Raw genomic sequence first — 134,049 nt, 5'->3', positions numbered from 1 at the left:
GGTGGCTTCCCAATTTAATGACTCGATATACAAATGCTGTTCAATTTTCAAGTCAATCGGTTGAGAATTGACGGCTTTTTAGATGAAAATTGATGATTTTTAAAATTTGAGCTTGAGTTGACCTTTGACCTTTTGACCTCAAAAATAGTATATTTCCCAATTTACTGACTCGATATGCAAATGCTGTTCAATTTTCAAGTCAATCGGTTGAGAATTGACGGCTTTTTAGATGCAAATTGATGATTTTTAACATTTGAGCATTGACGTTTTCACCTCAAAAATAGTATGTTTCCCAATTTACTGACTCGACATGCAAATGCTGTTCAATTTTCAAGTCAATCGGTTGAAAATTGACGGCTTTTTAGAAGAAAATTGACGATTTTAAAAATTTGACTTTGAGTTGACCTTTGACCATTTGACCACAAAAATAGTATGTTTCCCAATTTATTGACTCGATATGCCAATGCTGTTCAATTTTCAAGTCAATCGGTTGAAAATTGACAGCTTTTTAGATGAAAATTGATGATTTTGAAAATTTGACCTTGAGTTGACCTTTGACATTTTGACCTCAAAAATAGTTAATTCCCCAATTTAGTGACTTGATATACAAATGCTATTCAATTTTCAAGTCAATCGGTTGAGAATTGATGGCTTTTTAGATGAAAATTGATGATTTTTAAAATTTGACCTTTGACCTTTTGACCTCAAAAATAGTTAATTCTCCAATTTAGTGACTCGATATGCAAATGCTGTTCAATTTTCAAGTCAATCGGTTGAAAATTGACAGCTTTTTAGATGAAAATTGATGATTTTGAAAATTTGACCTTGAGTTGACCTTTGACATTTTGACCTCAAAAATAGTTCATTCCCCAATTTAGTGACTTGATATACAAATGCTATTCAATTTTCAAGTCAATCGGTTGAGAATTGACGGCTTTTTAGATGAAAATTGATGATTTAAAAAATTTGACCTTGGACCTTTTGACCTCAAAAATAGTTAATTCCCCAATTTATTGACTCGATATGCAAATGCTGTTCAATTTTCAAGTCAATCGGTTGAGAATTGACAGCTTTTTAGATGAAAATTGATGATTTTTAAAATTTGACATTAGGTTGACCTTTGACCTTTTGACCTCAAATTGTATGTTTCCCAATTTAGTGACTTGATATACAAATGCTGTTCAATTTTCAAGTCAATCGGATTTAAAATGGCGATTTTAGAAATTTGACCTCCAGATGACCTTTGACATCAAAAACAATAGGCTTCTCAATTGGGACGACTTATACAACGTGGTGAAGTTTCGTGACGATCGGTTTAGAATTGTGACCTGTAGGCCGGTGACAAACAAACAGACAGACAAACAGACAGAACCACAAACGCAACCGACCAATATACTTGAAAAATCTTCGATTTTGCAAGTAATAAAAGCAAAATGTCGGACTCTAAACATTCCCAGGACTCCTCCACAGATTAATGATAGTTATCCTTTGGAATGTCACAAGCTTAGTTACCTCTGCCACTGAAGGTGGATGGAGGTTATGTTTTCACCCCGTGTGTCTGTTTGTCTGTGAAGAAGATATCTCAAAAAGTTATAGACGGATTTGGATAAAACTTGGTGGATAGGTTGTGTGTGTGACAAGGAAGAATCGATTCGATTTTGGTGAAGATCTGAATATAGATTCAGATACGATAATTATTTAATTTTTTAAGTGATACTTCACCATTGAGAGACGTTGCTAAAACCGATACATAGCACGATATCTCAAAAAGTTATGGACGGATTTGGATGAAACTTGGTGGAGAAGTTGTGTGTGTGACAAGGAAGTATCGATTCGATTTTGGTGATGATCTGGATCCGGATCAGGCTAGTAGAATATTTTAAGTGATTTTCTCAACATTGAGAGATCTGGCGAAAAACGATATATAACATGGTATTTGAAAAAGTTATGGACGAGTTATGGCTAAACTTGGTGGACGAGTTGTTTCGGTGACACGAACAAGCCGATTCGATTTTGGTTCAGGTCTGAATCCAGATGCGGCCTATCAGTGGGATACAAAACATAAACTGGTGAACCTGGCGGAGGTATGTGCTCTACCGAGTATCGTTCTTGTTGCTCATGTGTCTGAGTTTACCAAGTACATCAGCGATCTTACAACCAAACTGGGTATATTATCTCCATACAAAAAAACCTGGTTAAAATGTTACATCTGATTTAAGATTCCTGGTTATTGTCCCCCGTCGCACCGCGGAGCGAAAGGGGGACTCTGGTTTTCCCCTCCGTCCGTCCGTGCGTGGGTGCGTCCATCCGTGCGTGCGGACGTGCGTGCGTGCGTAAGCGAAGGACCGAATTCTAATCTGGTGTGTGGGTGTATCTCGGCATAAGGAAGAACGCTATTGAAAATTGGGTCGCCACGTCAAAATCCAAGATGGCCGCCGCCATGTATGTCTGAACCTTGTGAGATGAATATCTTGAAAAATAAGCGAAGTACCAACTTCTAATCTGGTGTGTGGGTGTATCTCGCCATAAGGAAGACCGCTATTGCAAATTGGGTCGCCACGTCAAACTCCAAGATGGCCGTCTTGCGTCTTCCACTTTGTCAATCACTTCACCGACGGGGGACCTCGGCGTAACGCTTGTTTAACTTTATACACAGAGACAGAGCAAGTGGGAATGGAGGTGGATGTGGGATACTCGTCAAGCTTAATGTTCCCTTCATGGAAGTTGACTGCAATGTCGAACTGGAATGGAATATTATCAAACTCCCCTGTACAAGGAAAATTGTTACATTTCTACAATCCTTGTCAACCGCTGATCTATAACACACTCCAGGGGGTCTTAAGCAGCTGCGAAGGGCGAACCTTTGGTGTGGTGACTTCAACAGCCACAATATTCTTTGGGGCTCCAAACCTACTGATAGGAATGGTGAATGCATCAAAAACATCATCAGTTAATTTGACCAGGTGCTTTTAAAAGACGGTATTGGGACCTTTGTCAATCCGTCCACTGGGCACCTCTTGACCTCACCTTTTCCTCCTCATCTACAGCAGTGAGATGCAAATGGTGGGTCCACTCTGACACTTTGGGCATTCACCATTTTCCAGCAATCACTTACTTCAACTTGGATAGGGACCTAGATGATTTGGACAGATCCCTCTCGGGGAACTTTTCCAAGGCCAACTGGAACTGCTTTTCTAGCCCCTGCTCTGAGGAAGTGAGGGAAGAACTTACTAAAGAGAACATTGACAATTTTAATAGCAATTTAGTCAAAATTGTAAATACCATCGCCAGGGTATTTTGGAATGTCAAATTGGAATTTTGGAAATTTGAAAAAAAAAATTGAAAATTGAAAAAAAATTGAAAAAGAAAAAAATGGAAATGGAATTTTGGAATGCCATCCCCATTAGCAAAAGCTGAGCTGGTCGGAAAATCAAAGCTCACTGGTGGAATGACGAATGCAAACGGACTATCCAGGCTAGGAGGGCTGCGTAAGAACATCTGCAAAAAGAGTAAGAACATCTCTGTTGATTCAAGATTCCATGGAGTTTAAATAAAAGGAGACGAGCTCTATCACATGGAGCAATCAAACGAACCGAGACTGCTTCTTGGTGCTCCTTCTGTTCATCCGTCAACCCGGGCGTCTCTCTTCAAACCATGTGGAGAAGAGTAAAATATATGGACGGAAGTAAAGATGGAGGGATAACCATCCCGGTGCTCGGCTGCAACAACGAAACCCTCTGGCTGAACAGACCAGGCTTCAACTTTCGGAATTCACTTCTCTAACCTCATTGGAGACACCAATATTAACTCCGAGTTCAATGAATATACAGGTCCTTCAGAAAGTATTCACACCCCTTGACTTTTTTCACATTTTTTTGTGTTACAGCCTGAATTTAAAATGCATTAAATTGAGATTTTTTTTTCACTGATCGACACATAATAGCTCATAATGATTGTGGATTTTTTTTTATTCAGAAATGTTAACAAAATAATAAAGAATGAAATAAAGAAATATCTAATTTGCATAGGTATTCAACCTCCTGAGTCAATACTTCATAGAAGCACCTTTGCCAGCGATTACAGCTTCCAGTTTTCTTGGGAATGTCTTTGTCAGCATTGCACGTCTGGATTTGGGGAGTTTCTCCCATTCTTCCTTGCAGATTTGCTCAAGCTCTGTCAAGTTTGATGAGGAGTGTTGGTGAACAGCAATCTTCAAGTTTTTCCACAGATTCTCAATGGAATTCAAGTCTGAGCTTTGGCTGGCCCACTCAAGGACTTTCACGTTCTTGTTCTGAAGCCATTCCAGTGTTGCTTTGGCTGTATGTTTGGGGTCATTGTCATGTTGGAACGTAAATCTTTGCCGCAATCTCTTTGCCACAAATCTTAAGCATGTTCTTTTGAAAGATTTGCCTGCATTTGGCTCCATTCATTGTTCCCTCTATCCTTACACATCCCACAGTCCCTGCTGCTGAAAAACATCCCCATAGCATGATTCTGCCACTATGATGCTTCATGGTAGGGATGGTGGTCGATGGGTGATGAGCTGTGCTCACTTTCCGCCAAATATAGCGCTTAACATTCAGGCCAAATAACTCAATTTTCATCTCATCAGACCACAAAATATGTTGCCTTATACTCTCAGAGTTTTTCACGTGCCTTTTTGCAAGCTCCAGGCGTGCGTGCTCCAGGATGTGCCTTTTTCTCAGGAGTGGCTTCCATCTGGCTACTCTCCCTAGATTTAAGATATTTCTCCTAGATACTCCCCTAGATATTTATAAAGCCTAGATTTATGAAGTGCTGCATAGACTGGTATCCTTCCGGCAGGTTCTCCCATCTCAGCCAAGGTACTCTATAATTCTGTCAGAGTGGTCATTGGGTTCATGGTCACCTCCCTGACCAAGGTCCTTTTTGTCCATTTGGTCGGACGGCCAGCTCAATGAAGAACCAGAGTAGTTCCATTTTCTTTCCATTTCCTAATGATGGAGTTCACTGTGCTCTAGGGAGCTTTCTACACTCTTGAAATTGTTTTATACCCTTTCCCAGATCTATGCCTCTTTAAAATTCTATCTCAGAGTTATACGGACAGTTCCTTGGACTTCATGTTCGAATTTCTGCTCTGACATGCACTGTCAACTGTGGGACCTTATATAGAAAGGTGTCTTTGTTTCTAACTCATGTCCAATCAATTGAATTGGCCACAGTTGGACTCCAATCAAGTTGTAGAGACATCTCAAGGATAATCAAAGCATATTGGATGCACGTGAGCTCAATTTGGAGTAACATAGCAATGGGGGTGGAATACTTATTGACTCGAGACATTTTACATTTTCATTTCTAATTATTTTGTAAAAAAATTCAAAAACAAAATACCACTTTGACATCATGGAGTGTTATGTGTAGATCAGTGACAAAAAAATCTCAATTTAACCCATTTTATATTCAGGCTGTAATCCAACAAAATGTAAAAAATATCAAGGGTTGTGAATACTTTCTGAAGGCACTGTAGGTGTCAATTTGCCAATAATCATTAAGCCATCATCTATGACGCCAGTCCTGTAAGCTCTAACACACAACCTGGACTTCTCACTTCGGGAACTCAAGCAAGCCATTATAAAATCCAAGAATGGTGTGCTTAACTTACTCTTTGTTCAAGCATATAGTTGCTAGGGTGCTGGGAGTGATCCTTGAACTTTTTAACAAGGTTTGGTCTTTAGGAAAGCTTCCCTGCATCGTCTTCTTGCTGGAAAAGAAGAACCTGCTGTGCAAGTACGAGAGTGAGTTCAGAAAGGGATGTTCCGCCATTAACCACATTGCCTCCATTATCATGACATCCGGAAAGCATTAAACAACCACAATTCATTATTTTGAGTACTAGTGAGATACCCGTGCTACGCACGGGTGGGAGGCCCGAAGCAAACAGGCAATGCAGATATGGCGAATGCTAAAGCATGAAACCAATAAATTCTACATTCCTGTAGCACCTTCAGTCGCACGTCAGACATGGACAGCAAGTTCGTGAAGTACTTCCATGAAAAACGTACCCGTTCGCAAACAAACGGGTATGTTCACGTATAGAATCATTGATCGTGGGTCCGTGGCGAATCTGCATTATGGCGATCTGCGAAGTTCACGTTCAGTAGAAAGTAGAAACCATCACGGCATGTCGTCGTTTACTTGAACTCGATATCTCTTTTTTTTCATTCTAAACAGCATAACTCCAATCACAAATTAATCACAAAATAAACATTTAACAACATTGTTAATGTTTCCTTCATTGTAAAAACTTCCAAGTCAACAGTTAAAAGGATTTTGAGAAGATAGGTGTTACGACCTTGGCAAGATCGAAGGAGACAGTGATCTGTTAGCTTATACACCGCCCAAATAGCTATGTGGAATTCTCTCGTGTAGAGATTAAACCCACGTCGTTTGAACTTTGGCCGAGGTCATTATTTACTTTTAATGATGTTTATATACGAATCAAAAAGAAGATAATTGGTTTTGGGTCGTCCTTTCCGCATATCTCGTGGGATTGTGAGTTGGAGAGACGGCCATGATGGCGTGGAGGGGGTTGGCATACTCTCAAGCAGGGATTCAACCCATGTCCTTATAAAAGGTCTTTGTCCGAGGTCACCGAGTCCGATCGGTGCAGCTGATCGGTGCAGCGGTTTGTGCGGTACCCGGGAAAATAACGTTATGCGGGAGTCCAAACCTGAAAATGCTGGAGGCCAAAGCTGAAATTGGAAAAATAATATAGCTTATTTTACTCCAGGGGATCCCAGGATTACCCACCCAAAATATCGTTGCGATCGGTTCAGCCGTTTTTACGGTACCTTCAAACGGACGGACGGACAGACAGACAGACAGACAGACGGACGGACATTTGGTGAATTATAGTAAGATATGTGCATCAAATCCTATGGTTTCCTACAATGCTCACAAGGCCCTGTAGAGTGACATCCTACTCAATGAAGGTAAGAATTTAGACGACAGTGTCCGATTCTCAACCTACATAAAGCCACCTGATCTCTTCAGGCAAGCCGGGGGAGCTTTACAGGAGGCATCACCTCCGGGTGCACCTTATGACAAATTCGTGCCTGAGTCCCACTGGACTTGCCATTTTTGCACGATCCGGTCCTTAACTAGACTGACAATTTCCGATGGTCCCAGAGGGATTACAGTAACTTTATCACTCTCAAGGGCTTGTTTAGCCACCCGATCACAAGCCTCATTCCCCCCCAATGCCCACATGAGCGGGGATCCAACACAGGTCGATCAATGACCCCCTCCACCTTGCAATGTTCACCAAGTGAAGCACTTCAAGGACCAGGTCATATCTGCCACCATCCTGCAGGGATTCCAAAGTCTTTAGCGCAGAAAGCGAATCAGAGAGTATGACCGCACTAAGAGGGTTAAATTCAATTACCCATTCTAGGGCCATAACTATGGCAAAAAATTCAGTTGCGAACACTGAGAAGTGGTCGGTTAGGCACACTGATCTGACAACCCTGAGGTCCGGGATACACACTGCAGAGGCTGTTCTTCCCAGAGAAGGTTATTTAGACCCATCCGTATAAACATGCAGGGATTGACTCCAATTCCGAATAATAAATTCAATGGCCTGGTTGAAAGATGCCACGGGGTAACCCCTGGTCATTTTCTCCCAGAGATCCAGGCGGAGACGGGGGAGGGGGGGGGGGCGGGGGTTCGAGAGTCCAGCCCATGACCTTGGCGACCTTCATGCAGACTAGCCCTAGGGGAGGGGATGTGGATATCTTACTAGGCCATTGATACTCCCAACAATCTGAAAATATGGCTTGACCAGGATGATTATCTCCAGATGAAATGGTTCTAGCCCAGTATTTCATTTCGCAAATTCCCAACGAAGGGCCAAGGGAATCTCTCCTGCCTCCACCCGAAGTGCTGTCACTGGGGAGCTTATGAAACGCCCTAAACAGACCCGGAGAGCTTAAGACTGGATGCTCTCCAGTTCAAGGCGGTTGCTCATGGACATATCTCCAAAAGCCTGACAGCCATAATCCAGATGGGAGCGAATAAAAGCGTTATATAAACGGAGAAGGATCTCCCTGTGTGCTCCCCAGTCAGTATTGGATATGCACCACAATACGTTTAGTTATACCCTTGGCACATTTAACAACCAACTTCTTAACAAGAGGGGTCCATGTCAATCCCTTATCGAAAACGATTCCTAAAAAGTATACCTCAGACGACGCTTTAAGGGAAATGCCATTCACTACCATCGATATGTCCCCCACCCTTCTTTTACGGGAAAAAATGATAAATTTGGACTTATCTCCAGACAGCTTGAACCCCCAGGCTTGGGCCCATTGCTCCACTAAGCCGATATCAGTCTGAAGATTTTTTTCCCGGCATGGGCCACGTTCTTACCACGGGGCCACATGGCATTGTCATCCGCAAACAAAATGATCTTGCTATGGAGCCTAGGATCGGACGCTACATCATTAATCATAATATTGAAAAGTGTGGGGGTCAGGCAGCTTCCCTGGGGTATCTCTTATCTGCATGAAAAACCGAGGAGAGGCTGAGACCGACTCTAACCTGGAAGGATCTATTAGACAGAAAATCCCTCAACCTCCAAAACATTCTGCCGCGAACACCAAGGTTATGAATCTTATAGAGGAGGCCCTCTTTCCCAACGAAGTCATAAGCCTTGTGGATATCAAGGAAAACCACCAGAAGAGACTCCTGATTATTTAAAGATTTCCTGGCCTCATTAGCCAGTGTAGTGATGTGGTCAATAGCTGACCATCCCTTTCTAAACCCACACTGCCCTTTGTAGAAGAGGTTGTTCTTTTCGAAGAAGTAAACCAAACGATTATGAATCATTTTCTCCATTAATTTGGACATAACCGAAATGAGGGAGATCGGACAGTATGAGGATGGGGCTGCACCATCTTTCCAATCTTTAAGAATGGGCACTACAGTAGAGTGCTTCAAATCACATGGAAGTTCCCCGAACTCCCAACTCCTATTAAATAGCAAAAGGAGAACTCTCAGAACCCGAACATCCAAATGCTTGACTATAAGGTATGTCAAACAATCTGGACCTGATTAAATGTGGGTCACTATTCTTAGCCTTCTGAACCACCTGCTTCAGCTCCCAAAGAGTAAAATCCAGGTCAAGTGAGGAATTTGGGGCCCGCTCGTCATTGATGATGTCCAGATGATGCTCTGCAATTTTGATCCTTTGCCCTTTCAACCCCCTGTTATCTCCACCAGTACTTCCAGAGAAGTGCTGGCTCAAGGCCCCTGCCTTGTCTGCATTTGAGCAGAGAGTTTTGTTCTGGAAAATGAGAGCCAGGATCGACTTCCACCCCAATTTGATGCCCCTCATACTTTTGATCCATTTCCACATAACCTTAAGAGGGGTATCTGCATTGATTGAAGAGCAAAATGCGCACCACGAGGCCGTTTTGGCTCGCTTGATGACGCGTTGGGCAAACGCCCTTTTTGTTTTATACTCCAAGGCGTCCTCCAACCCGAGGGTTCTCCTTAACCTTTTAAGGGCGGCCCCCTCTCCTGAATAGCCTGTTTGCAACTCTCATTCCACCAGTGGACTCCAATTTTCTTGTCGATGGAACTTCTAGACATTGGAATTGTGTCACCCACAATTTTATTTATAATTTGGACCATATTCCTATTAAGGCTATCAATATCATCTGTAACCATCTCTTCCCTCACTTCGCTGGCACACCAACTCGAAAAGAGGCCCCAGTCAGCCTTAGAGAAATACCAATAGGCCGGTCCATCCGAATCCACTAATTCCCTTCCTAATTGAAGGTTAGTGACCACTGGAAAGTGATCACTACCCAGGTTGTCTTCATATACTCCCCTTTCACACTTCGCCACCACTAAGGGTGAAGTCCGAAGGGGACAACTTCCCCGTAGCTGGATTGATACAAGTCCCCGCTGCCCGCTCCATCATTTAGTAAGAACCATCTCAAATTCGTCCATCATCTCCTCAACGCATCCACCACTAAGGGTGAAGTCCGAAGGGGACAACTTCCCCGTAACTGGATTGATACAAGTCCCCGCTGCCCGCTCCATCATTTAGTAACACCATCTCAAATTCGTCCATCATCTCCTCAACGCATCCACCATTCCTATCCGTGGATCTGGAGCCCCAAAGAATGTTATGGCTGTTGAAGTCACCACAAAGGAAAACCACCCATACACACTTCCTAAAAAATCTCTTGAAATGCCTTAATCCCCAACTGCTGGCAAGGATTATAAAAGTTTATAACTGTAATCCTTCCCCTTGAACCATGAATGGAAATCATATTCCCCTCCAAATCATCCCCACATTCCAATAGCGTGAAGGGAATACCAAGTTTAATAAGAATCCCAAATCCACCCCTATTCCTACTAACTCTATCCCTACGTATAAGGGTGTTACCTGGATTCTGAAATTGATTGCGACTTTCAAGCCATGTCTCTTGTAAACAAATTACATCAGGTTTCGATGGCAATTCAGAAATAAACTTTTAAAATTCAGACCCATGGACCACTTGACTTTTCGCATTTCATTGAATTGCTAACATGAAGAGTCCTGAGACTGTTTGGCCTCAGTCCTTGAGTTGTGACCTTCCTTCCATCATGCTAAATACCTTGTTAATCCCACTCCCACCTGAAAATGTTTACAGGTAGCCGAAGAAATCATGTTAACTAGCAACGGTACCCACCCTATGGGAAGGGTTTCGATTGGGAGGCCCAAATGAAAAGGCAAAATATCAGAAATTGAAGCCTTTTTTTATTTTGAACGATTTATATAAACATACGTTGAATCATATCACATGCAAATCATCAAAATCTAAACAGTATTTGTAGAATTTCAATAAAAGCCACATCACTGTTCATATCGGTAAATATTATTCCATCGTGTTTGGAAAAACTGGAAAATTTGGAAATTGGGAAAAAATTGGAAAAACAATATAGCCTATTTTACTCCAGGGGGTCCCAGGATTACCGACCCAAAATTTAGTTGCGATCGGTTCAGCCGTTTTTGCGGTACCTGGGAACAGACAGACAGACAGATATTTGGTGAATCTTCGTAAGATTTTGTCCGACCTCCTTTCAGCTTGAGCCGCACAATTAACCACCTCCAATCAAATGAACCCTATTTTGGAAAAGTTAAATCCCAATCCACCACCTGTATCCTCGGTTTTGCATCCCTGGTCTATAGTCTCGGTTTGACAACCCACCGACTTTGTCTGTATTTGAGCCTGGGCTGGGGAATTAGTGATCAGATTGGTTTCATTGGTTGGCGCCTTAACTTTAGGAACTTTGAGAACAGTTTCTGCGTATGAGAGATTCCCAGTATATTAATCATGAAATAGGGACAGTTTGGAGAAACTTTTTATCCCATTTTTTTTTTCATTGGCACCGTGGGTTATATGATGGGTGCATATTATGTGCATCCATCTGAGCTATCAATTTAGCAATAAGTTGGAAACTCAGCATTGTTTCTTGATTATTATTTTTTTGTATTAGTGGCTGTCCCTATTCACCCGTTAAAACGTGGCGTATGTAGAGTCACCCGTAAAACGGGATGAATAGGGACAGCCATAAAAAATCCTATTTATTCCTATTTAACCCATATATGGGGTTAATAGGGACTATAAGTTGCTTTAAAAAAAAACAAGAGAACACTTTCAACCCAAATATCAACAAATCAGTATGGTTCGCAATTTTCAGCGAAAAAAGTTTCCGAACTTTTTTTCAGTTTGTGTCCCTGTTCACCTTGCTGTCCCTATTCACCCCATTTCACGGTACCATGTTGCACTTACTGCAGCGTTGTTTGCCCCTGCAAGATGGACTGTCCCTGTCCCCTGTCCAAACTTTTGACATCTGATCTGAAGCATCTTGGAGGGGGACAGGAAATGCTTTATACCGAAGGAACACTTTAGGGGGTAGGGAGGTGCTGCAAAAGGACAACACGACCGACGCGGTCACAAAATTGGTTTAAAATTAATAAAATTAACGGATCAAACAATATAAAGTCCCCCATACTTGTTTGCTCCAGTCGATTTATTTCGTTGCGTGGCGTATATAGAGTCTGGCGTTTCTGAAACCGTTATTAACGCCATATAAGAGGAAGAAGAGGAAAAAGTAGATCGGAGTAGATCTGTGAATTATTTTTTGTGTCTGTCAGATACTGTAGTTCATGGGCTGCGGAATGTAATTGACAGAGTCTAGTAGATCTATGAAACGCCATTGAATGTGTAAGGGATGAGGGAATATTACAGCGAGTTCTGCGCGATGTGTCGCGGACAGACGAGCTTCGCAGCCTCAAAATAAAAATATAAAAACTAGATAACCAAATAATAATGACAAATGAGACTAAATGAGTGGGGATTTTACGGCGAGCAATGAGCATCCGGCCGCTGGCGAGGCAGGAGTGCGGGGGACACGGGGTGAGGGGAACGGGGAAGAGCGAAAGAGCGAAATGGCGGCTCCCGGTTCCGAGCTGCTGGTGCGAGTGGACCAGGCTGTGGACGATGCGCTGCTCGTCTCTGTCAGACTTGGTGAACGGGACTTCTCTGGAGTGCTGATGGACGTGAGAGGGAGGTGAGCACCAGGTGGACATTCTTTAAACACGACGAGGGCGCATGAGGTGTGTTTAACAAATAAAAAACATTCAAACCGTAGACTCGCCTCGTCCTCCCTCCTGTGAGTGTCGGTGCTGTCTAAATACGTCACGTGTTCCCGCATCGTTTCATCAAAGTCGGCGTCTCCAGGTTGTACTCGCAGGTGCCCGTGCGACACCTGCAAACACCCGGATAGTTTGATTCGCGATGGCTCTGTCGTCATTTTGCAGCCATGTGCTCGATCATGTGGTGCTGGAGGGGCTGTGCCTCTTTACCTCGTTCGGGGATGTGCACCACTTAGGTTCGAGCACGGACACTGTATCCCGGTGTACCATGCACGGATTGCACGTAGCACGTTGGACGTTTTGAACATGAAATAAAATGAGTAAATTCACAAATTGTTTTGAGTTAAATATGGTGAAGATGTGATGCAGCCTTGATGGTCCAAATGGCCTCCTGCCTTGGGGTTACTTGTGTGTTGCTTTTGTTCTTTTGTTCCAGGTCGGGCCAATGTGGCATCCCGGTGACCGTCCTGCCCAAGCGAGAACCTCTGCACCCCGAGTTTGCTACCGACTGCACGCTGGAGCGCAGGCCCGCTCCCCTGCAGCTCTTGCACCCGGCCAACACTCTGTCTGTCCAACCGCGGCCGCTACTCAAGACCGAGTGCACAAACGGAACGATCTTCCCTCTTTACTCCAATAGTGCTCCGTATCCTCCGCCGCTGCTCATTCGACATACGTACAACCAGTCGGTGCCGCAGCCCCCGCCGCGGCCGATTAAGAGGATAAAGCGGCGAGCGACTCGAGACTGTGGCCGACAGGAGGTGACTGTGGCTCTGCGCCCACGACCCATCCTTTGCGAGCGCTGCAAAGGGGGCGTCGGTGGTGAGGGTAGCAACGAAAGTAGTTGTGGAGACGGTCCTGCCGAGAGCTGGGGTTCCAGTAGTTGCTTAGAGTCGTTGAGGAAGAGGAGGCAGGATGAAATGGAAATTCACACAAACAAAGATCCCAAACGAGGCGACGATACGGAAGTGAGAGCAAGCTGTGCAGATGGCGGACGCCGTCCCGCCGCGCCCCACCGCCAGAAAGCCGTGCCTTTGCGATCCAAGGGACTAGTAGTAGTAAACCATTCGAGAGCGCACACCCGGGCTTCAGCAGCCTCGCGTTCTTTGAGGACTGGGAAAAAAGTCAGAAACGTGCATCGCGTCAACACGTCGTGCGACTCGAATACGAGTGGAACGAGTGATGGCGAGGAGTCGTCGGCGGTCTCGGCCAGCCGCAGGACCGTCACCACTAAGCACTGTTGGAGCCGCAAGAGCGCCCGTCTTGAGCAGCAGGAATCGGAAGAAGCTTGTCTGCCGAGTGCAGCGGAGGATGAGAGTGAGCAGCACGAATCAGAAGAAGCTCGTCTGCCGAGTGCAGCGGAGGATGAGAGTGAGCAGCACGAATCCGAAGAAGCTCGTCTGCCGAGTGCAGCGGAGGATGCGAGTGAAGAAGATGGGATCAGTTCGTCCCGTTCAGCATGCGGGAGCAACAGTACGGTTGGCTCGAGACTGAAAGCCGTTCTACCTGAACCCGAGCACGTCCACGTAAAGAAAGTGACGCGCTGCGTGACATCTGCCGGACAGCTCGCGTGTGTAGGTGACGTCGTCTGGGCCAAGATCTATGGTTGTCCATGGTGGCCTGCTAGAATTGAGTGCATCACTGTCAGTGTGCAGGTAGGTTTGCCAAAGTGTTTTGTTACCCGCAGAGTTGTACTTTTCTGGGATGAATATGTCGTCACGTTTTGTACACGTGTACAAGATGAATGCTGGTTGTCTTTGTGATGTAGTTTGTGCGTTGTTATTTTAAGTTTGTTCAAATAATAAGTTCCATTTAAGAGCTGAGTTGGAGGATGCAGCTCATCTTGGGGTGGGTTGTGAAGCCATCTGTTGATGTTGATGTCAGGTGCTTTTAATACAGCAGTAGTTGTCATTTGACCTTTGAACCGAGATCTTCGTCTTGCCTCGGTGAACTCCGTTGGTTAGACACCCAAATATTGGACAGCACGTCATGGAAGTCCCAATGTCCTTTTCACACATCATAATCGGTGATCACCCTAAAGCTTTCTGCCATGCTTGTCATTGTGAACGCCAATTCTAGCAGTTTTCAGATGTTGCCATATGTCGTTGCGTCCGATCAGAAGCTATTAGCGGTTGCCGATAACAAACTTTGAATGTGGCATTGGCTGACAAAATTGTGTATGGTAGTGCTGGGCATCCCACCTGCTGCCACACCACATCCTGCTTCCCCAGCCCCCCCAGGTTTTACAAACTGCACTGCGTATTTGGCCCTGGTGTTGGCTTAGCGGTTAGGGTGCCGGCTTGGGATCCTAGGATCCTGGGTTCGAATCCCGGTCGATCGCTGAATTAACGCCAAGGGGGTTGACTCAGCCTGTCATCCTTCCGAGGTCGGCAAATTGAGTACCAGCTTGCTGGGATGAATGATCCCGGTGTGTACCCCAGTTTAGAATAGGTACACCGTATCCCTGCGCATCGTAAGGCTGCTGGGCCATAGAAGTTCACGGTTCACGTTTCACGGTTCACGTGAACAATCGGACCCTGGGCCATAGGATTTCACGCTTGGCTGTTCACGTGTTGCGCGCCAGTTCTGCTTTGGCCGAGTAACCGTCAACATGGACTCTTCGGATGAAGAAGATTGCCTCATTCTGCTTCTACTAAGACGGAGGAAGAGAAAAAGGCACAGAATTTGGAGCCGAGAGCACTTCCTTCTGAGAGAAACCCGTGGTGAATTCCACCGAACAACTTCTCACTCTGTCTCTGTCTTTATCACTGTCTCATTCACTCTGTATGTCTGTCTGTCTCTCTCTCTCTCTCTTTCTCTCTCTCACACACACACACACACACTGACACACACACAAACACACATACACACACACACACACATTGACACACACACACACACACAATTAAACAACCACACACACACACACTGACACACACATACACACACACATTGACACACACACACACAATTAAACAAACACACACGCGCACACACCCGAAAACAATAAACCTTAACCTGTCGGTGAATTCAGACGCCCATTCAAGTTCTCCCAAACTTGTGCTCTCACTAACTCGATCAACTGTTCTCGGTAGTCGTCCATTTTGTTTCGGAAGTTTTGCCCGGATGTCAGTCTAAAAATAATCAGGTCGACCGAGATCTCCGTTTTCACGCATAGAAAAAGTGTGCATGTTCATTCCGCCTTTCACGTGTGAAACGTGACACGTGAAACATGAAAGGCGTTCTATGGCCCAGAGCAAGTCATACTACGTTTGTCCATTTTTCTTTACACGCGTGAACCGTGAAACGTGAACCGTGAACTTCTATGGCCCAGCAGCCTAAGAGGCGACCAAGGGTTGGCGTCAGGAAGGGCATCCGGCCATAAAAACATTGCCTCAAACAGGGAACCATGATTGTCATGGGGCCCGCAAGGCTAACCCCCGCTCTAGCGGGGAAAATGGCCTTAAAACGATCATTCATTCATTCATTTTCATTCAGTGCGTACAGTCACTTTCAATGCTTTACACTGATATGGTCACCAAGAAACAGGCCTGCTCAACTGTGCGTGCAGGTGTTTGGTGTTTGAAACAGGTGTTTGAATAGATGGTGTTTGTTCTCGATTTTAGGTGTAGGCGTTTACTTACAACTGCTGGAGCCGTTGACAACTGTAATGACACAAGATGATTGTGCAATCACGTGACTCAATTTGTGATTTTAAATTGTAGGATTGATGTCGATGTTTTGAGGTTTGCGCTTGCAATATTTTGTTATTTTATTTCTAATATCCTGTTATTGCTGCTCATGTAAGAGCAGAGCGACAGGGAGCGAAGTGGGGTGAAAGGAGAAGAGTAGGACTTGAGGAATGGTGGGAGCAGGATCTCGGCAGATTTATTAAAGCTCTGGTAGAAGTGAGAGAGACCCGGAGGTGGTTGTGGGTAGCAGGGATGAAATATGGAGGGAAGAGCCTGAAACGACTAAACAGGTCGGGGGTGGGGGGAGGGGTAGGGGGATGGATAGATGGAGATAACCGCTAAGTTTTGACTTTGGGAGGGTAACAAGAAAAAGGTTTTGATGATAAATATTTACCCTCTGCAGGAACACAGTGGCCTGGTGCTGAAGCAAGAAGCAGGGATCACTTGGTTTGGTTCCACCACCGTGTCGTGTCTGCCATTAGTCGAACTTGTGCCCTTTATGGAGAACTTTGAGGCACGTTTCAGCCGTCGCAAGAAAGGCCACGGCTACAGACGGGCTGTTTCTGAGGCAGCAGAGGCTGCGCGGCAGCTTACGCCAGAAGTGCGGAAGTTGCTGACTCAATTTGAGACATAGGTGGCAGGACTAGTGCCACCTCCCCTTGCCCCTTACCCTTTCCCCTTCCTGTCCATTACTTATTCTTCTTCTTCTTTGAAAGCAACAGCTTCTCCCTGGCTCCGAAGAAGGTAAGCATATAACGGACCAACCTTGCATTCCATCATGCTTTCACTCTCACTCCGATTTTATTAACTTTGAGCAGTCTTTCAAGGTTTTCTGGGTTTCTTGCATTCATTGCCTGATCATCATTTCGGTTCATTTGGAACGTCAAACACTGCACAAGGCAGTCTGAAGACTGATATTTGTCAAGTTTACAGTAATAACAGCTTCATAAAACACACACACACACACACACACACACACACACACACACACACACACACACACACACACACACACACACACACACACGAGCCGTTGGGCTGTCTGTGTGTCGCCATTTTTCTCAGAGATGGCTGAACGGATCTTCGTTAAACTTTCAGAGATTCATCAGTGAGTGCCTGGGAGTGTTTTAGACAAAAAAGTTCGTTTTTTGGGGGATTTTTAAAAAATCGCTTTATAGCGCGCAAGCCTTTTTGATTAATGACAGTTATATACAAGTACACATTCTAATAAAGAAATACAAAACAGGTACCAGACATTTGAACACAAGTAATAAAACAATTCCAGAAGCGGTCAAAGTTGGTGGTAAGGCTTCTTCTTGTGTATGGTAGTGCTGGGCATCCCACCTGCTGCCATGCCACATCCTGCTTCCCCAGCCCCTCACCCCCACCCCCCAAGTTTTACAAACTGCACCGTATAGTCAGTTTCAATGCTTCACACTGATATATATAGATAGATAGATAGATAGATAGATATATATATATATATATATATATATATATATATATATATATATATATATCTATCTATCTATCTATCTATCTATCTATCTATCTATCTATATATATATATGTCACTATGCGACCTTCATATCATCAGTGGAGAACCGCCAGCAAGGTGTCCCATACAGCTGCTGCTGCACCTTGCTGCTAGATGGTTCCTCTGGAGCTTTGCAGGCAATGCGGACATGCATGGTGATGATGTCATGATGTTCGCTCATGAGGTTGGAGAACCAGATTACAGATACCATTTTATTTATATATATATATATATATATATATATATATATATATATATATATACATATATATATATATATATACATATATATATATATACATATATATATATATACATATATATATATATACATATATATATATATATACATATATATATATATACATATATATATATATACATATATATATATATACATATATACATATATATATATATATATATATATATATATATATTTATATATATATATATATATATATATATATATATATATATATATATATATATATATATATATATATATATATATATATATATATATACAGTGGGGAGAACAAGTATTTGATACACTGCCGATTTTGCAGGTTTTCCCACTTACAAAGCACGACAAGGTCTGTAATTTTTATCATAGGTACACTTCAACTGTGGAAGACGGAATCTAAAACAAAAATCCTGAAAATCACATTGTATGATTTTTAAGTAATTAATTTGCATTTTATTGCATGAAATAAGTATTTGATACATCAGAAAAACAGAACTTAATATTTGGTACAGAAACCTTTGTTTGCAATTACAGAGATCAGACGTTTCCTGTAGTTCTTAACCAGGTTTGCACACACTGCAGCAGGGATTTTGGCCCACTCCTCCATACAGATCTTCACCAGATCCTTCAGGTTTCGGGGCTGTCGTTGCGCAACACAGACTTTCAGCTCCCTCCAAAGATTTTCTATTGGGTTCAGGTCTGGAGACTGGCTAGGCCACTCCAGGACCTTGAGATGCTTCGTACGGAGCCACTCCTTAGTTGCCCTGGCTGTGTGTTTCGGGTCGTTGTCATGCTGGAAGACCCAGCCACGCCCCATCTTCAATGCTCTTATTGAGGGAAGGAGATTGTTGGCCACGATCTCGCGATACATGGCCCCATCCATCCTCCCCTCAATACGGTGCAGTCGTCCTGCCCCCTTTGCAGAAAAGCATCCCCAAAGAATGATGTTTCCACCTCCATGCTTCACGGTTGGGATGGTGTTCTTGGGGTTGTACTCATCCTTCTTCTTCCTCCAAACACGGCGAGTGGAGTTTAAACCAAAAAGCTCTATTTTGGTCTCATCAGACCACATGACCTTCTCCCATTCCTCCTCTGGATCATCCAGATGGTCATTGGCAAACTTCAGATGGGCCTGGACATGCGCTGGCTTGAGCAGAGGGACCTTGCGTGCGCTGCAGGATTTTAATCCATGACGGCGTAGTGTGTTACTTATGGTTTTCTTTGATACTGTGGTCCCAGCTCTCTTCAGGTCATTGACCAGGTCCTGCCGTGTAGTTCTGGGCTGATCCCTCACCTTTCTCATGATCATTGAGGCTCCACGAGGTGAGATCTTGCATGGAGCCCCAGACCGAGGGAGATTGACTGTCATCTTGAACTTCTTCCATTTTCTACTAATTGCGCCAACAGTTGTTGCCTTCTCACCAAGCTGCTTGCCTATTGTCCTGTAGCCCATCCCAGCCTTGTGCAAGTCTACAAATTTGTCCCTGATGTCCTTAGACAGCTCTCTGGTCTTGCCCATTGTGGAGAGGTTGGAGTCTGATTGAGTGTGGACAGGTCTGGAGACGGCTTTGCGGTCGGTCTTTGCGGTCTTTGTGGTCGGAGACGGTCTGGAGACGTCTTTTATGCAGATAACGAGTTCAAACAGGTGCAGTTAATACAGGTAATGAGTGGAGGATGGGAGGGCTTCTTAAAGAAAAAACTAACAGGTCTGTGAGAGCCGGAATTCTTACTGGTTGGTAGGTGATCAAATACTTATTTCATGCAATAAAATGCAAATTAATTACTTAAAAATCATACAATGTGATTTTCAGGATTTTTGTTTTAGATTCCGTCTTCCACAGTTGAAGTGTACCTATGATAAAAATTACAGACCTTTACGTGCTTTGTAAGTGGGAAAACCTGCAAAATCGGCAGTGTATCAAATACTTGTTCTCCCCACTGTATATATATATATATATATATATATATATATATACACACACACTGTATATATAATATAAATAATCATATTAAATTAATATGTATGTTATGCTTCAAAATAAATGTATGCAATAAAATAGCAAATTAGCCAGAAACAAGGAGACATTTTAGATGACAATGAAGGAGCATTGGAAAAAAAAAATGGTTAATAAAATTAAAATACAAAAACGAAGGGGGAATGGACGTTTTCGGATGCAATATTGAGTTTTGACTCGTGATGTAATTATTATAAAACTCATGGAATATAACTCATAATTCAAATCATTGAATTGAGCATGACAGTGATGGTTGGAATTGTTGATTATTTATATATTTGTGCGCTACAGAAGGATAGGTGCAAATATTTAGTATTTCTGAATTGGATGCAAGTTCGGGATTGTGACTGGCCGGTGGGCGGAAGGGGTGAGCGTGTCAAGGTGGCTTAATATACTGTTTCCAAAGCGAGGCAGGAGCTCATCTCTCCGTTCACTGAGTGAAGGGATGTTATGCAATTGAAGTTAGTTTGTTTGGCAGAATATGTGGATACGCCATAAAACTGAGGGTGCGCTTCTGGGCATGTGCTCGTTCATCTTTCTGAACAGTGGTCAGACTAGATCCCCAGACAGGTGATCCAAACTCAAGAAGTGGGCGAATATATATTTTATAGATGGGAACCAGATCACCAACGCTAGCTCCACTTTTCATAAGGACGCTTGGTATGTACAACCGACGAGCAGCACGAGACATCATATGTTGAACCTGTCTATTCCATTTTATGTCCGCTTGTATTACTATCCCAACAAGTAAAAACGAGCTAACACTCTCCAGACGGGTAATAAATATCGACACACAACTGTATTTCCAGAAGGGGATTCTTCAGAAAGTGTATCTGCATAACTTTACATTTTTCTGGTTTGGGTCTCGTATCATTGTTCCGACACCATCCATTGTTTATGCGTGGCGTCACCCAAAATATTATTGTTTTATATGCCAAGACTTTTGAAAAAGGTCTTGGTGTCAAGCCCAGATCCGGTCAGGTTGCTCTGGCCGCTCTCAAAGATTTTATGTTACCCCTAAATTACCCCTAAAATAATTAATTCTGAAAATATTCATGTACACATATCTCCTCAAGTAAGCCTGGTGTTGGCTTAGCGGTTAGGGTGCCAGCTTGGGATCCTAGGATCCTGAGTTTGAATCCCGGTCGATCATTGAATTAACGCCAGGGGGGTTGACTCAGCCTGTAATCATTCCGAGGTCGGCAAATTTGAGTACCAGCTTGCTGGGATGAATGATCACGGTGTGTACCCCGGTTTAGAATAGGTACACCGTATCCCTGCGCATCGTAAGAGCATGACCAAGGGTTGGCGTCAGGAAGGGCATCCGGCCATAAAAACATTGCCTCAAACAGGGAACCATGAGCTCATGGGGCCCGCAAGGCCAACCCCCGCTCTAGCGGGGAAAATGGCCTTAAAACGATCATTCATTCATTTTCACACATATCTCCTCAAGTAGTATTGCTAGAAACATGATGTTGGTGACTATTTGAGGGTGTTTGACAATGGGGAATTGATTGGCGGCATCGCTTATATGATTGTAGGTCATCAAATTTACATAAATCCAAGATGGCCACAAAATCACTCCAGAATAGGGATTTTAACATAATTTTGCAGCCTTCCTCATATATAATACATATAATATAATGATGATGTTGGTGTCCTGTGTTTGCTTGTTGGCCACAATGGTTTTTTTTTTCTCCAGGTGTGTTGAGTGCTGCTTTGTCGAGGTGTCATGGAAAGCGACGAGTCTGCTGCACAAATCCTGACCACTAGCAGTACCAACGATGGGATCTGTTGCACGATTCGAGTCTGAGGATGCTTCTGTTGATCTTGAAAAATGTTATTTTTTCAAAAATCAACAAATGACAAACTGATTAGCGCAACCAATGGATGTAAGCCAATTAGAGAGGCATGTGATATCCACAATGAGTCTGTTGCAAAACAAGTGAAACTGGTCAAAGGTGATTAATTTCTCTATCATGTCTCAAATCAGTGTTATACAAATATTACCCTTTTAAAACGCATTATCAAAGACATTGATTCGCAGAATACGCAGCCAGCTCCCCACGAGCCATGCCATTCACGCGAGTCTATGACTCGTTTACACTCAGTCAAACGTCCACCTCCAAATCTCCAAAGTTCTCTTCCTGCCACAATGTTGCATGTAGAACATGATCTTTAACAGAGCTTGCATCTTTCTATAACGTTGTGTTGAGAGGCTGCCATCAACAGTGTTCACCTTACCGATATCCTCCTCCCCATCTTTATCTCCGTCGTCGTCATCGTTATCGCCATCTCCTTGTTTAGCTGTGTGCTTCTTCTCCATCAAGACTGCTGTGGCTGCTTGTTTCAGGTTTGAAATTGTATAAATAACCCAGAAACCTAAGTACAGGTTCAGGATTGGTCATATTTGAACATGCATGCTTAAGATCTTGAGTATCACAAAATCTTTGAGTTATATCAAAATCGTGATCATCGAGAGACTTCCTCAGCCCACTAGTACAAACATGTACAGGTTCAACAGAACAAATATGCTCGGCCAACACATCTGCAGTATTATTTGACAAAGCAAACACCATCATAGATTTATGTAACTCGCCACGATAAGTGAAATCAACTGCACTGCCAAGTGCTTTAACAAGAATATCTTCACATCTTTGTTGCGAAATTGACTCAACAACCAGAGAACTATTGAAGTGATCTCTGATAACACTGAGTTCATAGCCTTTGCTATTGTTCAGCTCCTGTGCCAATTCTGGCTCGATCTTATCCCGTGCACCTTGCTTTGGGGTCAACTTAGGCGGCACACCAGATGAAAGTGAGGCATATTGAAAACTTTGAATGTGCGTCGTCCAAAGTCGTATGTCGAAAGCGCCGAAAATAGCATGCTCATCCTGAAGGTCACACATTTGTGTGAAGGTGGTATCCTGAAAGAGGTTTGGTGCTGCTTGGAATGAGTTGACACGATTTGACTCGTATATACGATATTTAGCATAGTCTCTTTGTTTGATTTCTTGTCACAAATAATGCATTTCAATTTGTAATAAACAGTACCTGTACTTTGGAGATTTGGAGGTGGGCGTCTGAGTGTGAATGAGTTGTAGACTCACCAGAATGGCGTGGTTCTTGGGGAGTTGGCTGTGTAGTTTGTGAATTTCTGTCTTTGATAATGCGTTTTAAAAGGGTAATATTTGTATAACACTGATTTGAGACATGATAGAGAAATCAATCACCTTTGACCAGTTTCACTTGTTTTACGACAGAGTCATTGTGGATATCACATGCCTCCATAATTCACTTGCATCCATGGGTTGTTCTCATCAGTTTGTCATTTGTCGATCAAGATCAAGAGAAGCATCCTCAGATGACTAACAGTGCAACTGATTCCCTCGTTGATATGGCAGGTAGTCAAGATTTGTGCAGCAGACTTGTCGTTTGCCATTACACATCAAAAAAGGAGCACTCAACACACCTGGGAATGAAAAGAAAAAGCAATGTGGTCAACAAACAACTGAAGACACCAAATCATTATATTGTATAAATATGAATGAATGATCGTTTTCAGGCCATTTTTCCCCGCTAGAGCGGGGGTTAGCCTTGCGGGCCCCATGACAATCATGGTTCCCTGTTTGAGGCAATGTTTTTATGGCCGGATGCCCTTCCTGACGCCAACCCTTGGTCATGCTCTTACGATGCGCAGGGATACGGTGCACCTATTCTAAATTGGGGTACACACCGTGATCATTCATCCCAGCAAGCTGGTACTCAATTTGCCGACCTCGGAAGGATGACAGGCTGAGTCAACCCCCCTGGCGTTAATTCAGCGATCGACCGGGTTTCAAACCTAGGATCCCAAGCCGGCACCCTAACCGCTAAGCCAACACCAGGCTGTAAATCATTATATTGTGTATATATGAGGAAAACTGCAAAATGATGTTGAAATCTCTATTTCATGACGATTTTGGTGGCCACCTTGGATTTATGTCAATTGGATGTCCTCCAATCACATAAGCGATGCCGCCAATCGATCCCCATGGTGAAAACTCCCATATTACACACCAACATCATGTTTATAGTACTGTTACTTGAGGAGATATGCATATTTGAATATTTTAATAGATACACTAATTTAGGGGTGACAGCAAATCTTTGAGAGGGGCTGTAGAGCAACCTGACTGGATCTGGCCTTGACACCCAACCTTTTTGAAAAGGTCTTCGCATATAGAACAAGAAAATCTTGGGTGACGCCGTGCATAAACAATGGACACAAACTCTCCCGAGAGCCTGGACTACACATATTTCCATCAATACTGTGTAGACAATACTGTGTCATTAATCATTACAAGAAATATGATTAGGCCCAACTCAGTCCCTTGTAGAACTCCACATGTGAGATTTAACAAGTTGGACATTTCCCCTCGATAATAAATAGTTTGAGAATAAATTACAGACTGTTGGCAGAATGGAGACATCCGCCATGAGCCAGATAAGCTTTTCAATGATTGTGATGTTATTAATAAGATGAAATGCCTTTGTAAAATTTACCGCACATAGATTCACATATCGACCTTGTTTATCAATATAACGATAAATGGTTTCGAGCGTGCTCATGATATAATCGTCGATGGAACTCCCTCTCACATTGCCATATTGGGAATGGTCCCTCTGGCCTTGCCCCCCCCCCCCCCCAGCTCTCTCTGGGCTCTGTCCCCCAAATATTCCTGCAGGTCGCACAAGATCTGCCTGCATCCCTCTTATGGTTAAACTGCCAAAATCAACTCTCTGCTCACCTTCACTCCTTCATTCCTCTTTTCTCCCGCCTCTGGAACAATCTCCCTCACTCTCTTCAATCCCACTCCTCCCTCCAGGTGTTTAAAACAGCTGTTCACCACCATCTCTTCACCCCATCCCATGGGTTCACCATGGATGGGTTCACCCCATCCAAAACCTTGATCTTTTCTACCCCCGCTAATTTCACCCCAAATCCACTTTTTTGAAATACCAACTTTTGTCCTGGAAGTCCTTGTGTTTTATACTTCTCCCATCTCCTCCCCCCAAGCCCTCTCCCTCCCACACATCTCCCTGCTCTCAAATGTTGTGTTTGTGTGCTTCCCCTTCTCTCGCCATCTTGTCTTCCGCTCCCTCTTTTTATATATTTTGTTTGTCTGGTTGATTTGTTTGTGAAATAAATGTTAGCTCTTTCACGAGCCTCGATTCAGTATACAAAAAAAAGGTCTGTGTGGGGTCTCAGATCTTCCATTACCCAGTCAGAAGGAAAGTTCTCAAACACTTTCACAAAAACAAGTTATTTACAGATATTAGTAAAAGCTGATAGTATTAATTTACCTTAGCAACCTGTGGTATGGCACAAACAGAGGCATTCCTCTACTTTTTGGGAAAACAGCCGATGTGCAAACATTTATTGAAATCTTGCCAAGAGGTTGAGAAACTTCCAAAGCGAACTCTTTAATAAGGCGAGTGGAGATATCGCTGGGATATTTCGTGTTCCTGAATCATTGGTGGAGGTGAAGGAGTGGGAAGATGTGCAGGTAGAACAGACAAGTCCAAAGGAGCTAATTCGGTGCAAATGCTTGGAAAATATGAATTCAGTTCATTGGCTACTTCAAGAGATGTCTTATTGTTTAAGAACTTAAAGGATTGCTTTTTATATTAATGAACAGGATTATAAAAAATTAAATTGATATATGTGGGAAAATTACACGCCCAGACCAGGAATCGAATCCAGGTCCTCTGGAAAACCGTACCAGTGCTCTGCCATCTGGGCGACCCTGACTGAGTATGCAATTTTCCCACACATATGATTGCCACTCTTTTCGTCAATGCTTCCGGGGCACTCGCTGCCAACCATAGGAGCACCAACGGCCTGAACACGAGAGGGTCTTCCTCCAATGGGGGAACAAATCCATGTCCTCTATTATAAACACCATGTAGTAATGAACAGGATTATTTAATTTAAAAAATTGGTCTTTTCGATGTCCTTGGGTGCAGTGGACCATCATTGTAAGGTGGATAAAATACAATCGTCATACATCTACCTTTGTTTTTGTGCGCAGATGCACTTGTTTGGAAATAATTTCTCATGACCTTTACTTTATATAGGTATTGAGAACTCATTGGACATCTTCAACGGTGCTTCATGGATCGTCTCATTTTAATGGTTTTATTGTCGATGTATTGTGAAATACTATGGAGAAGGTGGATCAGACTCGGCAACGGTTACTAGAGTGAGATGTGCATGGAAGAAGTTTCGGGAACTGAATGGCATGCTGACGAGGAGGGGAGTGTCATTGAAGCTGAAGGGAAAGGTGTATGCTGCATGTGTGAAGTGTTATGATTTATGGGAGTGAGACATGGGTCATGAACGTAGATCAGCAACGAAGGCTGGAAAGGGTGGAAATGTGAATGGTTCGGTGGATGTGCGGAGTATCGTTGAGAGAGAGGAAGACAAATGATGAATTGTGAAAGATGATGGGAATAGAGCCTGTGATGGATGCTGTGAAGAGAAACAGGTTGAGATGGTTTGGTCATGTGTTGAGGAAGGATGAAAGTGACTGGTTGAGAAGAGTGATGGAAATGAATGTAGAAGGAAGTAGAGGACGGGTAAGACCGAGAAAGACCTGCTTAAAGGTGGTGGAAGAAGAAATGCGGGCAAAGGGGTTAACAAGGGGAGATGCAGAAAATAGGGCAAAATGGAGTAGATTGTCATGGGGCCCGCAAGGCTAACCCCCGCTCTAGCAGGGAAAATGGCCTTAAAATGCCTGTTGTTGTTGTTGTATTGTGATATACTAGATCAGTGATGGTTTTTGATGTTTGAAATTGATCATGTGTGCATCTGCGATGAGATTTCGTCTGATGACGTTTTTTGTTTTTTCCCCTCCTTGTGCAGGTTTTTATTTTTTCTTCTTCTTTATTTCTGCCAAATGGCAAAAGACCTGTCACGGGTACCAAAGGTCGTGCTCTCTGATCCTTGCTCCGTTTGTCGATGGTGTCATTAATGGCAGCCAATTAATGCTCAGGCATCTTCAGGGAGAATACGAGTTGCCCGAGCATCGCGGAAGAACATCATGTCGCTCTTCTTCTTTTTAATACCACGGTACTGTGTAATGTCTTCTGTGCATGAATAGGACAACAAGAAATGTAGCTGCTTAGTACGCAATATATCGATTAGAGTGTTTGTACACTGGGGACACTTATGCCAGCGATTGATTCGGAAAGGGGTAGAAATATACTGTGTATATATAAATAGATAAATATATATATGTACATATAAAAAGATTGTAGCTGTTGCCACCTTGCACAGTTACATGCTGGGGTTTGTTTTATTTTGTTTTTAATTTTGTACGCTTTATAAACTTCTGCAGACGGACGCTTTCGATCGTTGTGTGGGTTTTCTTTGATCGCCGCGTGCTATCTGAGCCCGTCTGCTGAAAATCCTTTTTGTATCGAAAAAGATGTCAGACTCTACAGGAATCATTTTTTATTTTGGTTTTTCTTTTGCTGCTTCTTAACGTCTTGTTTTGTATTTTTTATAGCTGTAATTGCAAAGGCTGCTGGCCTACCTTTGTTTGATGAGTGTTTATTTTATTTTGGAAAAGATGCTCTTTTTTTTCTTCTTTTTTGTTAAAAGGCATTTATTCTTATTGCAACTAATGGTCTTTCACACTGTCGACCCGACCTTGGATTTGCAGTGCCTGTTGATTGTTCTACCTTTTGTTTACTTTCTGCTCATTTGCATCAGGATTTGTTTGCTGGTCGTGTCAAGAAGTACTACTAAATAAGGTAGGTTAGGGGTTTGCAGCTTTGATTCGAAAGCTCTCGCTGTAGTCACAGTTGCCCCTCTACCCCCCATTTAATTTAACGTACGTATGACGGTGTTCCATTTAAGAACCTCAGCTCTCTCCCATTCCCAATTATTCTTTTTGTTTATAACATTGTTGCGTATTCTTAAAAACCACTTTCCTTTCGAGTCGGTTTGATTCTTCCCAAACCAAAAAGTATTTATTTTTTAGAACACGATATTCTTAGAACCTGATACTGAATGCAAATCGTTTTTCCACTTTGATGCAGGCCTTGAGAAGTTATAGATTTCTTTCCGGTTTTTGTTTTTTCCCCGCATCATTTTTCGCATCATCATCATCATCTTCATCATTTTCATCATTTTCATCATTTTCATCATTTACATCATCATCATTTTCATCATCATCATTCGCATTTTTCGCATCATTTTGCTGTTGTAAACTTGCCCGGCTGCGTCGCCGTGGATTTGGTTGAACATATTTGCCACGTTTGATCCCGAAACGTGAAACTGCAATTCCACGGGGTTTGTTGTTTTTGAGTTACCGGCAGTTTGCCTATGCTTGCCGGTAGTGTAGATGTATGCAAGCAAACCGTTTCCGTTCATCTTGCTGTAGATGCCATGTAGCTTCGTACAAACACGGTTGTTTCTTTCTGAATGCGTTGTCCGACTTACATCGGTGTGCCGACGACACGATGGAGTGCAGACTTCCAGTTCGTTTTTTTCCTACTCAAACTCCTCACTTTGACAAACATCACCGTCACCCGTTCTTTGCACATCATGCCCATCACTTTTAACTGAAGAATTATGTTCACATTTTACAAGGATTGTTTATAGACATGTTGAGAAAGCGAGTTCATTTTTAAACAAAACTACGTGGTATTTCCTCCTGGCATTTGAACTGTTAAATTTTAATTGCAGTAATTGTGATCGAAATATATTGCCGCAAACGGCCGCCTGGATGCGCGAGTGTCGAGTGGATAGTCTTTCTCTTGACCTCCATAATTGTTTGATTTCTTAACATTCTAATTGCACCATGGAAGTGAACGAGTAATGCCACCCTCCTTGATTATAAGTAACAAATTTTTACTTATAGTTGCACATATATGAGTATAAGTAAATAATTGGATGCATACAGTAGCAGATTCAACTAGATACTGAATAATAAAAATAAACTAATTAGAATACTGTGGGTTAACATAATTAATTAAAGATAAGGGGAGGGAGGATTAAAGGGTGAAATAAAAATAAAAGAAAGAGGATCAGGCCAGATTTGGAGGATGCTGGGAGCAGGTGGAAATGGGGAGGAAAGTCGAGAGATGTGTCAGTTAACGGCCAGGACTGCCTGAAGTGATAACTCGGAGGCATTCAAAGGGAGGCAGAAAAAAATGCAGTGGCGGTATCTCGTAGATTTAGGCAGGAGAGCCCCGAGGGCATTTATGGCAGCAAAGAGCCTCTAGGTAGCGGCTTGAGCCCAGAGGGTGTCTGGCATAAAAAGTGCAGGTGGGTGTGAGACAGGTGGGGCTGAAGTACAATATCCATTCATTCTGACTGGCTCTTCTGACTCTCCCCTCCCTCTTTTTCCCATGATTCCCATTGAAACTAGACCAACCAATCAGTTGGCCAGTTCTAGATATAACATTGGGTTTAACCCAGCCTGTGGGCCTGAATATGCAAATGAAGGCTCAAATGTCCTGGCACACTGCTAGACCGGTGGTAGCGCAAGTAGTAGGGGGTAAGGCCTGGAATATATACCTAACCTACCAAATCCAACTCTTCCCTGTGTGGCCCAACGTATACTTTTACTTCTCAGGGAAGTTATCCTGATGTTGTTTCGTATGCAGCCTGTGGCTGCTGGTTTCATCATTTTTCTAGAAGTGAGTTTGTGCCGCTGAAGCAGTGCCCCAATTACCAGTGAGCTGGTACTCAATTTGCCCACCTCGGAAGGATGACAGGCTGAGTCAACCCCCCTGGCTTTAATTCAACGATCGAATGGGATTCAAACTCAGGATCCTAGGATCCCAAGCCGGCACCCTAACCGCTAAGCCAACACGACACATCGTTAGCCTGATGAAAGTAATATACGATACTATTAAACTATAAACGTTAAAATTTCCCTTTTGGTAACAATACATATCGGTGCACAATATTTATTGCTATATTCCGATAACTAGTTACGTAAAAATAAAATCTATCAAAGAATGTTTACAGGTTTTCATACTTCCTTTCCTTTGTTATTATTTTTTTGGATGCATCGTCGTGCTCATGAAAGAGCTTTTTTAATCTCTGCATAATTATTCAAAGCAAGAGGCAATAGTTTCATCCGTGCTAGCAATTGTGTTGATATGGCCTGCAAGTCGAACCAAATCTCATGTCAAGCCTTCACAAACAATTAGCATTCTCCTTTAGCATTCAAGCAGTACTGGTTTAATTGAAAATATAAAAAACTTGCCAAATATTTATATAATAAAACTCCGATTTGGTTTTTCACTATAAATGAGCAACTGTTTGGATATTTGAGGTGTCAAACTTGTGCATAAGCCACCCGAAGCCACGTTGGTGCGTGCACCCGACAAGGAAACCGAACCCGGTGGTGTTTGCACCGTTTACCAAATAAACCCGAAACAGACGTTACGATGCAAAAGGCGGAGTCCCGCAACCCTTTGACCCGCACCTCTTTCTGCAGCCTTTGCACGCAGCTCAAGCTCGCCCTAAAAACATTCATTCCTTTTTAATTTTGTTTTAACGTTTTTCAGGAATTTTTGTTGTGTGTGTGTGTGTGTATATATATATATATGTGTCTGCCTATATTTTATAACGTTTCCATGTCTTGAATAATCGAGGCCTAAAGTTGCAACATTTTGACGTTTATTTTTGCACTCGTTCTCCAATCGGATGGGATGTTTCCACTGCCAGGGTGCCACGTACGTTCACGACGGTCATCGAGGTTGATGTTTTATTTGTACTTGAAGACCAGATCGGTTGGTTGAATCATGCTTTGAAAAGAAAACGACAATAAAAACAAAAGCGTGTCGATGCAATTTGACGATTTGGGTGACCTGAAATCGTGATTGTCTTTGCAGGTTTGTTTTGGGTTTTTTCTTTTTTGCAAACATGTTCTGTTGATAAAGACACTTTTGTTCTGCACTTGCAACCGTGATGTCGAGCAGAGCATAATGGTGAATAGTTGTATTTGATAGATCCACGACCTTAAAACAAGTTTCAACTGTGAAATAAAGCGTTTTGTATCAAGTCAAGTATATGGCCTGATGTTTTTCAGCTCCTTTTTTATTTACTGTTTTTAATAACGTTTTCAGAAGCTTACAACAGGAGGGGAAGAATGGTTTAAGCACTTCTGGTAATACATTTGTGAATTTCCGATGCCTCTATTATTTTCTCTTTGATTTGCCATATTGGAATGCTTCTGTGTTTCCTGCAGTTGACAGCGGCCGAGTTCCCCACAGTCGCTTTGGCTCTTTTGTGATGACATATGAACTTCCTGACCCTTTTGTCTTCGCTTCTTCTTTAATTAGATTTTTTTCTTTTTTCTTTGGCCCTCATCCTGTCTTGTCATTTTCTTTGCACTCTTTTGAATGATTTATTTAGCACCCTTTCACTCTTGAGTGATTAATTCACTCGGTCGTTAACTCGACTGGCTCATGAGGTTACTATACTCACAAACCCCAGAAAATTGCCTTTGTTTGTATTTTACTAAAATAATTATTGTACTTTATAAGAATCGTTTTACCTCCACCACGAAAAGGTGGATGGAGGTTATGTTTTCACCCCTGTCTGTTTGTGAACAGGATATCTCAAAATGTTGTGGACGGATTCGGACAGAAGTTGGTGGAGAGATTGATTGGGTATGTGGCATGGAATAAATTATTAGATTTTGGTGAAGATTCTCATTTTGATCCAATAATTATAAAAGTGATTCGTCACCATTGAGAGATAGGGCAAAAAACGATGTACAGTACAATATCTGAGTTGTGGACGGATTTGGCCAAAACCTTCTGGACACGTTGGATGTGTGACGAGGAAGAATTGAGTCAACGTTGGTGAAGATTTGAATCGGGATCCGGATCAGATAATTTTAAAGTGATTCTTCATCATTGAGAGATAGGGCTAAATCCAATTATATAGCAGGATATCTCAAAAAGTTATAGACAGATTTGGACGAAACTTCGACAGGTTGTCTGTGTGACGAGGATAAATCAACTCTATTTTGGTGAAGATCCAAATATGGATACGAGAATTTCTTTAATTTTTTTTAATGATTCTTCACCATTGAATGATTGGGCCAAAAGCAATATATAGCACCTTATTTTAATAGTTGTGGACGACCAAAAACAAACTAGATGGTATTCATAGAATGCTTACCCTGCACAGTCGACTTGGTACCAGCCAACTCTTCTGTTTTTAAAGGGGTTTTTTTTTTTTTGATCCAATATCAGACCATGCCACCAGATAAAGGATAAAGACCAGATATCAGACCAGAAAAAGGGTCAGACCATGCCACCGATGACACCATAAATAATTGTTGCGTAGATCACGATCAAGAAATTTCAAACTGCGTTGTACTTGTCGAGTTATGACGTCTGTTACGTGCTCCTCCCGAAACCTCGGTCACGGTGTACCTCCAAGCCCCGAGAGGTGTCGCGGCAGAAAGATGTGTTATTCTGTATGTCAAAGATCAATGGTGAAACCACACCAATTGTTACCAACAAACAAGTATTGTATAAAGATCACACAAGAATAACAGTACAACAACAATAGTAATCAATTGTACAACCAATATATATTTCCTATGATGGGACCATCAGGTTCGTACAATATAACTCACTGTGCTCCAAGTGAGTGAAAAGAAGAACATTCCCAATGTCTCTATTTCGGCATCAAGCCAAAGTCGATCCGCTCCAGTAATCGTCAGAACGATGTCTAATCGAGACCAGAATCCCATTCGGATGACAGTCACAGTCACGCTGCCAAAGCTGCGCAAAGGTGCCCTCAAGGCGACTGGGAAATCACACCCTCGGGTATGGACGTACCACGGCTCCAAATCGGCGAACCGCAGATTTCCCACTCAAAAACCACGTGACACACACACACCGGATTAACATCTGAATGTGGTGAAAATGGTTGAAGCGAAGTGAAAAACCTTGAGCGAAGCGCAAATCCTGCGCGAGGTAAGAATGGCCGACGGCCCATTCTCGTGGCGTAACGGCACTCTGATGATTCTCTCTGGAATCAACCGCAAAACCTGTCACGCAGGTTTATCTGTCACAGCGATGACAACTCTGTCGCAGGAATCCCTTTCCCGGGAAACCCAAAGTTCACTCGTGACCCTCGTTCGCCAATCTTTCGCTCCAGACCTCGAAGCAGCTCGGCTTCTTGTCCAACTCACTCGCTCCGCCTTCTCTTCCTCTTCCTCTTCATCGTCTTCCAGTTCCGGTTTCATTTAAACATTAACTTTTTTACCTTTTGAAAATAGTAATCTCTATTTCCCTTAAACGACAACAATAAATAGTACATGGAATCAAAAATGCTTACAGTGGATGAAAACCACACCAACAGAAGTGACGAATCCATAACACTTCCCCCCCTACAGAAAGAAAGTTTGAACATAGTGAAAACTTTCTTTGCTGGCAAAAACTCTTAACAAACAAAAGTAAAACTCGCACCCAAATTATCAATTCACGTGAGCAACAATAATTAATATTCCCCAAAATAAAGCAACAAAACTTCCAAACAACCTACAGAAATTTCCAAAGTTAGTTCACTCTGGACAAAGCATCAGCAACCACATGTCCCTGCCCTTTACATGCTCAATTTCCAAGTTGAACTCCTGCAAAGCCAAACTCCATCTCATCAACCACTGATTTTTATTTTTCATTTTTTGAATGAAGGTTAAGGGGTTGTGATCATTGAAGACTTTTATCGGAAAGGTAGTAGTTCCCAGATACACCTCATAATGCTGAAGCGCTAGCAGGAGAGCAAGGGTCTCTTTTTCCACATTGGCATAATTTGCCTGATGTTTGTTAAACTTTCTGGAGTAGTAGCACACCGGGTGATCCACTCCATCCTCATCTTCCTGTAATAGAACTACCCCAGCCCCCACATCACTTGCATCAATGGCCAACTTGAAAGGTGCTTGAAAATCCGGGGCTGCTAGGACAGGAGAGCTCATTAATATTGCTTTGACGTGGGCAAAGGCAGCCTGACATTTGTCATCCCAAACAAACTTGGTCTCTTTCCTCAGCAAATTCGTTAAAGGGGCTACCACATCAGAAAAATTCCTGCAGAACTGCCGGTACCAACCAGCCATACCCAAGAATCTCATAAGCTCCTTCTTCCCTTTTGGAACTTGGAAGCGATCAATGGCTTCTATCTTGGCTGTCACCGGTTGCACCTGACCTACTACATGGCCTAGGAACACCACTTGTGCCTTTACAAACTCACTCTTAGATAAGTTGATGGTCAACCCTGCCTCGGTCAGTTTCTTGAAAAATGCCTGAATTTGTTTAATATGATCTTCCATGGTCATAGTGTGGATGATGACATCATCCAGATAAGCCTCCACCCCCTCAAGGTCTGCAATAAGCTTATTAATCAGCCGTTGAAATGTAGCAGGCCCGTTTTTCAATCCAAAGGGAAGAACCTTGTACTGATACAACCCATTTGGTGTAATTAAAAAAAGAACTAGGATTCCGTTCCGTTTCCGGTCCGGTCGTGAGAGGACGCTGGCGTCACTTGCTCGCCGCTTCTCTGACTGGACCATTGTCCGTATCTTGCTTTCCTGGTGGTCGTGGCGGATTTTTGGCCATTGAGTCTTCCTCTGCACGGTCCCGGCTCTGCTCTGCTGCTCCTGGCTTCACCTGCTCGGCTCCTTCGCTATTTCCTCGGGCTCACTCTCGTGGGTTGTGCCGCCCATTGTTTGTGGTGGCGGTTTGCCGCCGTGATCTTGATTAGCGGCGGCGGTCGTTTGCCGCTGCATTTGCCGCTTTGCCTCCTCAACCTTGGCCTCGTGCTCGTCTCTTCGCTCCTGTCTGCCCTCTGCATGGTCCCGGCTCTGCTCCTGGCTTCACCTGCTCGGCTCCTTCGCTGTTTCCTCGGGCCCACTCCCGTGGGTTGTGTCGATTGTTTCGCCTCCTCACCCTTGGCCTCGTGCTCGTCCCTTCGCTCCTGCTGGCATGGCTCTGCGGTACTCCGCCGCAAGGCTTCTCCTGCTTAAAACCCGCTCCACCCCATCATGCATCTCTGCAATCAAATCGAATGGACTCCTGCGTCGACCCAGGTACATTCACCGTGGCTCCGATCGTAAGTTTGTTTATTTACAATCGGGTCACTCCATCCCCATCCTCTGGTCGGCTCAGCGCACTCCCACTCATCGTCCCAACACACCTGGTCACAACAACGCACAAAATCGCACCTTCTGTCTGCGAACCCTGGCCAAATCACCTGGATTCATACCCGCCATACAAAACAACATCAAGCTCACCCTGTTCAATACCCGGTCCCTCAACAACAAATGCCTCATCCTGAACGACTACATCCTGGAAAATAAACTGGACTTTCTCTGTCTCACTGAGACCTGGCAACAACCACTGGACTACTACACGCTCAACCTCACCACACCCAATGGATATTCTTACATCAATAAACCACGCTCGGAGGGCCGAGGTGGTGGAATTGCCGTTATTCACCGACAAGACATCAAGACCAACCTCATCTCCATCTCATCTGCTCCATCATTTGAACACCTGGCTTTTAAACTCTCTGGTCACACACAGTCAGTCATGGCTGTTGTCTACCGCCCTCCCAAACCACACCCATCATTCCTGTCTGACTTCTCCTACTTTCTGACCCAGCTATGTTCCCTCTCCCCCTCAATCCTCCTCCTTGGTGATTTCAAAGCCACATGGACTCCACTGACTCCACGCTAACCACTGACTTCACTGATTTACTCACCTGCTTTAACCTCACTCAACATGTCAACTTTCCTACCCATAACCGTGGTCACATTTTGGACCTTGTCTGCTCTACTGGACTAATTTTGCACCATCTCTCTGGCTCCGACCTCACTCTCTCTGACCACCTAGCCATCACTCTGACCATCAACATCCCCACCCCAGCACCAAGGCATTATCGCACTATCAACTTCCGTAAGCTGAACGCTCTTTCACCTGCCTCATTCTCATCGACCCTCTCTGAAAAAATGTCCTTCTCCCTTCGTTGACCTCCACACCCCTTCTGACCTCACTGACTACTACAACCACACTCTCTCCTCCTGCCTTGACCAACTTGCGCCTATAAAAACCAAAACAGTTTCTTTCACCCATTCTGCTCCCTGGTTTACCCCTGAACTCCGCCTGATGAAAACTCGTGCTCGCCAACTTGAAAGACTCCGCAATAAAACAGGTCTCACAGTTCACTCCCAGGCCTACAAGGACCACATACAACACTATAAAGATGCCCTCTCCCACGCCCGCTCCGCCTACTACTCTCAAATTATCCACTCTGGCTCCGGAAACCCAAAAGCACTCTTCTCTACAATATACAAACTCCTCAGCCCCCTGAACACCACCACCCAGTCATTCACAATAGACAACTGCATCTCCTTCCTTTCATTCTTCCAACGCAAAATTGAAAACATCTACAACAGCTTGACCACCGCCGCACCCGCTCCCCCTCAAACCACCTGCCCCCCCTTATCCTGCCATCCCCTGTCTCAATTCTCCCCAGTCTCCCCTACTGACCTCTCTGAACTCCTCATCGGAATGAAAACTGCCACCTGCACTCTTGACCCCATCCCCTCCAGCTTTGTCAAGGCCTCCCTTCCTGCTCTCTCTCCACTTATCATTGCAACAATAAACTCCTCCCTGTCTACAGGCAACGTCCCACCATCCCTCAAAATTGCTGCTGTTACCTCCATTCTGAAAAAACCTGGACTAAACCCTGACACCCTAAATAACTTCAGACCCATCTCCAACCTACCCTTTCTGTCAAAGGTTTTGGAACGCGCTGTAGCCACTCAACTCAAACATCACCTCTCTGCCAATAACCTGTATGAAACATTCCAATCCGGATTCCGCTCCAACCACAGTACTGAAACTGCTCTCCTCAAAATCACCAACGACCTTCTCCTCTCCTCTGACGCTGGCAACCTCAACATTCTCATCCTCCTCGACCTCAGCGCCGCCTTTGACACAATCGATCACACCATCCTCCTCACCCGACTTGAAACCACCTTTAACATTACCGGCACTGCCCTCTCTTGGATTAAATCATACCTCTCTGACAGACGTCAGTTCATCTCCATCAATAACTGCAAATCCCCCACTGCTCCCCTCCCCCAAGGTGTCCCCCAAGGTTCAGTTCTTGGCCCCCTCCTCTTCATCCTTTACCTGTCCCCCCTCGGTCACTTAATCCGCCGTCATGGTCTCCAATTCCACTGCTTCGCCGATGACATCCAGCTTTTCATCTCCACCAAGTCCATCTCCACCGCCACCCACTCTATCCTGACAAACTGCATCACTGAAATAAAATCCTGGCTTCAAATCAACTTCCTCAAACTTAACTGTGATAAATCTGAAATAATCATCATTGGCCCAAAAACGCTCACCAAGTCCACCCATAACTTTGCCCTCAACATCGACGGTTTCCCAGTATCCACCTCCCCTCACATCCGGAATCTTGGCATCATCTTTGACCAAACCCTCTCCTTCGACAAATACACTAAACAGATCACAAAGACAGCCTTCTTTCACCTGAAAAACATCGCCCGTCTCCGTCCATCCCTCTCCTCCGTGGCTGCAGAAACCCTCATCCACGCCTTCATCACTTCCCGTCTGGACTACTGCAATAGCCTCCTTTATGGTTCACCCTCAACAATCACCAATAAACTCCAATACATTCAGAACTCCGCTGCCCGTCTACTCACCCATTCCCGGACCCGTGACCACATCACCCCCGTCCTTTACAAGCTTCACTGGCTCCCCATCTCCCAGAGAATCCAGTACAAAATCCTCCTCTTGACCTACAAAGCCCTCCATAACCTGGCCCCATCCTACCTGGCTGACCTCCTCTCCAGACACACTCCCACCCGCAACCTCCGCTCTGCTGGTACCAACCTCCTGACCCCCCCCATCCGGACCAAATTTAGATCCTGGGGGGACAGGGCCTTCTCCATCGCTGCTCCCACCCTCTGGAACTCGCTACCTCACACCATCAGAGACTCCTCCTCACTCACCACATTCAAAACATCACTCAAAACCCACCTGTTCAACACTGCATTCAACATTTAACCCACAGCATCTAACCCCTGACTATCTCCTCTCCTTCTCCCTCCTTTGTGCTTTGAATATTTCCCTATTGATTCTTCTTTTTTTGCAATTGTCTTTGTTTTGCTATGCATTATGTTTTGCACTCTGTCAAAGCGTCTTTGGGCTTCCTGAAAAGCGCTATATAAAATAAATGCATTATTATTATTATTATTATTATTATTAAAGCCGAGATTTCCTTGGCTCTATCAGTAAGAGGAATCTGCCAATACCCTTTCAGCAAGTCAAACTTAGTTACAAATTTAGCTGGGCCTATTCTATCAATACAGTCATCAATCCTCGGGATGGGATATGAGTCGGTCTTGGTCACTGCATTAACCCGTTTTAAATCCGTACAACAGCGAAAACTGCCATCGGGTTTTGGAACCAACACACATGGTGAGCTCCATTCACTGCTGCTTGGTTTGATGATGTCATTCTCCAACATATACTGAACCTCCTTCTGAAGATATCCATCTTAACAGGGTTCATCCGATAGGGGTGTTGTTTCACAGGAGTGGCTTCCCCCACCTCAATATCATGATATACGAAGTCAGTACGACCAGGTACATCTGTGAACAAATGTGCAAATTCAAAAATTAGGCTGGATAGTTGTCCCCTCGTCAAATGACCTAATTTCTCATCTAAATGACAACACTTCTGTGTTCGTCAATCTGGGACAAGCCTGGTCATCAAAGTTATCAAACTTTACACCAGCCTCAACCTCTGGATTCTCTTGCACCCTGACGACAGGCACGACAGGTGAGACAGGAACCATTTCTTCCACAGGCTTCCTCTCATAATATTTTTTCAGTCGGTTGATATGACACAGCTGCCGCTTTTTCCGGCGGTCGGGAGTTGTCACCACGTAATCTGTTTCATAAACCCTCCTTTCGATTGCATAGGGACCAAAATATCTAGCCTGTAGTGGCTGACCTGGAACAGGAAGCAACATGAACACTCGGTCCTCAGGACTGAAATTTCTTATCTGAGATTTCTTGTCATGTCTCACTTTCATTTTATCCTGTGTCACTTTCAAGTTTCTTCTCGCAACTTCACAAGCCTTTGCCAATCTGTGCCTAACCATTGACATACTCCACCACTGTTGACTGTGACTCCTCCTGTAGCCACTGTTCTTTCACCAATTTCAACGGTCCTCGCACTGCGTGTCCAAACACAAGTTCAAAAGGAGTGAACCCCAATGACTCCTGAAAAGATTCCTTCGTAGCAAACAACAATAAAGGTATTCCTTCATCCCAATCCTTGTCACATTCAAAACAATACGTTCTGATCATATTCTTCAATGTCTGGTGAAACCTTTCCAAGGCCCCTTGGCTCTCGGGATGGTAAGTACTTGATCTTACTTGCTCCACTCCCAACAGGTGTACCACTTGCTGAAAAAGTGTTGACATGAAATTGGAACCCTGATCAGACTGTATGACCTTAGGTAGGCCAACCAAAGTGAAAAATTTAATCAAGGCCTTCGCAATAACTGCCGCAGTAATTTTTCTAAGAGGGCACTGCCTCTGGGAACCTTGTGGAAGTGCACATGATGGTCAGCAGATACTGATGTCCAGCTTTAGTTTTAGGTAAAGGGCCTACACAGTCAATAATGACACGGCTGAATCGCTCTTCAAAAGCTAGAATGGGTTTTAAAGGTGCGGATGGGACTTTCTGATTAGGTTTTCCCACCAGCTGGCAAGAATGGCAAGATTTACCGAAATCCGCTACATCACGTCACAATCCTGGCCAGAAAAAATGTACCAATATTCTGTCACAGGTCTTGTTCACGCCAAGGTGCCTGGCCAAAGGTGTCTCATGCGCCAAACTCAATATCTCCTTCCGGTACGGCGGTGGCACCACAATTTGATAATGAACTTTCCACTCATCGTTTGCTGGCACCTCCGGTTGTCTCCATTTTCTCATGAGTATTTCCCCTTTCATGAAGTAACCAACAGGTATCTTCATAGCCTCTTCCTCTGTAATGGCTTTACCAATTAAACTCCGGATCTCCGATCACGGATCCGTGTTGTTCCTCAACAAGTCTCTTTCGGACAAGCACCGTTTGCTCAACCTCGCTCCCAGATGTCTCCGACGGACACTCCATTTCCTCTTTGGTTCCAGATGCCACCTTTTCCTTAAGTTCCTTGATGTCACTCCCTTTCCTATTACCTCTTTCAGAATTTTCCTCCAATACCTCTAAAGAACCCCAATCCACATCGCCTTCCTTCTCCTCTTCAGAGCGCTTCCTACCCATAGCACGAGTCACTGCACAGGATGGAAAGATACCCAGAATCTCCTGCTCTAACTGTATGGTGTTATTTTCCATACTGGGCTTTTCAACCAACATTGGATTACCAGAAACTCGACCACCGGCCAAATCATTCCCGATAATAAAAGAGATTCCCTCTCCAGGAAGAGTGGCTTGTAAACCTACGATGACCGGGCCCGACACCAAATCAGACTTCAAATGGATGACCCCTGTTAAAGAACACGGACACCAGTTGCTGTCTTCTATGACAATGGCAAAATTCCCTCAAGCATCAAAGATTGATGTGCTCCTGTGTCCCTCAATACCCTAACAGGTCTCAGTTCGTTAAGTCTCCATCCAGTGACACAAACCCCTCTGAAATAAAAGGTTTGTAACCCTCTTGAACAAGGTCGTTCTGTGATGCCGTAACTTTGGCATGGGAACCTTCACAAGGCACTGCCCTCCAAGGACGATTTCTCGCATTGGCCAATGCATTCGGAGTTGTACTAGTCTGACTCCGCTCCTGATTTTTCCTTTTCAGGGCGTAACATTGGGACATCAAATGCCCAGGTTTCTTGCAAAAAGCGCAAGTAGGCCCGGAGGAAAAACTCGTGGTCTGCCTCGGGCCCCCCGGAAGATAAGTCTGTCTTGGAACTGTAGTCTTCTGATCCCTAGAATTCGCGGTATCAGATTTGTCCCCATAGTCATCTCTAGGCCGCCTATATGAATATTTGTTCTCCGCCCCAGATTTACCATAACTCCCCTGGCTAACTCGAGGCGGGAAGTTAGGTTTGTGGAACCCCATCCTGTGTGTCAAGGCATAGTCATCTGCCACGGTTGCTGCCTCATACAACTCTGGTTCTTTCTTTTCATCCAGATGTACTTTAATGTCCGCGTGGACACACTGTTTGAATTCCTCCACCAAGATCAATTGTCGCAACAGGTTGAAGTCTTTCCCAATCCCCTTCGAGTCACACCACCTATCAAACATGGTTTCCTTCATTCTGGCAAACTCCATCTCTCACTCTCCCTCTTCCTGGCATTCCTCAATTTTTGCCGGTAAGCTTCAAGGACCAATTCATAGGCTTTGAGAATGGTTTTCTTCACTATCTCATAATGTGCACATTGGTCAATCGGTAAAGCCGAATAGATATCTTGAACTTTACCCACCAAAACACTTTGCACTGACATAGTCCAGGACCCCACAGGCCATTTTAGCATTTGAGCCACTTTCTCAAAGTGTAAAAAAAACTTGGCTACCTCCTTTTCATTGAAGGGTGGAACCAGCCTCACATGCTTACCAACATCCCAAGTGTTCTGACTAGTTGTCGAACTAGCCGGCATGGATACTACTTCTCTCCGTTCTCCCAGTAATTCCAGCTCCTTGAGTTTAAGTTCCTTCTTATACTCCATGTCACGTTCCTTTAACTCCCTTTCGGCTCTCCTTTCCTCTGCTCTTTCTTCTTCTTCAGCTCTCCTTTCCTCTGCTCTTCTCTCCTCGAGTTCTCGTTCCTGTCTGCTCTTCTTTCCTCGAGTTCCTTTTCAGCTCTCCTTTCCTCTGCTCTTCTTTCTTCTTCAGCTCTCCTTTCCTCTGCTCTTCTCTCCTCGAGTTCTCGTTCCTGTTCTGCTCTTTCCTTTTCTGCTTTCCTTTCCTCTGCTTTTAACCTTTCTTGGCTCTGCAGTTGCATCTCCATTTTCCGGAGCTCCACATTTTCTTTTTCCTCGGGTGACCAATCCAAGGCTACCTTTTGCCATGTTCCTTGTCCCACTAGAGATTCTACCACCAATGTCTGCATCTCTGCTTTCTTCATATTAACTCGGACCTCCAAGTTAAAATATTTGGCCAATATCAAGAGTTTCGATCTTGTTAACGCTTGGAACTGTGCCTCATTAGGGGACGCCGCAAACTTTTCTGCATCAAACACCATGGTGACTATCAGTTAACACCTGTTAACCTTCACACAAAAAATTTCCAATTTTTTATTTTTATTTTAAATTTGGGAATGTTAGAAAAATTCCAAATTTGGGAATTTTAGGGAATTCTATCCCGGACAAATGTTAGGGAATTTAATCCCGGACGAGCCCCCAATTTGTTACGTGCTCCTCCCCAAACCCCGGTCACGGTGTACCTCCGAGCCCCGAGAGGAGTCACGGCAGAAAGATGTGTTATTCTGTATGATTCAAAGATCAATGGTGAAACCACACCAATTGTTACCAACAAACAAGTATTGTATTGAGATCACACAAGAATAACAGTACAACAACAATAGTAATCAATTGTACAACCAATATATATTTCCTATGATGGTACCATCAGGTTCGTACAATATAACTCACTGTGCTCCAAGTGAGCGAAAAGAAGAACATTCCCAATGTCTCTATTCCGGCATCAAGCCAAAGTCGATCCGCTCCAGTAATCGTCAGAACGATGTCTAATCGAGACCAGAATCCTGTTCGGATGACAGTCACAGTCACGCTGCCAAAGCTGCGCAAAGGTGCCCTCAAGGCGACTGGAAAATCACACCCTCGGATATGGACGTTCCACGGCTCCCAATTGGCGAACCGCAGATTTCCCACTCAAAAGCCACGTTACACACACACACCAGATTAACGTCTGAATGCGGTGAAATTGGTTGAAGCGAAGTGAAAAACCTTGAGCGAAGCGCAAATCCTGCGCGAGGTAAAAATGGCCGACGGCCCGTTCTCGTGGCATAACGGCACTCTGATGATTCTCTCCGGAATCAACCGCCAAACCTGTCACGCAGGTTTATCTGTCACAGCGATGACAACTCTGTCGCAGGAATCCCTTTCCCGGGAAACCCAAAGTTCACTCGTGACCCTCGTTCGCCAATCGTTCGCTCCAGACCTCGATGCAGCTCGGCTTCTTGTCTGACTCACTCGCTCCGCCTTCTCTTCCTCCTCTTCCTCTTCGTCGTCGTCCGGTTCCGGTTTCATTTAAACATTAACTTTTTTACCTTTTGAAAATAGTAATCTCTATTTCCCTTAAACGACATCAATATAATAGTACATGGAATCAAAAATGTTTACAGTGGATGAAAACCACAACAATGGAAGTGACGAATCCGTAACATTCAATTTTTTTCCATGTGGCGGTTCCGGAGCTGGAGATCCAGAGTTTTTCGTTTTTTCCAAGATGGTGCCCTTAGAATGTGACCTATGACGTCATAATGATCACTAACAAAATTCTACACGAGTAAATTTGGTGTCAAATCGCACCAACGGTTGCCGAGAAAATGAATTTTAAAAATGCAGACATGCACGACATATCCACGTACATGCGCAACCGATCACTTAACCCCGCTTTTCAGTTCGTGAGCGCAGGGTAACTAGGTGGATGAGTTAGTTATGTGACAAGAACAAGCCAATTCAATTTTCCTTCAGGCCCGAATCCAGATGCGGCCTATCATTGGGAAACAACCGTGTAATGTTCAGCCTGGTGGAGGTATGCGCTCTATCTAGTGTCCTTGTAGTTTTAAACTATTTTGTCTTGTGTTGTTCAGTTTGACTGAAGAATTGTGTCCATGTCTGATAGTGACTTGCATTTCTCCAAATCATTTTTAGCTCACCGGAACGAAGTTCAGGGGCGTTTATGCGATGGCGCATCGTAAATCCGTCAGTCCGTCCGTAAACACTTGCAACCTCTTCTCCGAAACCGCTGAAGGGATTGTGACCAAACTTGGCACAAATGATATTTGATGTGAACCTACTAAAGTTTATTCATGGCATAAAATAAAAAATCGGGCTTTAAGGGGGTCAACTGGGGGTCAAAGTGGACACCCCCCCTCCCCCCAGACACACCTCAGCATGGGGGAATGAGTTGCAGGTGAAACGGAAATGGGATATAGAGTATGTATCAGCTCAGATATGAGGTGGTGATAGTCTACAGCCATGAAACCCAGACTTGGGAAAGGTACAAAAAAAAAGGGTCTTGGGTACATGTTTGAGACTGGGGGGAAGTTGTTGTTGTGAAGCAGGATCTTGGGCAGATGAGAATGTGATAGACGACATGACCCCAAACCTGAGCAGCAGAGCTTTAGACAACTTCCTGTTATAAGATGTTCATGACGATGGGAAGTAGATGCAGAAATTTGATGAACCTGTTCCTCACTGTTGTTGTGCTTCCCTCCCTCTTGTCTCCTGCTCCCTTTATTATATGTTTTATGTGTTAGCTCTTATATGAGCCTCGACTAAGTATACAAAAAAAGCTACAGGTGAGTCACCCATGCTGAAGATGACCATATCACCAGAGTGCTGGGAGGAGAGGTCAGAGGAACATCCTCATGTTTGGAATGTCGTGTGGATTTGATTCTTGATCCAAACATAAATGGTCACTGGTGTTACATTGATGTGTGCCTTTCCCCAGGTGGATGGTAAGTGGTTGACCCGCTGCTAACTTTTCCTGGTGAACGCTAAATGTCCCATGGTGTCTTTCAACGAGTGCCACCCTGACTGTGTAGAGTCATTCAATCCAGCTGTCTTCCCAAGCTGCTCAGCAGGCCAAGTGCATGATTGGGAATGAAATGTTGCTGCACTACCACCATACTTGGCTTATAGACCAACCCTATGGCAGAACATAATCTGGAGTGTTGACAGGTGGGTGGAGAAGATGTGGTTGTGATGAGATGAGGCAGAGAAGAGCCAGTAAGGGAAATGTGGGTTGGCATGAAGAATCACAACAGGATTTGGCAGCAATAGCTTGGGCACTTTTGAGGACCAACACTAATTTAGCTGGAGGGTGCAGTTGGAGTCCTCACAAATTAGGACAGTAAACACAATGGCGGAGCCAGAATAAGGTTTACTTGGTACTTTGATGATGTGAGCCAGATTGGATGGATGTCAATGAAAGATAGTCTGTTGGGAGCGGTTGGTGCAGTATGTGGATGGACAAAAGGACCACCGAGGCACTCGGAAACATGGTGGTGGGATGATGAAGTTGGAAAGAGGATTGACGAGAAGAGGAAGAAGTTCAAGGAGTGGCAGAAGGCGAAGGGTACGGGAGCAGAAAAAGCAGAGCATGAAAGTTATAAGGCAGCCAAGAAGGCTGCAAAGAAAAAGGTAGCAAAGGCGCAGGAGGCATGTAGGAAAATGTTCGGAGAACGCTTGGATTCGGAAGAGGGTCAGAGAGCGGTATTCAGGATTGCAAAGCAGATGGCAAAAGAGAGGTGTGATGTGATGGGGGTGAGTTGCTTGAAGGATGAAGTGGGACAAATCGTTGTGGACACAGATGGAATTAAAGGAAGATGGAAAAGATATATGGAAATGCTGTTGAATACAGAGAATGAATGGGATGGCAACATAGAGAGTAACCCAGTTTTAGGACCGGCAGAGAAGATAACCGAGAAGGAAGTTGAGGAAGCGATAAAAGCAATGAAGAGTAGAAAAGCAGGAGGGCCGACGGGAGTTGTGGGAGATATGTTGAAGGCAGCAGGAAGTTGGGGTGTGAAGAGAATGACAGAGATCTGTAATCTGGTGGTGAAAGAAGGCCGCATTCCAGTGGATTGGGAACCGAGTACCCTTGTCCCTCTATACAAGGGGAAAGGTAACCCTCTGGAGTGTGGCTCGTACCGAGCGATAAAGTTATTGGAGCATGGAATGAAGGTATTGGAAAGGAGAGGAGAATAAGGAAAAAGGTGAAGATCGACAAAATGCAGTTTGGATTTATGCCAGGAGGAGGAACGACAGACGCGCTCTTTATTGTGAGGCAGTTGCAGGAGAAGTACATGGAGAAGAGGAAGAGGTTGTTTCTTGGGTTTGTTGATCTGGAGAAAGCATTCGATAGGGTTCCACGCGAAGTATTGACATGGGCATTGAGAAAGTTAGAAGTGGAGGAATGGTTGATCAGAGTAGTGATGGCAATGTACAAAAGAGCGCGCACAGCTGTAAGGACGAAGGACGGGAACAGTGGTGAGTTTGAGGTGAAGGTGGGAGTGCATCAGGGGTCGGTACCAAGTCCACTACTATTTGTAGCTGTGATGGAGGTGCTGGCTCAGAACGTAAAGGAGGGTTTACTGTGGGAGTTGTTGTATGCAGATGATCTGGTGTTGATTGCGGAAAGTATGGATGGACTGAAGGAAAAGATGAACAAGTGGAAGGAATGTATGGAGACAAAAGGTCTGAAGGTGAATATAGGAAAGACGAAGGTGATGGCAAGTGGTAAAGCATGTGGTGAGGTGGAAAGAACTGGGAAGTGGCCGTGTGCTGTGTGCAGGGTGTCGGAGTGAACTCCATTCAATGTACAATGTGCGCTGAGTGGGTTCATCAAAAATGTAGTGGTCTGAGAGGGTCATTAACCAGTGTGGCAGCTACATTCAAATGTAAGGTGTGCACAGAGGGAGCTGCAGATGGAGGAAATGTTGAGTTGGATCTTGGAGATGGCGTGAAGCTGGAAGGTGTGAAAACATTTTGCTACCTCGGAGACGTGCTGAATGGAGAAGGTGGATCAGACTCGGCAACGGTTGCGAGAGTGAGATGTGCATAGAAGTTTCGGGAACTGAGTGGCGTGCTGACGAGGAGGGGAGTGTCATTGAAGTTGAAGGGAAAGGTGTCTGCTGCATGTGTGAGAAGTGTTATGATTTATGGGAGCGAGACATGGGTCATGAATGTAGAGCAGCAACGAAGGCTGGAAAGGGTGGAAATGCGAATGGTTCGGTGGATGTGAGGAGTATCGTTGAGAGAGAGGAAGACAAATGATGAATTGCGAAAGATGATGGGAATAGAGCCTGTGATTGATGCTGTGAAGAGGAACAGGTTGAGATGGTTTGGTCATGTGTTGAGGAAGGATGAAAGTGACTGGTTGAGAAGAGTGATGGAAATGAATGTAGAAGGAAGTAGAGCACGGGGAAGCCCGAGAAAGACTTGGCCAAAGGATGGTGGAAGAAGAAATGCGGGCAAGGGGGTTAACAAGGAGAGATGCAGAAAATAGAGCAAAATGGAGAAGATTGTCATGGGGACCGCAAGGCTAACCCCCGCTCTAGCAGGGAAAATGGCCTTATGGCATGTGGTTGTTGGCATGTTGTTTGATGATGCTGTGTGTGCCTTTTCCTCACAGGTCATGGAGGAACCAAGGGAGGAGGGGTAAAAGACCTCCAAGTCCGATGGTCCAGCATGTTGAGTGAAGCTCACTAAATTGTGGAAATCTGTGGAAAAGTCCCATTCATATTGATTGCATTATGGAAACGTTCAGGCCTAACGTTTTAGCCGCTTTGTGGAAATCCACAAGTTCTTGCCATCTCCCAGTTATGCATTGACGTTTGTAGTCTTGCCAACACCGTTTCAGCTGCTTTCAAGAGAAGTTTGCCATGAGGTCATTGGCTTATCTCTTCACCTTATCAGTCGGTAAGTTATCAGCACTCTGGCCACGCCAGAAACCATCCCAGTTTCCCAAAAATAATTGGGGCAAAACTTTTCCAAGGTACACTGCAGTGGGATGGATTGGGGCCGTTGAATTCGTGATTAGTCAATTGTTTTGCCACAACAATTGTATTCGTAGCATTCTTTGTCACAATTATTCCCACATTATTGTGGGGATGACTGGAAGGTTTTGGCCTGTCTTTTGCGAACAAGGGCTGATGGTCAGCTGAGTAGTTGGGGCAGGAATTTGGAATTTGTTGAGAGTGCCATCAATAGTTCTCCTACTCTTCGGGAAGGACACTATGGGTCCTTCAACGTCCAACAAATGCCCGGAGTCTCCCGTTTAACATCCATCCGAGGGATGACGGTTTATAGCTGGGTCAGGCTTCAATCCCAGGCTCTGCAGCAAGTGTGCTACATCTAGGCCAAACGGTCAACCCAATGGCAGTAACATCATTTATTTATTTTTAATTAAGGGTCGAGTGTGATAAAATCCATTTTTATTCCATCAAATTGATGGATTGCTCCGAGATAGTAATGGGGCTTGAAGGATAACCTGGAGGTATGCACATCTAACCTGAACTACCTTGTCTGGGTTAAAATGTTGTCCCAACGACAAATTGCCACCATGGTGTTTTGCAGGCAAGGACAGGTGTCAATGCTTACCTAATCTTCAAAAGAAATTATATATACACATGAGGCTTGATAAGATTTTTTTTAAACCTTTATTTTGTTTGATATTGTATAAGTGAACATAAAAATTTTTTCCTTCAGAAATTATTTCAAACAATTAGTTATTTAAATGCACAACAATACTTGTCAGTTTTCCTTATCTATAACACTTTGCATTTTCAACTGCATTAAGAATAGCTGACAGAAGCCATTTTTAAATGAACACAAGAGACCGGTGCAGGTGCCTCGGTTCCGTGCGACGATGACAATTGCAGGACTCACTCACTGACAATCAAAACAGGAAATGGCAAAAATGCATGGAAATGCTAATAGGGGCAGCACAGTTGTCAACCTGCGTTGAGGACTGCATGGAAACGAGGCCAAGGTATATTCAAAGTCAAAGTGCGGAATTTGTCAATTGCGAACTTAAAATTATTTTGAAAGAAATCAAATCAATTGTACTTGAGAACATCAAATCATTCACCTTGTGACACTCAAGTTCAATTTTAAAACTCATTATAGTGAACAATTTAAAACAGACAAGGTAGAACGGATAAATTGAATCGACGACTTTCTTGCTCACGTCAACTCTTTCTTGATGGCCTCCTCCAATTTAAGACGAGGTGGTCAGGCCGAACTTGGGCTCCATTCTTCCGAGTAGTCTTGCTCACGGCCATAAAGTAGGGCAAGCCGCTGCGCTTCTCGCCACCCACTGGATAGAGCACCGTGGGCCGTAGAGTAGAAATACCTGTGCGTTGCTTCACCGGCAAACAGCAACTGGGGCTTCTGCAATACATACCCACACCATCTTGTATTAGTAGGGTTCATTGGAAATCAAATAGACGGTAAAACTAGAAATCGGTCAGAGACCGAGGACTTGCCGGAATGTACTTTTTTTCAGGGGTGTTGGTTAGAAGGGAATCGGATAATGTTTGACAGTTTAGTAAAAAAAACTATTTTTGACCTTGTTTGACCTTTAAAGGTCACTCAAGGTCAAAGGTCATGGTGCCAAATGAAATGTCGTATGTGACTCCCTATATGTCAGTAACAGTAGTGTATGCATACCTCTTGTACTTTTAGAGTTAGTGGTTTGAAATATATTTTAAATGAAAACTCGACCCCCTGATTTCACGTTTTGGGTGACCTTGAGCTTGACCTTGGGCCGAGAGAGTTAAAGATTGGGCACAGTCTATTCCAGGGCAAGGCAAACGTGTGTGTAAAGTATGGCGATGCTGTGTGCAACGATGTAGATGTAGTACTGCACACACAGACAAACGAACCAACCAACATACTTGCCGGAATCTTTTCCGGCAAGTAACAAGCAGACAGACAAATGAAAAATCGGTCAGAGACCGAGGACTTGCCGGAGTGTACTTTTTTTAATCGGCCATTTTGGATAAAAATAGCGGGAAATCTATACATGTATATACGCTAAGCAATGGAAGGTAACTGAGTAAGTGTATGCATATCTCTTGTCCTTTCAGAGTTATAGTGGTTTGAAATATATTTTCAATGAAAACTTGGCCCCCTGACCTTAGACCCCCCAAAAATAATTAAAACTAAGCATTTTTGACGATTTTATGCCACATGTTATTTTTCTGGAATTGAACAATGAACATTTTGGTTAGAAGGGAATCGAACAATATTTGACAGTTATTAGTAAAAATAAAAAAAATAAAAATTGGACCTTGAGTTTGACCTCTCAAGGTCAAAGGTCATGGTGCCAAATGAAATGTCGTATGTGACTCCCTATATGTCAGTAACAGTAAGTGTTTGCATATCTCTTGTACTTTTAGAGTTATAGTGGTTTTGAAATATATTTTAAATGAAAACTCGACCCCCCTGATTCACGTTTTGGGTGACCTTGAGCTTGACCTTGGGCCGAGAGAGTTAAAAATTGGGCAGTCTATTCCAGGGCAAGACAAATATGTGTGTGAAGTTTGGCGATGCTATGTGCAATGACGTAGACGTAGTACTGCGCACAGAGAACCAACCAACCAACATACTTGCTGGAATCTATTCCGGCAAGTAATAATGTGGTCAGTAAATCAATTTGAAGATTGAAATGGTTCAGGTGTTATTGAAGGGAAGATGCTTCTTGATAATCTCACCGACCGAGAGAATGGCCTAGACTTAGAAGTGTGCACACTCACTTGAGACATCTAGGCTGCCTTCAAATCTCGGACTAACTATAAATTATCATCATGGCATTTTTCTGGCTGGGCAATCCAACATCGATCCCTCGGACAGACGTCCCGTCTCTGAGCATGAGTTGTTGAACATTAAGGATCAAACGGTGTCCTTCGTGAAGTGTTGGCGAGCCATCGCCCACACCTTGAGCACATTACAACAAGTTCCTGCTCTGACCTGCAGGAGGCGCTACATGAATGGCACAGCTGCACTTCAAGCCCAGAGCTTGTAATGGAGCTGCAGTTATCATTTTCCATGAGCTGCAGTTATCAAACGCACCAATGGACGGTGTGTCTGTGGCTTCTTCAATCGGTAAGCACACAGGCCTTCGGTTTAAAAATCATTTAATTATTGATAAGCAGTTTCATCAAGGTTGTCTGTATACCTCTGAAGTGTCTTTTTTTTTTTTTGCACATGTTACTTGGCATCATGAGCCTGGTGTTGGCTTAGCAGTTAGGGTGCAGGCTTGGGATCCTAGGATCCTGGGTTCGAATCCCGGTCGATCGCTGAATTAACGCCAGGGGGGTAGACTCAGCCTGTCATCCTTCCGAGGTCCGCAAATTGAGGACCAGTTCACTGGTAATTCCCTGTGTCCCGCAATGGGCGACTAACAGGGTTGGCGGCAGGAAGCGAATCCGGCCATTAAACATTGCTTCAAAAAGGGGACCGCGGTGCCCGAAAAAGGGCAACCCCTGCTCTGGGGGGGGAAATGGCTTCTAAAGGTGGTTCTTACCACCGATAGAACCACCATCTAAAAGTGGTTCTTACGTGGCATCATGAAAGGTCCGTTTAACTACAATGTTTTCATGCTTTTATTCACTACCGCATACTCCATACGGCGTGTCGGTTCTGCCAAAGCAGTTTCTTTGGCAAAGGTTGGATGGGTCGCCACTCAAACCAACATGCAGAAATTGGGAATTTGTTCAGTGTGCTGCTAACAGGTTGCTCCCTCTTGATACTATTGTCCCATACAATTACCTGGAACGTCCACCAACTAATGCCGGCAGTTGTGATGCCAAGTTCAACGTCCATCCGATGGATGGTGCACACATTGATGAATCACCCTGCCTGTGAAACACGGATGGCAGTTTATAGTCGAGATTCGAGGCGAGTGTGCCCTGGTGTTGGGCTAGTGGCTAGGGTGCCGGCTTAGGATCCTAGGATCCTGGGTTCGAATCCCGGTGGCAAGTGCTCATACCTCGAGGCCAGCCTGGTGCAAGAGATGGCCTTGGTTTTTACTTTAGCTCAACATCAGTAAAATAAAGGCCAGGTTTACAATTCAAGTCATGTTAATGATTAGCATGAACTAATACTACAAGCTTACTCTGAATCGGCCTCACACTATCCTTAATAAGGAAAGCGTACAAGTCAAGCTCACGCGGATCACCCAAGTACAATGTAGCGACGTGTGTCATTAATGCGGCCTCCAAACAAACTTTATACAACAATATCTCTGAAAATGGGATTTACCGGATTTAAACAGTTGCACAAACCTCATTATTGTGCAATCTTTTGCATCCGTGAGGATTGGATACAACTGGGCACGTTGTTACAATTCGGCTCTTCCAACATTCAACAGAAAGTCAAATACAGGGTGGTCCATGGAATAAAACAACAACAGACATGTTAAGGCCATTTTCCCTGCCAGAGCGGGGGTTAGCCTTGCGGTCTCCATGACAATCTTCTCCATTTTGCCCAATTTTCTGCATATCCCCTTGTTAACCCCCTTGCCCGCATTTCTTCTTCCACCATCTTTCGCCAAGTCTTTCTCAGTCTTCCCCATCCTCTACTTCCTTCTACATTCATTTCATCACTCTTCTCAACCAATCACTTTCATCCTTCCTCAACACATGACCAAACCATCTCAACCTGTTCCTCTTCACAGCATCGACCACAGGCTCGATTCCCATCATCTTTCGCAATTCATCATTTGTCTTCCTCTCTCTCAACGATAATCCGCACATCCACCGAACAATTTGCATTTCCACCCTTTCCAGCCTTCGTTGCTGCTCGACGTTCATTACCCATGTCTTGTTCCCATAAATCATAACACTTCTCACACATGCAGCAGACACCTTTCCCTTTAGCTTCAACGACACTCCCCTCCTCGACACTCCCAATGGAATGATAATTGTAAATGTCAATTTCACACGCCACCGTGTCCAAAGTAAAAAAAAGTGCCTTTTTCTGGCATTTGTTGGATAACTTCATGAAATCCGAGTGCTGCAAATTATGCCATGCATATGGCATCAAAACCACACAATTTGTTATTTGAAGTACGAAAGGCCGACTCAACTTTCCAGAACACACGCACATACTGAAACATGGCCTGACACGTTCTGCTCTTTCTTGTTGGTTCATCCAAGCTACGTGGTTTCAAGCACCAATGAGACCGAGTACAGACCAGACAGGAAGTTTCTTAACAGCATATGTGCAACATATAATTGCAAACAAAAACAAAATGACCAATTGTCTTGGTGACGGTGTTCACTTGTTCATTGATATCAAACAACAAGCGCTTGAACGCACAAGACTCATATGGCAGGTTCACAAGTAGACCAGGAATTTTTGTACTCACAAGCTGCTTTTCTTGGAAAGGAGGTTGGGGCAGTGGCGATGCCAGCTCAGAAACGTCATTCCCAGAGCTACCGACTTTTACATAAGAATACGAGCCGAGCATGTATGGATTATTATGCCACCGTGTCCGGAACATCTGCAGGGGCTCAGAAATGTGTGCGTTTCCTGGACGGATGTGATAAAACAAAGTGATCTTACAAAAAGCTGTGTTTGGGCAAAGACAACGTCAAAAGCAACAATACAGAGCATTTATCAATATAGATCTTCATCAGGGTTGTATGTATATAGATTACAGGAGATCTGAGACCCAGTGTGATCTCACTCGATGAATGATGCACATCACTGTTACAATAGCTTTTCATGTTTTTGGGAATGCATAACACTAACAAGTCACCCAACACTATTATTATGCTTATAGGGGTAGGTAAGAGAATACCGCAGGAAAGGTAGGATTGAATAGAAATAGTATGGCCCGTGTGACGTGTAGGAGCATTTCGATGTAATAAACAGGGAAAATGTAGCTTACGGTTGTGTTTAAATGTTCATCATAGGAGGGATGATGCCGTGTTAATTAGTAGTAGGGTTAAGGTTAATTTCCCCTGTTCGTGATGCGCTCTGTGGCCATCCCTAACATTTAAAATAACTGCCGGCCAAGCAAAACATCAGCCGGCTAGTATTCATGCTCCATGGACACAATACGGCAAAGACTAGCCCAGGAGAAGGGGGCTACAATGGTTCAATGGGCCGGGAATGGGACCGGCAGCCTCCACCCACCGAGTGACGCGGCTGGATGATGTAGGTGGGCGAAGAAGCTTCACGATTGGTTCTTGCTGGTGAAGGAGCTGGGTCATTTTTTTTGGTGTCCTTTGAGGGGCGCTTGATCGTTCTGCGGCGAATGTGAGGAGGTTTCAACTGCTGGGCTCACCAAGGAGATGAAGGCCACGCTGTCCTCCCCCAACCGGAGGAGAAAGGATCAAGGGCCATCTACGTGCTCGCTACCAGCTTGATAGCGAGCGTTTTCGGCGTGCGGCGTTAGACGTCGTCACCATTTTGCCGAGCTTCCCATGCGGGAGGCTCCGGGCTTCGACATCTGCAGTCCTTACCAACAGAATCAATTTTGGGCCAGCCAAGTGCCGGAGTGTGTCTTATTTTCTTACTTTACCCTGTGTGCGTGTTTGTGTCCGTTTGGAGGTACCTCAAGTTAGCATATTTACCTCGGCTTTCTTTTCGTTATTTTCATTCCACGCCTTAATTTTGCTGTAAATAATTATTGGTACATTTTTGTTGTTTCGTTCCTGGTTGGGTTTTCGAATAAAGCCGTGTGTCTTGTGAAGTTAAACACTGTTTCTTCCATCCCGCACGCGTCATACCCGCTAGATTGGGAGATCGCCTTGGGAGTTAAAACTGGTTCGGTTCATCCTCCCAAGCCTGGTTATAACTAGTCAGGTTCACTATGTCAATAAATTGTATTTCGTTCAAAATCATGGTAGATTAGCAAACCTATACATTTTTGGAAAGGTTATAGCATAAGGAAACTAAAAATCAATGTTTATATTTGGAGAGATACCTGTATGGCGGCCATTTTGGATTTTCAAAATGGCCACTGTAAAATACATATTTTGTTCTATTTCTGCCTCTAATTACCCTAAAAACTTTTAAAAATATACTAAACCTATATTTTCAGGGACAAGGAATCCAATGAAAGTATCAAATTAGTGCTATGGGGAATGGTAAGACACGAATCAAAGGTTTTGAATTGCAAAATACTGTCTTTATATTCGCGATAAGTTGCATAATCAAATACATGTTATCATTTTGTACAGGCAGTTAACATCAAAATGTGTCACAATAATTCATATCACCAAACATACACAGGCAGTCAGCAAAATCATATATGCACATGCAGTCAGTATAACTTCACATCTACACAGGCAGTCAATGACAAAATATACACAGGCAGTCAATGGCATCAAACATACACGATTACAGAATATGCCATTTAGAGTTCGTCATCACTGACCTGTGTGTCGTATCCGACAATATAGTCCGCATCGTTTTCACAGTCCGTTCCACACAAGCAAAGGTCGGTCAAATTGATTGGCAAATCGAATTGGTCGATCGAATCGAATCGGTCGAATGGAATTGGTCGGAATTGGCAAATGTAAACATTGATTTTCAGATTTTCCATGTAATAACGTTTCCAAAAATGTATAGGTTTGCTAATCTACCATGATTTTGAACGAAAAAACATAGTGAACCTGACTATAGCTGCGGACGTGACAATATAATAGATATCATTTAATATACAGTGCCTTCAGAAAGTATTCATACCCCTTGACGGTTTACACATTTTGTTGTTACAGCCTGCACTTAAAATTGATTAAATTCAGATTTTTTTTGTCACTGATCTAACCTGTAATGATAATGGATATTTTTCTTTTTAGAAATGTTTTAGAAAATAATTAATAATGAAATACAGAAATATCTAATTAAATCAAGTGTTCAACCCCCTGAGTCAATATTTGGCAGCGATTTTTTTTTTTTAATACAAGATCGAGGCTCGTGAAAGAGCTAATACAGCTTTGAGTCTTCTTTGGAATGTCTATGAGCTTTGCACATCTGGATTTTGGGAGTTTCTCCCATTCTTCCCTGCAGATTTGCTCAAGCTCTGTCAAGTTGGATGGGGAGTGTCGGTGAACAGCAATCTTCAAGTCTTTCCACAGATTCTCAATGGGATTCAAGTCTGAGCTTTGGTTGGGCCACTCAAGGACATTCACATTCTTGTTCTTAAGCCATTCTCATGTTGCTTTGCTGTGTACTTGGGGTCATTGTCCTGTTGGAACGTAAATCTTCGCCACAGTCTAAGGTCTTTTGCACTTTGAAGAAGGTTCTACTCAAGGACTTGCCTGTATCAAATTTTTTTTTTTTTTTTTTTTTTTTTTTTGTATACAAGGTCGAGGCTCGTGAAAGAGCGAACATTAATCACACAGAAAGACAAACCGACACATAAAACATATAACATAGGGAGCGGTAGACAAGATGGGGAGAGAGGGGGAAGGACACAAACACAACATTTGAGAGCAGGGACCGAGAGACATGGAGACATCGAGAGATCTGAGAGAGGGCGAGGGCTTTGGGGGGGGGGGGGGGCGTGGGAAGGGGGCGGTGGGAGAGGTATAAAACATATGGACACTGCCAGGACTTCCAGGAAAGAAGTTGGAATTCCAAACAAGGTGGATCTGGGGTGAATTAGCGGGGGTAGAAAAGATCAAGGTTTTGGATGGGGGAAGATAAGAGATGGTGGTGAACAGCTGTTTTAAAGACCTGGAGGGAGGAGTGGGATTGAAGGGAGTGAGGGAGTTTGTTCCAGAGGCGGGAGAAAAGAGGAATGAAAGAGTGAAGGTGAGCAGAGAGCCGAGATTTCGGCAGTTTAACCATCAGAGGGTTGCTGGCAGATCTTGTGCGACCTGTAGGAATATTTGGGGGACAGAGCACAGAGAGAGCTGGGGGTGCAAGGCCGGAGAGGAGTCGGTAGAAGACAGAAAGACCACCTACCTGCCTGCGGTGAGTGAGTGAAAGGCCCTCAGAGATAGCTTCATCGCGGGAGATTCCAATAATTCTGAAAGCTTTGGTTTCAACAGCGTGAAGCCGAGCTAGGTGTGAGGCAGGAGCACCGGCCCATAGGGGAGAACAGTATTCCATTGAGCTGCGGATGAAAGCCTTGTATGTGGTGAGGAGCTCAGGTGTGCCGAGGAAGGACTTCGCACGACGGAGGATGCCCAGTCGGCGACTGGCTTTGGAGGCCAGCTTGGAAATGTGGTTTTCCCAAGAAAGATCATGGCAGATAGTGAGACCCAAAATCTTGAGCGACAGAACTTCTTGGAGAGGATTGTTGAGAAAGTAGATGGGAGGGTTGTCCAGTCGATCTTTTCGGAGAGACATAGTAAGAGTGTGAGATTTGTCAGGATTGAAAGACATGTTCCACTTGTTTGACCAGTCTGTGATTTTGTCCAGGTCTTCAGAGAGTGAGGAGGCAGCAGACTGCCGATCTGAGGGAAGAGGAATGGAGCGGCAGAGAGTGGAGTCATCAGCAAAGAGATAGAGAGGATTTTCGAGAGAGTCAGAGAGATCATTGATGAAGACCAGAAAAAGCACGGGGCCCAGAACACTGCCTTGGGGAACTCCAGCCTGAACAGGAAGAGGAGATGAGAGAAACCCATTCAGGGCCACACGTTGACGACGACTAGAGAGGAAGTCCGCCAGCCATGCGTGGAGATTTCCATGGATACCAAAGGAGGAGAGTTTGGTGAGCAGAGCGGGGTGCCAGGTGCCAGACCAGAATTGTTCCCTGTCCTTAAAAGTCTCCCAGTCCCTGCTGATAAAAAGCATCCCCATAGCATGATGCTGCCACCACCATGCTTCACGGTAGGGATGACAAGCTGTGCTCAGTTTCCGACAGACGTAGCGCTTTGCATTCAGACCAAAGAGTTCAAATTTCATCATCAGACCACAGAATCTTTTGCCTCATGCTCTCAGTCTTTCACGTGCCATTTTGCAAATTCCAGGCGTGCTGTCATGTGTCTTTTTCTCAGGAGTGGCTTCCATCTGGTCACCCTCACATAAAGCCTAGATTTGTGAAGTGTTGCAGAGACTGTTATCCTTCCGGCAGGTTCTCCCATCTCAACCAAGGAACTCTGTAGTTCTGTCAGAGTGGTCATTGGGTTCTTGGTCACCTCCCTGATCAAGGTCCTTCTTGCCCGGTTGCTCAGTTTGGTCAGACATCCAGCTCTAGGAAGAGTCTGGGTAGTTCCATATTCTATTTCCTAATGATGGAGCTCACTCTGCTCTTGGGAACTTTCAACACTCTAGAAATGGTTTTATCCCCTTCCCCAGATCGAAACGTCCTCACAGTTCTTTTTCAGAGTTCTACAGACAGTTTATTGGACTTTTGGTAGAGTTTCTGCTCTGACATGCACTGTCAATTGTGGGACCTTATATAGAAAGGTGTGTTTCTTTCTAATAAAGTCCAAACAATTGAATTGGCCACAGGTGCACTCTAATCAAGTTAGACATCTCAAGGGTGAGCAAGGGAAATTTGATGCACCTGAGCTCAATTTGGAATAGCAAAGGGTTTGATACTTAGACTCACGACATTTAAACTTTTCATTTATAATCATTTTGAAAATTAAAAAATAAAATCCACTGACATTATTGGGTATTATGTGTGGATCAGTGACAAAAAAGAATCTAAATTTAATCCATTTTAAATTGAGGCTGCAACAGCAAAATGTGAAAAAAAGTCAAGGGGTGTGAAGTCACTGCACATTGATAAAATTGTTTGTTAGTCTAGTAGGAAGACTAGGTCCCCCTGCACCCCCCGGAGATATACTTCTAATCAGTGTTTCTAGATTGGAAAAAATGTGTAGAAAATGACTAGCTATGGCCCCAAGCTGAAAAAATGTCCCACATACCATTTTTATGCAAATTACTGCTGCCATTATCAAAAAAACGATTTTTGACATATCTCAGCCAATATTGCAGATAATTGAAAAATGAAGGTGTCTAGACCCATGTTTTGAAGGGCATAGATCATGATAGAACTATTCATAACATGATTACATGTGTCTATGGTATACTAGTATGCATATTAATGCTGTAATTACAAAATAATCAGTTTTACAAATGATAAGGATACGTTAATACTGCAGATAACTTAACATGGTACATAAGGGGTCTAAACCCAGGTATTTTCAAGGTTAAATGTCAACAAGATGCTCCTGAGTCTTGCATAGGGGCGGGACATTGGCAGTAACATTGGTACCACTCAACTTTTCTTCCCACCATTGACTTTGTATTGCGAGAGATTTTCACTTGCTTATTTAAAGGTTTCTCACCCAGCCCACGTAAAATCTACCAACTCCTGCTGTTAACTCCCAAACATATTTTTTTTATGTTATCCAATCACAGTGCAGAAATGACAGACTAGAGATCCAAATTAGTGCTGCTATAGCTGCCATTTTACATTTCCATCCATGTAACATGCGCGCTCGCGCGCTCGTATCAATTGGTAATGTCGCGCGCTCGTATCAATTGGTAACGTTGATGTTATTGAATACCTCAGTTGAAAGTTCAGTCTTCCATTCCATCTGTGTGTTGTTCTTGGTATTCATCCTCCAATCTAGCCAGGTAAGATGCTAACTATAATGTTACTCACACTCTTGACTTCAGTTTCTGCATGAAATCATAAACAGGCAGAATAACAGCTGAGCCAGCTAGCACCATGTTAGCTAACGTTAAAGCTAGCCTCATCTATGTACAGTATGTTCCTAATGTCGGTGTAACTTAAACTTTTGTTAATGCCAAACATGAGACATATCTGTTGACTTCTGTATATGAATTGAACCAGAAAGAGGCACGACAGCTGAGCTAGCTACAGTAACTTAGCACAATGTTTCATTGGCCTAGATAGCTAACGTTAGTGTGGAAGAATTTAGATGTTTTAGCTATTAGCACTTTTGATGCCACTAAACATGGTTTAGTCAGCTAAAAAGTACCCTAGTGTAGAACATGACTCAGAACCTCTGTTACCTCACTGAAAACTCAGAGCCTCCTTTCACAGGCACTTTTAACATCATTCGTGATTTCTTATTTGTCATTTAACAGTGATGGTAGACATCGACAGCAAGCATGCCCAAAAGAAAACGGAGTGTAGAACCTGCAGCCCAAAGCTCTCCTCCTACATGCATCCTTCATGTACCATCCATGTCTGATCATGGGGATTTCACGCCCCTCCGTAAAATTAAAGGATCTGCTTCAGAAAAACTGCAACTGCTTCAAAAGATCCGGGATAGACGTCTCAACCAACCGCATGACTCCCCATGTCGTATGCAATCAGTATGTGATCAGATCCCGGCAACTCTTCCTGATGACCTAGAAAGAGTAGGATATCACAGCAAGTGTTATAAGCACTTTGTCCGCCACTTTCATCGTCTGGGAGATGATACAGAACCAGGGCCATCAACCTCATCATGGCATCACTCTCCTCGTAAACCAGGAGGTTCTGCTGAACCCATCTTCCCGCCAGAGTGTATATTTTGTGAGAAAGTTGAGACCAAAGATGCTCATCGCAATACTGAGAGGCCTACAACCTTCCCATCCTTTAAAAACAAAGAAAATGCATGGGAGCAAATCGAAACACGGGCTGAGAAAATGGGTCTCTATCGACTCCATCGAAAGGTGAAAAACAAAGACCTCTTTGCATGTGAGGCCAAACACCATCCGTCATGTTTTAAAGCTTTCCGCACAGCATTCTACAACTATGAGCGTGCGATTCACAGAGCCGAAGCACCAAAGGAGCAGGCTTGCATGTCAGCCGCCCATGAAAAGGCATTCAACTCAGTACTGGAACACATTCAAACCCAGGTCATCCAGCAGAATAAAGTTCTACAGCTTTCTTCCTTGCGCTTGCTCTATGTCGAGGAACTGAAACTGAATGGATATGAGAACTCAAATTATCGGTCAGAGAAACTACTGAAACGCCTACAGAATGACCCAATCAAGGAGCATATCCACTTCACGAAGGTTGATCATGACAAATGTGATGTCATTTCTTTCTGGCTTGTGCACAGCTCAAACATAACAGTTTCCAATGCTCTCGCACGAGCATTCACACTCGGAAGCACAAACAAGAACCAAAATGTTGCCCTCCAACTTCGCCAGGGTATTCTACAGGCTTTCAGAGAGTGTAAAGACCAACCATGGCCACCAACAGCTGAAGACATGGAGCTCAATCCTGAAGACATCCTACCTCCAGACCTTGTCCGCTTTCTCAGCGTGCTAATGACTGGCAAGGAGGGCATCGAGACAGAAAAGGTGAAGCGTCTGGTCTTCTCCATTGGACAAGATCTGTGCCGTGCAGTGTCAGATGGAAAATGGAAGTTACCAAAGCACATTCTCCTCTGTGTGACTAAGGCACCTGTTCCGAAGCAAACAGCTCACCACAATACTACACAATACCCTTCGTGAATGGCGATTCAATTTGTAATTTTTCCTGAAAAAAAGGTGATTACCTGTGATGTTTGTCTAGATCTGAAACTGGCAGTGACTGGTGATTGAAATGCGGTGCCTTTTTGTGTTTCAGGTCGAGGTACGTGAACTCCCCACGATCTACAGCAACCAGGAAGAGACTGATACCAGGGTGGTTCTGTACCTCCATCATGCTGCTACCATCGGATACAAGAACGCTGTAGTCAGAACACCGGACACAGACATCCTCCTGATCCTGCTCCACCATGCCCACAACATCAAGCTGACGGTGTACCTGGATACAGGGTCAGGGAAGCATCGCCAACTTGTCAACGTCTCTGAGCTGGCAGAATCCCTGGGAGAGGACTACTGTGCCACTCTCCTGGGGTACTATGTGTTCAGCGGAGAAGACTGCACCAGTGCCTTCAAAGGGAAGGGAAAAGTCGGGCCCTTGAAAAAGCTGGAGAAGAATCCCAGGTTTCACAGGGCATTCGGTGAACTGGGTGACAACTGGGATGCCAACCCTGAGGTGGAGAGGCAGTTAGAAAAATTCACCTGTGTGATGTACGGCCAGAGTCGCGAGTCATCAGTGGACATTGTCCGTGCCAAGCTGCTACGAAAAATGGTGGGAGAGGACAAGACCCTCACATCCAAGTCCAAGGTTGATCTGGCTCGCCTTCCTCCATGCCAGTCTGCCCTGAAGCCGCACATCCAGCGTGTGAACCACCGCGTAGCATTGTACAAAAGAGCCGATCAACCTATCATCGAAAAGCCAAAACCTTATGAGGAGCAAGGATGGATAAGGACTGATGAAGGACTGTTGAAACCAATGTGGTCCAGTGGTCCCATCCTACCAACCTCACTGGTGGATCTTCTGAACACAGGAGAGCACGAAGAGGAGGAGGAAGAGGAAGGAGAAGAAGAGTTTGACTCTGACGATTTCGATGAAAATGATGATGACTGACTCAGTGTAGAATCACTAATGCTAATGATGTTTATCTAAAACAAGCAAGAGAAGAGTGGTCACATTGAGTGCTAGGACTATTTTGACAGTTGTAATATTTAGAAAAATAAAACTTTGTGTTAACGTCTGTGTAGACGGACCTTAATATGAGTCTATTATTTCGTAAAACTGTGATTATTTTGTAAATAAAGCACTAATTAGCATACTAGTATACCATAGACACATGTAATCATGTTATGAATAGTTCTATCATGATCTATGCCCTTCAAAACATGGGTCTAGACACCTTCATTTTTCAATTATCTGCAATATTGGCTGAGATATGTCAAAAATCGTTTTTTTGATAATGGCAGCAGTAATTTGCATAAAAATGGTATGTGGGACATTTTTTCAGCTTGGGGCCATAGCTAGTCATTTTCTACACATTTCTTCCAATCTAGAAACACTGATTAGAAGTATATCTCCGGGGGGTGCAGGGGGACCTAGTCTTCCTACTAGACTATGTATCTTTACTATAATTCACCAAATGTCCGTCTGTTCGAAGGTACCGTAAAAACTGCTGAACCGATCGCAAATATATTTTGGGTGGGTAATCCTGGGACCCCTGGGAGTAAAATAGGCTATTTACTTTTCCCAATTTCAGCTTTGGTCTCAAGCATTCTCAGGTTTGGACTCCCGCATAACATTCGTGTTCGCATAACGTTCATTGTGACGATGTTCTCATTGTGATGATGTATGTGTTCACGGTAGTGTTTGACGTGACGGTGTGAACATAATTTCGTAATGTTTTTCGTTTGGTAATCCTTTAATGAACGTTTAATGCCCTTCGATGTCCGGGGCCGCACGCGCGCTACACTGGACAGGCCAGCGTGGACCTTGCCCTTCGCCGTCAGGCTTGGGTAAACCGCTGAGCCCCATCTGTGATGGGGACTGGGGCTTGAGACAGTGTCCCACGAATGAGGAATTCCCAGTATGCGCGAGTCATCAGCTCGCGTTGATTAAGTCCCTGCCCTGCCCTTTGTACACACCACCCGTCGCTACTACCGATCGGACGGTTTGATATCCTCGGATCAGCCCCTGCACGGGCCGTTCTCAGCTCGTGCCGGTGCACCGAAAAGATGAGCGAACTTGACTGTCGAGAGGAAGTAAAAGTCGTAACAAGGTTTCCGTCGGTGAACCTGCGGAAGGATCATTATCGGGACAACATGAGAGCGAGCGAGACGCGAGACGTACGTGGTACGTGATCGTCCATGTACTGTTTAGATTTTGACGATTTGCGTGTGATATGATTCAACGGATGTTTATATGAATCGTTTAAAATAAAAAAGCCTTCAATTTCTGATATTTTACCTTTTCATTTGGGCTTCCCAACTGAAGCCCCGCCCATCGGGCGGGTACTGTTGCTAGTCTAGTAAATGTTAACCATGTCTAATAAATGGTTTCAATTTATTAAACTAGAACGGCACTTTGTAGAGTGCATACGCCCACCAGGCTGAACAGGTTACATTTTGTATCCCACCGATTGGCCCGATCTGGATCTGAACCAAAATCTAATCGGCTTGTTCTTGTCACCTAACCAACTCATCCACCATAATCCATCCACAACTTTTTGATACATGGTGCTATATATCGTTTTTGGCCCCATCTTTCAATGGAGAAGAATCACTTACAGCAATTTAAAAAATTCTCGTATCCGGATCCAGATTTGAATCTTCACCAAAACTAATCTATTCGTTCTTGTCACACACCCAACCAGGGCACAACTTTGAGACATCCTGCTCACAGATAGACGTGAAAACTTAACCTCTGGCTACTTTCGGTGGCAGAAGTAAAATGTATGGCCCTTGACAACAAAATGCAGATGCACAGATCCAGGTTGAAGGGACTACACAAATTAGAAAACACGGTTAATAAACTTTATTTTTATTACATCACGATCAGACAGTCAGTCAGAAACTTCTCCATTGATATTCCACGTACATACATGGATGTACAGATTTATACGTGGTCAGAAATGGAGCCTTAATCAGTTGTTGGTTCAGTCACCAGCAGATGCACAACAAACATCAACAGATGAAGACCTTGTTTTGAGAAACATGTCTTCACTGGAGTCTGTGTCATGCGTACTTTCTTGCATCACACCACAAACCACGGTTGGTATGAACAAACACACTCATGAATGGGTGCGGACAACCTGAACATAATCCACTTTTGAGGTTTAAAAAGAAAAGAAGAAAGAAGTCGCGGGTTTTTTTTTTTGTTCGTTTGTTTTTTTGCATACAAGATCGAGGCTCGTGTAAGAGCTAAAAAATGTTGCAGTTACACAAACCAACTTTCGTGAACTGTGCCTAAAGGCAACTGGATGGCACATTTAAAGCAGGCCGTCCAAGGGTGCATTAAAGTTGGTCTATGTGCTGATCCACAGAGAGAGAGAGAGAGAGAGCACGACAGGTGGACAGACACCAATTACAATAACTTCTCCTGTCGTTACACGTGTGTTAACATTACCGAGATAGTTGCTACTTCAACTACTGTTTTGGCTACCGCTACAATTACACCAAACATCAATTCCTTCAAATTAATGGAGGCATACAATGAGAGCCTTAAATCATTTGAGTCTGCATTTTGTCAGCACCAAACAAGGTGATCAGCGATGCATTGTTAATTCTCGGTCAACCATGGCGTTTATGCTGAGGAATACATTTTTTCAGGATTTGTATTTGAGTTTCCTCCAAAAACTAGATTGACATCTTACCAGTAAACATGTGAAGCAACTTCATAAGCCTTTGTAGAACTTCCTCATCTGGAAGCTCTTCAACATACTCAGACTCTTTCCCAGAGATCCATAAACATATCACATGACCATATCTGCAAAACAACCACGTCTCTTATGGGACAGACGCACGGACAGACGCACGCACACACACGCAAAAGAAGGTCTACATCCCCTTTAATAATTTTTTACACCTTTTGTTACCTTATAGCCTGGAATTAAATTGCATTAAATCAGACTTTTTTCCACCTTTATTTACACATCGTGACCCACAACTTCAAAGTAAAAAAACAAATTCTACAAATTTCAGGAAATTAATAAAAAATACAAAACTAGACTATCTTGGTTGGATAAGTATCCACCCGCCTGAGTTAATACTTGGTGGAAGCACCTTTGACAGCAATTACAGCTGTGAGTCTGTTGTAATAGGTCTCTACCAACTTTGCACACCTTGATTGGGTAATATTTACCCATTTTCTGTAGAAAACTGTTCAAGCTCAGTCAAGTTGTGTGGGGAGCGTAGATAGACAGAAATCTTCGTCATACCACAGATTTTCGATTGGATTTAGGTCGGAGCTCTGACTGGGCCACTCAAGAACATATATATTTTTGTTCCTTAGCCACTCCAGTGTAGCTTTGGCTCTGTGCGCTTCGGGTTGTCAAGCTGCAAGGCGAACTTCCGTCCCAATTTCAGCTTCCTTGGAGAGAGCAGCAGGTTTTCCTCTAGGATGTTTCTGTATTTTGCTCCATCCATTTTCCTTTCTATCCTGACAAGTGCCCCAGTCCCTGCTGATGGGAAACATCCCCATAACATATGTTTCACAGTAGGGATGGTGTTCTGTGTTGGGTTTGCGCCAAACTTAACGTTTGGCATTTAGGCCCAAAGGTTCCATCTTTAGTTCGGTCAGATGACAAAACTTTTAGCCACATGGCTTCAGAATCTCCAGTGGTTTTTTGCAAACCTCAAATGGGACTCAAGGTTTGAGTAATAGCTTCCTTCTTGCCACCCTACTGTTCAAGCCAGACTTGTAGAGTGCTTGGGATATTGTTGTCACATGCACACAGTGACCAGTCTTTGCCATAAAGGCCTGGAGCTCTTTAAATTTCCCATTGGCCTCTTGGTGGCCTTTCTGATTCGCCTCTTCCCTGCTTGGTCATCCAGTTTGGAGGGACGGCCTGATCTAGTCAGGGTCTTGATGGTACCATACGCCTTCCACTTCTTAATGATTGTCTTGACTGTGCTCCAAGGGATATTCAAGGCCTTTGAAATATTTTATACCCATCCCCTGATCTGTGCCTTTTACACAACTATATCCCGGAGGTCTTTTTAAAAGCTCCTTGGTGCTCATGGTTGAGTCTTTGCTATGAAATGCACTACCCAGTGGAGGAAACCTACAGGAGCAGCTGATTTTATTCGGAAATAACCAGAATCATTACATTTTAACACAGGTGGAGGCCAATTAACCTGGTGTGTAATTTTGAAGGTTATTTGTTACACCTGAGATAATTTACAATTGCTATTATAAGGGGGGTGAACACTTATCTGACCAATATATTCTCGTTTTGTATTTTTAATTAATGTTCTGAATTTTGTAGAATTTGTTTTTCACTTGGAAGTTGTGGGTTACGATGTGCAAATAAAGGTGGAAAAAGTGATTTAATGCAATTTAATTCCAGGCTATAAGGGAACAAAAGATGAAAAATTGGAAAGGGGGTGTAGACTTTCTCTAGGCACTGTACGTACACACATACACATGCTAACTTTACCTGGCGAGCCCACAACAAGGGAGAAATCTAAATCGACATCTCTGCTTTCGTTTATTTGTGAACATTTGCCTTTAATATCAGTCTGCAAGGCAGCATAGAGAGTAACCCAGTTTTAGGACCGGCAGAGAAGATAACTGAGAATTGATCAGAGTTGTGATGGCAATGTACAATAGAGCGCGCACAGCTGTAAGGACGAAGGACGGGAACAGTGGTGAGATTGAGGTGAAGGTGGGAGTGCATCAGGGGTCGGGACGAAGTCCACTACTATTTGTAGCTGTGATGGAGGTGCTGGCTCAGACCGTAAAGGAGGGTTTACGGTGGGAGTTGTTGTATACAGATGATCTGGTGTTGATTGCGGAAAGTATGGATGGACTGAAGGAAAAGATGAACAAGTGGAAGGAAAGTATGGAGACAAAAGGTCTGAAGGTGAATATAGGAAAGACGAAGGTGATGGCAAGTGGTAAAGCATGTGGTGAGGTGGAAAGAACTGGGAAGTGGCCATGTGCTGTGTGCAGGAAGGGTGTCGGAGTGAACTCCATTCAATGTACAATGTGCGCTGAGTGGGTTCATCAAAAATGTAGTGGTCTGAGAGGGTCATTAACCAGTGTGGCAGCTACATTCAAATGTAAGGTGTGCACAGAGGGAGCTGCAGATGGAGGAAATGTTGAGTTGGATCTTGGAGACGGCGTGAAGCTGGAAGGTGTGAAAACATTTTGCTATCTCGGAGACATGCTGAATGGAGAAGGTGGATCAGACTCGGCAACGGTTGCGAGAGTGAGATGTGCATGGAAGAAGTTTCGGGAACTGAGTGGCGTGCTGATGAGGAGGGGAGTGTCATTGAAGCTGAAGGGAAAGGTGTATGATGCATGTGTGAGAAGTGTTATGATTTATGGGAGCGAGACATGGGTCATGAATGTAGAGCAGCAACGAAGGCTGGAAAGGGTGGAAATGCGAATGGTTCGGTGGATGTGCGGAGTGTCGCTGAGAGAGAGGAAGACAAATGATGAATTGCGAAAGATGATGGGAATAGAGCCTGTGATTGATGCTGTGAAGAGGAACAGGTTGAGATGGTTTGGTCATGTGTTGAGGAAGGATGAAAGTGACTGGTTGAGAAGAGTGATGGAAATAAATGTAGAAGGAAGTAGAGGACGGGGAAGACTGAGAAAGACTTGGCTAAAGACGGTGGAAGAAGAAATGCAGGCAAGGGGGTTAACAAGGAGAGATGCAGAAAATAGGGCAAAATGGAGAAGATTGTCATGGGGACCGCAAGGCTAACCCCCGCTCTAGCAGGGAAAATGGCCTTAAAATGCATGTTGTTGTTGTTGTTGTTGTATCAGTCTGGAAGGCCTTGAGTGCTATATGGATGCCTCCTAGTTTGGAGGTGATGTGTTGGTATAATTTATGCACAAGACGTCATGTCATTGGGTCATTTTGCTTCTTTGGTTAAATAGACGAGCTGTTGGATATAACTGGCAGATAAATATTTTCTTTTCCCAACAATAATTAAGGCTCATGAAATGGCAGTCACAAATAGTCAATGAAGGATAGGAACGGAATGACCAAACAGATGAACGCAAGACGTTGGATGAAAAGATGCCAGCGAAGCTATTGGAGTAGAGCTCTTAATCAAAAGAGTTTCCAGGAAACTGTGGCGTAAGGGATAAAGTGTCCGCTCGGAGTCTGGGATGTTGGCAGTTGAAACTCCAGCCTGGTCACACCAAAGACTAAAAATGGTGCGTGTGGCTTTTGTTTGACACTCAGCATTTAAAAGGAATGGAGCTCATGGCAAACAACCATAGGTTGGTAACCATTGCACAAGATTGATGGGCCTCGTAGCCGACTCCTGCATTGAAGTTCCTAATACAAACAACAACAACAACAGGCATTTTAAAGCCATTTTCCCTGCTAGAGCGGGGGTTAGCCTTGCGGTCCCCATGACAATCTTCTCCATTTTGCCCTATTTTCTGCATCTCTCCTTGTTAACCCCCTTGCCCGCATTTCTTCTTCCACCACCTTCAGCCAAGTCTTTCTCGGTCTTCCCCGTCCTCTACTTCCATCTACATTCATTTCCATCACTCTTCTCAACCAGTCACTTTCATCCTTCCTCAACACATGACCAAACCTAATAAGGTCTATTGATAAATAAAATAAATAAATAAACAAACAAACAAAATAAACAAACCTAATAAATAAAATTGAAGTTCCAAATAAGGGATCTTATTTATTTGTAAGCCTTCGCCTTATTGGGACAATAAAAGTGAGACCAATGAGAATCTCACCTCCATCTCCCCCAACCTTCTGCCTCACTCTTCCCCCTCCTCAAATAACACCTCATTGTGCCTCACCCAATCACCATCAATCCTTTTGTCCGCCCCATTCTTCCCTTTCTCCGAGCTATTCTGAAATCTCTGACACCTTCAACAGCTCTCCCTACATCTTCCACCTCTTACCCTACCCCTCCTCCCCCCTGTTCTGTATCCGATGCTCCCCCTTCCTCGTCATTAACGGTATGGACCTCAAACATCCGGGGCCTTCGTTCAAACTTAACTGATCTCTCCATACAGGTTGCTTCTGACAAACCAGACGTGATCTGCTAAACAGAAACTTTCCTCCTTCATGATGTCTCCGATTCCTTAGTATCTCTCCCGGGTTACTCTCTCCTCCGGTATGATAGACCTGAGCCTCGTCCTGGAGGTGGGGTTGCTATCTTTATCAAAAACTCTCTTCCTCACTCGCCCTGCACTGCACTCTCTCCACCTCACCCCCAGGAATACCTCTGGCTATGGCTTCCCCTTCGCTCCCACCTCTTGTTCATATGTGTGTTGTACCGTCCACCAAACAGTGATGACTCCATCTACATCTCACTGTCTGATAATATGGACCAACTTCTATCGACCCATCCCAACTCTCTCTTCCTCATATGTGGCGATTTCAATTGTCACCATGCCAGTTGGCTGGGTGTGGGTACCTCTCTCACCAGCCATGGCTCCTCAGCAAAGGACTTCTGCGACTCACTGGGACTGACACAATCTGTCAATTTCCCGACCCGGATCTCCGCCAACGGAGCATCTTCTCTTCTGGACTTGGTTATGACTAACTTCCCTGAAAATGTCTGCTGCTCTTCTTCTGCTCCAATCGGCTCATCTGATCATGTGCTTGTTAAAGTGGACATCTCTCTGACAATTCTCAGGGAGCCTGCTCAGCGTCGACGAGTCTGGCATTTCACTCAGGCCAACTGGCACGGTCTTCAAGCAGCCATCAATCATCTGGACTGGTCTCCCATCTCTACACCTCTGACATCAACTCATCCTGGGAATTCTTCCAAAGTAAATTGCTCTCTCATGCACAGATTTATCCCATCTCGTCAGCAGTTGTCATACCCTTCCTCCCGTCCATGGTCCATGGTCATCTTGTGGTGAGGCTGTTGCCCAGAAACAACTTGCCTTCGTCTCCTGGAAAGCAAGTCCAACGGAAGGAAATCTCATTTCCTTTCACAAAACCTGAAACAAGTGTGTGTCCACCCTCAGGAGAGCCAGGAAACAATATCTCTCCGTTCTCAAGACCAAACTCTCTTATCTGTCTCCCTCTTCCAAATCCTGGTGGTGTCTGGTCAAATCTGTTTCTGGTGTTTGTTCCCCCTCCATCCCCTCCCTTACCTCAAACGGCTACACGGCTGACTCCGCACGTGAAAAAGCTGAATGCCTCAACTCTGTGTTTGCCTCCAAATCTTGTGTCCCAAACCCACCCCTCTCTGTACCCGTCGTACCCAGCTGCTCCTGGACTCCGTGTCCTTTCCTCCTGACGAGGTGGAAAAGTTTGTCAACCCTCGACTCTGATTCTGCAACTGGACCTGACGGCATCAGCCCACGGGTCCTAAAATCCTGTTCTGCCGCTCTTTCACTCCCTCTCTCTGTTCTCTTCACCCTCTCTTTTGCTCAAGGTCAACTGCCATCTGCTTGGAAATCAGCCAACATCACCGCTTTACACAAAAAGGTGCAAAAACAGATCCTAGCAACTACAGACCAATCAGCCTTCTCCCAATTATCAGCAAAGTCATGGAATCCATCACTGCTTTGGATATGAAATCTTTCCTCTTCTCCAATGGCTTGATCTCTGATCATCAATTTGGTTTCAGACCAGGTCACTCTACTCTGGGCATGCTGCTTCTGCTGTCTCAACAATGGATGGAGGTCCTCAATGCCAAACAGGAAATTAGAGCTGTCTCCCTCGACATATCACGTGCCTTTGATACGGTCTGGCACCCCGCTCTGCTCACCAAACTCTCCTCCTTTGGTATCCATGGAAATCTCCACGCATGGCTGGCGGACTTCCTCTCTAGTCGTAGTCAACGTGTGGCCCTGAATGGGTTTCTCTCATCTCCTCTTCCTGTTCAGGCTGGAGTTCCCCAAGGCAGTGTTCTGGGCCCTGTGCTTTTTCTGGTCTTCATCAATGATCTCTCTGACTTTCTTGAAAATCCTCTCTATCTCTTTGCTGATGACTCCACTCTCTGACGCTCCATTCCTCATCCCTCAGATCGGCAGTCTGCAGCCTCCTCACTGTCTGCAGACCTGGACAAAATCACAGACTGGGCAAACAAGTGGAACATGTCTTTCAATCCTGACAAATCTCACACTCTTACGATGTCTCTCCGAAAAGACCGACTGGACAACCCTCCCATCTACTTTCTGAATAATCCTCTCCAAGAAGTTCTGTCACTCAAGCTTTTGGGTCTCACTATCTGCCATGATCTTTCCTGGGAAAACCACATTTCCAAGCTGGCCTCCAAAGCCAGTTGCCGACTGGGCATCCTCCGTCGTGCGAAGTCCTTCCTTGGCACACCTGAGCTCCTCACCACATACAAGGCTTTCATCCGCAGCTCAATGGAGTACTGCTCTCCCCTCTGGGCTGGTGCTCCTGCCTCGCACCAAGCTCGTCTTCACGCTGTTGAAACCAAAGCGTTCAGAATCATTGGAATCTCCCGCCATGACGCTATCTCCGAGGGCCTTTCACTTACTCACTGCAGGCAGGTTGGTGGTCTTTCCGTCTTCTACCGACTCCTCTCCGGCCTTGCTCCCCCAGCTCTCTCTGGGCTCTGTCCCCCAAATATTCCTATAGGTCGCACAAGATCTGCCTGCAACCCTCTTATGGTTAAACTGCCAAAATCAAGACTCTCTGCTCACCTTCACTCCTCTTTTCTCCCGCCTCTGGAACAAACTCTCTCACTGTCTTCAATCCCACTCCTCCCTCCAGGTCTTTATAACGGCTGTTCACCACCATCTCTTATCTTCCCCAATCCAAAACCTTGATCTTTTCTACCCCCGCTAATTTCACCCCAAATCCACTTTTTTGAGGTGCCGACTTCTTTCCTGGAAGTCCTTGGTGTCCTTGCGTTTTATACCTATCCTGCCTCCCCCCAGGCCCTCTCCCTACCACACATCTCCCAATGTCCCTGCTCTCAAATGTTGTTTGTGTGCTTCCTCCCCTTCTCTCCCCATCTTGTCGACCGCTCCCCTTTTTATATACTTTGTTTGCTTGTTTGTTTGATTTGTTTGTTTGATAAATGTTAGCTCTTTCATGAGCCTCGACTCTGTATACAAAAAAAAAAATCATCACCTGCATATGAAGGTAGTGACTGGCTAGATAGCTCAGATGTGGAGTATGTGAGGGAAAATTAATTAATTGTGTACGTAAGCTTCATAAATACATATATTAATAAGTGTTAACTGTATTCTATGAAATCTAACAATTCTAAACTCCTTTACCGAGGAAAACTCCAGGGCAGGTCGTAAATCCCTGCCTGCAGCTTTTACAACCCAAGCCAGGCTAACTGCCAGCCCAAACTGTGAGATTTGATCAGTTTCAGAGCCTCGCAGTCAAATCGGCAAGTTTTGGAGAATAAAAGAGAAAGTCTCTTATTAAATAGTGTAACAAATAAATATACTCTATATAACACTTGCAGAAGTACCCGGCGTTGCCGGGCGGGGGTGTGGGGGGAGGGTGATGGGAGGGGTGGAAGGGGAGGGGTGGAAGGGGAGGAGTGGAAGGGGAGGGGTGGAAGGTGAGGGGTGGAAGGGGAGGGGAGGGGGGGACGGGAGGGGAAGGGGGGGAAAGGGACGGGAGGGGAGGGGGGGAAGGGGACGGGAGGGGAGGAGCAGGGGGTTGGGGAGGGGTGGAGGGGGAGGGTGGAAGAGGAGGACGAGGGGGGAAGAGAAGGGGAAGGGAGGGGGGGAACGGATGGGGGGGGGGGGAGGAGGTGAAGTGGCGGAGGGAGGAGGGGGAAGGGGAGGGAGGGTAGGGGGGACGGGAGGGGGTGAGGGGGAGGGGGGAAGAGGAGGACAAGGGGGGGGGAAGAGGAGGGGAAGGGATGGGGGGGGGAGAAGGTGGAGGGGAGGAAAGGGGGGGAAGGGGAGGGGGGAAGGGGAGGGGGGAAGGGGAGGGGGGGAAGGGGAGGGGAGGGGGGGAAGGGGAGGGGAGGGAGGGGAGGGGGGGAAGGGGAGGGAGGGGAGGGGGGAGGGAAGGGGTGGAGGGGGAGGGGTTGAAGGGGGGATTTTTCTCAAATGCGCCAAGTTAAATATGAATAAAAAATATGGATCTTGTCATCGGAGGTCATTTTTAGGTAGGCCATGTCCTTCCCAGGCCCAATGGCCATGTCTATGCCAAAAATTAAGTACGTGAGCGAGTCTGGCGGCGAGGATGGAACATCACGTGATCGCTCTGAGCGAATCAGCGAGCTGCTCTGGCACAGGCTGAGATTCAGTGTATAATGTTCCTCGCTGAAATGCGCTAAGTTAAATATGAATAAAAAAAATGGATCTCGTCATCGGAAGTCATTTTTAGGTAGGCCATGTCCTTCCCAGGCCCAATGGCCATGTCTATGCCAAACATCAAGTACGTGAGCCTCTCCGTTTAGGAGTCTATAGGTAACACACACACACACACACAAACTGTTTTATTTATATAGATATATATGATCATGATCTGCAAAAAGTTATGTATTTAGATTCCAATGAAAACACAAGTTTTAAGAAATGTTTTGGAAGTTTGGAAAGAAAAGGGGCTTCTCAAAGTTGTTATCGCTGAACGCTGGTGAAGGTCGGACCAGCCTCCATCCATAACTTTGTCCACGCCTGGTGAGCCAATAATTTAAAAAGTTTCAAAGCATCCTTAGTTTGTTCAAAGACTCCTATTTATTTTCATGATTTTAAGTTTAACTACACATAATCCACATGATTCAACTTATATACAACAATTTTCTCTACTTATTTAAGAATATGAGCAAGTGTATTGTTCCGAAACTATATTGCAAGATGTTAACATGTGTAACTGATTAAAATATTATTTTCTCCCTTTGAGGATAGATAATGGCCTGGCAACTGAGTAGGAGTTCCCTGTTTTAATGGAAATCACACACTTTCTTGTAGGCTTACACAACCGTGAGTTAATGCTCTATTAATTCGATGCAAGTTACAAAATGGGAAATGTATTGTTATGGTTTTTAGAACCTTCACTTGTAAATAATAATAAGCCTTGTAAATATCCCCCTTTGTAAAGGTTGCACCCTAGTTAGGCCATGTACAACACACGTAGGACACCGTAGAAACCTCTCTAGTTATTTCATTAGTCTATGTTTCAGTTAAGGATCTGTTTCCAATAGTTGAATCTGCGTTGTATTAATTAAATAAGAGTAGGCCCCAAAGTTCCTTTCAAAAGCGGTGCGAGTGGTTTTCTATCCCGCAAGCCGCCATAAGCCACACGGCCGAGTTGGAGAAGGGGGAGGAGCGCCAGGAACGAAGGCGTGGCCCATCAACGCACCATCAAAGGTGGAGCCAGGGAGCCCTCACCAACCAACCAGGGTTGAGGTGAGCCCGCCGGTGGGCGTGTCCTAAGAAGCGGCGGCTTGATACGTAAAAGGCCAATATAAGCGCGGCCGCGGACTACTTCGAGAGATAATCGGCAGATGAGTGAGGGAGCCCGAAGAATCAGAGTGGGAGAAGCGAGGAGTCCGGTGTGGTTGTTGCACGAACTGGTTGGGCGCGCGCTCCGTGGAAGATCCAGCTATTACGTCCGCCGAAGCGTTTCCTCCCCGCTACAAGTAAAGTCCGCTCGCGGCCAACGATACGCGGAGCTGCCTGCTGAGGTTTTCGCCACAGAGCCGGAGCGTGGATTGGGGCCGTAGCCTGGACGGCTTCCCATCGGCCGAACGCTACCTGGACCCTTCGCCTCCTACCATCCCTGCCATCCCATCCTCCCTTGTAAGTGTGTTTGTTCTGTCCTGGGAGTGTTATATAAGAGTGTCGAAGCTTGCCCTGTGTCCTTTTATTTCCTCCACTTGTATATTCTTGCCCTTTCGTTTCCTCTTTTAGTGTAATAAATAAACCATATTTGTTCTTTCTTTACCCCTTTTGGTTTCTTCTCATCCGATCGCTTTCGTCCTGTCCCCAATTGATATACGTGGCACGATTTGGCAGAACCGCTCAGGATCGGGTTTAGTCTTCTTGTTAACGGCCCGAGTCGCAGCTCGCTTCGCTCGGCGCATCCATTACCACTGCGGCTCGGGTGGAAATCATCTCCTCGCTTACGGCCGATCTTAGTACGCAGGTATTTGGGACTTTATTGACTAATGACCCTGGCTACTACCGACCGGAAGTGCCGTCATAGTTTCCAGGATCGGAGACGGCCAGTGTAAAAGACAAGGAAGGGGATTAACCCCCCCTTGGTAAGGGGAGCGCCGTACTCCGGATCCGCAACAGTATTATATTATAACTATGTGCTTCACAATAACTGAATTGTATTTTCTGTAACCGAAACCTCTCCCAAGATGAAAAGAATGGAAAAACCAGTTTGCCTTCAACTTTTCTGATCTCATTCCCCCCTTCCTCTCTCTCTTCCCCTCAGCTGAACCCCATTTTAGTTTCCTTCACAAGTATAAGAAAGGCTGTACTGCACAAATGCTTCAGGATTCTGCTTAGAAATTATTGTGGGTGTGTTCTTTTCTGGAGTTGGATTCTTACCAAGTGGGGTTTTGAAGTCCTTTGATGTACATCTTTTTGTAACCTAAGCAAAGTCCTCCATGTTTCATTAAAAAATCAGCAGTTATCTTAAACAGTTTGTGGACATTAATCATCGAGTCTTCTGTCTATCAATCAAAGCTAAATTAATTAGTTCCACAACAAGTACGTGCTACAGAGTTGTCCAATTTGAGTTGGGTTTCTGACGGAAATGGTCTTCTAACATTTACTACAACCACTGCGATCAGTCTCATCCATAAATTCCAAATCTACCACTTGCTTGTCAGTGGATGGATCAACCTTTATATCCACATTCTTTATTTGTTCCATAAACTTGATATCTGCATCAAGGATTATTTTATTTTCAAAGCAAAGTACACAAGAGGATAGCACCATCAACTTTATAAACTGTCACTGAAGATGAGGCAACATCAATCTTGCTCTTCCCAATCTTAGTCTCACCTCTCAGGTGGCTGTAGCACTTGAAATCCTTGGATTTTCCTTTCCCACTCAAGTGGAAACTGCTGCTGTTTCACTTTCAAGGGTGACTCATCATCCCAGACCAATCGCACATACTCCAGGCCAGCATTCCAAAAGGGCTCGGAAAACTCAAGAAATATCTTGTTGACGGTTCCAAAGCCCAGGTTCTCCAAAGCCTCCACTTTAGACGTTGGTAATGATGGCTCAAACATTGTTGAGTGGTGGTTTTTCAAGTAACCTTGAATTTGATTAAAAAAAAATAAAAAAAAGTTTATTTTGATCAACTTTCTTGCAAGGCAACAAAGTATACCGTTGCAATGCTCAAGAGACCACAATTTTCAGCCATGATAAAAACTTTAAAAAGAGGAATTTTAAAAATTACTTTAAAACAAGTACAGATACATTCAAAGTACACCATCCCCATGCCAAATATATAAATAACATATCATCCAGCGCGCGACATTGTCGGGGGGCCTTCGGCACATCAAGACGGAAATGTGAGGGAGCTGTGTACATTAATTGTTTGATCAATTGTGTAATTAATATAAATAAATAGTAATCGTAAAATAATAAAGTTCTTAAACCTTAATCAGTTAGCTAATAGAATACCTAAACCACCAGTTTCACAGAGGGTGAGATAGAGTGGCAGAGAAGGATTTTAGGACCCGTGGGCTGATGCCGTCTGGTCCAGTTGCAGAATCAGAGTCGAGGTTTGACAAACCTCTCCACCTTGTCAGGAGAGGATACCGAGTCCAGGAGCAACTGGGTACGGTGGGTACAGAGAGATGGGTTTGGGACACAAGATTTTGAGGCAAACAGAGTTGAGGCATTCGGCTTTTTCACGTGCGGTGTCAGCTGTGTAGCCGTTTGAGGTAAGGGAGGGGATGGAGGGGGAACAAACACCAGAAACGGATTTGACCAGACGCCACCAGGATTTGGAGGAAGGAGACAGGTTTGAGTCTTGAGAGTAGAGAGTGTTTCCTGGCTCTCCTGAGGGTAGACACAATTTTCCTGGCATATTTTAGTGTGATGCAAAAAATATAGACAATACTGAACAATATTCGAGTTGAAACTCATGAGTCAGGGTGGTTGTCTGTGCTTAAAAAAAAAAAAGGAAAAAAAAGTTTCAATAACAAACAGGATGGTTTTGTTTGAAAAATTGTTTCATTGCCAACAAACAAACAAAAAAGCATGTTGATAAGATTGCCCCATTAGAACCAATTCCACGATCTAGGAATCTATTCTGTAGATAGCCAGACAGAAGACTCCACAGTGAAAGACACATGAAAGCCCGCTTGGAGTTTGCAAAAAAGCACCAAAAGGACTCTTAGACTGTGAGAAACAAGATTCTGTGGGCTTTCATGTGTCTTTCACTGAGGAGAGGTTTTCGTCTGGTTATTCTGCCATAAAGCCCAGATCGGTGGAGTGTTGCAGTGACGGTTGTCCTTCTGGAAGTTTCTCCCATCTCCACACAGGATCTCTGGAGCTCAGCCAGAGTGACCATCAGGTTCTTGGTTACCTCTCTTACCAAGGCCCTTCTCCCCCGATTGCTCAGTTTGGCCGGGTGGCCAGCTCTAGGAAGAGTCCTGGTTGTTCCAAACTTCTTCCATGTAAGAATTATGGAGGCCACTGTGCTCTTGGAACCTTCAATGCAGCAGAGATTTTTTTGTGGGCTTCCCCAGATCTGTGCCTCGACACAATCCTGTCTCTGAGCTCTGCAGGCAGTTCCTTCGACCTCATAACTTGGTTTTTGCTCTGATATGCATTGTCAGCTGTGAGACCTTATATAGACAGGTGTGTGCCTTTCGAAATCATGTCCAATCAATTGAATTTACCAAAGGTGGACTCCAATCAAGGTGTCGAAACATCTCAAAGATGATCAAGAGAAATGGGAGGCACCTGAGCTAAATTTCAAGTGTCATAGCAAAGGGTATGAATACTTATGTCAATGTGATATTTCAGTTTTTTCTTTTTAATAAAATTGCAAAACTTTCTAAAATCCTGTTTTCTCTTTGTCATTATGGGGTATCGAGTATAGATTGATGAGGGAAAAAATGAATTTAAACTATTTCAGCATAAGGCTGCAACATAACAAAATGTGAAAAAAGTGAAGGGGTCTGAATGCTTTCTGAATGTATGTGGTTTATTGATGTAAATTTATGTTCAATTCAATATGGCTGCCGAACCACGTGACCAACGTCATCAATTTAATTGTCCCATACAATTTTTATGTGGATCACACAAAATAAATTTCCAACTGATCGGATCAAGCATTCGACTTGTCTAATTATGATGTCATAATGAAGGACCGATGACATCATAATGAATATATGTTGTTCTACATGGGGAATACTTGAGAATGAGCTATGTTTCAAAAAAATTTCTATGGAGCCATTTCAGAGATAGAGGTTCAAAGTGTTTCATTTTTTTTCCAAGATGGCACCCGCACCATGTAACCTATGACATCGTAGCTATCATTAAAAAATATATATTAAGGACAAGGCGCTCATAAGGTCAAAATTTCTTGGCAATCGGACCAACGGTTGCAGAGAAAAGCATATTCACGTTCTTTGCAGACAAACAAACTCGACCGTGCGATTCGTGCAGCAATTTGGAATTTATCCGGGATGCCGGCGATAGCTCGTCAACTCTTCTCCGTCAGACTCGCATGAATCCTTGCACCGATTCGAGTGAATTGAACTTCATGACATCACACAACCCGAATCACCGAATCCCACGAAGGCTCATTTTACCAACGAAACATGAATACTTCTTGAAATGAGCACATCCGCTCAAGTCGACCTTAGCACTCCCAAATGAGAATGACAGAGGTTAAAATAAAAAGAAAAAAAAAGAAGATTTTAGGGCTACACACTTTTCTTTTTCTTTTTTAGTTTGAAACCTATTTTTGGTTTTTTACATTTTTATTTATTTATTACATTTTGATAGATGAAAATGTACCAGAAAAGAGGACCGTGGGCCAAATTTCAGCTCTCTAGGCCGTATGGAACCTAAAAAACAAACGGCTCAAATTTTTGACGCGGGCCAAACAAAGTTCAGAAGAAATTAAATTAAAGTGTGTAATGAAATAAAAAGGATGCAGTTGTCAGACTTACCGAGTGGCACTGTTACAATGACATGGTCGGCAAAGAAGGATTCTCCTCCTTCGCAAGTCACGCGCACTCGAGATTGGCCATCTTGGCAATCCATGCCGGCCCAATTGATGCACTGCACGTTCTTGTTGAGCAGCACTCGCTCGCGAGGAAACCGCTGCAGCAGCGAGTCAACCAGAGAGGAATAACCTCTGCGTCGAGACCGGTGGAAAATGACAAATTGCAAAAAGCCGTGAGGCTGACAGGTAAATCGAAACGATACGAAGTTCTGAGACAAGTTCCGATTGCAAAATACCCGCAGCTTGGTTTTGACGGTGGTAAAATTGTCATCTACAAACGCATACTTCCACCAGAAATAAATAGAAATTGATACAAAGATGGTCTTAAAGTTTCACATCATCATAAACTTCAAGGAGACACTGCAAAATAAACTGAAAATTAGAGTGGAAATAATATTACTCAAATAATTTATTGACAAATCAGCAGAAGACTTACGTTGCTCAGGGACATGCTTGCTGTTAGTCGCCTTCACCATGTTCTCTTAACCTTCAACCTATACAGATTTTGTTATCAAACTAGAGGTGCAAAAAGCTTTACTCTCAGGTCATATTTCATATGCAGCACATGGCTGAAGGTTGGAACATTTGCAGGTGCAGGTTAGAGCAGGAATGTGGAATTGGGTCAAGGTGACAGCGATAGCTCACCTACTCTTGGACTTCCGCTTCCGGTCCGGTCTGGAGAGGACGCTGGCGTTACTTGTTCGCCGCTTCTCCGACTTGGCCATTGCACATAGTTTGCTTTTCTGGTGGTCATGGCGGATTTTTGACCGTTGGGTCTGCCCTCTGCTCGGTCCTGGCTCTGCTCCTGGCTTCGCCTGCCCGGCTCCTCCACTGTTTCCTCAGGCCCGCTCCCGTTGTTTGTGGCGGTTGTTTGCGGCAGTGGCTGTTTGCCGCTGTGGTCTTGATTAGCGGCTGCGGTCGTTTGCCGCTGCGTTTGCCGCTTTTGCCTCCTCGACCTTGGCCTCGTACTCGTCCCTTCGCTCCTGCCTGGCATGGCTCTGAGGTACTCCGCCGCAAGGCTTCTTCTGCTCACTACTCACTCCACCCCATCATGCATCTCTGCAATCAAGTACCACGGACTCCTGCGACGACCCAGATACATTCATAGAGGCTCCGGTCGTAAGTTTGTTTACTTACAAACAGGTCACTCCATTCCCGTACTCTGGTCGGCTCAGCGCACTCCCACTCATCGTCCCAGAGCACCTGGTCACAGCATCGCACACGATCGCACCTCCCGTCTGCAAACCCTGCCTAAATCACCTGAGTTCATCCCCACCGTACAAAACAACATCAAGCTCACCCTGTTCAATACACGGTCCCTCAACAACAAAAGCCTCATCCTGACCGACTACATTCTGGATAATAAACTGGACTTTCTCTGTCTCACTGAAACCTGGCAACAACCTCTGGACTACTTCTCACTCAACCTCACTACACCCAATGGATATTCTTACATCAATAAACCACGCTCGGAGGGCCGAGGTGGTGGAATTGCCGCAATTCACCGACAAGACATCAAGACCAGCCTCATCTCCATCTCATCTCACTCACCGCAGGCAGGTTGGTGGTCTTTCCGTCTTCTACCGACTCCTCTCTGGCCTTGCCCCCCAGCTCTGTCCCGCAAATATTCCTACAGGTCGCACAAGATCTGCCTGCAACCCTCTTATGGTCAAACTGCCAAAATCAAGACTCTCTGCTCACCTTCACTACTCTTTTCTCCCGCCTCTGGAACAAACTCCCTCACTCTCTTCAATCCCACTCCACCCTCCAGGTCTTTAAAACAGCTGTTCACCACCATCTCTTATCTTCCCCCATCCAAAACCTTGATCTTTTCTACCCCCGCTAATTTCACCCCAATTCCACTTTTTTGAAATACCAACTTCTGTCCTACAAGTCCTTGGTGTCCTTGTGTTTTATACTTCTCCCTCCCCCCCTTCCCACGCCTCCTCCCCCCAAGCCCTCTCCCTTCCACACATCTCCCTGCTCTCAAATGTTGTGTTTGTGTGCTTCCCCTTCTCTCCCCATCTTGTTTTCCGCTCCCTCTTTTTATATATTTTGTTTGTCTGGTTGATTTGTTTGTGAAGTAAATGTTAGCTCTTTCACGAGCCTCGATTCAGTATACCAAAAAAAAAAAAAAAAAAAATCTGCTCCATCATTTGAACACCTGGCTTTTAAACTCTCTGGTCACACACAGTCATGGCTGTCGTCTACCGCCCTCCCAAACCGCACCCATCATTCCTGTCTGACTTCTCCTACTTTCTGACCCAGCTCTGTTCCCTCTCCCCCTCAATCCTCCTCCTCGGTGATTTCAATATCCACATGGACTCCACTGACTCCACAATAACCACTGACTTCACTGATTTACTCACCTGCTTTAACCTCACTCAACATGTCAACTTTCCTACCCATAACCATGGGCACATTCTGGACCTTGTCTGCTCTACTGGATTAATTTTGCACCATCTCTCTGGCTCCGACCTCACCCTCTCTGACCACTTAGCCATCACGATGACCATCAACATCCCCACCCCAGCACCAAGGCATTATCGCACTATCAACTTCCGTAAGCTAAACGCTCTTTCAGCTACCTCATTCTCATCCACCCTCTGAAAAAATGTCCACTTCTCCCTTCGTTGACCTCCACACCCCTTCTGACCTCACTGACTACTACAACCACACTCTCTCCTCCTGCCTTGACCAGCTTGCGCCCATGAAAACCAAAACAGTTTCTTTCACCCATTCTGCTCCTTGGTTTACCCCTGAACTCCGCCTGATGAAAACTCGTGCTCGCCAACTTGAAAGACTCCGCAATAAAACAGGTCTCACAATTCACTCCCAAGCCTACAAGGACCACCTACAACACTACAAAGATGCCCTCTCCCCCGCCCGCTCCACCTACTACTCTCAAATTATCCACTCTGGCTCCGGAAACCCAAAAGCACTCTTCTCTACAATAAACAAACTCCTCAGCCCCCTGAACACCACCACCCAGTCATTCACAGTAGACAATTGCATCTCCTTCCTTTCATTCTTCCAATGCAAAATTGACATCTACAACAGCTTAACCACCACTGCACCCGCTCCCCCTCAAACCACCTGCCCCCCCTTATCCTGCCAACCCCTGTCTCAGTTCTCCCCAGTCTCCCCTACTGACCTCTCTGAACTCATCATAGGAATGAAAACTGCCACCTGCACTCTTGACCCCATCCCCTCCAGCTTTGTCAAGGCCTCCCTTCCTGCTCTCTCTCCACTTATCACTGCAACAATAAACTCCTCCCTGTCTACAGGCATCGTCCCACAATCCCTCAAAATTGCTGCTGTTACCCCCATTCTGAAAAAACCTGGACTCAACCCTGACACCCTAAATAACTTCAGACCCATCTCCAACCTACCCTTTCTGTCAAAAGTTTTGGAACGTGCTGTAGCCACTCAACTCAAACATCACCTCTCTGCCAATAACCTGTATGAAACATTCCAATCCGGATTCCGCTCCAACCACAGTACTGAAACTGCTCTCCTCAAAATCACCAACGACCTTCTCCTCTCCTCTGACGCTGGCAACCTCAACATTCTCATCCTCCTCGACCTCAGCGCCGCCTTTGACACCATCAGTCACACCATCCTCCTCACCCGACTTGAAACCACCTTTAACATTACCGGCACTGCCCTCTCTTGGATCAAATCATACCTCTCTGACAGACGCCAGTTCATCTCCATCAATAACTGCAAATCCCCCACTGCTCCCCTCCCCCAAGGTTCAGTTCTTAGCCCCCTCCTCTTCATCCTGTACCTGACCCCCTTGGTCACTTAATCCGCCATCATGGTCTCCAATTCCACTGCTTCGCCGATGACATCCAGCTTTTCATCTCCACCAAGTCCGTCTCCACCAACACCCACTCTATCCTGACAAACTGCATCACTGAAATAAAATCCTGGCTTCAAATCAATTTCCTCAAACTTAACTATGATAAATCTGAAATAATCATCATTGGCCCAAAAACGCTCACCAAATCCACCCATAACTTTGCCCTCAACATCGACGGTTTCCCAGTATCCACCTCCCCTCACATCCGGAATCTTGGCATCATCTTTGACCAAACCCTCTCCTTCGACAAATACACTAAACAGATCACAAAGACAGCCTTCTTTCACCTGAAAAACATCGCCCGTCTCCGTCCATCCCTCTCCTCCACGGCTGCAGAAACCCTCATCCACGCCTTCATCACCTCCCGTCTGGACTACTGCAACACAGTGCAACAGCCTCCTCTATGGTTCACCCTCAATAATCACCAATAAACTCCAATACATTCAGAACTCCGCTGCCCGTCTACTCACCCATTCCCGGACCCGTGACCACATCACCCCCGTCCTTTACAAGCTTCACTGGCTCCCCATCCCCCAGAGAATCCAGTACAAAATCCTCCTCTTGACCTACAAAGCCCTCCATTACCTGGCCCCATCCTACCTGGCTGACCTCCTCTCCAGACACTCCCACCCACAACCTCCACTCTGCTGGTACCAACCTCCTGACCCCCCCCCCCCTCCCATCCGGACCAAATTCAGATCCTGGGGGGACAGGGCCTTCTCCATCGCTGCTCCCACCCTCTGGAACTCACTACCTCACACCATCAGAGACTCCTCCTCACTCACCACATTCAAAACATCACTCAAGACCCACCTGTTCAACACTGCATTCAACATTTAACCCACAGCATTTAACCCCTGACTATCTCTTCTCCTTCTCCTTCCTTTTGCTTTGATTATTTATCTATTGATTTCTGTCTTTTTGCACTTGTTTTTTGTACTCTGTCAAAGCGTCTTTGGGCTTCTTGAAAAGCGCTATATAAAATAAATGTATTATTATTATTATTATTATTATTACTCTTCACGAAGGATGCCGTGGGATTTTTTAACCTCCAACAACTAATGCCGGTAGACGAGATGCCCAGTTTAACATCCATCATAGCTGGGTTGAGATTAAAATCCAGGCTGGACAGCTAATGTGGCGTGCGTACCTCTTGGGCCTCTACGCCATCACACTCAAAGGTCAATTCAAATGCACAATTTGTTTTCTTGCAGAATTTGTTTTTCCACACATTCTTCTTCTAGCAAATGCCTTTTTGACGGGTTTCATTACGGATTTGGTATACCAATTGCCTTACTGAGGCCTGTATGTGGTGATGATGGACGTGTGGAACCTTTTGCAGTGTCCCTATATATTTGCTTCTTTGTAGATTTCAATGGCTGGCAGGATGGACTGGAGGTACGCACACCTGCCTCCAAGCTGCTTGGGTTAGAATCCTGACCCAGCTATAAGCTGTCATCCCGGTGTTTCACAGGCAGGGCGATTCATCAGTGTGTGTGCAGTCCCTCACATGGTCATTGAACTGAGCATCCTGTCTGCCGGCGTTAGTTGGTGGACGTTAAAGACCCAATGGTGCCCCTTGCGAAGAATAAGCGATTCATCACTGGCACCATGACCAAATTACAAATTCCCACTCTGAGGGATCTTGGGGAGTCAGTGGTAAACTACCTAGTAAACCCTAGCTCAGGATGGTGCTTCGGGGGCACCGGCCAACGTTAAGCCCCGGAGGGGGAGAGTGTGAGTGCATGCACTGAGGGAGGAAATTCCACAAGCTGTAAATGAGAGGAACAAAGAAGTAGAAGGAAGTGACCAGTGAGATTTCGATTTTTGGGGTTTCATAAGGAAGAACACCTATGGTGGAAGAACACCTATCACCTGAAAGCGCAGAGGCATGAACTGAAAAATGCAACAAAAATTCGGTTTTTTGTGTGTGGGGGGAAGGGAAGGGGGATTTGCAAGTTTCTTCTTCTTCTACTTCTTCTTCTTCTTCGGCTAATGAACAGTTAACAGCAGGATGCAATCTGCACCAGGCAATGCGGAGTTTAAACATCTTTTCAAATCGTCAATTTTGCCTTTTTGACCACAACTCGTCACAAAATCATGTCTGTTGGTTTCATTTATAGGAATCTGGAAAGAATCGTTATTTAAATCTAATTATGCAAAAGTGACATGCGTACATCCCTCACTATAACATGGCATGTGGTGTTCCTTGACAGGAATTGTGCAAAAGTCCAAAATCAGATTACTGGTGAGGAATGGCTCTGTTAATAGCAAAGATGAAAGTTTGGAGAACAGAATTGTTTTGGTATTGTTATCTTTTAACACGAATGCATATTCTGTTTTAAAATGTGTCGAGCGCACTCTAAAGGATGAACACAATCGACGAAACCCCAAAGCGGGCCCAAAGATCATCAGGCCCAAAGCGGGCGGGCAGCTAAACTGATGAAAGTCCATCACATTAGAATCAAAGTACAACAGATTCAATGTATACAAGTCATGGGAATTAAATCTTGGCCCATTCCACATTAATATAAATGCTAAATTTAACAAGTTGCCCTGCCGGAAATCCAAACAAGGAGTTAGTGAAAGTTTTGCCAATCTTTCACAAATTAAAAGATGTTCTTACCGAGGGAAAACACAGTCCTCACCAGGCAAGGCAACGTACTCTCCAAATGAAATCAGGTCCACCTGATCCATGGAGTTTGCGCCACTGATACTCGCCTCTTCCTTGAGCCTCATTGACAATGTGCCCAGCTTTATCCTCAGCAATTCTTCATCATCTTTACTCCATTCATCTGCAACACGTTTGGCAACCTGAAAAAGGCATCATATAATTGTAGGGATAACCCAAGGAAATCTTCAACGAGATTTTTTTTATGTGGCAGGTACTACAAGAGTTCTGCGCGGTTGTGTTGTGGTTCTTGTTGGGGGTCGATTTTTGAATTGTGCACTCATTGGTCGGACAGCTGCTGGACCTCACTCACTTTTGTCGCTCGACTCCACCCACCAAGGCACCCCAGATGATAAAACATGGCCGCCATATTAGTTTTCTGGTGGGCCTAAGACATCAGGCTTGTAGGCTTGTAGGCCTCTGCCGTTATACACTGCCCCGGTCTGTGGCGTCAGATTTCCATTGGCTTTGCTCGAGTCGAGTGTTACGATGACAGACCCTCAAAAAATCTAATCAATGTAAAATAATAGTTATTAGTAAGATTTCATCAAGTCTATCGGTAAGTGCCTCCCTAGAAAAACAGCATTACGTAATTTTTGAACGGCAGTGCAGTGCCAGCTTAGGATCCAAGGATCCTGGGTTCGAATCCCGGTCGATCGCTGAATTAACGCCAGGAGGGTTGACCCAGCCTGTCATCCTTCCGAGGTCGGCTAATTGAGTACCAGTACACTGGTAATGCCCTGTTTGTCGTTAAAGGCGGCAAAAATGGTTGGCGGCAGGAAGGGCATCCGGCCGTAAAACATTGCTTCAAAAGGGGACCGAAAAACAACAACAACCACGGTCCCCGAAAAAGGCCAATCCCCGCTTGCGGGGAAAAATGGCCTCTAAAGGTGGTTATATATTATATATATATCAAAAGCTGGAGATATGTCAAGGGAGATGGCTGTGATCTCATGTCTGGCATCGAGGACCTCCATCCATTGTTGGGAAAGCAGAAGCAGCATGTCCAATTTAGAGTGACCTGGTCTGAATCCAAATTGACAATCTGACATCAAACAATTGGAGAAGAGGAAGGAGTTGATGTAACAAGCGATGATGGAACTGTACTTACAGTTTCTACATATTGTCGTATTTTGGGGAGACAGCAAATACACGGACAGCAAATCAAGCGTTAATTTGAGGCGACGATCAAATACGGACTCACGATACAAGCGCAGGAGGAAGAGAGAAGAAGAAGCAGGAGCTTATACCTGATGTGGAGGATCGAGCAGTCTTCAAACCTGCAAAGTAATTAAACTCACGAACGCTGAATTAAATGTGCAAAAATAATAGATTTATTTAACAGAATGCCAGGACAAGGAAACGCGACGATAAAGCTGAAATCTAATTTGGGATCCCACACACCAGCCTTCAACAACACACAAGGAAGGATATAAATGAAAAGAACTGTTATGCTTTATCGTGGGGACTTATCTCGTCTGGCTGGGGTGTGTTAGGGATCATCAGGCCCAAAGCGCACAGTCCGACACGGCCCGGTTGGCGGGAAAACCGCCCGACCTTGGCGGGAACACAGGCCTCACTGTATGGTCCGTCTCATGCCACAGCACTCGTACGCAGGCACCAGGAGCAAGAGGTCGAGGGCAGAGGTGGGTGAGAAGAGCAAGAGGTCGAGGGAGAGGAATCACGAGGCAGCAAAGGGAAGAGGTCCGGGCATGAAGCGATCCAAAAACGAGAAGACAAAATGTCGGCCAGCCAGTCGTTTTATGTGTCGTCTTGTGACTTCAACTCATCTCGCGAGATCTTGCCGGCGACGGCACGGTTTTTCGAAACTGTACACGTTCTCCACGTTTTCGAAGTTAAGTAATTGTTCACAATTGTATTTTTGTCGAAACTGTACTTATTTTTCGGTGTGTGTACTTATAGTGTGTCCCTAGGAAGATTCTCGGTGTTAATCTTTCATAAATTAATCGTTTGTTTGCCCCGTGTGTGCGGCCTTGTAGCTTGAGGCTTCCCCCGTCGAAGTTTGTTCACTTAAGTTCCTTCCTTCGCTGTTTTTGCTTGGTTCTTAAATTTTTCCCTTCTCCCCCGAACATCTACTCTTTGTCTAAGGTTTTAAACCCCCCCCCCCCCAGCAACAAAACAACCCCAAAAAACCCCAAACATTTATTTCCCTTTCTCCACGTGTGCTGTTGTCTAATCGTGTGCTTCTGTCCACGTGTGCTGTCTCGCCCCGCCCCCACTATCTCCTTGCCTTCCACCTTTTGCCCTGTTCACGTGACTCATGGTTGTCCCTCTAGGCCCTCTCCCCATTGGTATTTTTGTGAATGTAAGATTGTTCTTCACGGTTCTGTTTAAATATGTTTAAACTTTCCCCTGCAGTGCTTTATTCAGTGGTATATTACAACACACTGTTTTTCTTCCTATTTAAAAGGCTCTTTTCAATTTCCTCTTCAACTCATTCCACTTCAAAAAAATATTCAATCTCTTACAATACTTCCTCACTACATGCTCTAAATTCATATTCATTCCACTCCTCCTCCATCGTTCTTAAACGGATCGCTAACTTGAAAATCACAATAAACCCAATTTGTTACAAATGTTCGTCTTTCATTAATCATCCACTTTCAAAACTCCCCCCTTGCCCCTCCCCTCCAAATCTCCCCCCTTGCCCCCCCCTCCTAAACTCCACCCTTGACCCTCTGAAACTCCCCCCAACCCCTCCACTTCATATCTCCCCCCCCCCCCCCCCCACAATTCTCCCCCTCCCCCCTCCTCCTCCTCCTCAAAGCTGCCTCCTCCCCACTTCGTCTCCCTTCTATCTCATACCTCCACCTCCCCCAACCTTCTACTTGCCTCTGCCCCCCCCCCCCCACCCCTCAAACAACTCCTCACTGTGCCTCATCCCATCACCATCAAACCTTTCGTCCTCCTCATCCTTCCCTTTCTTGCAACCCTTCTGTAATCTCTGACACACGATCAACTGCTCTCCCTACCTCCCCCTCTCATCCTTCATCTGACCCGACCCCTCCCCTCTCCTCCCCTGTCCTGCACCCGATGTTCCCCATCTCTCCTCATTAACAGTATGGACCTGAAACATCCGGGGCCTTCGCTCAAACCTGATTGATATCTCCATTCGGGTTGCTTCTGACAATCCAGACTTGATCTGCTTAACAGAAACTTTCCTCCTTCAAGATGTCTCCGATTCTTTAATATCTCTTCCTGCTTACTCCCTCCTCCGGTATGATAGACCTGAGCCTCGTCCTGGTGGTGGGGTTGCTATCTTTATCAAAAACTCTTCCTCACTCTCCTTGCACTGCCCTCTCTCCACCCCACCCCCAGGAGTACCTCTGGCTACGGCTTCCTCTCTGCTCCCACCCTTTGTTCATATGTGTTCTGTACCGTCCTCCAAACAGTGATGACTCCATTTACATTTCGCTGTCTGACAACATGGACCAACTTCTATCAACTCATCCAAACTCTCTCTTCCTCATATGTGGTGACTTCAACTGTCATCATACCAGCTAGCTGTGTGTGGGTTCCTCTCTCACCAGCCATGGCACCTCAGCAAAGGACTTCTGCGACTCATTGGGACCGACACAATCTGTCAATTTCCCGAACCGTATCTCAGTCAATGGAGTATCTTCTCTTCCAGACTTGGTTATGACAAACTTCCCTGCAAATGTCTGCTGCTCTTCTTCTGGTCCAATCGGTTCTTCTGATCATGTGCTTGTTAAAGTGGACATCTCTCTGGCCATTCTCAGAGAGCCTCCCCAGCGCCGACAAGTCTGGCATTTCACTCAGGCTGACTGGCACGGTCTGCAAGCAGCCTTCAATCATCTGGACTGGTCTCCCATCTCTACTGGCTCTGACATAAATTCTTCCTGAGAATTCTTCCAAAGCAAACTGCTCTCTCTCATGCACAGATTTATCCCATCTCGTCTTCGGTTGTCTTACCCTTCCTCCCATACATGGTACACTGAATCTTGTGGTGAGGCAGTTGCCCTGCAACAACTTGCCTTTGCCTCTTGGAAGGCAAATCCAACTGAAGGCAATCTCAGTTCCTTCCACCAAGCTCGGAACACGTTTGTGTCTACCCTCAGGAGTGCCGGGAAGCACTATCTCTCCACACTCAAGAATGAACTCTCAAACCTGTCTCCTTCCTCCAAATCCTGGTGGCATCTGGTAAAATCCGTTTCTGGTGTTTGTTCCCCCTCCATCCCCCCCCTTACCTCAAACGGCTACACAATTGACACCGCACGTGACAAAGCCGAATGCCTCAACTCTGTTTGCCTCAAAATCTTGTGTCCCAAACCCATCTCTCTGTTCCCACCTCGAACCCAACTGCTCCTGGACTCTGTGTCCTTCTCTCCTGACAAGGTGGAGAAGTTTGTCAAACCTCGACTCTGATTCTGCAACTGGACCAGACGGCATCAGCCCACGGGTCCTAAAATCCTGCTCTGCCGCTCTATCTCACCCTCTCTCTGTTGTTTTCACCCTCTCTTTTGCTCAAGGTCATCTGCCAGCATCTTGGAAATCAGCAAACATTATCGCTTTACACAAAAAATGTGCAAAAACAGATCCTTGCAACTACAGACCAATCAGCCTGCTCCCAATTATCAGCAAAGTCATGGAATCCATCATTGCTTCGGATATCAAATCCTTCCTCTTCTCCAATCGCTTGATCTCTGATCATCAATTTGGATTCAGACCAGGTCATTCTACTCTGGAAATGTTGTTTCTGCTGTTTCAACAATGGATGGAGGTCCTCAATGCCAAACAGGAAATCAGAGCTGTTTCCCTTGACATATCACGTGACTTTGGTACGGTCTGGCACCCAGCTCCACTCACCAAACTCTCCTCCTGTGGTTTCCATGAAAATCTCCAAGCATGGCTTGTGGACTTCCTTTCTGGTCGTAATCAATGTGTGGCCCTGAATGGATTTCTCTCATCTCACCTTCCTATTCCGGCAAGAGTTCCCCAAGGTAGTGTTCTCGGCCCTGTGCTATTTCTGGTCTTCATCAATGATCTCTCCGACTCTGGAAAATCCTCTATATCTCTTTCCTGATGACTCCACTCTCTGCCGCTCCATTCCTCATCCCTCAGATCGGCAGTCTGCAGCCTCCTCACTCTCTGCAGACCTGGACAAAATCACAGACTGGTCAAACAAGTGGAACATGTCTTTCAATCCTGACAAATCTCACACTCTTACGATGTCTCTCCGAAAAGACCAACTGGAAAACCCTCCCATCTACTTTCTCAACAATCCGCTCCAAGAAGTTCTGTCGCTCAAGCTTTTGGGTCTCCCTATCTGCCATGATCTTTCTTGGGAAAACCACATTTCCAAGCTGGCCTCCAAAGGCAGTCACCGACTGGGCATCCTCCGTTGTGCGAAGTCCTTCCTTTGCCACCTGAGCTCCTCACCACATACAAGGCTTTCATCCGCAGCTCAATGGAATACTGTTCCCCCCTCTGGGCCGGTGCGCCTACCTCACACCTAGCTCGGCTTCACGCTGTTGAAACCAAAGCTTTCAGAATCATTGGAATCTCCTGCAATGAAGCTAACTCCGAGGGACTTTCACTCACTGCAGGCAGGTTGGTAGTCTTTGTCTTCTCCCGACTCCTCTCCGGCCTTGCTCCCCCAGCTCTCTCGGTGCCCTGTCCCTCAAATATTCCTACAGGTCGCACAAGATCTGCCAGCAAACCTCTTATGGTTAGACTGCCAAAATATAGGCTCTCTGCTCACCTTCACTCTTTCATTCCCCTTTTCTCCCGCCTCTGGAACAAACTCCCCCACTCCCTTCAATCCCACCCCTCCCTCCAGGTCTTCAAAACAGCTGTTCACCACCATCTCTTATCTTCCCCCATCCAAAACCTTGATCTTTTCTACCACCACCAATTCACCCCAAATACATTTTTTGAAATTCCAACTTCTTTCCTGGAAGTCCTTGCAGTGTCCATATGTTTTATACCTCTCCCACCTCCCCCCAAGCCCTCACCCTCCCACATTTCTCGATGTCCCTGCTCTCAAATGTTGTTTGTGTGCTTCCCCTTCTCTCCCCATCTTGTCTACCACTCCCCTTATTATATGTTTTATGTGTCGGTTTGACTTTTTGTGTGATTAATGTTAGTTCTTTCATGAGCCTCGATCTTGTATCCAAAAAAAAAGAAAAAAAGAAAGAAAAAAAAGAAGCTCTTTCTCTCCCAATCAGCGCGTCACTTCTTGCTCGCCCCTCGCATCCTCCAATCCGAGGGAAGCTTCTTGCCCCTCCCTTGGCCAATCACCAGTCCTTCCTTACTCTGCCAATCAGCGGCCTTCGTCCTGCCTCGTGTCTTCCTTCCACCAATCAGTGGCCAGCTTCTTGCCCCTGCCTTAACCAATCATGAGCCTCATCCTGCCTTGTCTCCCTATTGGTGGTGTCTTGTCCAATGGTGTAATCTCCCCATCAAACCCTTCGACCAATCCTTTGCGAGGTTGGCGTGGCCTCAGCCTGCTTGAGCAATGTGTGTCTGCCAAGTCGGGGTTGTCAGCCCAAGTGTGTCATCTCAGTTCCGGTTAGTTTTATTGTGAGAGGGGAATTTTATTAGTGTGTGTGCTCATGGGGATGGATTCCTAACTAGTGTCTATGTGTGTTGCCATACGGGACAATGGAATGATCGCAGGTTTCACACACAGGGGAATTAGCATAATCCCTATTCTACTTATCCCAATGATCATCCTTGTATGACCACAAATATACACTTATTCCGACATCCGGGCTAGACAGAAATTACATGTGAGGTTCCCTATCACGACAGTCGGAGCACCTACCTATGCAGATCTACCTGAATCTATATGTATCACTACCCCAAAATTCATAACAATACTAACACTATTAATAAGTTTCCTTTATAGGTGAATGGCATCACGCATTCTCAAGTCAATGTAACCATGTTAGATTTGATGCCAGTGTAGTTTCAAAGAGTTGGAATAGTCGGGGGTACTGCGAGGACTTGTGGCACAGCCTCCTCGCTATCATGCAGCGGTACATAGAGGATGTGTCGGAAGTACAGGCACGTCAAGTTGATAGTTAGTTCACTTTAAAAACAAATGGAAAAACTCAAGCCTCGCACAACATAACATTGTATTATCGTTTCAACAAAAGCTTGGTGATAAAAACAAAGCAACGTGAAAGAGTAAGCAATGGAGATAAAGCAGGGGAGAGGGGAAAGCAGTTGGGCTGAAAGCTTAAATATAATCATCATACGAAAATATGCAATTTGCCTCGTTACTTATCCAATCTCAACCAAACTGGACAGAGGGACTAAGGGGTCACATGATGGAGGCTGCAGCAACTTCATTCCTCCCCTTCCTCTCCCTCCACAAGGGGATTTTCTGCCTTGGGCAAAATCCTTGATAAGACGTACAGTATATCCATGTTAACCAAGATAGATAAATAGTGCCGTTTTCCAAGGCCGCTTCTAATAACAAAAGTAATAACACCACCAATGATAATAGCATACTGTTACATTTGTGGGGGTAGATTATGGAATCCCATAGTAAATATAGGATTGTATAGTTATAGCATTGACCGTGGACATGTAGGAGACATCTGGATGTATTTAAGTAGGGAAACTAACTTAAGATTGTTTATGCCTTCACACAAGGGGTCGACCACAAGGCCGGCCATGCAAAACCTCCATTAAACCACCACGACCGCTGACAGTACCCGGAGATTGCCGATCGGCAAGTAAGCCATGCCTTAACACTCACGCCGAGCAAAGCCGGTAGGCCACGCTGCCAGAATGGTACGAGGGGTGTGGAGGAGCAGAGCAGGCAAGCCACACCCCTGAGCTTGTGATTGGTCAGTGTGACGTCAGGAGAGATGGTTCTGGAGAGAAACGGGCGTTGGAAAAGGAGCTGAGAGAGGAAAAAGAGCAAGTCTCGGGTGGCTCGGTTGGTTCTTGCTCGGTGCGTGCGCTTGTGTGGAGAGCTTTTGGAGTTGGTGGAACATTTGCAATTGATCGTGAGGAGGTGTTGGCGGCTGTGGTGCTCTTCGGGGAAGCTGGGGGCTGCGGTTGTGCTTGCTGGCCAGGAATTTAGAGGAAGTTTTGGCTGCCGCTTCACGGCTCGGTGCGCTCGCGACATTGACCGGCTCCATTTTGAGGCACTTCGACGCGCGGTCCTTTCGTTGGATGTCGTCACCTTGCACTGCAGAGCTCACTAAAGTGCTCGTTGGAACCAGATAAGTGCACTATAAAAAGAGAACATTTATCTTATTTTTCTTTCCCCTTGTCTGTATTGGAGTCCGTTTATGGAGGTACCTCACATAGGAATTAGTTTTTAACCACAACTTTTATTGACCAATTCATTTTCATTAAATCATTATTTGTTGAATTTACTGTCTTGTCTGTTCGTTGTGGATCCGGATTAAACCAGTGTGCTCCGTCAGGTAAACGCTTTGTTTCCTTCACCTCGCGCGTGACAAACTAACCGCCATTTTTCGGGCAGCTGCCTCTGGAGTAAAGACCGTCCTGGCTATTCGTCCAAGGCTGGTCTTCATTTGCTACTGACAGGACAATACCATTAATGTTATTACAAAAAATATGAATACTTGGAATATCGCTCCCCCCTCACCCCCAAGGTGTCTATCCTCCTTGGATCAACGCTATATTACCGTTCCCATAGGAAGCTTACCGCGGCATTTTGTGTGGCACCCCAACAAGTAGTAAAAATAGTAAAAACCACAAACACACATGGTTACCTTCTGAAACAGTCACTACTGCTGTTTAACACTAAACAAAGGGAGGAAACCCACCATTCTTGAGGCATTATCCACACGTTATAACGAAACCAGACATTATCATGTCTGACACACACCAACGGATCAGAGCCTAAATCTACTGCAATCTATATACCCCAGAGAGGATAATAACATGCTCCTTCCTGCCGCTCCCATAGGAAATGGGTGTACTAGTGCAAGCAAATATAAAATTACTGTGCAGCTGAAAAGACATCGTGCAAGAGGAACACAAATCATCATTCACCTGCTGCTTGATGTACTGACCAACACTGAGGCCTGCATGCTTGGAGTGCACTTCCTGATCACTGCGGAACATTTTTTGAACATCTTCGATGAGCTCTTCATAGTAGCTGGACGCAGCCTCTGCTTTCACATCATTTGTCCTGCCAAGGTTAGTCCAGTAAGCCAAAGGCCTGGCACCCTTACTATGAGCCTTACCCACGGCCGCCTGACGCATAGCTCTGTCATCACCATCCTCGAGCAAGCCATGGGCTGATGCAACACGAAAAACCGCATTCCCGGGGCTCGGTCCATGGATCCACGTTGCTCCCAAATCAATAATGCCCCGGCCTAGCGGAGGGGAAAAACAAAAATAAATGGGTGAAAATACACACCAGTAAATATTTTATAAAATGTGAACATTACCTCTGAGAATGAACATCGATTCACCTTTTGGTTTCACAGACAACAACCTTTCACGTGTTCTAAAGATAGATCGAACACGAGTTCTTTTTTTTTTTTAACAGAGGCTAAAATTGTGGAGGGGGGGCACAAATTCCAATTCAACATTGCAATATCACCATAATCCAACCAGTTGGCTCATTCATCATGCATTGTTAAGTCTTCATAATGTCATGAATGCCAATTTTGTCAGGCCCCAAAGGTGCCAATAAAATAAATAAACACCAGTAAATTTGGAACAAAGGTGAGGATACAGTCATTGGAATTTGTGCTCAAAGAGGAGGTATCAAGATTGGGGAAAATGCCAGGAGCATAGCAAAGGTCCCTTTCTTAATATGGTATGTGCTATGTGGCAAACTTTAGAAAAGCAGGGATATTCCATGGCTTGTGGAAAATGCCAGATGATAGAAAATAAGGGACATTCAAGTAATGCTCCAGAAATGTTCATATAAATGGGTGCCAATTTGATTCATACAGCCGAATGAAGTACTCTCGTGGCCAAAAATATTAGTTTTTTTTTTTTTTTTTTTTTTTTTTTTTTTTTTTTTTTTTTTTTTTTTTTTTTTTTTTTTTTTTTTTTTTTTTTTGCATACAAGATCGAGGCTCGTGAAAGAGCTAACATTAATCACACAAAAAGACAAACCGACACACAAAACACAAAAAACAAGGGGAGCAGTAGACAAGATGGGGAGAGAGGGGGAAGGACACAAAAGAGAGGGGGAAGGACACAAACAACATTTGAGAGCAGGGACATCGGGAGGACTTGGGGGGAGGTGGGAGAGGAATAAAACATGAACACTGCAAGGACTCTGGGGTGAATTACCGGGGGTAGAAAAGATCAAGGTTTTCGATGGGGGAAGATAAGAGATGGTGGTGAACAGCTGTTTTAAAGACCTGGAGGGAGGAGTGGGATTGAAGAGAGTGGGGGAGTTTGTTCCAGAGGCGGGAGAAAAGGGGAATGAAAGAGTGAAGGTGAGCAGAGAGCCTAGACTTTGGCAGTTTAACCAGAAGAGGGTTGCAGGCAGATCTTGTGCGACCTGAAGGAATATTGGGGGGACAGAGCACAGAGAGAGCTGGGGGAGCAAGGCCGGAGAGGAGTCGGTAGAAGACAGAAAGACCACCAACCTGCCTGCGGTGAGTGAGTGAAAGGCCCTTGGCGTTGACTACATCGCAGGAGATTCCAATGATTCTGAAAGCTTTGGCCTCAACAGCGTGAAGCCGAGCAAGGTGTGAGGCAGGAGCACCAGCCCAGAGGGGGGAACAGTATTCCATTGAGCTGCGGATGAAAGCCTTGTATGTGGTGAGGAGCTCAGGTGTGCCAAGGAAGGACTTCGCACGACGGAGGATGCCCAGTCGGCGACTGGCTTTGGAGGCCAGCTTGGAAATGTGGTTTTCCCAAGAAAGATCATGGCAGATAGTGAGACCCAAAAGCTTGAGCGACAGAACTTCTTGGAGAGGATTGTTGAGAAAGTAGATGGGAGGGTTGTCCAGTCGGTCCTTTCGGAGAGACATTGTAAGAGTGTGAGATTTGTCAGGATTGAAAGACATGTTCCACTTGTTTGACCAGTCTGTGATTTTGTCCAGGTCTGCAGAGAGTGAGGAGGCTGCAGACTGCCGATCTGAGGGATGAGGAATGGAGCGACAGAGAGTAGAGTCGTCAGCAAAGAGATAGAGAGGATTTTCAAGAGAGTCAGAGAGATCATTGATGAAGACCAGAAAAAGCACAGGGCCCAGAACACTACCTTGGGGAACTCCAGCCTGAACAGGAAGAGGAGATGAGAGAAACCCATTCAGGGCCACACGTTGACTACGACCAGAGAGGAAGTCCGCCAGCCATGCGTGGAGATTTCCATGGATACCAAAGGAGGAGAGTTTGGAGAGCAGAGCAGGGTGCCAGACCGTATCGAAGGCACGTGAAATGTCAAGGGAGACAGCTCTAATTTCCTGTGCACTTTCTAACCCTTGCACTTTCTTCAAATATTGCACCATTTCTACCAGTAAATTGTTAAAATTAAAAATATTTTGGTATCCACATTTGTATTTATTTGCTTTGCAGAGGAACAAAACAAAAAAGCTGAAAAAAATTACCAAATCTTAGCTTATTCCACACAGAAATCCTAAAATGTCCCAGACAATATTATTGGCACCTTTTTGAAGTTGTTAGAAATAATTAGATTTCAAGCAGGTGATTCACCTTTACTTTGGAATGGAACTCACCTGTGGTGAGTTGCAGGTGCCTGCAACATACGAATCACTCATTCAACCAGTTTGTATAGAGAAAAGGAGTCATTCTGCTGTTTTGTGTCACTGTGTACAGCAATGAGCATGGAGAAAAGAAAGAAAACCAGAGAATTGTCCGAGGAGGTCAGACACAAGATTGTAGCCAAGCCTGGACAAGCTCAAGGCTACAAGTCCATCTCCAGAGACTTTGATGTTCCGGTTGCAATGTTATCAGGAAGTTTAAGGCCCGGGGCACTGTAGCTAACCTTCCTGGACGTGGTCGGAAGAGGAAACTTGATCGAAGATTGCAGTGGATTGTTTGAATGGTGGAGAAAGCACCTCAATCAACTGCCAATCAGATTCAAGCTGACATTCAGACACTAGGTACGACAGTTTCAACTCACACCATCCGTCGCCAACTCAATGAAAGGAGGTTCTATGGTGGGAGACCCAGGAGGACCCCACTGCTGACAGAGAGACAAAAGAAAGCCCGACTGGCGTTTGCCAAAATACACCTGACCAAGCCAAAATCCTTCTGGGAGAATGTCCTGTGGACAGATGAGACCAAATTAGAGCTTTTTTGTAAAGCACTTCATCTCTATGTTTACAGAAAACAAAATGAAGCCTTCAAGTAAAATAACACCTTCACCACAGTCAAACATGGAAGACGTTCAGTGATGTTTTGGTGATTTTTATGATGAATCCATTGATCAAAACTTGTGTTCAAACTCAGTTGTAGATAAAACTGAGTTTAGAAGTCATTTTGCAAGCAGTTCAATAAAAACCCAACATGCTGCAGGGGTAAACACTCCCACTGTCGGTAGAATGAGTTGAGGAGAGGGGGGGTGGGGGGCGGGGGTGGAGGACTGTTCTGAAGTTGCCAGCAATGGCCTAAATCTCATTTCCTTTCACAAAGCCCGAAACAAGTGTGTGTCCACCCTCAGGAGAGCCAGGAAACAATATCTCTCCGTTCTCAAGACCGAACTCTCTTATCTGTCTCCCTCTTCCAAATCCTGGTGGCGTCTGGTCAAATCCGTTTCTGGTGTTTGTTCCCCCTCCATCCCCTCCCTTACCTCAAACGGCTACACAGCTGACTCCGCACGTGAAAAAGCTGAATGCCTCAACTCTGTGTTTGCCTCTAAATCTTGTGTCCCAAACCCATCCCTCTCTGTACCCACCATACCCAGTCGTACCCTGCTGCTCCTGGACTCCGTGTCCTTTCCTCCTGACAAGGTGGAAAAGTTTCTGTCAACCCTCGACTCTGATTCTGCAACTGGACCCGACGGCATCAGCCCACGGGTCCTAAAATCCTGCTCTGCTGCTCTATCTCACCCTCTCTCTGTTCTCTTCACCCTCTCTTTTGCTCAAGGTCAACTGCCATCTGCTTGGAAATCAGCCAACATCACCGCTTTGCACAAAAAAGGTGCAAAAACAGATCCTAGCAACTACAGACCAATCAGCCTTCTCCCAATTATCAGCAAAGTCATGGAATCCATCATTGCTTCTGATATGAAATCTTTCCTCTTCTCCAATGGCTTGATCTCTGATCATCAATTTGGTTTCAGACCAGGTCACTCTACTCTGGACATGCTGCTTCTGCTGTCTCAACAATGGATGGAGGTCCTCAATGCCAAACAGGAAATTAGAGCTGTCTCCCTCGACATATCACGTGCCTTCGACACGGTCTGGCACCCCGCTCTGCTCACCAAACTCTCCTCCTTTGGTATCCATGGAAATCTCCACGCATGGCTGGCGGACTTCCTCTCTAGTCGTCGTCAACGTGTGGCCCTGAATGGGTTTCTCTCATCTCCTCTTCCTGTTCAGGCTGGAGTTCCCCAAGGCAGTGTTCTGGGCCCCGTGCTTTTTCTGGTCTTCATCAATGATCTCTCTGACTCTCTCGAAAATCCTCTCTATCTCTTTGCTGATGACTCCACTCTCTGCCGCTCCATTCCTCTTCCCTCAGATCGGCAGTCTGCTGCCTCCTCACTCTCTGAAGACCTCGACAAAATCACAGACTGGTCAAACAAGTGGAACATGTCTTTCAATCCTGACAAATCTCACACTCTTACTATGTCTCTCCGAAAAGATCGACTGGACAACCCTCCCATCTACTTTCTCAACAATCCTCTCCAAGAAGTTCTGTCGCTCAAGATTTTGGGTCTCACTATCTGCCATGATCTTTCTTGGGAAAACCACATTTCCAAGCTGGCCTCCAAAGCCAGTCGCCGACTGGGCATCCTCCGTCGTGCGAAGTCCTTCCTCGGCACACCTGAGCTCCTCACCACATACAAGGCTTTCATCCGCAGCTCAATGGAATACTGTTCTCCCCTATGGGCCGGTGCTCCTGCCGCACACCTAGCTCGGCTTCACGCTGTTGAAACCAAAGCTTTCAGAATTATTGGAATCTCCCGCGATGAAGCTATCTCTGAGGGCCTTTCACTCACTCACCGCAGGCAGGTAGGTGGTCTTTCTGTCTTCTACCGACTCCTCTCCGGCCTTGCACCCCCAGCTCTCTCTGTGCTCTGTCCCCCAAATATTCCTACAGGTCGCACAAGATCTGCCAGCAACCCTCTGATGGTTAAACTGCCGAAATCTCGGCTCTCCGCTCACCTTCACTCTTTCATTCCTCTTTTCTCCCGCCTCTGGAACAAACTCCCTCACTCCCTTCAATCCCACTCCTCCCTCCAGGTCTTTAAAACAGCTGTTCACCACCATCTCTTATCTTCCCCCATCCAAAACCTTGATCTTTTCTACCCCCGCTAATTCACCCCAGATCCACCTTGTTTGAAATTCCAACTTCTTTCCTGGAAGTCCTGGCAGTGTCCATATGTTTTATACCTCTCCCACTGCCCCCTTCCCACGCACCCCCCCCCCCCCCAAAGCCCTCGCCCTCTCTCAGATCTCTCGATGTCTCCATGTCTCTCGGTCCCTGCTCTCAAATGTTGTGTTTGTGTCCTTCCCCCTCTCTCCCCATCTTGTCTACCGCTCCCTATGTTATATGTTTTATGTGTCGGTTTGTCTTTCTGTGTGATTAATGTTCGCTCTTTCACGAGCCTCGATATTGTATACAAAAAAAAAAAAAAAAAAAAAAAAAAAAAAAAAATGAGTCCAGATCCAAATCCCTGTGGGAGATCTGAAAACAGCATTTGGTAGAAGGCACCCTTCAAATCTGGGAGAACTGGAGCAGTTTGCACAAGAAGAGTGGGACAAACTGCCAGTAGAGTTGGAGGAAGCTCATTCATGGCTACAGGAAGCACTTGACTGCAGTTATTTTGTCCAAAGTCTGTGCTACCAAATATTAAGTCTAAGGTGTCAATAATTTGGTCAATACCATCCCTACTCCTACCCCACCTGCATCCTCTTAATTACGAACTGTCAGGAACGCAGTGAATTTTCATGGATTTTGATTTGATTACCGTTTAGGTTCAGACAACTGTATGCAATATAGTCATATTTAGGGAGACACTTAAAAGGATAGTAAACCTGTTAGGTCTACATACGATACATTAAATTTAAATCTGATTACTCGCATTATCAAAACCTGCAAACTCGCAACATGACATTGTGACACCCCCTTCATGGGGGTGTCACAATGTCAACAACACCATGACACCCCCTCCATACCTCCTCACTCACCTCTAAGCTTGGTGTTGGCTTAACAGTTAAGGTGGCCGGCTTGAGATCTTAGGATCCTGAGTTTGAGCCCCTGTCATGCCGTTCAATTAACAACAGGTGGGTTGACTCAGTTTGTCATCCTTCCGAGGTCGGCAAAATGAGTAACAGCAGACTGGTAATAGAGGGCATTACATCAGGAGCACAGCCAATTCCACCTTCTCTTACCCCACCTGCACCCGCTTCCCTACTCCTACCCCACCTGCACCCTCTTCCCTACTCCTACCCCACCTGCACCCTCTTCCCTACTCCTACCCCACCTGCACCCTCTTCCCTACTCCTACCCCACCTGCACCCTCTTCCCTACTCCTACCCCACCTGCACCCTCTTCCCTACTCCTACCCCACCTGCACCCTCTTCCCTACTCCTACCCCACCTGCACCCTCTTCCCTACTCCTACCCCACCTGCACCCTCTTCCCTACTCCTACCCCACCTGCACCCTCTTCCCTACTCCTACCCCACCTGCACCCTCTTCCCTACTCCTACCCCACCTGCACCCTCTTCCCTACTCCTACCCCACCTCTTCTACTCATCAACATCGTGATTTTGCTCAAATAGGCTGGTTACCATACATCTGATTTTCCACAGGCATGCCCTCCTTTTCGCTCTTTAACTCTATGGAATCCACAAACCAATTCTATCGGCTTCACGCATGCGCCGAAATGTCCACAAGCCGAATTTATCGGCTCTAACCGCATTCAAATTTACCGCGAAATTACCGCCTCCTGGATTCGGATGTGCATAATATATAATAATAATAATAAGACTCCAGAGGGTATAATAATAATAATAATAGACTCGAGGGTATAATAATAATAATAATAATAATAATTGTAGACTCCAGAGGTTTAAAATCCGCCCGGCCGGATTTTTTCCAATAGGGCCCATATAAAAATGTTCGGGTTTGTCTTTTTTATTTCCCATTCATTTTCAAAGGGATCATTTTTTATATCACAGATCCTTATTTTCTTTTTTTTTACCTTATTTAAATGGTTAACCCATTTTTGTACATTTTCTTACGGTGATAAAATGTGGTTAATGTGAATGTTTGGCTTGGTTCAGGTCCATACTACTCCGTCATGGCGTAATAGACGTGCTGGAGCATGAAGCGTCACTTCCTATCCAACCTCTCAGTGTGATGTGCTTGAATCGGTTTATTTTCTGAGGCGGTACCGTTGCTATACCATATAAGTACATTTGTTTGATTTTCTTTTGATTTTCCCCTTTACAATGACAAATCGCAAGTGTAAATTCGCTGCAGAACTAAAGACAAAATTCCCACGTTTTCAAAGTGATGGAGAAGAATGGGAAGCAGAGTGCTGGTACTTACGTCTCTGTGACAAATGAAGGTGCCATTGATTTACAAGGTGATGTGAACTCGGACAAGCACAAGACAGCAGTTCGAGGACATAAATAACTCATAAACACGAGCGTAACAACACCCAAAACACTCCTTACAAGTAGTGAAGTACCGGTACGGTATTGAATCAATTTGGTCACTTAATAGAGCAAAATAGCGACCGAGCCGATCTAAGCAATAATGTACCAATGAATGAATGAATCAGAGAATGAATCAGAATGAATGAATCAGAGAATGAATGAATCAATGAATGAAACATTATACCGAACTCTCGGCTCCGGGTTCTCCCTCCGACTCTGTCCGACCCCTCCAGCAGGGACACGTCTCTGAACCCCAGCTCATATAAGCGGGTGCTTGCCCCGATTCCTGCCAGGCCGGCGCCAACCACCACAACACGTGGTTCCTTGTGGTTATCCATGCCGCCGAACGCCGAGCCGCTTAACCCACGCTGCCCAATGGGACCTTGTCTTGTCTCCTTAAACATTTCAACTGATTCGCTGATTATATAAAACAAGAGGCGGAGTCACATCTCGCCTTATTCACTGATTCGCTGATTATATAAATCAAGAGGCGGAGTCACATCTCGCCCTATTCACTGATTCGCTGATTATATAAATCAAGAGGCGGAGTCAGTGATAATTTTCAATGGGATCGACACGGAATCTGTAGGCCCCGCCCTAAAGCAAAACAATACAAAACAGGCCGCAGGTGCAAACAGTGAGTGATGTCAGCCGCTGATATATTCCCGGCAGCTTATTCCACACATTTTAAAATGATTTCAGAGTCGTGCATACAGCCATACGACTGAGGTACGCTTACACCTTGTGAGCAATAAGTAGGCTACGCAAGTACATAATAAATAGAAGCTTTACAATGACAGGCAAGCATCAACGACCTCTTGCTGGATTTTTTATGGACGTGTTTACGGATTTTTACGTAAATCTTCATTGAAGTTTTTATTTCACAGTTTACATTTATAGAAATTACAATTTTCAAATGCTAGATATCGATGGAGGTTTTTTTTTTTACACGCACGTTTACGTTAAAAAAAAAATGTAATTCGTCATTTACGGACACTTTCTGACGGTTCTGTGATTTTTCCAGGTGTACCAGCTTCGAGGTCTGCCAGCACGCCAAATTTCCCTTTTTTATGGTACCCGGAAGGTAACGAATACTGTACCTGGAAAAATTTTACAGTATTAATTTTAACATTAATTCCAGGCACGGTATTAATTAGATACTGCACCTGGAATTGGGGACACTCCCAATTCCCCCCTTTCCATTAAAATAGGGTCAATACACCTGGGCGCTCATTTTGTAGAATAAAGGAGTATACTGTGGCGGACACGGAAGCTCACTGGCGTGGTGACATCATTCCGCGCACCAAGTGGGCGGCGGACCACGCCGAGGGGTAGGCGTGGCCTCAGGATATACACCGGGCGCGCAGCCCGGAGCGCGCCAGTGCTACAGTGACCTCTTTGAATAAAGAACATTAAACTTACCGCGTTGTCCGCTTCCTCCTTGGTAGCAAGTCGCGCGCGTAGCACCGCGTGCTTCATTGGTGACCTCCGACATTCGAGTCAGCCGATGCTAACCACCCGAAACCGCCACAACAATGGCTACCAACGCGGTCTCCATCAAGCTCCCCGAATTCTGGGAGTCACAAGCCGAAGTTTGGTTCCTGCAGGCGGAAGCCCAGTTCCGACTTCGAGGCATCACGGTGGACGAGACCATGTACTGCCATGTGGTCGCCACCCTCGGGCCCGGCACGGCCACCCGCATCGTATCGGTCCTAAGGGATCCACCTGCCGACGGCAAGTACGAGGCGGTCAAGCGTCTCCTCATCGCCATGTTCGGCCTTACGGTGGACGCACGGGCCGATCGCCTCTTGGACTTCCCCGAGATCGGGGACACGCGACCGTCGGTCCGTATGGACCATATGCTGGCGCTCATGGGCGACGAAACCCCGAACGCTCTATTCCGGGCGTTATTTCGACGCCAGCTGCCAGCACGAGTCCGCCTCGCTTTGGCTGGTTCCGCGTTAACGGAACCCCGTGCGCTCGCTGCCGAGGCCGACAAATACTACGCGGCTTTGGACACGCAGGCGAGTCTTGGCGCGCTTGCCGCTCCCGAGGCTCCCGAGGCTTTCCCCGATGCACCGCACCTCGTGTCCGCCGCCACGCCCCGCCCACCACCACTGCTCGTTGAAGGCCACGCTCCGGGCCACCCTCCGCGACGGCGGCTGGGTCGACAGGCTCCCCTGCTGGGCCTCCGGACGGCGCCCAAGGAGGACCTGCGCGCATCCGCGGCGGAGTTGGTCTTTGGTCAACCGCTGCGGGTGCCGGGCGAGTTCCTCCCCGACCCCACGGCACCTTGGTCCGCGGCGCAGGAGCGTTCTGCGCTGCAGGAGACCGCCCGGAGGTTCGCCCCAGTGCCGACGGCGCACCACGGGCACCCTCCTACACACGTCGCCCAGGAGCTTCGCACCGCGGAGTACGTCTTCGTCCGGCAAGACGCCCACCGGACACCACTGCGGCCCCCGTACGACGGGCCTTTCCGCGTGCTGGAGACCGGGGTGAAACATTTCACCCTGGACATCGGCGGCACTCCTGACCGGGTCTCCATAGACTGCCTCAAGCCGGCCCACCTCGACGTGGACCACCCACCGCCGGTGGCTCGGCCCCCGCGTCGGGGCCGCCCCCCTGCAGGCGGACCCCCGGCACCGCCCAGCACCGCAGGCACGCCGCCCCCCGGTCCGGCACCCATCCCGGGTACAGCCGGGGCATCCCACCTGGCATTCCTGCACCCCGGACGCCGCCGGTCGCCAGAGGGCGCTTCGGCCGGGTCATCCGTTTGCCCCGCAAACTGGCCCTCCAGGTGCGCGGGAATTCTGGGGGGGGGGGCGCGTGTGGTGGACACAGAAGCTCACTGGCGTGGTGACATCATTCCGCGCACCAAGTGGGTGGCGGCCACGCCGAGGGGTAGGCGTGGCCTCAGGATATACACCGGGCGCGCAGCCCGGAGCGCGCCAGTGCTACAGTGACCTCTTTGAATAAAGAACATTAAACTTACCACGTTGTCCGCTTCCTCCTTGCTAGCAAGTCGCGTGCGTAGCACCGCGTGCTTCAATACTACATGAACAAATGGTATTTTAATCAGTATCACGGTATTTTAAACCAATTTCAATGTTTGCTAGAAGACAGGGAAGTATGTAAATTCATACTAACTAGCCGAAACCCGTGGAACATCCACGGAAGGGAGGATGTGGTGTATGGATAGAGTGTGCCATTATGGATGGCATAGGGGAGCGCTCATGGGATCTTCTTCTTCCGTTAAGCTCCAATTTTTTCTCTTTAAGTTAAGTCCAATCAGTCCTCTCTGCTCGAAGTGCTCAGGCCATGCCTTCCCGCTCTCATACTTTTATTGCCGTTCGGTGTAGAAAGGGATTGACATATCGTTCGTCTGTTTTCAGCTCGTTATCTTTAAGCTTCCTTACGTCTCGCCACCTGCTACACCTCTCTGAGTTACGAGGATTTATGCAACGCACCCCGAGTATCGCAACGTCACTCCATTTAACTTTATTAAAATGACGATAAAGACGTTTCCTTATATATCCTAATTTAAAATGTTCAAGGGAATAAAAAAGACCATTTGGTTCACACCACCCATGTTCACACCACTCGACTGTCCAATCAGCGGACGGCTCACTTCCTCTTCGCCCAGCAGACGCCAATACGATGGCGTCGTAAGATGGCGTCGTATCGGCAGTTAATCGAATGCTTTTGGGCCCCAACGTCGGCTAATTCAGATTTTTTGAGTATGACTGTACGTGATAAACAAAGAGCGCGGTTCGTAGATCGTAAATCCATTAGTGCCGTGGGCATCGGGTCACTGGGTGCGGCGTAAAAGGGATAACAAAGTCGAGTCCTTACGCTATTATTATATAGACTAGCCGAAACCCGTGGAACATCCATGGAAGGGAGGATGTGGTGTATGGATAGAGTGTACCATTATGGATGGCATAGGGGATAGATGGTAAATCCATTAGTGCCGTGGGCATCGGGTCACTGGGTGCGGCGTAAAAGGGATAACAAAGTCGAGTCCTTACGCTATTATTATATAGATACTCCCCGTCGATGTGCTTCTGTGGTAATCGCGAATATGAGTCACATACACGGTCACAGTGCCTGACGCCACTGTGACCGTGTTTTGATTAATAAATCTACGAGTCACAAAACACGAACCGAACTCACCTCAAGCAGTAAAAAGGTGCAAATCGCTCCTAGAAACCACCTCATCTCTTCAGACCTCAACACACCTCGATAACTGACGGCAGCGCTCATGGGATCTTCTTCTTCCGTTAAGCTCCAATTTTTTCTCTTTAAGTTGAGTCCAATCAGTCCTCTCTGCTCGAAGTGCTCAGGCCATGCCCTCCCGCTCTCATACTTTTATTTCCGTTCGGTGTAGAAAGAGATTGACATATCGTTCGTCTGTTTTCAGCTCGTTATCTTTAAGCTTCCTTACGTCTCGCCACCTGCTACACCTCTCTGAGTTACGAGGATTGATGCAACGCACCCCGAGTATCGCAACGTCACTCCATTTAACTTTATTAAAATGACGATAAAGACGTTTCCTTATATATACTAATTTAAAATGTTCAAGGGAATAAAAAGACCATTTGGTTCACACCACCCATGCTCACACCACTCGACTGTCCAATCAGCGGATGGCTCGCTTCGCCTTCGCCCAGCAGACGCCAATACGATGGCGTCGTAAGATGGAGTCGTATCGGCCGTTAATCGGATGCTTTTGGGCCCCAACGTCGGCTAATTCAGATTCTTCGAGTATGGCTGTACGTGATAAACAAAAAGAGCGCGGTTCGTAGATCGTAAATCCATTAGTGCCGTGGGCATCGGGTCACTGGGTGCGGCGTAAAAGGGATAACAAAGTCGAGTCCTTATGGTATTATTATATAGATGTAATCATAAATCTTTTTTTTTTTAAACCTATTTTTGGGTTCAAACCCCACAACACATATACCTCCTCAGACCTCGATTTTTCTAATGCCTTGAACAAACATTGATACATCACAGGTGATGAAAGTTGTGATCAAGTTTTATCAAAATTGTGTTTGTAGATTCAGAGGAAAAAGCAATATATTGGGGGAGTCATACCTGGACCCAATTTGACTCCCTGGTAGACCCCCTAAGACCTCTACTTTTTTAATGCCATGAACAAACTTGAGTTTCAACGTACCAAATATCATTTGTGCCAAGTTTGGTCACAATACCTTCAGCGGTTTCGGAGAAGAAGTTGCAAGTGTTGACGGACGGATGGACAGACTGATGACGTGCCATCGCATAAGTTACCTGGAACCATATTCCAGGTGACCTAAAAATTGGCAGCGGGGCCACTCCCCCTTCTCCCACCAACATTACCAACATCTCTATGCATGTCATGGCACGTTTTGCATGTTCCCTGTATAAGTGTAGAGTGGTAGACGCGGTGAGGCTTGTCCTGTTGTCCATTGTCTTTATTAATTGTGTTACGTTGATGAGATTACGATTGTTTTACCTGTTACGTTGTACCACGATTATCAGATCATGCAGACGAAGTACATGCGACACATTGAGAGCATTCTCAGCAATGTCATGTGGCACATGCATAATGTAGGCCAGGAAATGTTGGCAAAACAGAGGAAGTTCTGGTGTGTATATAATTATTACACAACCCATAAAACAATGTTGTAGCGGCTACCGCTGGGTTTTCACAATCGCCTTGCACCTATCAAGGACGCGGAGCGATCACCATGCCGGGCTCATCCAGGACGCCCGGGCAGGCCCGCGCTCAACTTGCCAGGCCTCGGTCGGGACGCTGGGCCACGCCCCCTCTCGCCTTTCCTGGGCAAACGCTCCGGGATAATATGTATATATACACAAAGAATTAAGTTAAGCACCCCCCCCGTTTTTTTACAACCTCGCACATTACAAGTTTGTTGTCGTCAAAACAGTGTAATATACCCATGATATTGCTATATTTTCTGGAGAAGTGATATTATGGTCACATAAAAACATAACAATCATGCCGTTTTCAATATTTTATTCTGAATAATTTAAGGTGAAATTTTTTGGGAATTTTAGGCATATTTTCACCTCAATTTAAGTATGGAGCTATAGGTCCATCACGGACAGTGTGGATGACGTTTATGTTTTCTAACGTACAGTCATTGTTCTGAGAAGACCTCTAGCGATCTTTGCGTCAATAACGTGTGTAGGACCCACGTGATCGGATCACTGACTCAACCCTACGTCTCATAGACCCTGTAAGCCGTCGTATGCGTTGCTGTGGCAGGTTGAACCCCCTCGAGCACGTTTGGGACATGTTGGGACGACAAATTGCGAAGATGGTCCCTCCAATAGCCAATCTGGATGAATTGGAACGTGCATTACATCGGGAATGGAACAACCTGCCACAGCAACGCATACGACGGCTTACAGGGTCTATGAGACGTAGGGTTGAGTCAGTGATCCGATCACGTGGGTCCTACACACGTTATTGACGCAAAGATCGCTAGAGGTCTTCTCAGAACAATGACTGTACGTTAGAAAACATAAACGTCATCCACACTGTCCGTGATGGACCTATAGCTCCATACTTAAATTGAGGTGAAAATATGCCTAAAATTCCCAAAAAATTTCACCTTAAATTATTCAGAATAAAATATTGAAAACGGCATGATTGTTATGTTTTTATGTGACCATAATATCACTTCTCCAGAAAATATAGCAATATCATGGGTATATTACACTGTTTTGACGACAACAAACTTGTAATGTGCGAGGTTGTAAAAAAACGGGGGGGGTGCTTAACTTAATTCTTTGTGTATATATTGCTGCCCGATAAACGGGCTTTTCAGAGTGCCTGAGTGTTTGGTTTGATTTAAGTAACTCGGATGAATTCCTGCTTTTTGTCGCGTCCATTCTTCCGATCGACGTGGGAGCCCCAGCTCCTTCATTGGTGACCTACCGACATGGACACGGCAGTCGCCCTTAAACTGCCTACCTTCTGGGAGGCTCACGCGGCGGTTTGGTTCGCACAGGCGGATTCCCTGTTCGCCCTGCGAGGCATCACGGCCGACGACACCCGCTTCCACCATGTGGTAGCAGCGCTCGGTTCGGCCACCGCGGCCCGCGCCCTGAGCCTCCTCCAGAGCCCGCCAGCCGCTGACAAATACGGCGCGATTAAGAAGCTTCTCCTCGACGCTTTCGCCCTCCCATCGGCGGAACGCGCACGGCGCCTGCTCGACCTGCCTGAGCTCGGCGACACGCGCCCTTCCGAGCGAATGGACTACATGCTTTCACTGCTCGGCGAGCACTCTCCGGCATTCCTGTTCTGGGAGCTGTTCCTCCGTCAGCTGCCTAACCCGGTACGCCTCGCCCTGGCAAGCATGACGATCACAGATCCCCGGGCCCTTGCCAGAGAAGCCGACAAGATCTCCACCGCAGGACAGCGCATCGCAGCGGCGACATGGGACCCACCGCCGTCCGACGCAACACCCATGGCGCCCGAGCACCCGGCACGGTCGACGACCAAACTGCCGACGCAATTGGCGGCCGCTACACCGAGCCGACCACCTCCAGCACGACGACCGGGGCCTCCACCTGACCAAGCGTGGTGTTACTATCATGCCAGGTTCGGACAGAAGGCCCGGACATGCCGACCCCCGTGCACCTTCGGCAGGCCGGGAAACGGCCGGGCCGGCGTTCATTACCAGCCATGAGCGCCGGCCACACGGGCAACTTACTGTTCATCACGGATAAAGCGTCCGGACGGCGCTTCCTGTGCGACACCGGCGCCCAACTGAGCGTCATACCCACCTCTGACCAGGACGGGCAATCCGCGGTTTGCGGCCCCTCCTTGGTTGCGGCCAACGGATCGACCATCCGCACCTTCGGCCCGCGCAACGTCACCCTCTGCTTCGGCGGCCAACGCTTTGCTTGGACGTTTGTAACCGCAAACGTGCCCATGGCTTTGCTAGGTGCCGACTTCCTCTGCGCACACGGACTGCTGGTGGACGTCCAACGGCGTCGTTTAATCAACGCCGAAACCTTCAGCTCCCTGGTATGCACATTGAGCAGCTCCGCGCCGACCGAGCTGGCATGCGCCGTCCCGGCGGCGAACGAGTTTGCTCGCCTGCTCACGGAGTTCCCGGCCCTCACGCGGCCGACGTTTTCGGCCGTCGCAGTACGGCATGGGATCGAGCACCACATACCAACCACGGGCCCGCCGGTCTACGCCAGGGCCCGCCGCCTCGACCCAGCCAAGCTCGCCGTGGCGAAGGCCGAATTCGACGCGTTGGAGCACCTCGGCATCGTGCGGCGCTCCGATAGCGCGTGGGCCTCGCCACTGCACATCGTGCCAAAGCCGGGGGGTGGATGGCGCCCGTGCGGCGACTACCGCCGTCTCAATGACGCTACCACCCCTGACAGGTACCCGATCCCGCATATCCAAGACTTCTCTGCCCGTCTGGCGGGACGGGTCATTTTTTCGAAAATTGATCTCATACGGGGATATCACCAGGTACCTGTCAGGGCGGCCGACGTCCCTAAAACGGCAGTCATCACGCCGTTCGGCTTATTCGAATTCTTGCGGATGCCGTTTGGTCTCAAGAACGCGGCTCAGGCGTTCCAGCGATTGATGGACGGCGTGCTGCGTGACCTGCCGTTCCTTTTCGTTTACCTGGACGACATCCTCGTCGCCAGCACGTCCCGGGCCGAGCACCTCCTCCACCTCCGAACATTGTTCGGGTGCCTCAGCGAGCACGGCCTCATCATCAACCCGGCCAAATGCCACTTCGGCACGACGGCCGTTGATTTTTTGGGCCACCACATCACCAAGAACGGGGCCGTGCCGCTGCCAACCAAGGTCGAGGCCATCACCACGTTCCCGCGTCCCCGCACCATAAAGGCCCTGCAGGAATTCCTGGGAATGGTGAATTTTTATCACCGCTTCGTGCCCCGCGCTGCTCAACTCATGCGGCCCCTCTACGAAGCCCTCCGGGGCAAGCCGGCCAAGCACGACATCGCCTGGTCCGCAGCAATGGATGCGGCCTTCCAAAGCTCAAAGCGGGCCCTCGCCGACGCAACACTGCTCGCTCACCCAGTGCTCAACGCTCCCATCGCCCTCACCACGGACGCCTCCGACTACGCGGTGGGCGCCGTACATGAGCAATGGGTGAACGGGGTTTGGCAGCCACTCGCTTTTTTCAGCCGGCAGCTCCGGCCGAACGACCTCAAATACAGCACGTTTGACCGGGAGCTCCTCGGTCTACACCTGGCCGTCTGCCATTTCCGCCACCTCCTGGAGGGCCGACCTTTCACGGCGTTCGTCGACCACAAGCCGTTGGTTTACGCTACGCCATGGCCAAGGTCACGGAGCCGTGGTCGGCCCGCCAACAGCGCCACCTCTCCGCCGTGTCGGAGTTTACCACGGACATCCGGCACGTCGCCGGCAAAAACAACGCCGTGGCCGACTGTCTTTCCCGGGCCAGCGTGAACGCGGTCCACCTGGGCGTGGACTTTGCGCTTATGGCGGCAGACCAAACCACCGACACCACGGTGCAAGCCCTCCGGGCGGCGGACACGGGCCTCCACCTGGCCGACATCCCCTTCGCGGACACTGTCCTGCTCTGCGACGTCTCCCAAGGCCAGCCTCGCCCCATCGTGCCCGTCACCTGGCAACGCCGCATCTTCGCCTCCCTCCACGGCCTTTCCCACCCGGGCCGGAAAGCTTCCCAGAAGCTGGTGTCAGCGCGATTCGTCTGGCACGGCCTTCGTCGGGACGTCCGCGATTGGACCAGCACCTGCACGGCCTGCCAACGGGCCAAGGTCCACCGACACACCCAGGCCCCGCTGGCACCTTTCACCGTGCCTGAACGACGTTTCGACCACGTCAACGTGGATCTGGTGGGCCCCCTCCCCCCGTCACGGGGGTTCACACACCTGCTCACCATGGTGGACAGGACCACCAGGTGGCCGGAGGCCATTCCCCTCATCTCCACCACCACCGCCGACGTGGCGCAGGCTTTCATCGCCACCTGGGTCGCCCGCTTCGGCGCACCGGCGGACATCTCGTCAGACCGCGGACCACAGTTCACCTCCGAGCTGTGGGGCGCGGTCGCCCACAACCTGGGGGTCAAGCTCCACCGTACTACGGCCTACCACCCCCAAGCAAACGGGTTGTGCGAGCGATTCCACCGCTCCATGAAGGCCGCGCTCATGGCCGGCCTTCAAGACGGCGGTTGGGCCGACCGGCTGCCGTGGGTCCTTTTGGGCCTCCGCACGGCCCCCAAGGAGGACCTCCAGGCATCCACCGCCAAGCTTGTCTATGGCCAGGCGCTACGCGTCCCGGGCGAATTCGTGCCCGACGCTACCAGTCCCTGGTCCGCAGCTCACCAGCGCTCGGACCTCCAGGAGGCCGCCCGACGGTTTGCCCCCGTGCCAACATCCCACCACGGTGACCCCCAGTCCTACGTCCCCCCAGCACTTCGCACAGCGGAGTATGTTTTTGTGCATCACGACGCACATCGGGGGCCACTCCGGCCGCCGTACGACGGGCCCTTCCGGGTGCTGCGACGGGACGACAAGTCGTTCGTCATCGACATCGGCGGCAGGTCGGACCGGATTGCGGTGGACCGCCTCAAGCCGGCGCACGTGGACGTCGACCACCCACCACGGGTGGCCCTTCCGCCGCGGCGAGGCCGCCCCCCGTCCACGGTGCCCCCCACTCGACCGCCCACCACCACACCGGACCCCCTCCCACGACCCGCCAGGGGTCGCTTCGGCCGGGTCATCAGGACCCCCCTCAAATTGACCCTGCCGGTGCAAGTCGATTCTGGGGGGATGTGTGTAGCGGCTACCGCTGGGTTTTCACAATCGCCTTGCACCTATCAAGGACGCGGAGCGATCACCATGCCGGGCTCGTCCAGGATGCCCGGGCAGGCTCGCCCTCAGCTTGCCAGGCCGCAGCCAGGACGCTGGGCCACGCCCCCTCTCGCCTTTCCTGGGCAAACGCTCCGGGATAATATGTATATATATTGCTGCCCGATAAACGGGCTTTTCAGAGTGCCTGAGTGTTTGGTTTGATTAAAGCAACTCGGATGAATTCCAGCTTTTTGTCGCGTCCATTCTTCCGATCGACGTGGGAGCCCCAGCTCCTTCGATGTCATCAATCAAATGTCCTCACACCGGATTTGGGTCATTGTCTTCTTCTTCTTCCGCATTTGCCTCATCTCTCCTGCGGCCACCGTTTTAGTGAAATGCACCCCTCAGCCACACCATAAGCTGTTTTACCGCATCATTCTTGGCAGCACTCTCCCAAAGTTGGTTATTGACGATTTATTTTGGATACAGAATCGAGGCTCGTGTAAGAGCTAACACATTGAACATGAAACATGCACAGACACATAAAACATACAATGAAGGGGAGCGGGAGACAAGAGGGGGAGGGAGAGGGAAGCACACAAGCACAACAACAGTGGAGAACAAGGACGTCGGTAGATCTGTGGAAGGGGGAGGGCTGGGGAGGAGGGAGTGGTACACGGTATAAAGAAAATTAACACTCCGAGGAATTTCAGGAAAGAAGTTGGGGATTTAAAGAGGCGGATTTGGGGTGTTTTAATGGGGGTAGAAAAGATCAAGGTTTTGGATGGCGGAAGATAAGAGATGGTGGTGAACAGCTGTTTTAAAGACCTGGAGGGAGGAGTGGCATTAATGAGAGTGCGGGAGTTTGTTCCAGAGGCGGGAAAAATGAGGAATGAAGGAGTGAAGGTGAGCAGAGAGTCTTGATTTCGCAGTTTCACCAGAAGAGGGTTGCTGGCAGATCTTGTGCGACCTGTAGGAATATTTGGGGGACAGAACACAGACAGAGCTGGGGGAGCAAGGCCGGAGAGGAGTCGGGAAAATACAGAAAGACCACCAACCTGCCTGTGGTGAGAGAGAGAAAGGCCCTCAGAATCAGCTTCTTATCGCGGGAGATTCCAATGATTCTGAAAACTTTGGTTTCAACCGCGTGAAGCCGAGCTAGATGTCAGGCAGGAGCACCAGCCCAGAGGGGAGAGCAGTATTCCATTGAGCTGCAGATAAAAGCCTTGGATGTGGTGAGGAGCTCAGAAGCACCCAGAAAGGACTTTGCACGACGGATGATGGCCTATTATATGTTACACACCAATCCGACATTCTTCCTTCACCTCTGTCCCACGTTTTAATCATTCTGCATATGTAATAAATAGATGGCTGGTAATGGTAGTTCACAATAACAGAGCCTTGTGTGTGCACATTCTTCTGTCCTTTACACTACATTTCGTAAAGAGGAGGTGAGTTATCACCGCGGAACCCTGAACACATTACAAATACCTGCCCAAACAGACTCACCAACCCACATCTGGCAGGTATGGCGAGCATACCTGTGTCCCCAAAGTGAGTTGAGGGAGCCCTTCGACATCCTTCAAATGGAAACAGGTTGATGATGATGAGCATCTCCATGGTGATTTGCATCTGATGCTCTTGCATTTATCTCTGTATATGTGTAGGCAGCCATTGTGACCTTTTTAAATGAAGCACCGTGAAGTACTTTGTGCACAAAGTGTAATTTGATGACCTTCCAATTAATCATCAACAAAAGGTTCAGATTACATTTGCATGAAGCACTTTTATGCATCGATGGAGGTTTCAGAAACCATTGTGGAACAGGGTTGTCAACACCATGCCTGAAGGTGCCCGATTGGGCTACTTTGGACTTGTCGGCCGCACCTCGTCAAACATTGGGCTACTTTGGACTTGTCTGCCTCACCTCGTCAAATATTGGGCTCCTTTGGACTTGTCTGCCGCACCTCGTCAAACATTGGGCTCCTTTGGACTTGTCTGCCGCACCTCGTCAAACATTGGGCTACTTTGGACTTGTCTGCCGCACCTCGTCAAACATTAGGCTCCTTTGGACTTGTCTGCCGCACCTCGTCAAACATTGGGCTCCTTTGGACTTGTCTGCCGCACCTCGTCAAACATTGGGCTACTTTGGACTTGTCTGCCTCACCTCGTCAAACATTGGGCTACTTTGGACTTGTCTGCTGCACCTCGTCAAACATTGGGCTACTTTGGACTTGTCTGCCGCACCTCGTCAAACATTGGGCTACTTTGGACTTGTCTGCCGCACCTCGTCAAACATTTGGATCCTTTGGAATTGTCTGCCGCACCTGGTCAAACATTAGGCTACTTTGGACTTGTCTGCCGCACCTCGTCAAACATTGGGCTACTTTGGACTTGTCTGTCACACCTCGTCAAACATTGGGCTACTTTGGACTTGTCTGCCGCACCTCGTCAAACATTGGGCTCCTTTGGACTTGTCTTCTGCACCTTGTCAAACATTGGGCTACTTTGGACTTGTCTGCTGCACCTTGTCAAACATTGGGCTCCTTTGGACTTGTCTGTCGCACCTCGTCCAACATTGGGCTACTTTGGACTTGTCTGCCGCACCTCGTCAAACATTGGGCGACTTCGGACTTGTATGCCGCACCTCGTCAAACATTAGGCTACTTTGGACTTGTCTGCCTCACCTGGTCAATCATTGGGCTACTTTGGACTTGTCTGCCGTGTAGTAAGTTCAGGAATCTCCTTTAATCAAGTGGTTTATTAAAGACGATACCAAGCTCTCACAGAGCACAAGGCCATCACGACGAGCCGCCATTAACCACTGAAGCCCCGTCCCCAGACGTCACCACGCAGTACGTAGTACCAATCACAACATCTCCCTTTCATTGAAATTATTATGTTTGTATGCAACAAAACACTAGTAAACAAAATCAAAATAATAAACACAATCAGATGCAACTTGAACCACACAAATATGGGATATGGGGTTACTGTTATAACTCTTAACCAAAATGTAATTACTGCTCAGTATGATTAGCTAAAACAGAGAAAACACAGAATCATTCCAATCAATGCATTGTCTCTGCACCAATATTACAAGGGCTTATTTCTGGTGGTCGTTATTCACTATCACAATATCTCAATGGTTTTCGAATCACACGGCCTGATCTGGTCGAGTACGGAGAGTTGTCCGGCCTTGTTGTCTCAGCACTCTCGTCATCCTTGGAGCTGGAGCAGCCGTTAGTTTCCATTGCTGAAGCGTCGTTGTTGAAATGTACGTGTCGAGCAGTTGGTAGACTTTGATGTGTTGGTTGGGTCGGTTCGTCCTTCCACTTGGCGCCACAATCGGGTTGTTGAAGTTCACGCAAGTGTGCCCTGGTTCTTCGAAGATGCGTCCCGTTAGGCGTCTGTACTATATACGAGCGGGGTTCATTACAGCGAACCACAACTTTCCCGGGTTACCATTGGTGCGTGTCCTTGTTCAGAATCCGAACGCGATGTCCAATAGCCAATTCAGATAATTGCGGGTCAGCCGTTCTGTTGTATTGCTTCGCCATCCGGTCTCCATGTTCCTTCAATCGTTCCTGAATTTCCTGATGCCTTTGTTGTGCAGGAACCAACAGACGACTTTGTAGGTTGGTGCGTATGGGCCAGTTGAACAGCATTTCGCTTGGACTTGGGAGGTGGGAATCTACAGGTGTGCACCTCAGGTGTTGTCGTGGCAATATCTATGTCACTCCCTGATCTAATACACTTTTTGATCATGATCTTCACTGTTTGAACTTGTCTCTCAAACAATCCATTACTGCGTGGATACCTCGGCGATGTTGTCGTGTGTTTTACATTCCATTTAGTACACATATCACGGTACGGCTTACCCACATATTGAGGTCCGTTGTCCGATATGACCTCCAGAGGTGGGCCAAACATACTGAAACATTCAGATGTGACCTTGGCTACTGCACTGCTCGTCGTGTATTCCATTCTCTTCACAACTGGGTACTTGGTGTAATAATCCGTTACCAATAGGTAGGTCTGCCCGTGTAGCTCACACATATCACTGGCTACCTTTGTCCATGGTACCGCTGGTATCTCATGAGCTATCATAGCCTCACACCTTTGTTCTGGTTGGTTTTCTTGACATGCCTTACATGTTCTGACAGCTCTCTCAATGTCCAGATATATACTTGGCCAGTAAACACATTCGCGTGCTAGACGTTTTGTCTTTTCGATCCCCATGTGCGCCTCATGGAGCTGGTCGAGGATATCCTTCCGTAGCTGCTCTGGAATTAGTACCTGTCGACCTTTGAAGAGAACACCGTCACAAATACCAATTTCATCACGGTATGGCCAGTACGGACGTAGGTCCACAGGCAGCTCTGTAATCCTAGCAGGCCACCCTCGATGAACAACCTGCTGCAATGCTCGAAAGGTTCTATCAGCCTTTCCACACTCTCCGAGTTGGTCCTGTTTCCTTGAGCTGAAATCAATGAGGTCAAAGCGATGATGATCATCCACATCATCAAGCTCAATACCTTCTACACGTGTGTCCAACTGCAGTTCCTGATTGTTCTCTGGGTTCGGTAGCCTCGACAGCGTGTCTGATAGCAGCATCTCACGGCCGGCCTTATACTCCAGATCAAAATCGTAGCCTTGGATTTTCACAAGAAGGTGCTGAAGCCGTGGAGGGGAGCTTGAAGCGGTTTGCTGATGATCATGACCAATGGTTTGTGGTCTGTGTATACCTTGAAGCGTTTCCCAAACACATAAGTATGGAACTTCTGTATGCCAGCAACAAGGGCCAGGGTTTCTCGTTCAATGTTTGAATATGCAGACTGAGTGGGTGTCAGAGTACATGATGCAAACGCAACAGGCTTGTCATCCTGCAAAAGGCATGCACCCAGTCCCTTCTGTGACGCATCTACTTCCAAAACTGTCTCCTTGTCATGATGATTGTATGTTAGACAGGCATCTGCATCAACACTCTGTTTCAGTTGCTCAAATGCAAACTGATGGTCTTCCTGCCACATGAATGGCACTCCATTCTTCAGTAAATCTCGGAGGGGTGCCACTTTATCTGCAAAGTGGGGAATATGTGGTGACAGATAGTTCATCAGTCCAATGAATCGGCTCAAGTCTTCCTTATCCTGCGGTGACGGCATCTTCCGGATGTCGCAGATCTTCCCAGGATCAGGTGAGATTCCTTGTTTTCTGTAGATCGAGCCAAAGAAGTTGATACGGTCGGTCTTGATGATACATTTCAAAGAGTTGAAAACCAGACCCTCTCTTCGTGCTACTTTCATCAGGTTCAGAAGATTAGGATCATACTCCTCTTCAGTTCGTCCTGATACTGCCACATCATCGGAGATACCAATACAGCCTGGTGCTTGCTCGAGTATGTGGTCCATGGCTTGCTGGAACAGATCCTGGCTGACACATAACCCAAAAGGCAATCTCTTGAAGCACCAGCGCCCAAAAGGCGTGCGGAATGTGGTCAAATCCTGGCTTTCCTCATCCACATGCACAGCCCAATAACCAGCCCGAGCATCTAATTTTGAGAATATTGTGGCGTCAGCAAATTCTGGGTTCAGCTCGTCTAATGTCGGTATTTTATGTGGACACCTCTTCAGCCAAGAGTTCAGGCGTTTCGGATCGAGACATACTCTTAAGCTCCCATCTTTCTTTACACTATTACAGATGGAAGAGCACCAATCCGTATGATAGTCCACTTTCCTGATGATACCCTGTTTTTCCATTTTCATTCGTTCCTCCTTCAACTTCCCTTTGATGTGAACACTACACTTCCTTGGTGCGTCAATTGATGCCTTTGCATCAGGCTTTAGATGAAGCCTCACTTTTCCTTTAAAATTCCCAATGCAGTCAAACCTGTCTGGGAACAGCCTTTTCAAATCATCCACGGAATTCACCTTGTAGGCCTGTTCCTCATGGCGCATTGGTTTCGGAATCCTTGATGCTGGAGGTGCAGCCTTCAGCAATGTCCTCCGTTGCCAAGCAATGCTGTTTATGGTGAAGATGTTGAGCCGTTCACACGCTGATAGTCCAAGTACTGCAGGTCCAGGTACTTCAACCACATAGAACCTGTACTTGAACCAATCTGAGTCTTTATATCGACACAACAGCTTGAGGATTCCATGACACTTGATCTCACTGCCATTGTAAGCAGTGAGCTTGGTCCCACCAAGCGGAGTCAGTTTTGACATCCATTTGTTTCCATACATGTCCTTCACAATACGCGTTGGCAATGTATTCCCTGACGCACCTGTATCCACTTTCAACTGCAGTTTGTATACACCTTTCATGTCAGGGCATACAATGTTCAACAATGTGTACGCTTCATCCCTCGTCTCCTTCATACACAGTACGGATACCCTGATCACGTGAAACGGCTTGGTGTGTTCATATGCGTCAGTGTCACTTTCGTAACTGTCTTCATCGCCTTCAGTACAATACCCCGACACTTCATTCACCGAGGTCCCATTATTGTTATTTCCCCGAAGCATACCTCTCAACTTACTTCTGATGACTCGACGGCCTTTTCCACCCATTGCAGGACGGCGGCTCCACTCGTATCCATCAGCATATCTCGTGCTACGTTTGGGATTTTCACAACAACGGGCCCAGTGTCCCAGTTCACCACAATACTTACAATAATCATTGTATGCTGGGCAGTTCCGTGGTGGATGTGATAGTCCACACTTTTTGCACTTTTGTCGATGTGTCATGGCATTCACAGACGATGAAGGCTCTTCCATCTTCTGGATGGCCTGCTTTCCGATTACCATTGCTTCGTACTTGCGTCCCTCACTTAAAACCAGGTCCATGTCGTACCCGACCTCCTGGTCGAGCAGATGCTTTTGAAAATCATCATGTGGGGTGCTCGCAACAATCAACTCGATAATCCGTTCCGAGAGTTCTGCTTTGGAGAAATTGCACAACCTTCCCTTCTGTCGGCATCGGTTGATGAAATCATCAATGGACTCTCCTTCTTGCTGCCGAAATCTCATCATTTCCAGCCGGTGAATCCGAAAGTTTACATGAATGTCCAACTGATCCTCGAATAATTTATATAATTTATATAATTTATCCGGATCCTTTTTATCAGCCTCACTCAGAGTCGATGCATTGATCCGCCTCAGTCCTTCGTCTCCCACAGCAATCTGAATCTTGATGGCCTGCCTGGCTTTAGTATCGATGCCCTCGTCCGACAGCACCAAGTTCATTCGTTGCTTGAATAACTTGAAGGTCTCCGCCAGGTCCGAGCTGGACCAGTCCATTGTCGGGAACTTCGCCATGTTGTAAAAAACACGGAACGTGCCGCCGTGGTAATCCGCAAAGAAAACAAGACCAAACGTCAAACTGTTTGTTGATCTTCACGATCCCGCGCTGCCACCATGTAGTAAGTTCAGGAATCAAAATTAATCAAGTGGTTTATTAAAGACGATACCAAGCTCTCACAGAGCACACGGCCATCATGACGAGCCGCCATTAACCACTGAAGCCCCGCCCCCAGACGTCACCACGCAGTACGTAGTACCAATCACAACATGCCGCACCTTGTCAAACATTGGGCTACTTTGGACTTGTCTGCCGCTGTGCCGCACCTCCTCAAACATTGGGCTCCTTTGGACTTGTCTACCGCACCTCGTCAAACATTGCCCTCCTTTGGACTTGTCTACCGCACCTCGTCAAACATTGGGCGACTTTGGACTTGTCTGCCGCACCTCGTCAAACATTGGGCGACTTTGGACTTGTCTGCCACACCTCGTCAAACATTTGGATCCTTTGGACTTGTCTGCCGCACCTCGTCAAGCATTGCCCTCCTTTGGACTTGTCTACCGCACCTCGTCAAACATTGGGCTACTTTGGACTTGTCTACCGCACCTCGTCAAACATTGGGCTACTTTGGACTTGTCTGCCGCACCTCCTCAAACATTGGGCTCCTTTGGACTTGTCTACCGCACCTCGTCAAACATTGCCCTCCTTTGGACTTGTCTACCGCACCTCGTCAAACATTGGGCGACTTTGGACTTGTCTGCCGCACCTCGTCAAACATTGGGCGACTTTGGACTTGTCTGCCACACCTCGTCAAACATTTGGATCCTTTGGACTTGTCTGCCGCACCTCGTCAAGCATTGCCCTCCTTTGGACTTGTCTACCGCACCTCGTCAAACATTGCCCTCCTTTGGACTTGTCTGCCGCACCTCGTCAAACATTGGGCTACTTTGGACTTGTCTGCCGCACCTCGTCAAACATTGGGCTCCTTTGGACTTGTCTACCGCACCTCGTCAAACATTTGGCGACTTTGGACTTGTCTGCCGTACCTCGTCAAACATTTGGCGACTTTGGACTTGTCTGCCGCACCTCGTCAAACATTGGGCGACTTTGGACTTGTCTGCCGCACCTCGTCAAACATTGGGCTCCTTTGGACTTGTCTACCGCACCTCGTCAAACATTGGGCTACTTTGGACTTGTCTGCCGCACCTCGTCAAACATTGGGCTACTTTGGACTTGTCTGCCACACCTCGTCAAACATTGGGCTACTTTGGACTTGTCTGCCGCACCTCGTCAAACATTGGGCTAGTTTGGACTTGTCTGCCGCACCTCGTCAAACATTGGGCTCCTTTGGACTTGTCTGCTGCACCTCGTCAAACATTGGGCTACTTTGGACTTGTCTGCCGCACCTCGTCAAACATGGGCTAGTTTGGACTTGTCTGCCGCACCTCGTCAAACATTGGGCTAGTTTGGACTTGTCTGCCGCACCTCGTCAAACATTGGGTTTCCTTTGGACTTGTCTGCCGCACCTCGTCAAACATTGGGCTCCTTTGGACTTGTCTGCCGCACCTCGTCAAACATTGGGCTACTTTGGACTTGTCTGCCGCACCTCGTCAAACATTTGGCGACTTTGCTCTCGATCTCCTCTTTTTAAATTTCAAGATGCTTTGCAGTGCACTCACTCATACACTCGTCACTCGGTGAAAAGAACCGGTTTTGTAAAATAATTTGTAAAAGTATTTGTAAAATATTTATTTTATTTGTAATAATTTATTTGTAATAATTTGTAATATTTGTAAATTGTAATATTTGTAACATGTATTTGTAATAAAAGAATTTGTAAAACCCCAAAATATGTGTTTTTAAAATGAAAAGCGCCCCCCGGCGATTCTGAAGTTATAAACATTGGGTGCCTTTTGGTCCATTTGCCGCGCCTTGGCTAAATTTTCGAAGGCAACCCTGTTGGGGAATAAAAACATTTAACAGCAAGCGTAAACTTTGTCTCCTTCTTCAATGTACCCTCATACCGAACTCGGACATGACACTGATCTTCAAGCCTTGCTATGTCGATGTGCAGTTGCAATATTGTTGAAATGGAGATCAAATAGCTGTGGTTGAAATATGTTGAAAAAGTCAAAACTTTACATGGGGTGTACTTACTTTTTCACGTGACTGTGTATATATATATATATATATATATATATATATATATATATATATATATATATATATATATATATATATATATATATATATATATATATATATATATATATATATATATGTGTATGTATGTATGTATGTATGTATGTATGTATGTATGTATGTATGTATGTATGTATGTATGTATATATATATATATATATTGTTGCGGATATGGGATTTGGCCTCCATATCCGCTTGTAAATATTCCCCTATTTCCCCAATACTCCCCAACTATCCCCAATCCCCCATTCCCTAGTCCCATTGTCTGTAAACAACACTCTGTAGAACCGACCTTCCCCTTCTTCCCCCATTAAATGTCGTGCCCAGGTCCACCGCATCTCACGTAGACAACTTTCGGACGTGGTTACAGACGTGGCTTGGATGTTATTCACCGAGCGGTTTTGGGATGACCACGTCTGCACAAGATTATACTCGATATTATACCCGAACGTTGACTAGTCGCGCGATGCTAGGTCAATGACGGAACAGACACATGGCTGGGATTAAAATGACGACACCAGGGATACGGTTCTCAAGACCTCCGGAGGAGATTATATTCGTTACGGAAGGTCAGATTACAGGGACGAGAGGTACAACATAGAAAGACAAGCACTTAGACACAATCTTATATTATTCCCAACAGACGACAGATAAACGGGACAAAGCTGACTCACACGGGGATTGATGGCTAGGAAAGGCAGGATCGATGGCTCAAGGTGCACTCTTGGCTCAAGGACAGGGTACTGTACGGTCCAGTAGATGCAGGAGGTTTCACAGCGCTCGAGGTGGCGTCTTGTCGTCTCAAGCTGGGGGCGCATCTCACGTCACATCCGGCGCGGGGCCGCGTATATCCGGCGGGGAGTGACACGCCCTCGGCTCGTTAGCTCCGCCTCGTGGAATCGGCATGTTGCTTCTCATTGGGTGCGTGCGGGGGGGTTACCGGCTCCGCCCTTGACGAGGAGCTGACAAGGAGCCCCTTTGTGGTAACCCCGTGGAGCGCATGGTCTGGAGCGCGTTGTCTGGAGCGCATTGTCGATGGCGGCTAACCGAGCCGGTGGGAGGACGCACACTCCCCCCCCGCGCAGCGCCGTGCCCCTCTGTTGTTGTAGACGGGGAAGAAGATGGGAGGAGGTATGGGAAAGGTCCTAAACTCACTACTGGTGCCATATAATCACATTCTGGTGCAACGAAGAGTCATAATTAATGGAAACGAGGCCTTAACTGACATAGACTAAGAATAACTAGCAAGATGTCCGAAAGTTGTCTACGTGTGGTGCGGTGGACCTGGGCACGACATTTAATGGGGGAATAAGGGGAAGGTCGGCTCTACTGATTGTTCTTTACAGACAATGGGACTAGGGAATGGGGGATTGGGGATAGTTGGGGAGTATTGGAGAAATAGGGGAATATTTACAAGCGGATATGGAGGCCAAATTCCATATTCGCAACATTGCACCCTTCTCTACCCTCGGGGCGTCCCGACCCGATAAATTTTTACCTACTTTAGTGTGGCACGCAATGTAGTTCCCTCTACTATTAACTCTACCCTGAGTGCGACAGTTTTACAGATATTCACAAATGAGTAAATATGTCCCCCTGCGACGTTGCACCCTTCTCCTCACAGAAACACACCCACAGGATAACCGAATCCGGAAAGAATTCGCAAACTAAACATACAGCCGGTAGGGAGCATTATTTACAAGACTACGCTGCTATTTACACTACGATCCAGGACCTGTTTTTGGAGGAACACATGCAGATGTTATGCATAGAGAGAGCGCGCTTGCCAACATCGATACACCAACCCACGAGTGCTCTGTGGCCGACGGCCTTTAATAACGTGCAGAGCACCCTTCCCGAGCATCAAAAGCACCACCCCACCACCAATCGGTGCAGTCACCATTGTTCATTGGAATAAAAATAAATTCGACAACCCCTAACCCTGCAGGTGTCTCTTGCTCTTCTTGTGGTGCACTTGGTGTTAACTAAAAGTGGTTCACCTGTATGGCATAGGTGCCACGTTGACCCATAGGTCCATCCCCGGGTGGTGCTTGGCCGCAAACGAACTGCGGTCCATTGTGGGTGGCCACAAACATTGCGGTCCATATGGTGTATCGATCCCGGCAGCAAACAGCGAAAGTGCAGGCCCACAACTGCGCAGCCAGCACCTCTCTCTCTCCTCTCTCTCTACCCCAAAGCCAGATCCTCGGAGGTGGGAGACAAAAGAAGCAGACAAGTGAGTAAGGTGGTAAGGGCGCAAAAGTGCACGCAATATAAGGTAATGCACACTGGGGGCACATGGGAACCAGGTGAGACAGGTACGTTCCTATCGTACGCCCCCCCCACCAGGTAACCTACATGGCCCCTCCCTTACCCCTTACTGTATCCACACAACACAACACTACCCATAAACATCTACTTTACAAATCAACAAACATCCCTACTGTCTTCCCCGTTCCTCCCATAAACCAAATTCGTCTTCTCTCCCTCCTAACCAATCAAATTTGCCATTTTCAACTCTCATCAAAATTTGCCATCTCCAACTCAACATCATAATTTGCCATCTCCAACTCATCATCAGTCCCTCCTAAGGAGGGAGAGATGGAATCACCCCAATGTCTCATCCACGTCGTGATGCGTCTCACCAATCCACACAGCAATTCTCATTTCCTGCAACAAAACAAAGAAAACACAGGTGTGGAGTCATCATCATCACCACAGGTAAGTGGCTGCGTATGGTGCGACAGGTTCATTAATCCTAACTATTTCCTAAATGACTTTAACAACTTTACACTACCCGGGGTCTTTCTCCGGCCAAACCATTGGCCCTCTTACACTATGGGTTCTAAAAACCAATTCCCATTGGCCAAACTGTGGTGCTCTTCAATTTGGGGTCTCACTCCCCCGATTCATCTCCCGGTGCCCTCGCACAATTTCTGGGCTGCGGCGTGTACCTCTCCCAGTGGGTCTACCCACCTGCACACCTCCACCACTGCAGTTGCCTCCGAGCTTACCTGCTCCTTACCCTAACCTAACTACCTGGGGAAGGCCCTCTGGCACTCTCCCCACTCGGTGCCCTCTCTGGCACTGGGCTACCCGGGTCCGTCCTCCGGATCCTCGGGCCCCATCCACAACTCTACCGGCTCCCAGAGCCCACCTGCGGCCTCACCTGGCCGACATCCTCACAGTGGTGGAGTGCCCAACCAACTACACGCACTAACAGGCTACACGCCCAGCCATTTCCACAACACTAATGCACCCATTCACAACACCATTCTGCAACCGCACCACAAGTGCCAATATCCAACCACAATTTACCTGTACCCTCTACCTAACACTTACACTACCCGCCCCGGGTACTCGTGAAAGGGGTCCACTCTTCCCCATCCACACCTTCGCACCATGCACACCACTCCGTACCCCTTACTCCAACTCTCTCCACACACCTGTACTGGCACACCTGTGCTCTCACACCTGGTGCCACCTGCACCCTTCTCTCCCCAAGCGCATTCGCGCTGATCCACAACACTCATTACTCACACACTGCTCCACACACCTGTCCAGTTGCACACCTGTGCAATCACACCTGTTCAATTCTCACACACACGGCATCATCTCAGCTAACTACTCCCTTCTGAAACTTGCGCTTCCCAGTCGTCCCTTTAAACTATTGCGCTCCCACGTCATTATCATCCACACTAAACTACCTGCGTCCCCACTACAGGTATCAGTCACTAACTAAACTTAACGTCACCTAATGTCATCTTCTCTAGATCCCTACACACAATATCCTAACCCACCCGGGCTAGTTTTCACTGCCATACACCCCATAAGCTATAGCTCCTTTGCCCCCTCCTGTGAGGGATGGTGGATTTGCCATCCCACCACATCGGGGGTCTCTCACTACCAATTTTGCACATCAAATTTCAACAAATCAAAAATTTGGCCAATCACTGCCCATCATCTGCCAATCACTACTGCCAATCCCTTGCCAATCATCAAATTTTGTTCTTCTCTAATTTCGGGGCCAAAACACTAACCTCATCACCCAGTCTACTCACTAATACCTCTCGGTGCGCCAATCCCTGTCCAAAGCCCGGCTTCGTGAAGCCAAGCAATGGATGCTGGTTGTTTTGTGCCAGCAGCTGGATGCATCCCGCATTCGGTGCAGGGAAGGAGGTTTACCCGGGCCGAGATCCCACGCACCATCTCGGCACGGAGCCATCCCATGGCTCGATCTCGGCCTGCCGGAATGCCTCACCAAAAAGTGGTCGCCATGACGACCCTTCCTATCCAGCTGCCCGCTCCACCTAGTGGAGCACGGACGCGGCCGTTCAAAGCGAGGCCCGGCACGCACCGAGGGCCCGATTCGGCTAAAAGTCGACCTAACCTCTAACCCGTTTAATGTCGATGCTTCACCTGCATGCTTATACCCCGAAGCCCGTTCCTTGCTCACACATCCAGCCGTGCTCATGCTCCTCGTACCTTTCCTTACACACCCAGGTACCCTCATTCCACTCACAGCCTTGGTCATACACCTGACCACCGAACACTTTGGCACACATTCGTTGGTCGCACACCTCACCAAAACACCTCTTCGCGCCCCCTCCTCGGTCACCTCCTCTGTGACAATCACAGGTGTGCCCTCATTCGCACACCCAACCACGTGCCTCACCACCAACTCCAGCGTGCATTCCCACTCACGCTCTACCATTCCAGGTGTGCATCCTTCCATCCCAGGTGTACATCCTCGCTCACCTGTCACAACTAACTCACGCTCCATGTCACTCTCACTACTTTCACCTCCATTCCTGACAGCGCACTCACCCTTCCTCTTGACAGCGCACTCTTTCCTCATGCACCTGTCCGTCACACACCTTTCTCGCGCACACTCTCCCGTTACACCCTCTGTAACACTCACCACAGGTGTGCATTCTTCCTTGCCTTTGACAGCGCACTCTTTCCCCATGCACCTGTCCGTCACACACCTTTCTCGCGCACACTCTCCCATCACACCCTCTGTAACACTTACCACACCGCGCTTCCATGTGCTTCCTCGCACCCGCGCTACGACCGACTCACTCTCGCCAGCACCCTCACTCCTTGGCACGCACTTTTTCCTCACACACCCCAGAGTCGGACTTTCTCGCACACCTCCTTTTTCGCACACCAGACCTGTCGCACACTTCACCGACGGCCTCTCACGAACACCCGGGTCCATCTCGACCCCCAAGCTTCTTAAATCCCCTGGCGCATCAGACGCACGACCATATTGGTCACCACTTACACCAGGTCCTCTTCCTCTTCGCTGCTCCTCCATCACCTGCGAATCCCTCATCCGGTTAATGGGCACATCATCACGATTTGAACACAGACTTTGGACCAATTCTTTTATCTCCTCTTTTATTTCTTTCTTATCCCCTCTCCGTCGCTTCTTAATTTCACTCATCCCTTCTTCCACTTCTTCTAATTTGTGCTTCACCTCTTTTATTCCCCGGTACGTCTCCTCAAGCTCATCCTCTAAGGCTACCTTGACCGTTTCCATGTGCGTCCTCACCTGCCGGTCCTTCGTCTCCATTACCTCTACCACCTCGTCCAACCTCGTTGTCAGTCCCTCACGTACCATCTGACATTCCCTCTTTGTCGCTATTAAGTCGTTTTTTATGTCGTTTTGTGTCGCTTTTAAACCTCCTAATACCGCAGTGTTCCTTTGAACCTGCTCCGTTAGTCCTTTTTGTCCCTCCGTCAGCTGTTCCACCTCCTGCGTCAGGACCTCTATGCCCCCTTGTAACTTTACAGTCCCCTTTCTCACCTCCTTCTCCATGTGCTCCTTACAGTGCCTCACCTCCTCGCGCACTCCTCCGACCTCCTCACTCACTCCTCTCCTGATCTCCTCTCCCATCACTTGCATCTCCTGCCCAGATGCCACCCTCATCTGCTCCATTTCCTCCCTGTGAGCATCCAGTTTGGTTTCTACCCCCATTCTGACCCCCTCTATCTGCTGCCCCATTTGGTTAACTTCCCTTTCCGCTTGGTCCCTCATGTCCCTCAATTTGCCTTCCATGGTGTTTTCTAACCCCTCGAACCCTTTTTGCATCCCTTCCATTTGATTCTCTTGAGCGGCCATTCTGTTTTCTACCCCCGTTAACCCATGTTTCACCCCTTCTATCCCATTGTCTAACCCCTCTAATTTCTTGTCTAATCACTCACCGGTACCCCTCGCTTCGTCCCTCATTACCCCCATTTGGCCCTCCATCCTATCCATTTTTGCATTCAGTTGGGTCAAGAATAATCTGAGGTCAAACCCGGTTTGCCCAGCGTCCCCAGCCGCCACCGCAGGCTCGCCCTCCGCGGCGCCGCTATTTTGGGACCCTTCAACCACGTGAGCGAGCGCGCCATTTTGCGCGCCCGCTACTTCGTGCGTGACGGCGCTATTTTGCGAACCTGCCGCCCTCACTGCTTCGCTCTCCTCTTGTCCCTCAATTTGGTCCTGGATCGACCCTACCTCACTCTCCTTTACCGGACCCCAGCTGTCTTGACCCGCCATAGCGCGACTTTCAAAATTCGTTTTTTTTTTTTTTTTCGTAAAACAAATTCAAATTTCGCCGTTATAATTTCGCGCGGGAAACGCGCTCCGAATCGATTCTACTTGTTACAAATTTGGGCCTAATAAATTTAGTCCCGGGTTCGAATTCCACTCCTCGACACCAATTGTTACAGTACTAACACAATTGGTGTCCAAAATTTGGGCTAAATAAATTTAGTCCCAGGTTCGAATCCAACTCCTGACAACCAATTGTTACAGACGTGGCTTGGATGTTATTCACCGAGCGGTTTTGGGATGACCACGTCTGCACAAGATTATACTCGATATTATACCCGAACGTTGACTAGTCGTGCGATGCTAGGTCAATGACGGAACAGACACACGGCTGGGATTAAAATGACGACACCAGGGATACGGTTCTCAAGACCTCCGGAGGAGATTATATTCGTTACGGAAGGTCAGATTACAGGGACGAGAGGTACAACATAGAAAGACAAGCACTTAGACACAATCTTATATTATTCCCAACAGACGACAGATAAACGGGACAAAGCTGACTCACACGGGGATTGATGGCTAGGAAAGGCAGGATCGATGGCTCAAGGTGCACTCTTGGCTCAAGGACAGGGTACTGTACGGTCCAGTAGATGCAGGAGGTTTCACAGCGCTCGAGGTGGCGTCTTGTCGTCTCAAGCTGGGGGCGCATCTCACGTCACATCCGGCGCGGGGCCGCGTATATCCGGCGGGGAGTGACACGCCCTCGGCTCGTTAGCTCCGCCTCGTGGAATCGGCATGTTGCTTCTCATTGGGTGCGTGCGGGGGGGTTACCGGCTCCGCCCTTGACGAGGAGCTGACAAGGAGCCCCTTTGTGGTAACCCCGTGGAGCGCATGGTCTGGAGCGCGTTGTCTGGAGCGCATTGTCGATGGCGGCTAACCGAGCCGGTGGGAGGACGCACACTCCCCCCCCGCGCAGCGCCGTGCCCCTCTGTTGTTGTAGACGGGGAAGAAGATGGGAGGAGGTATGGGAAAGGTCCTAAACTCACTACTGGTGCCATATAATCACATTCTGGTGCAACGAAGAGTCATAATTAATGGAAACGAGGCCTTAACTGACATAGACTAAGAATAACTAGCAAGATGTCCGAAAGTTGTCTACGTGTGGTGCGGTGGACCTGGGCACGACATTTAATGGGGGAATAAGGGGAAGGTCGGCTCTACTGATTGTTGTTTACAGACAATGGGACTAGGGAATGGGGGATTGGGGATAGTTGGGGAGTATTGGAGAAATAGGGGAATATTTACAAGCGGATATGGAGGCCAAATTCCATATTCGCAACAATATATATATATATATATATATATATATATATATATATATATATATATATATATATATATATATGTGTATGTATGTATGTATGTATGTATGTATGTATGTATGTATGTATGTATGTATGTATGTATATATATATATATATTGTTGCGGATATGGGATTTGGCCTCCATATCCGCTTGTAAATATTCCCCTATTTCCCCAATACTCCCCAACTATCCCCAATCCCCCATTCCCTAGTCCCATTGTCTGTAAACAACACTCTGTAGAACCGACCTTCCCCTTCTTCCCCCATTAAATGTCGTGCCCAGGTCCACCGCATCTCACGTAGACAACTTTCGGACATCTTGCTAGTTATTCTTAGTCTATGTCAGTTAAGGACTCGTTTCCATTAATTCTGACTCTTCATTGCACCAGAATGTGATTGTATGGCACCAGTAGTGAGTTTAGGACCTCCCCATACCTCCTCCCATCTTCCTCATGAAACAATAACAACAACTACAACCACAGCGGGGGCGGCGCGGCCACGGTGCGGGGAGTGTGCGTCCTCACACCGGCTTGGTTAGCCGCCATTGCCATGTGCGCCCACGGGGTTACCACGAAGGGGCTGGCTGTCAGCTCCTCGTCAAGGGCGGAGCCCGGTAACCCCCGCACCCAATAAGAAGCAACGGGCCGATTCCATCTGGGGCGGAGCTAACGAGCCGAGGGCGTGTCACTCCCCGCCGGATATACGCAGCCACTTACCGGACGTGACGTCAGATGCGCCCCGAGCTTGAAGAAGAACCAGTCGCGACCTCCGAGCGCTGAGAGACCTCCCTGCATCTTTCGGACCGTGTGGATCCTGTCCCTGAGCCAAGAGTGCACCTTGTGCTGTCCACCGACTACCTGCCCTTCCTTGCCATCAATCCCCGTGTGAGTCAGTCTTGTCCTGTTTATCTGTCGTCTGTCGGGGTTACTATAAGACCGTGATTAAGTGCCTATCTTCCTATGCTGTCTCTCTTGTCCTTGTAATCTAACGTTCCGAACTATTATAACCTCCTCCGGAGGTCTTGAGAACTGTACCCCTGGTGTCGTGTCATTTTAACCCAGCCGTTGTGTCCTTTCCTCAATTGATTTAGCGTAGCACGACTCGGCCAACGTTCGAGTATTATCGGGTAAACTGTGCAGACGCGGTCATACCAAACCGCTCGGTAAACCAACATCCACAACCGCGTCTGTAACATTTGGTGTCGAGGAGTTGGATTCGGACCTGGGACTAAATTCAGTTAGGCCCAAATTTTGGAACACCAATTGTACCATTAGGGTAACATTTTGCTGTCGGGAAGTGGAATTCGATCCGGAGCGCGTTTCACGCGCTCGAAATTATAACGGCGAAATTTGATTTTGTTTTACGAAAATAAAAACCCGAATTTTGAAAGTCGCGCTATGGCAGACCAAGACGGCTGGGTTCCGGTAAAAGAGAGTGAGGCAGGGTCGATCCAGGACCAAATTGAGGGACAAGAGGGGAGCGAAGCAGTGAGGGTAGCAGATTCGCAAAATAGCGTCGTCACGCACGAGGTGGCGGGCGCGCGAAATGGCGCCTCACACATGGCCACGGCGCCCACGCCCGCGACCGTGGTAGCGCCGCCGGTGGATTTGAACCTTTTTCTTATGCAAATGAAGGCCCTTATGGACAAGAATAATGAAGAAATGAAAAACAGTATGGGGGTAATGAGGGACGAAATGAGGGCTGATAGTGAGCGATTAGAGGGCCAAATGGGGGTAATGGGAAACCAAATGGGGGTAATGAGGGACGAAGCGAGGGGTACCGGTGAGGGGTTAGACAAGAAATTGGGGAAGTTAGACAATAATTTTGAGGGGTTAGACAACGGGATAAAAGAGGTGAGAAATGGGTTAATGGGGGTAGAAAACAGAATGGCCGCTCAAGAGAATCAAATGGAAGGGATGCAAAAGGGGTTAGAGGGGTTAGAAAACAGCATGGAAGGCAAATTGAGGGACATGAGGGACCAAGCGGAAAGGGAAGTTAAACAAATGGGGCAGCAGATAGAGGGGGTCAGAATGGGGGTAGAAACCAAACTGGATGCTCACAGGGAGGAAATGGAGCAGATGAGGGTGGCATCTGGGCAGGAGATGCAAGTGATGGGAGAGGAGATCAGAAGAGGTGTGAGTGAGGAGGTCGGAGGATGTGCGCGAGGAGGTGAGGCACTGTAAGGAGCGCATGGAGAAGGAGGTGAGAAAGGGGACTGTAAAATTGCAAGGGGGTATAGAGGACCTGACGCAGGAAGTAGAACAACTGACAGAGGGACAAAAAGAACTAACGGACCAGGTAAAGAAGAACACAGCGGTAATAGGAGGGTTAAAAGCGACACAAAACGACATAAAAAACGACTTGGTAGCGACGAAGAGGGAATGTCAGATGGTACGTGAGGGACTGACAACGAGGTTGGACGAGGTGATAGAGGTAATGGAGACGAAGGACCGGCAGGTGAGGACGCACATGGAAACGGTCAAGGTAGCCTTGGAGGACGAGCTTGAGGAGACGTACCGGGGAATAAAAGAGGTGAAGCAGAAATTAGAAGAAGTGGAAGAAGGGGTGAGCGAAATTAAGAAGCGACGGAGAGAGGATAAGAAAGAGATAAAAGAGGAGATAAAAGAATTGGTCCAAAGTCTGTGTTTGGATCGTGATGATGTGCTCATTAACCGGGTGAGGGATTCGCAGGTGATGGAGGAGAAGCGAAGAGGAAGAGGACCCGGTGTAAGTGGTGACCAATATGGTCGTGCGTATGATGCGCCAGGGGATTGAAGAAGCTTGGGGGTCGAGATGGACCCGGGTGTTCGTGAGAGGCCGTTGGTGAAGTGTGCGACAGGTCTGGTGTGCGAAAAAGGAGGTGTGCGAGAAAGTCCGACTCTGGGGTGTGTGAGGAAAAAGTGC

At 46.4% G+C, this 134,049-nt stretch overlaps 2 protein-coding genes across 4 annotated transcripts; one reads left to right on the top strand and one right to left on the bottom strand.

Moving 5' to 3' along the window:
* Positions 1-12,460: 12,460 nt before the first annotated feature.
* Positions 12,461-31,252, top strand: LOC137413547 (PWWP domain-containing protein 2A-like). Of its 2 annotated transcripts, none has more exons than XM_068098972.2 (4): positions 12,461-12,606; positions 13,128-14,343; positions 16,784-17,124; positions 27,087-31,252. In XM_068098972.2, exons 1-3 carry the CDS (start codon positions 12,485-12,487, stop codon positions 17,012-17,014), a joined length of 1,569 nt encoding a protein of 522 aa, XP_067955073.2. In that variant the 5' UTR covers positions 12,461-12,484; the 3' UTR covers positions 17,015-17,124; positions 27,087-31,252. The 2 variants fall into 2 exon arrangements, with proteins under 2 accessions (XP_067955073.2, XP_067955074.2); XM_068098973.2 differs by having other exon boundaries at positions 12,516-12,652.
* Positions 31,253-48,642: 17,390 nt separating this feature from the next.
* PAOX (polyamine oxidase) lies at positions 48,643-103,355 on the bottom strand. 2 transcript variants are annotated; one of them, XM_068098974.2, is made up of 8 exons: positions 103,079-103,355; positions 95,125-95,450; positions 86,056-86,243; positions 79,509-79,696; positions 76,375-76,630; positions 65,120-65,232; positions 53,377-53,540; positions 48,643-49,394 (listed from the first exon to the last, which is right to left on the bottom strand). In XM_068098974.2, the coding sequence occupies exons 1-8, from the start codon at positions 103,296-103,298 to the stop codon at positions 49,236-49,238; spliced, it is 1,614 nt and encodes a 537-aa protein (XP_067955075.2). In that variant the 5' UTR covers positions 103,299-103,355; the 3' UTR covers positions 48,643-49,235. The 2 variants fall into 2 exon arrangements, with proteins under 2 accessions (XP_067955075.2, XP_067955076.2); XM_068098975.2 differs by lacking the exons at positions 53,377-53,540; positions 65,120-65,232 and having other exon boundaries at positions 103,079-103,304.
* Between the last annotated feature and the right edge of the window lie 30,694 nt (positions 103,356-134,049).

Source organism: Myxine glutinosa, chromosome 3 (genome assembly GCF_964187855.1).
Source record: "Myxine glutinosa chromosome 3, kmMyxGlut1.1, whole genome shotgun sequence".
Lineage (NCBI taxonomy): Eukaryota > Metazoa > Chordata > Myxini > Myxiniformes > Myxinidae > Myxine > Myxine glutinosa.
Note: the sequence above shows the minus strand (reverse complement) of the source record. Positions and strands in the feature narration are given on the sequence as shown.

Bases quoted from the DNA above. Each gene is read 5' to 3' on its own strand.
- PAOX (XM_068098974.2), bottom strand. From the start codon at position 103,298: ATGTTTAAGGAGACAAGACAAGGTCCCATTGGGCAGCGTGGGTTAAGC. The intron at 95,451-103,078 runs GTATAATGTTTC...CCCCTCCGCTAG, and splicing joins AACCCGGAGCCGAGAGTTCG to GCCGGGGCATTATTGATTTG. The intron at 49,395-53,376 runs GTGAGTACAAAA...TATGTATTGCAG, and splicing joins CTTTCCAAGAAAAGCAGCTT to AAGCCCCAGTTGCTGTTTGC.
- LOC137413547 (XM_068098972.2), top strand. From the start codon at position 12,485: ATGGCGGCTCCCGGTTCCGAGCTGCTGGTGCGAGTGGACCAGGCTGTG. The intron at 12,607-13,127 runs GTGAGCACCAGG...CTTTTGTTCCAG, and splicing joins CTGATGGACGTGAGAGGGAG to GTCGGGCCAATGTGGCATCC. The intron at 14,344-16,783 runs GTAGGTTTGCCA...TACCCTCTGCAG, and splicing joins GCATCACTGTCAGTGTGCAG to GAACACAGTGGCCTGGTGCT.